The sequence below is a fragment of the Colossoma macropomum genome, unplaced genomic scaffold (assembly GCF_904425465.1).
Source record: "Colossoma macropomum unplaced genomic scaffold, Colossoma_macropomum, whole genome shotgun sequence".
NCBI classification, from domain to species: Eukaryota; Metazoa; Chordata; class Actinopteri; order Characiformes; family Serrasalmidae; genus Colossoma; species Colossoma macropomum.
In genome coordinates this window covers 9,654,630-9,798,808 of record NW_023494787.1, presented here as the reverse complement: position 1 = coordinate 9,798,808, position 144,179 = coordinate 9,654,630, and the positions used below count along the sequence as shown (strand labels likewise).

At 38.6% G+C, this 144,179-nt stretch overlaps 4 protein-coding genes across 4 annotated transcripts; all 4 read left to right on the top strand.

Annotated features, from left to right (window-relative positions):
- The first annotated feature begins 37,044 nt into the window (after window positions 1-37,044).
- LOC118804867 lies at window positions 37,045-50,821 on the top strand. The gene is made up of 9 exons (XM_036565486.1): window positions 37,045-37,481; window positions 39,242-39,670; window positions 40,586-41,005; window positions 43,660-43,920; window positions 45,553-45,804; window positions 45,925-46,170; window positions 46,693-46,950; window positions 49,501-49,803; window positions 50,554-50,821. Exons 1-9 carry the CDS (start codon window positions 37,045-37,047, stop codon window positions 50,819-50,821), a joined length of 2,874 nt encoding a protein of 957 aa, XP_036421379.1.
- A 13,044-nt stretch (window positions 50,822-63,865) lies between these two features.
- LOC118804866 lies at window positions 63,866-100,574 on the top strand. Its single transcript, XM_036565485.1, has 23 exons — window positions 63,866-63,987; window positions 64,124-64,304; window positions 69,160-69,534; window positions 69,879-71,526; window positions 71,615-71,884; window positions 73,539-73,958; window positions 78,668-79,081; window positions 80,004-80,432; window positions 83,854-84,270; window positions 85,636-86,064; window positions 86,415-86,834; window positions 88,100-88,537; window positions 89,897-90,325; window positions 90,674-91,102; window positions 91,716-92,141; window positions 93,684-93,944; window positions 95,706-95,957; window positions 96,078-96,323; window positions 97,150-97,407; window positions 98,300-98,602; window positions 98,766-99,029; window positions 99,123-99,206; window positions 100,183-100,574. Exons 3-23 carry the CDS (start codon window positions 69,210-69,212, stop codon window positions 100,247-100,249), a joined length of 8,229 nt encoding a protein of 2,742 aa, XP_036421378.1. The 5' UTR covers window positions 63,866-63,987; window positions 64,124-64,304; window positions 69,160-69,209; the 3' UTR covers window positions 100,250-100,574.
- A 7,144-nt stretch (window positions 100,575-107,718) lies between these two features.
- On the top strand, window positions 107,719-114,032 carry LOC118805336 (NACHT, LRR and PYD domains-containing protein 1b allele 4-like). The gene is made up of 3 exons (XM_036566062.1): window positions 107,719-107,954; window positions 108,164-108,619; window positions 111,852-114,032. The coding sequence occupies exons 2-3, from the start codon at window positions 108,265-108,267 to the stop codon at window positions 112,790-112,792; spliced, it is 1,296 nt and encodes a 431-aa protein (XP_036421955.1). The 5' UTR covers window positions 107,719-107,954; window positions 108,164-108,264; the 3' UTR covers window positions 112,793-114,032.
- A 4,843-nt stretch (window positions 114,033-118,875) lies between these two features.
- Window positions 118,876-136,658, top strand: LOC118804865. The gene is made up of 11 exons (XM_036565484.1): window positions 118,876-119,357; window positions 121,054-121,470; window positions 122,517-122,957; window positions 125,451-125,711; window positions 127,061-127,312; window positions 127,415-127,660; window positions 128,236-128,493; window positions 133,934-134,236; window positions 134,526-134,780; window positions 134,870-134,953; window positions 136,273-136,658. The coding sequence occupies exons 1-11, from the start codon at window positions 119,065-119,067 to the stop codon at window positions 136,337-136,339; spliced, it is 2,877 nt and encodes a 958-aa protein (XP_036421377.1). The 5' UTR covers window positions 118,876-119,064; the 3' UTR covers window positions 136,340-136,658.
- The last annotated feature ends 7,521 nt before the right edge of the window (window positions 136,659-144,179 follow it).

Sequence of the window (144,179 nt, the reverse complement as noted above, 5' to 3'; positions counted from 1 at the left end):
ATTATCTAGAAGTATCTGGAAGTAGCCATTAGAAGATGGATAAATTGTGGTCATATATGGTCAGCAAAAATACTTGAGCTGTACGGTATAAGCAATGCTCTGTTGATGTTAGGAGGCCCAGTTTGTACCAAAAAAACTTTCCCCACACCATTCCTTCACCACCATCTGCTTAAACTGTCTTGTCAGACAGAAGAGAAACCCAGTGTGGTCTCCTGCTGTTATAGCCCATCTGCGTCAAGGTTCAGGAGTTTCTGACTGTTGCTGGAATATGGCTCCCTTTAGTCTGCGAGGAGATGGCGACCCCTGAGCAGAAAGCGCTTTGCGTTCTCCACTTTAATAAGAGTGAAATCATTATAACTGTGCAACGTGATTTTCGTCGGCAGTGAACCTCCAGCAGCTCAGAGCATTTGTCATTGGTTCCACAACACTGGATGATCTCCAAAATCACATTGAAAGAGCCATGAGTACAGTGACACCAGACATGCTCAATCGAATATGGGATGAATTTGACTATGGCGTTGAGGTTGTCGGTACAGCTGGAGGAGGTTCATATCACTTGTAAAATTACATAATAAACTGTATGCTCACTTAAACCATTTACAGTTTACTGCATTGTTCTGTAATGATTTACAAGTGAATAAATCATTTTGAAATCACCCGGTATAATTGCATGACAGAACAGGTGTAAAGGTGCTTCTTATAAAGTGACCTGTAAGTGTATTGATTACTACTTTGTGAATTAATTTTGTAAGATATGTGTTTTCATTAAACTGATTTGGCACAGCTAACTGCACAACAACCTCCTTTTTGTGATTTCTAACAGGTCAGTGGTGGGTTGGCTTAGCTTCTTCATGAAGAATCTACAGTATGAACATGGCTTGTTCAGTTCAGTGTGCCTAAGATTATGTTAGTGATGCCTGGATACACCTGATTGAACAGCTGAAGAACCTACCACTTATTATTGAAAGACTCTACCAGAAGAAGGTTTTGAACAACACTGAAGTTAGTGACCTTGAGGCCATACCTGAAAAATGCAGAAAAGCCAGAAAGATATTGGACTGGATCACGAACAAGGGGAAGGATGCCTGCTATGAGTTTCTAAGGATACTGGATCTTGAGAGGAAATCTGTCTTGCCTCCTGAACTACACACCTGGATCAGCCGCTTTTCCTTTGGGGAGGAGTCAGATGACAGTCATGGTAAGCATGATTTTAGAATTACTAGTGTTTGACAACAGTGAACATTAGCAAACAGTGGAATTTTCTATGAAAATCTGAAAATACTGGAAAAATGTCTGCAAGACCTCAAGACTTAAATAAGTAGTGGAGAGCAGGAGACATCCTTACACATTTTGGTTTTTGTTTAATTTTACAAATACTTGAGCATGATTCATTCATGTTAGTGTATGTCTACATGTATATATTTATATATATATATGTATATATAATTATGAGTTTGAGTTAAGATGAGTTTTGAGGCAATGCATTAAACTTAAGGAGTAGTTAGACAAGATACATTGGTAACACTTTCTATGAATGTCATGTTTGCAAGCATCTATAAACACATTTATAACATGTTATAATGCCTTCATACAGCATTATAAACATGATTATAAACATTTATAAAAATGAATTGCACTGGATTACACTTTATAGCCATGTTTATTATACATTATGAATTGTTAATATAATGCATTATAAGTAGTGTTCATAACATGTTATACTGTCACTGCCAAAGAAGTCAGTCCCAGCTTGGAGAGTGCAAAGTAAAGACAAATACCAAGCTAACGGTGGTGTACATTGACTTTCCCACATTGGGTAAAACATTGATAGCAGCACTAGTTTAAAATCTGACATTTGAAGCCTGTAATGTGCTTTGCTGTGTATGTTTTAGTGTTTCAGTAAATCCTTCAGTAAATACTTCAACTTGAAGCCTCACTCTTAATACTGGAGGAGGCTTTAGTACAGTACGCTTCCCTTTCTTAGAGCGGACAAATACAACTTATGAGCTCTTATAATTTGTTATGAACAGTACTTATAATGTATTATGTTAACAATTCATAATGCATAATAAGCATGGCTATAACGTGTAATGCATTTTTATAAATATTTATAGCCATGTTTATAATGCCTTATGAATGCATTATAACATGTTATGAATGCGTTTATAGATGCTTACAAAGGTGACATTCATAGAAAGTGTTACTGATACATTTTCAGCTTTTAAGAACTGTGGAAAAAATGTTGACTTTTTAATAAATTTGTATTTGCACAATTGCCTGACTGAGAGGAGTACTGTTTTGAAGCAATTTGCTTTTCCACAAGATAAATACAGTAAAAGTTATGATTGCTTTATTGTTTTGAAGTTCACCAGTTGCAATTAGCATTGGATCTCCCTCCAGTGACTTACAATGTTGCTGATAAATTTGTGATCATGAATTCAAATAAAATTGTGTGACTTCCTGTGCTATTTAGGAACTTGCATATACAGTATTTGTCAAGTTTCAAGTCTTAATGACACCATTGCTGTTTCTTCACTTTAAACCTGAAGAGAAATAATAATATATTAGGTTGTTGGCCCTAGATTTAGCACTGTAGGAGCCATCTTGGGCCAATTCAAGCCAAATTTCCAATGCTTCCTTAGCTGCTGGTGTAAGGCCCATATGACCAACCCATCTTTCAGCAATATTTTTATAGTAAGAAAAAAAAAAGTGTGCCACTTACTCAAGATAGTCTGGAGTAAGTCAGGGAGATGAGACATTTTTTAATAGTGTTAGGACAAATATTTACATTTCTGGCATATTGTTATACAAATTTGTCAAATTTCCAGTGCTGCTTCAGCTGATGACTGTGTGTATGTACATTTCAGATTGGATCAGAATCAGAGCGTCATTGATGGATTAACAGGCCCTTGTGTCTGACTAAGCCAGACCGGACTGATCGATTCATATCTTAAACACAGGAGCCATACTCCTGTTTAATTGTTGGCATTGAGGCTATAATAATTGTTGACATTGAGGCTTCACCAGTTGTTTTAAAACCAAATTTGACAGGATGCAGTAAAAATCAAGTGAGGAGTATGAAAAAATTTCTTTTCAAACTTTGATGATTTGCTGGAAATCAATAGTTTTTTTTTAAAGACTTATATTTGCAAAATTGTTAAGCTCAGTGAAATACAAAACATGCAGAATATTTCTGTACCACAAGATTAATACACTCTCAGAAAACTGGCTACCTGGGAAAACTTATTTAAGGTTCACAATAGGACCTTAAAACCACTTTTGTACCTTTGAGGAAACTATTTGTTTGTGACTATTTGTATGTTTGAAGTTCACAATTTGCAGTTACTGCTGAAGCTCCCTCTAGTGACTGGAAAAAAAATACAACAACACCTGATTCTGTGATCAAGATGGGTTCAAATCAAATCAAAGGTCTTGAAACCATTATCGTTTCTGTATTTTAGTCATAGAGAGAAACAGTTCTTCCCAATTGCATCACAATCTGAGCAAAAATTGTGAATTTATAGCCATTTATAGTCAGAAAAAGCCAGACTGAAGAGTTTGATTCATGTCTTGCAGCCATTCTGTGTTTTAAAGTTTATATGTTATATGTTTAAATAATTATTTACCTGCAGACTCCACAGATTGTTTTATGATTAGGTTTGAGATAATATGATTAAAATCCACAGACTAGTTCAAAAAGCTAATTTTTTAAACTTTTACTTTTTTGAACAATTACAGAAAAACTGTAAATAATTTAAAAAGACTTGCATTTGAAAAAAAATGTCAGCCTCAATGTAAGACATGATTTATTTTTTTAATAGGCCTTTAATAGCACCACTTCATGGCCAATTGAGATCAAGTTTGAAAGGCTATTAGAGAGTGCCTACATGGACTTGTCATTCAGTTTTCATGATGAGTGGCTAATGCCAAGCCCTCCAAATAACTGTTGAAAGCTTATTGGCCAATGATGGTCATATTTGTCCGATGACTGAATTGTTCTTTACAGTACCACTACTGAATAATTTTTTTATCAAACTTTGTGGGTGTTATCATGTGGAGTTTAAGAATCTTAGGGTGTATGAGTATTGATCAAATTTACATAATATACATTTATTTATAATGAAAATAATAAAAGAACTGCATATTTAAGATTTAATTTGTTTTCTGTGATTGCTGTTACTGTATTATGGCCAATTAAAACCACTGCGCTCTCTGCCAAAGCTCTTATTTATTTTCTTAGTGCTCCAATCACTGCTTTTATGAACAACAAGACCCAGTCAGCAATGACTGGTTCTCATTTGGTTCTGGTTCTCAGCTGATCTCAGAGCAGAACAGGAACATGCCGATCAGCCATAAAATTAAAACCACCTCCTTGTTTCTACGCTCATTGTCCATTTTATCAGCTCCACTTACCATATAGGTGCACTTTGTAGTTACAGACTGTAGTCCATCTGTTACTCTGCATACTTTATTAGCCCCCTTTCACCCTGTTCTTCAATGGTCGGGACCCCCACTGGACCACCACAGAGCGGTATTATTTGGGTGCTAGATCATTCTCAGCACTGCAGGGACACCGACGTGGTGGTGGTGTGTTAGTGTGTGTTGCGCTGGTATCAGTGGATCAGACACAGCAGTACTGCTGGAGTTTTTAACATCTCAGTGTCACTGCTGGACTGATAATAGTCCACTAACCAAAAATATCCAGCCAACAGCGTCCTGTGGGCAGCATCCTGTGACCACTGATGAAGGACTAGAGGATGACCAACACAAACTGTGCGGCAGCAGATTTTACATCTACAAGTGTGTCTGTGGACAGTGAGTGGACACAATGTTTAAAAACTCCAGCAGCACTGGTCTGATCCAGTTTCTGAATATTTATGTCACCTTTTTTACTGCTGTAAACCTGCGTGGAGGACATGACCCAAATTTACATTTACAGAAGTACTTTCAACTTTGTCAAAATACACAAAGTGAATACATATATAACAAAGTAAATGCTATTTGTAGACTAACAAAATTCTAGTCAGTCAAGTTCTACAATTATTTTGCTGGTCAACTAGTTGTGGGAACAGCTCTAGCCTAAAAGCATAAAAATTTTACTGATAATGTTTCTTAGTTTAAATGTTATTAATCTTTCTTAAAAGAGTGTTTCTGTTGTTCATATGTTTATCATTCAATTCAGTGGATTATTAAAATTAATGTTTTTTTTTTCCAAAATAAAGCAGTGAGTGGGACACAAACAGGGGAATTCCACAGATTTTTCAAAATGAAAATTTCAGTGGTAATGATGTAAGCAAAGTCATTCAGGGTGGTATAATGTGAAATGGTTCATTATAGAGAAACTTACTGTGGTGATTGCAGGAACCAGGGGTCACAATGTCTACAACACAAATATAGGCATTTTATTAACTTTCCAAAATGACCAGTAAACCTCCACATGTCTTGTAATAATGTTGATGATGGTAAAATCTGGAAAAGTATGTTTTCTTTGGGAACTGTTTTGCCTCACCATGCCCTACATGTACCCCTCCGCCATGAACGTTTTTTTTTTAAATACATTTTAGATCAAAATTATGAAAACTTTCAAAACTATCTTAATATCTCAGGCATTAGGCAGGATATTCATAATCATTTCATGCATTAACTTTCTCTGTAGCAACTCCTGTTACCACCACTTCTCTCTGTAAGTTTCACTAGAATGGCATATTTCAGATCAAACCTCTCTGAATTAGGTTTATATCATAAGCATTCAAGTATGCAGAAATTTTTAAAAATTAGTGGAATTCCCCTTTAAATGGTACAAGGGTCCATTTAAACCAGTCCAGACTTTTCATCTTTTCTGTTATTTAATTATTTATTAATAGAACCTTTCTTTTAACACTGAAATACCAGTATAAGACACAAAACAACAAAGGATTTTAATTAATGTGAAAGGTTCTCAATATTCATCTCTCTCTCTTGTTCCTTTTATTCTAGGACCCACCTCATGTCATGAGTTTCCGAACCTTTTTAAAGGCAAAAGCAGAACAAATTCTAGATCAGCAATGGAAACAGAGCACACAGTTCTTTGGAGGAAAAGCCAAACAAAAATTCATTTACATTCCTCTTGTGCTGGATACAAACACAGAAAAGAACAAACCACATAAAAAATTCATTCACAAAATCAAGAAATCTAAGAAACCCCGAGCAAAAAAGCTGAGATCCTACATACCTGTGGACACTTGCAGAAATTCCCCTGAAGATCTGCTTAATAGCCAGGAGAAAAGCATCCTATTAGTAGGAAAACCTGGAATTGGCAAGACAACAGCTGTTAAGCAAATGCTGTATTTCTGGGCAGAGAGCCATGATGATAACCTTGACTTCATGTTTTATTTTGATAAGAACATGCTGATGAATATCCCAACCACTTCTAACCTGCAAAGTCTGCTTTTGGATAGTTTGATAATGTCAAATGCAGATCTGAGGCAAAAGGCTGAAGAAATTACTCAGTATCTTGAAGACTACTCTGAAAAAGTCACTATTATTTTTGATGGGATCAGTGACTTTCATGACAACTCCACTTTACTGAGGATTATACATCATGAACTTCTGCCTGAAGCTAAGATTGTGGTAACATGCAGGCCAGAAACAGAGGATGATGACTTCTTTGACTGGCCAACATGCAAAGTATATGTGAAAGGCTTCAATGAAGAGTCTATTTATGCTTTCTTTACCCAAATGCCAGATCAGGATCCAGAATTGGTCAATAGTGTGGTAGACAATCCAGCACTGTTCAGTCTCTGCCACGTCCCAATGTATGCTTTCATGGTGTCGGCCTGCTTTTCCTACTATACATCTGAAGGTGCTCATAAACAATGCACAGCTACTGAGTTATATATACACATTTTCCGTCATTGCATTCAGAGGCATGGAAATAAGAAACTGGGGCACTTAGATGCACATATTAAAGGCTGCAAGGACACAGTCTTACTTTTGGCAGAGAGCGCATTCAGTGCAACCAAGCTAAAGACTGTCAACCTGGAATTTGATTAAAGTGACAATTACATTGCTGGTGTTTTCCTAAGGTCAGTGTCAGTTGCGTCACCAGCATTTGCCAGGACATTCTGTTCATTTCTTCACAACACAATACAGGAGTTCTTCTCTGCCCTGTGGCTTCTGGAAAAACCCCCAAAACTTGAAGAAGTACTCCAGCTTTGTCACACTGAAGAGAGTAAGCACATGAAATATGTGATTCCTTTTCTGTGTGGGCTTTTATCAGAAACCAACATCCCTCTTCTAAAGTGCCTCTTCCCACCCGACCAGCGGAAAGGAACCTTTGATGGGTTCTTTGAGAAAGTCTTGAACACATTTCTACATGATGAACCAGATGAAGAGTATTCTGTTGATGCTGTCTTCCTCTGTCAGTGCCTAAATGAATTCCAGTCATCTGAAGCTTGTCTCCGGTTCCTGGAGAGAGTAGACTATAGTTTAGATTTGAGTGAAGAACATCTTGACCCTCATCAGTGCTGTGCCGTGTCCTTTGTGATCAGCCAATCCAGAGATAAACCTGTTCACCTCAATTTGGAGAACAGTGTTGTGTCTTTTTCAGGGCTGAAGACGATTCTCAGACATTCACAAAACCTCAGGTATTAACCATTCAGTAAGAGATAAAATTATATGTTAAGTGCAGAAAAAACTATAACAGGAACATTTGTTGTTGTTGTTGTTGTTGTTGTTATCATTATTATTATTATTATTATTATTATTATTATGTACATTTTGTTATTATTATTATTATTTTTTGTTTTTAGGGATTTGTCAATGACTCTCTGCCAAGGGTGGACAACCTCTCTGAAATGTGAGCAGCAGAGTTATTTGATAAACCTCCTGCTGTTGTGTGGAAATGAGATTTATCTCCCAATTACCATTCAGAAAGCTTTACTTCAACAAGCTGGAGAAATCATAACCCAAAGTGCAGATCAAGTAATCCTTCATCTGTACTGTGATAAAAACCCACAACAGCTCAGTGATGCTTTCTGCAGGACTGTTTCCACGTGGCTACCATCCATCAGCTCTGTTCAGTGAGTAACCCTTGCAAGTGATCATATTTAGACATTTAAGAGCAGGAGTTTCCCAGATTTTGGAAACCTCCCAAATAAGCTGTTACAAACAATGTTGCAATGTCTTTCTGGTAAGACAGGAGGAGTTTAATGCTACCTCAGTGAATTAGATGCCATATTTTCAAGTCTGCTGTTTCATTGCTCAGGTTTCATTTGAGATCTTGTAGGCCACACTTTTATTAATTACTCCTGAATAGTAATGATAGGTCTGTAGTCTCCAAAGGAGTGTAGTCTGTTGTCTCCTTCTGAGGCTAGTTCCAGCCCCAATTTGTGACACCTCCTCCAGCTAATCAACCTCTTCCCAAGTCCCTGAATGGCTGGATCAGATGTATTAGAGTTAAGTAATGGCTGTGTCAGCTTATTGGATACAGGTTGGAACTGGACTCTTCAGGAAGAAGGTTGGAAACTACTGTGGTAAACAAACAAAGAATACGCACATGAACTTGAGAAAGTGTATGTGAACAACAGTTCTGCCGAACCTAGCCTTCCCAGGGGCCCTAAGCAAAATCGTACTTGGGGCCCCCTCACCTAAACCATATATCTTCAGCTTCTGCCAAATGAATGTTAAACTTTCAGACACAACCCTTAATTCCCCTTAGAATCATCCGCTGTTAATCATGATGTCAACTCAATGTTCTTTCATCACCCACACACACACACGCACGCGCGCACTGTTTCTCGCGCTTTCTCTTGGTGCGCGTGCGCGCATCCTCTTTAAAGAAACACAAACCCTAATTTTACAACAACGAGAAGAGTTACAGCACTTCAAGTTTAATTTAACACTTGAAATCAAAACACCCCGAACAGTATGCCGAGTACGAGAAAGACACAGTAACGGCAGCAGCAATGAAAAGGAAAGTTCCTCCCTTTTGCACTTTTTTCAATGCATTTTTTAATGCACTTTTTTGTTATTGGTATACAGAGAAGATGTATGTTATATTCTTTCAGCAGTCAGTGTTCAATAAATATTTTTAAATTGCAGTTTAGTAATTGTTTTTTCTTTTAAAACCAAGACAAAAATACATTTAACCTATTTAATTTATGCAATGGTGAAAAAATTTTGTTCCGTTTTGGTTTCGGCCAAAAATATTCATTTTGGTGCATCCCTAATTTTGAGCTTTTACTGAAAACAGTACAAATACAAGATAATTTAATGCTACAACTAATTAACTTTATTGTTTTTTGTATTTATATGCTTATTCTTTATTTGAACATGTGCCAAAAAATTTGGGATAGGGACATGTTTACCTGTTAAATCTGTGTTACATCTAGTTTCTTTTAACAATGTTCAATAATAGTTTGGGAACTAGGACACCAATTGTTGTAGTTGTGAATGTGGAATATTTGCCATGTTTGCTTGATATAACACTTCAGCTGTGCTGTCCGTTATAATATGTTGCGCTTCATGATGTGCCACACATTTTCAGTGGGAGACACGTCTGGATGGCAGACAAGCCAATCTAGCACCTGCGCTCTCTGTTGTAATGTGCAGAATGTGCCTTGGCTTTGTCTTGTTGAAACAAGCAGGGACGTCCCTGAAAAATATGTCATTTAGATGGCAGCAAATGTTGCTCCAAAATGTGTATGTACCCCTCAGCATTATTGATGCCTTTACAGATGTGCAAGTTACCCATGCCATTTGCACTGGCACACCCCCATACTGTTGCAGTTGCTGGTTTTTGAAATTTGCATTGGTAACAGTTGGTTTACCTACTGTCCAAACGTTTTTGTAATTGGGTTTGTAATTTACTTTTAATTTTGTCATTTTATTGCTTTTATTTTTTGGTATAATTATTTTTTTTCAGTTTCCTATCCACAAGTTGAATTGGGAGGGAAAAATGGAAAGGCCTCCTAGCGTAAGAATAAGGAACTGCTCGGATTAGAATTAGTTTTTTTTTTCCCCGACCATCGCCATTTGTTTTCATTGGTCAAAACTCCCGAGTAGTATCTCTTTGAACACTCAAAGCGGTCTACAGCTGGCTTGTACCTGTGTAACAGCCCACTACACACCTTCAACAATGATTGAGACTATGTGCCAGGAATAGAGAAGTTAATCTTTGTAATCATGGAGAGCTGGAACTCCAACTCCACTCTGAATCTGTAAAAAATCACATGGCTTTGGTGAATGCTTGTTCTGTTCACAATAAGACATTCATTTTAAATGACCTTTTTAGCTCTACAGCTGGCGACTCCCCCCCTTCCTTGAACATTGCCCATTAGATTGTGGTTTCTTCAGTTTACTTCGAAATATAGGTAGAGGTAGAGGAGTTGCGGTGGTTTTTAAACAGCATTTTAGATATTAATTGTTAAACATTAGGACATTCAGAAGTTTCGAAGCACTGGTTTTTGAAGCTCATTCTAAATTTTATGAACCCTTTAGAATGTTCTATATTTCTGCATAAATGTGACCTAAAACTTCAGATTTCATCAGAAGTCCTAATAGTAGATAAAGAGAACCAAATTAAACAAATGAGACAAAAATATTAGACTTGGTCATTTATTTATTGAGGAAAATAGTCCAGTATATCTGTGAGTGGCAAAAGTATGTAAACCTTTGCTTTCAGTATCTGGTGTGACCCCCTTTTGCAAGAACTGCAACTAAACATTTTTGAACTGTTGATTAGTCCTAATCGGCTTGGTGGAATTTTAGCCCATTCCTCTGTACAAAACAGCTTCAACTCTTATGTTGGTGGGTTTCCGCCCATGAACTGCTTGCTTCAGGTCCTTCCACAGCATTTCTGTAGGATTAAGGTCAGAAATTTGACTCAGCCATTCCAAAACATTGACTTTGTTCTTCTTTAACTATTCTTTGGTAGAACGACTGGTGTGCTTAAGGTTGGTGTCTTGCTGTGTGGCCCACATTCTCCTGAGTTTCAGCTCATGGACAGATGTCCTGACATTTTCCTTTAGAATTTGCTGGTATAATTCAGAGTTCATTGTTTCATCAATGATGGCAAGCCATTCTGGTCCAGATGCAGCAAAACAGACCCCAACCATGATACTACCACCACTATGTTTCACAGATGGGATGAGGTTTTTATGCTGGAATGCAGTGTTTTCCTTTTTCTAAACGTAACGCTTCTCATTTAAACCAAAAATATCTATTTTGGTCTCATCGTTCCACAAAACATTGTTCCAATAGCTTTCTGGCTTGTCCATGTGATCTTTATCAAAGTGTAGACGGGCGGCAATGTTCTTTCTGGAGAGCAGCAGCTTTCTCCTTGCAACCCTGCCATGCACACCATTGTGTTTAGTGTTCTCCTGATGGTGGACTCATGAACATAAACATGAGCCACTGTGAGACAGGCCTTTAGTTGCTTAGAAGCTTTAGTTGTTCAGAAGTTGGGGTCCTTTGTGACCATGCGGACTATTACACTTAATTACAATTGATCGACCACTCCTGGGGAGTGTAACAGTGGTCTTAAATTTCCTTCATTTGTACACAATCTGTCTGACCGAGTCCAAGCTCTCTGTAGAGATGGTTTTGTAACCTTTTCCAGCCTAATGAGCATCAACAACTCTTCTTCTGAGGTCCTCAGAAAACACCTTTGTTCTTGCCATGATACACTTCCACAAACATGTGTTGTGAAGATTAGATTCTTTAAATAAAACAGGGTGGTCACTCACACCTGATTGCTGTCCCATTGATTGAAAACACCTGACTCTGCTTTCACCTTCAAATTATCTGCTGATCCTAAAGGTTCACATACTTTTGCCACTCACAGATCTGTAATATTGGATCATTTTCCTCAATAAATGACCATATCTAATATTTTTGTCTCATTTGTCTAATTTGGTTCTCTTTATCAACTTTTAGGACTTGTGTGAAAATCTGATGAAGTTTTAGGTCAGAATTATGCAGATATATAGAAAATTCTAAAGGGTTCACAAACTTTCAAGAACTCTATTTTTCCTTTACTCTGTTCAGTATTATATAGAACTCTTAAACCACACAGAGATTTTATCACTGAATTTGCTAACTTCCTTGCCTTGATTGAATGTCAGACAGTGTTCCTTATAGCTGATATTGATATTAATGTTTGCTGCCCTGCTAAATATCAAGTTAATGATTTTATTCAGCTTTTGGATTATTTTAATTTTATTCAAAATATTCATGGGCCCACCCATGTGCAAGGTCATATACTTGGTGCTTTCAGCTGGTTTTGAAATTGACAAATTGGATATTGAAGAGGATAGTTTCTCTGATTATAGGCCAGTTGTGTTTAGCTAAACTTTTACTGGGCATTTTCCTGTTCCTGTTTTAGGATGTTTGTCTATGTGTATTAGTTTTTCCACAGCTAGTGATTTTTCCAAAGCTTTTTCAGACACTTCAAATTTGCCTGCACATGGTTTGGCTCATGCTAGTGTTGATGATTTGGTCACTTCATTCAATTATAATTGTTCAGTTGTTCTTGGTACTGTTGGTCTCATCAGATTTAAACACTTCAAACCTAAAGTTCAGCCCTGGTTGTATGCAGACACTTAGACAATTCAACAGGTTTGTAGAAGGTTGGAATGGAAATGGGGAAAAAAGACACAACAAGTAAACCTTGATATCATTAAAAGTTGCTTAGTTGACCATCAAATGGCTGTTAAATCTGCTAGGGAAGAATACTTTTCATGCATTATTGCTAAAAAACTAATAGATACAAAGTTTTGTTTAGAACTACCAACGCTCTACTTAAACCCTCACTTGGGTTTGGACATAATCCTTCTCCTGGCTTATGTAAAGATTTCTTAAACACAGCATTTTCATGCAGCCCAAGAAAAAAAAAGACTAAAAAAAATGAAGCATAAATTCATGTTGGATTAACACTTTGGAGCCACACGTTCAGGAGAAAGTCAATAGGACAGCAACACTTACTGCAAATCACCAAAGATATGCCCATATAGGAAAGCCATCTGCTGATATATCCCTACAACACACAGCGCATCCCTAAAATGCAGCCAATGCAAAGTGATGCATGTAGTGCATGGAGTGTGTAAATTCTCCTGTGTTAATCGATGTGGTCTTCTTTGCCATCACATGTGAATGTAACTTTCATTTTTTATTTCCCTTATACAGCTCTGAAAGCGTATATAAGGTGTATTGGGTTAGTGGGGTATAAAGATTAGTTACTGGAGCACTGTCTTACTAAATGCCCCCCTAATGCTGATCCTGTTTCAGAGCCATCCTGTCAAATCTGCTGTACCTACTACATCTGTATGGATAACAGAAAAATAATGTAGTACATTTTTGATACACTTTCGCAAGAACGTGACAAATTGTTTAGGCCTATATGGGTAGAAGCCCTGTACTCTGTAGAAGCATATAATATGGCTTTCTAATAAATAGCTATGAAATATGCAGTCATGCTTGCTGTGGGGGCCCTATGCAACTTGTGTAGTTAGCGTATAGGAAAAACTGAACACTGAAGGTGTTGAGGTCTGTGCAGACCTGTAAAGATCTTTCATATCAGACTCAGCAAACCATTTCTATGGGTCTTGCTTTGTGCATGAGGTCATTGTCCTGCTGAAACTGCTGCTGCAATGTGAAAGCAATTCTCTACAGTCATAGCCAAAAGTTTTGAGACTGACACAAATTTTGGTTTTCACGAAGTTTGCTGCTTCAGTTTTTATGATGGAAATTTGCATTAACTCTAGATTGTTGTGAAGAGTGATTAGATTAATTGAAATTAATTGCAAAGTCGTTCCTTTCCATAAAAATTAACTTAATCACATAGCTCAGGAGAAAGTGTTAATGAGGACAAGGCAGCTGATATCACTGTCATGCTAATTGAGTTAGAAGAACAGACTGGTTGCTTTAAAAGAGGGGGTGCTTGAAATCATTGTCTTGTTCTGTTAACCATGGTTACCTCCAAGGAAATACATGCAGTCATCATTGCTTTGCGTCAAAAGGGCTTTACAGGCAGGGACATTGCTGTTTGTAAGAACTTCAAGGAGAGAGGTTCAATTGCTGGGAAGGAGGCTTCAGGGCACCCAAGAAAGTCCAGCAAGTGCCAGGACCATCTCCTAAAGTGGATTCAGCTATGGGATCGGGTCACCACCAGTGCAGGGCTTGTTCAGGAATGGCAGCAGGCAGGTGTGAGTGCATCTGCACGTACAGCGAGGCGAAGGCTTTTGGAGGATGGCCTGGTGTCAAGAAGGGCAGCAAAGAAGCCACTTTCTATCCAAGAAAAACATCAAAGGCAGACTGCCATTTTGCAGGAAGTACAGGGGTGGGCTGCAAAGGACTGGGGTAAAGTTATTTTCTCTAAAAAGCTGTTTGGGACATCTGGAACAATGATTGTCCAGAGAAGAAAAGCCTAAGAACACTGCCATGAATAAAGAATGGTATCAAAACATCCTCCAAGAGTAACTTCTCCCAATGATCCAGGAGATTTGGTGATTAACGATGCTTTTTCCAGCATGATGGAGCATAATGCCACAAGGTAAAAGTGATAACTAAGTGGCTCAGTGAACAAAACATTGAAATTTTGGGTCCATAGAAAGGAAACTCCCTAGATCTCAATCCTATTGAGAACCTGTGGTCAATTCTCAAAAAGTGGGTGGACAAACAAACGCAGAAATTGTGATAAACTCCAAGCACTGATTAGGCAAGAATGGATTGCCATCAGTCAGGATTTGGCCCAGAAGCTGATATCCAGCATGCCAGGGTGAATTGCAGAAGTCTTGAAAAAAAGGTCAACACTGTAAATAGTCTTTGCATAAACTTGATGTATTGTACTTCAGTATACCATAGTAACATCTAACAAAAAGCTCTAAAAACACCTGAAGCAGCAAACTTTGTGAAAACAAAAATTTGGGTCAGTCTCAAAACTTTTGGCCACGACTGTAGATTGCCATTAAACACTGTAGCATCAAAAATTTCCCTTCACTTGAAGTAAAGCCTCCAAACCAGGAAAAATAGTCCCAGACGATTATTGTTCCTCCATAATACTTTATTGTTGGCACAACAACCATTCATTCAGAGGGTAGTGTTAACCTGGCATCTATCAAACAGATTTGTCTGCCAGAGTGCCAAATAGTGAAGCGTGATTCATTACTCCAGAGAACATTCGGTGGTGTGCTTTACACCATTCCGATATGCCACACTGAAAGTCACAGATATATTTATATATTTATATTTCATATAACGTGTGTGTTTGTGTATTTATATAAAATCATTTTCCTTTTTGTCTTTAAACTCGTCCTGCAGTTTTTGAGATATTGATACCATACCAATTCTAGAACGTGCGGTCTGATCAGTGCTTGTTTACAGCTTTTTGGTCAGACATGTTTTTTGTACAGTCATCATTAAATGACAAATTTCAAGTCAATTTCAAGACAAATTTCTGCCTTCAGGTTCGATGCCACCACACTTTCCATGGCACTCAAATTCTGAAGCTTTTATGATTTCCCAGAGTGCCTGGAGGTGGGCTAGCGCCCGCCAGTGGATGAAGTGTGCAATTGACAGTGTACTGTCTAACTAAGTGTGCCCTGCTTATCCTAACAGTTAGCAACCATCAAGAATGCCATAGTAACCATTTGGCAACACCCTAGCAACTGCCTGGAAACTGCTTAAGTTGAGCAATAACTCTGTGTTTTCTTCAGGAAATGCACTTTACTAGTTTTTATAAATGTTATTCTTTAAGTTGAATTTGGTCATGTTGCCTTGGGGTGGAAGAATGAGGTCAGGCAAGTTTTATATATTAACACAATATATAATATATAGTTTTATATAATAACACAAACACTCAGTACACAAAAGTAAATGCATTCAAGCAAGAGAAGTATCATAATCAGTCATGACAATCCTAGTTGAATAATAAAAATAATTATATTAATGTATTTATTATGATTATATATTTAATAATATATTTCATAAATATAATAATATATGTATTAATAATATATTTACAATAATATTTATTTTTTAAAAAGCCAAACCAGGGACTGGGGCGCACATTTGCTTAAGCTAGATGCCCTATACACATTACATGTGTTGCATTCTATGTAACAATGTTTATCTGCATTGTCCCTGTCAAATAAACATAAGTTTGAACAATCTACAGTATTTTACTGAACATAGATTAGGAACACACTGTGTACTGAAGAGAGCATAGCAGAAGCAATATGGAGAAGAATTTTGTTGCTCCACTGATGTTCTATTCTTACGATGTGTTTTCTGTAGGTTTATTCCTCAGCAGACTCAGAGAGAATCATGTGAAGAATGGGAAAAGAGAGTGAGGTCATTTAAACTGAATCTGTGTCTGCAAACAGCTGTTTACCAAAAAGATGTCCAGACAACAGTAAATAAAGTTATGTCACATGGATTTGATGAGGAGTGTGAATTCCTGCTGGATCTGTACTCACATGTGAAGCAGTATGAGACTGAAACAGGCAGGAGTGTTCTTCCAGCATTACTGCCAGTTTACAGGTCAGCTCCTGCAGAGTGGATCATAAACCTCTCAGAGAGAAAAGCCTCCTTCCTCCTAGAAGTGCTGAAACTTCAAACAGAGAAGAAGCCAGTGGAGCTGAGAGGCTGTTCAGATGAAGAGAGTGAAGTGAGGACTTTCCTTCAGTGTCTGCCCTACATCTCACAACTCAGGTAATGTTTGTTTATTTCAGGACTTTGTAGCTTGCAGATTTAAATAATCATTTGCACATTTCATACAACTTGATTAAACTGTACTCTTTGTGTATTTCTTTTTGACCTAATATATTGTCGTTACTGAAGTGGGAACACTTTCATTTAAAAGGTTAATAATAGATTATTGAGTATTCAAATTAATGCTGATGACATCCAGTTACATGGATCATTTATCCTTAACCACTTGTCAAAAAACAACATTCTCAAAATCTGTTTGGGTCATTTATTCCTTTGCCAAAGATACTTGTGGAATTTTTTTTACTTTTGTGCAATTTCAAGTTTTGTTATATCATTGCTTTTCAAGTGTCAGTCACTTATCATTGAAAATTAAAATTCTTTGATTCTGATGCTTGTAAGGTCTCAAACAAAACATTCAGCTTAACAAAAGTCGCATTTTTTATTTCTCCAATGAAGAGTATGTTGCATCTCTTGCTGAAGGTACCAAAACAGCTCCTGCAATTATAGATGAAGTATATCACCAGTTTACCTGTAAGCAAAAGTTTCGGCATCCCTGGCCAAATTATGTATTTTTAAATGGAAAAGAAATAAACTCAAATTTTGCATTGAAGCATTTTCACCAGAGTTGATACTCAGATCACTTCCAATGTACCCATAACTGTTATTTCTTAATGACCTTTGTAGAAATTGTGAGCTGGAAGCACTTTGATATCTCTTTATAGCCTTCCCCTGCTTTGTAGGCATCAATTAGCTTTATTTTCAGATTTCAGCCAGCTGCTTAGAGGAGTCCATGCTTGAAGAGTGTTAGCACAAGGTTTGATGAGGCAAATAATTTATTACGCTCTGGTTTTTTCATCAGCTATTACTTCTGACAATTCTTGACCTGCCTAACCAGTCCTAATGAGTCAATTAAGTCCTAACAATTTAGGTAAGTTCTGAGACTTTACAGCTGGAAGGGTGTCCAAACCTTTGCATGACACAATTTCAATTTTCTTACCATTTATTTTATTATTTAATTAAAAGTAAGTGCATTTTACATTTATATATTTTTAAAGTAGTTTGCTGCAGAGATGTTTACTTCTTCCCACTTCTCAAAAATCAACAAAATATGTAATTTGACCTCTGCGTCAGTCAGACAAAGAGGCAGATGAAGCCATTTTCTCCACTCCAAGCTTTGCTCTTTATTGACACAAGCAGAACTCAAGGGGTAGGAGGTTACCACTGGCCCAGCGTGATCTCCTGTTCACAGGGCTGGTACAGTAGAGGTCTGCACAAGGCAGGCTCACCCCAGGGGTCCCACGTGATTTGCTAAATAATTCACAGGCAGGATTTATTTCGAAGCACCGTGGTCATTGCAGGTAAACAGCCAACAGGTTGCAGGCTTGTGTGGGCATGCTTTATGACTGGCTTTGACAGTTATTGGCTGGCTTGTAGAAGTGTAAAGGCAAGCAGCAAAATTTTTTGCTTGGTTGTTGTGCTGCCCACTTGTCTGTCGACAGTGTCTGGAGTTCTGCACATTGCTCCTGGGTATGACAAAAGTTCTCTGGGTTTACAGTGTCAAGCAGGTGCTGCTAGAAGCTACGGCCGTGGCCATGGCGGTCATTTCTGCTGTTTCTGCTTATTCTTCTCTTCAAGATGCGCACAGTACCGGCATTGCTCAGCAGTGCATGGGTGGTCAAACAGGGCATCGGCAATACTATGTAGGCGGCCAGCATGATGCTGAAAGGAGAAGTTGTACTGTTGTAACACCATGATCCACCTTGCTATGTGGCCCTCAGGCTCTTTAAACTGCATGAGTCAGGTCAACAATGCATGATCTTTGAGCAGAATGAAGGGAAGACTGTAAAGGTATGGCCGGAACTAGCGCAGGCCCCCTACAGCAGCCAGCAGTTTCCCTCATGTTACACAGTACCAGTGCCTCACACAGCTGGGCATTGAAGGCAGCAAACATGCACTCAGCTTCCTCATTTCAATGGAAAACGGCACCCTTTTCCACGAGCAGGTGTAACGGTGCGGCTATGTCTACAAAGCCAAACCAAGAAAGCTAGGGAGCTCACTGACATTCTGTGGTGTGAGCCACCGCCACTCTGGGCCACCTTTCCTGGGCCTGTTTTCACTGCTGCACTAATCACTACATGGCTGAGGAAGCTTATACACCGTTGAAGGTGGTTACATTTCTTAGGGTACAGCCAGTGGTTTGTGGATTTGATAGCCTGGAACACCTGCTCCAATTTTGCAAGTGCCACATTGAAATCTGGCATGTGGACCAGCACATTGTTGAGATAGTCTAGACACCAGTCCTCGGGGCTCCATCAGCCACTCGAACGTAGCCAATGCATTTCAGAGCCCGAAGACCATTACTGTGAAATGCCACAGCCCGGTGCCCAGCGTGAATGCCGTCCAGAGCAAGTGCCAATACCCACTCCGCAGGTCCAGCAAACTGAACCAAGCGGAGCCAGCAAACCCTTCCAAGGCATCATTAATGTGCAGGAGCAGATATTAGTCAGGCTTAGTCACAGCATTGAGCTGCTGGCAGTCCACGCAAAAACATCCATCCTTTTTCTTTGCTAGGACCACCAGCACTGCCCACGGGCTTTTCGACAGATTGATAAACCCCGCCACTGCCCTTTTGCCCTTTTGCCAGTGAGAGCAGAACTGAATTGGAGCAGTGTCACTCTAGTCCTGGTCTGGTCCTCTAGTACCAGGGGCTTCACCCACAAAATTGTGTGGTTCCCTCAACATGACAGCGTGCTCCACTCCTGGAGTTCCAGCCAGAAGCTCTAGCACTGCGTGTTCAGCTCCCTTAGTACCAAAGGTTTCCCTCATGGAAGGCGAAAGCCTTGCTGCCAGGGAGCCTCAACCCTCCACCTCGACTCCACCACTGGACTCTTCTTGCCTGCACTCCAGGCTCAGTGTAGCCCCTGCAATGTCAATCAAGGTTCCCGTTGTGGCCAGAAAGTCTAAACTGAGTGTACAGGCTTTCCATATTGGTGCAAGCCAGAATTCGTGCACTTGGTTCAGACCTCCCAGCGTGATTGGCTTTCTTCCTCTTCCGCTTTCTTCCTCTCATATCGACTCATGCCAGTCACAGAGCTGTTTCGCCTTCTGCTACAGCAGTTTGGTGGTTCAAAAGTTTGGCAAGCTGCGCATGATGCCTCAGTTCTTCCGACAGCAGCATGTTCAGGAAATACTCCAGCACCAACTCCTCCTGAACTGCTCTCTCAAATACTGGATAAGCCTGCTGCACCATAGTGCCCAGAGCTCTGCTGTCAATATGCTTATCCACTCTCCATTTTTTTTCTCAGTCTATCCGGAAGCAGCTTCCTGATGGACAGCACCGCCTGCATCTGTCCAAACCACTGCTGGAGAGCCATGGTCAGTGCCTCTAGGTCGCCATGCTACTCTGCTGGCAATTTCAAGAGTGCATTCTATTGGATTTGTACTTACGTTTGAAGTATGGGGCAGTGTAGCTGTGCACTTCTTGTCCTGAAAGTGAACTACAGAATTAAAATGATTTTTTATTATTTGTTTTGGCATGAGCCTTCTGTCCATTGACCACTGGGATAGGCTCCAGCTCCCCCCTGTGTGTGTGTGTGTGTGTGTGTGTGTGTGTGTGTGTGTGTGTGTTTTGACATGAATCTTCCCATATTTGATTTTCTTCTCCTTTTAATTTTGCTTGTCAAATCTAATCATATACTAATCCAAAATGGACTCTGCTTCAATATAGAACAAGTTGAAAACCAGTTCTGCATGTCATCACTTTTAAAACAAATCTGAAAAACAGGCAGTTCTGTTGTACTGCTTGCTACTGAGAGGTGGTGTAATGGTTCAGTTAAGGCTGAGTACAGTGTTGCACTGACTAGAGCTGCAGTTTTAAGACATTTCTTCTTACACTAAGTGCTGCTACTGAGAACCTCAGCTAAGCACTGAACCCTAAATCGCTCCAGCACTGCTGCAGATTTCTGATTTATTTCCTCTACTTGTTCAGTGCTGCCTTGAAAAAGAGAAAGACATTCTAAAAGTCTCTACTCAGATTGAATAAATTTGTTTAAACAGTGATCAGCCTGACTCACTGATCACTGTATAAATCTGGCTGTATTTAGTATGAATGCCTTGAATTGCTGAATATTTCATGTTTCCTTAGTGTGAAGCATTTAGTGTGAGCTGCACCTCAATTTAGCAAAACATGTTATGTTAACTTCTTTTTATTACATTTTCTTTTTAATGCATTTTCTTTTTGTTCTTGTTTTTTATTTCAGATTTGCAGATACAAAACATATTGAATTTGTGGAAAATCTCTTCCATCAAGCAGCAGAGAGTGAGAGACAGACAGGAGAGAAGACATTGGAGCTGTTAACATCAGTGTGCACTTACAGCTCTTTCCCTTACGGAGATACATACAGATACATACAGATAGATACATACATTAGTGCCAGTTTACCAGTCAGCTCCTGCAGAGTGGATCTGCAGAGTGAGAAAAGCCTCCCTCCTCCTAGAAGTGCTGAAACTCCAAACAGAGAAGAAACCAGTGGAGCTGTGGGGCTGGTCAGACCAAGAGAGTGAAGAGAGGAGTTTCCTTCAATGTCTGCCCTACATCTCACAACTCAGGTTTGAGCTAAATCTCGCTGATTTATTAGACTTGCAGTATAATTAGTGCTCTGTGGAGCTCAGCTGATAAACTCTGTTGTTTTATAATTTGTTGAGATTTCTTACCTTCCCTAAATAGTACCAGGAGCAGAGAATTTAAGAACCAACTGTACATCATGGTGAACATGAAGGGAAAACTATCCCAGTTTTGCCATATTTGACAGTTTAGCTGTGTACTGAATATCTAAACTAAATGTCTCAACACAGGGGAGGATATAGTAATTTGGGGCTCTTGGTAAAAGACAGGAATGGAGCCCCCTAGATGCATATTTTTAAATTAGTTAAGACTCTGAGATTGCTGTAAGAATGTTATAATATTATTTGACTTTTTTTTTACTTAAGTAATTTAGTAAGGGAAGTTATTTTGCTATATTGGCAGATAAATTTGCTTGTTTTAAGAAATATTGCTTGAAACAAGCAAAATTGTCTACCAATGTACACTGTAAAACATGGTTTGTCAGTTCTACCTAAAAAAAATACTTCATGTGGTAACAAGCAATTGAACTGATTTTATACAACTCAAAAGATTACTTTGATTGAAAGAATTGTTTATGCAAAGAATTTAGTTAGGTTGAATAAAACCACATTAAGTAATTTTTTAGGGTGAACTTAAGAGTCTTTTGTACAGTATAGTGAGATAATTTGGTACAGAGTAAAATATAAGTAAAGCAATCACTATGAAGAATATTTTTTCCAGGAAATAATATTTTTGGAGTCCTGGGTTCAGATACTCCCCGCTACTGTATACAAAATTGTATACAAAGTATACATTGTTCGATGTGTAAATACTTGATGTTCAATTTTAAATAACTAGTAGTTCAGTGGTGCTGATAGCGACTGAGTACTGAATTAATGGTTCAGTTAAGGCTGAGTACAGAGTTAAACTCATTTTTTAGAGAGTTACAGTTATAAGACTTTTCTCCTCACACTGAGTGCTGCTACTGTGATCCTGAGCTCAGCACTGAACCTCAAACTGCTCCAGCACTGCTGCAGATTTCTGATCTATTTCCTCTTTTCATTTAACGTGACTTTTATGAAGAGAAAGAAATTATAAATGTGTCTGCTAAAACTTTGTGTGCTTGTTTAAATATCATGTTTGGAGAATCAAAATCCACCTGAATTTTAGCAAAACTTTGTATTACGTCAATTGCTCTGACTTCATATTCAGTGTGGCCTTTTTTAGGTTTTTCCTCTATGATGATACTGAAGAGGTTACTAAGTTCCTGGTGAATCTGATCCATCATGCAGCAGAGAGTGAGAGACAGACAGGAGAGAAGACACTGGAGCTGTTAACGTCAGTGTGCACTTACAGCTGTTTCCCTTACAGAGATACAGACGGTTACAGACAGAGTGAATTTCTGCTGGATCTGTACTCACATGTGAAGCAGTATGAGACTGAAACAGGCAGGAGCGTTCTTCCAGCATTACTGCCAGTTTACCAGTCAGCTCCTGCAGAGTGATAAACCTCTCAGAGAGAAAAGCCTCTCTATTCCTAGAAGTGCTGAAACTCCAAACAGAGAAGAAACCAGTGGAGCTGTGGGGCTTATCTGATGAAGAGAGTGAAGTGAGGACTTTCCTTCAGTGTCTGCCCCACATCTCACAACTCAGGTTTGAGCTTAATGTTGCATATTAATAACAGACTTGCAGTATATTTAGTGTTTAGTACACAACAGGTGATAAATCCTGCTGTTTTATAATTTGCTGGGATTTCTGTGTAAGAATACTGATAGATATTTTTGACCTTTTTTACCTTAAGTCATTTTATTAATGAAATTATTTCACTATGTTGGCAGATAATTTTGCTTGATTTAAGAAATAATTCTTGATATAAGCAAAAATCTCTGTCAATATAGTGAGATAATTTATAAGAGTATCACAGAATTAAAGACAAAAGTAGTTATCGGTAATATTAGAATTATTTAGGTCTGCTGAGTCTGTGCAGCACTCTGTTCTCACTGAAAAACTAAGTTAGCTTTGGGAGAGTGCACTTTGTCTTAAAATATGAACTTCAGAAATGATTATTAATTCTCTGGAAATGTTTGTATGAACTTGAATTTGCCTGAATTAGTTTTTATTTATTTGCTTTTGCCATTTTCTGCTTTTGAAGTGTTGATGTAAACTGAGTTTTGCAAACTAAACATATACTTATCCTAATAATATTTTTTGTCCTAGCCTCAGATACACCCCGCTACTGTATACAAATTCTTATACAAAGTATACAAAGTTCAGTGTGTAAATATGTAATGTACCATTTTAAATAACTAGTAGTTCATTGGTGCTGATAGCTGGTGAGGAATTAATTAATGTAGCTTTTTAGAATGAATACTGTAGAAAACTGACTCTGTCAGGAAGCTACAGTTTAAAGACTTTTTCCTAACACTGCTACTGTGAAGTTGAGCTTAGCACCAAACCCCAGTCTGCTTCAGCACTGCTGCAGCTTTCTGATCTATTTCTTCTCTTCATTTTGCACGGCTCTTAAAAAAAGAAAAAAACGGTAAACGTCTATTCAAAAGCTAAGTTTTTTTGTTCAAATATCATGGCATGGTGGAAAATCGAAATGCAGCTGAATTTAAGCAACAACTTGTATGATCTCAGTTGTTCTGACTTCATATTTAATATACCCTTTTAGGTTTTTCTTCTATGGTACTAATAAAAAATTTACCAGGTTTCTGGTGAGTCTGTTCCGTCAAGCAGCAGAGAGTGAGAGACAGACAGGAGACACTGGAGCTGTTAACATCACTGTGCACTTACAGCTCATTCCCTTATGGAGATGCAGAAAGTGATGAAGATCCAGATACATTCCTTTTTCAACAAAGTGATTTCTTGCTGGATCTGTACTCACATGTGAAGCAGTATGAGACTGAAACAGGTAGGAGTGTTCTTCCAGCATTACTGCCAGTTTACCAGTCAGTTCCTGCAGAGTGGATCATGGACCTCTCAGAGAGAAAAGCTTCTCTATTCCTAGAAGTACTGAAACTCCAAACAGTGAAGAAACCAGTGGAGCTGAGAGGCTGCTCAGATGAAGAGAGTGAAGTGAGGAGTTTCCTTCAGTGTCTGCCCTACATCTCACAACTCAGGGTTGATCAAAATGTTGCAAATTTATTAGACTTGCAATATAATTAGTGCTTTGTGCACAACAGCTGATAAACCCTGTTTTATAATTTGTTGGAATTTCTTCCCTTCCCTAAACATTACTGGAAGCAGAGACTATCAGGCACAAAGTTGTCTATCGTGATGTTCATGAATGAGAAATATCCTGATTCATTTATTGGGACAGTTCAGCTGAGTATGTAATGTCTTATCTAAGCGTCTCAACATGTAAATTCATTCATTCATCATTCATCATCTTTAACCGTTTAACCCAGCTAGGGTCACGGTAGCAGTTGGGAGAGCAGAGAATCTCAGACGACCCTGTCCTCCACAACTTCCTCCAGCTCATTCCATGGGACCCTGAGCTGCTCCCAGGCCAACCTGGAGATATAATCCCTCCAGTGGGGGGTCCTAGGACGACCTCGGGGTCTCGTCAGTAGGCCCCCCCGGGAGGCAACCAGGGGGCACCCTGATCAGATGCCCGAACCACCTCAACTGACTCCTCTCAATGTGAAGGAGCAGCGGCTCTACTTTGAGCTCCTCCCAGATGGCTGAGGTCCTCACCCTATCAAGCAGGTTGTAGCCCACCTCCTTGCGAAGGAAGCTCATTTCCTCCACTTGTATTTGTGATCTCATTCTTTCGGTCTTTACCCAAAGCTCATGACTATAGGTGAGGGTTGGGATGTAGACTGACTGGTAAACAGAGAGCTTTGCCTTATGATTCAGCTCCCTCTTCACCACTACAGTCCAGTACAGTGACCACATTACTGCTGCCGCCTGTCCCAGCCTGCGGCCGATCTCACAATCCCTCTTCCCATCTCTAGTGAACAAGACCCTGAGGTACTCCTCCACCTGCGGCAGGTCCTTTACCCTTACCTGGAGTGGGCATGCCATCCTTTTCCAGGCTAGAACCATAGAGTCAGACTTGGAGGTGCTGATCCACAAACCAACCACTTCACACTCAGCTGCAAACCACTCCAGTGAGCGCTGGAGGCATCCATGCAATGGAGCCAAAAGGACAACATCGTCTGCAAATAGCAGAGACGCCACCCTCTGCCCTCCACACATAATGCCCTCCTGACCTTGACTACGCCTTGATACCCTGTCCATGAATATCACTTCCATGCCTCTTCAACAGTCTGAGGGTGAAAAGCTGGTCCATTGTTCCATGGCCGGGACAGAATCCACATTGTTCCTCCTTAATCTGAGGTTTGACTATCGGTCGGAGTCTTCTTTCCAGCACCTTGGCATAAAGTTTTAATTTGCATAAAATTTTAAATCTTAAATCTCAATCTTTAAATTTTAAATCTCATTGAGGCGTCCACCGGGACAAACCCCAACTGCACGGCAGCCAGCCGGGGGCTCGTGAGTATCCCTAAACCCACCCGGCGCCTCTCACCCTGTGCAACTCCTGAGTAGGAGAGGGACCAACCCCATCAAGGAGTTTGGTTCCAGAGCCGACACTGTGGGTGGAGGCGAGCCCAACTATATCTAGTTGGTACCTCTCAACTTCCCGCACAAGCTCCGGCTCCTTTCCCCAGGTGAGGTTACGTTCTACGTGCCAAGAGCCAGTTGCCGCCGCAGGGGTCCATGCTGCCAAGGACCTCCCTGCTATCTCCAACTGCCTATATGGCATTACACTGGTCCTCTATGCTGGACCTTGCGAATGGTGGGCCCACATGGTCCCCTCCACATTGCCATTTTGGGCAGAGCCTGGCCAGGTTACGTGGGCTGCCTGGCCACCAGGCACTGGCCAGGGAACACTACCCCCAGGCCTGGCTCCAGGGGTAGGTTCCAGCAACCCTCTCCTGGACAGGATACACGGTCTCTTGTGTCTCTTAGTCTTAGAGGATTTTGGGAACTGCAAACTGCATAACTAAAATTACATTCTAAAACTAAAATAACTTTTCATTTGCTGAAATTCCTTGTCTTGACAGTAATCAGCCTGAAATAGTGAAATAGTTCTTTTTTTTCCCCTTATTTGACTTTTGTATGCAGTTGTATCATAAATTATTTAATTCTGACCATTTCTGGAGCCCTAGCTTCCAGGGGTCCCTGCTACTGCATCTAAACCTTTAAACAAACTCTTATTTTCCAGAATTGGAGAGCTGATAGTTAAATGGTGCTGATAGCTAGTGAGTAGTGAATTACTGGATCAATATTTTTCTCCTCACACTGAGTGCTGTTATTGTGAACCTGAACCCCAAAGCGCTCCAGCAATGCTGCAGATTTCTGAGATTTGTCCTGATGTTATTAAAAATAGCCTTAAAAAAGAGAAAAAAATAAAAAAATAGTTCTGATTTGTAAATATGTCAGCTAAAGCTTGATGTGTGCTTATTTAAGTATCATGTTTATTTGATTATGGAAAATAAAAATGCAGCTGAATTTTTAGCAAACCTTTGTTTTATGTGAATTGTTCTGACTTCATATTTAATATGGCCTTTTTTAGGTTTTTCCTCTATGATGATACTGAAGAGGTTAATAAGTTCCTGGTGATTCTCTTCCATCAAGCAGCAGAGAGTGAGAGACAGACAGGAGAGAAGACACTGAAGCTGTTAACATCAGTGTGCACTTACAGCTCTTTCCCTTATGGAAGTACAGAAATCTACATACAGAGTGCTTTCCTGCTGGATCTGTACTCTCATGTGAAGCAATATGAGACTGAAACAGGCAGGAGTGTTCTTCCAGCATTACTGCCAGTTTACCGGTCACTTCCTGCAGAGTGGATCATAAACCTCTCAGAGAGAAAAGCCTCCATCCTCCTAGAAGTGCTGAAACTCCAAACAGAGAAGAAACCAGTGGAGCTGTGGGGCTGGTCCGATGAAGAGAGTGAAGTGAGGAGATTCCTTCATTGTCTGCCCTACATCTCACAACTCAGGTTTGAGCTAAATCTCGCTGATTTATTAGACTTGCAGTATAATTAGTGCTCTGTGGAGCTCAGCTGATAAACTCTGTTGTTTCATAATTTGTTGGAATTTCTTACCTACTCTAAACACTACCAGGAGCAGAGAATATAAGGAACAAAACTGTACATTATGGTGAACATGAAGGGAAAACTATCCCAGTTTTGCCATATTTGACAGTTTAGCTGAGCCATGAGTATCTAAACTAAGTGTCTCAACACAGGGGAGGATATGGTAATTTGGGGCTCTTGGTAAAACACAGGAATGGAGCCCCCTGGATGCATATTTTTAAACTAGTTAAGACTCTGAGATTGTTGTAAGAATGTTATAAGATTATTTGACATTTTTTTTACTTAAGTAATTTATTAAGGGAAAAATTATCTCACTATGTTGGCAGATAAATTTGCTTGTTTTAAGAAATATTGCTTGAAACAAGCAAAATTACCAATGTACACTGTAAAACATGGTTTGTCAGTTCTACCTAAAAAATACTTCATGTGGTAACAAGCAATTGAACTGATTTTATACAACTCAAAAGATTACTTTGATTGAAAGAATTGTTTATGCAAAGTATTTAGTTAGGTTGAATAAAACTAGTTAATTTACTTTTTACCACATTAAGTAATTTCTTACTGTGAACTTAAGAGTCTTTTTTACAGTATAGTGAGATAATTTGGTACAGAGTAAAATGTAAGTAAAGTAATCACTACGAAGAATATTTTTTCCAGGAAATAAGAAGTATTGTAATCTAATTCCATTTTGAGAGAAGTAATCAGTAACTTCTAATCGATTACTATTTTTAATCACCACAACACTAGAGTTGTTTATACTAACATTAACGCTAGCATTATGTAGGTCTGCAGAGCCTGTGCAGCACTCCTTTCTGAATGGAAAAAATGATGTTAGCTTTGGGAGTGTGAACTTTTTTTTTCTTGAAATTTGAACTGCAGAAATGATTGTTAATTCTCTGAAAATATTGATCTGAACATGAATCAGTCTGAAGTAGTTGTTCCATTCGCCATTTTCTGCATTTCAAAATTTTGCCATAAACAAGGTTTTGCAGACTAAACACATACTGATCCAAATATTATTATTTTTGGAGTCCTGGGATCAGATACTCCCCGCTACTCTATACAAACATTTATATAAAGTATACAAAGTTCAATGTGTAAATACTTGCTATACAGTTTTAAAAAACTAGTAGTTCAGTGGTGCTGATAGTGACTGAGTACTGAATTAATGGTTCAGTTAAGGCTGAGTACAGAGTTAAACTCATTATCAGAGAGTTACAGTTATAAGACTTTTCTCCTCACACTGAGTGCTGCTACTGTGATCCTGAGCTCAGCACTGAACCTCAAACTGCTCCAGCACTGCTGCAGATTTCTGATCTATTTCCTCTTTTCATTTAGCATGACTTTCATAAAGAGAAAGAAATTATAAATGTGTCCGGTAAAGCTTGATGTGTGTTTGTTTAAATATCATGCTTATTTGTTTATGGGAAATTAAAATACAGCTGAATTTTAGCAAAACTTTGTATTACATCAATTGTTATGACTTCACATTAAATAATTTAGGTTTTCCCTCTATGATGATGCTGAAGAGGTTAATAAGTTCCTGGTGAATCTGTTCCATCAAGCAGCAGAGAGTGAGAGACAGACTGGAGAGAAGACACTGGAGCTGCTAACATCAGTGTGCACTTACAGGTCTTTCCCTCATGGAGATACAGACAGCTACCACACACACAGTGAATTCCTGCTGGATCTGTACTCACATGTGAAGCAGTATGAAGCTGAAACAGGCAGGACTGTTCTTCCAGCATTGCTGCCAGTTTACCAGTCAGCTCCTGCAGAGTGGATCATAAACCTCTCAGAGAGAAAAGCCTCCCTCCTCCTAGAAGTGCTGAAACTCCAAACAGAGAGGGAACCAGTGAAGCTGAGAGGCTGTTCAGATGAAGAGAGTGAAGTGAGGAGTTTCCTTCATTGTCTGCCCTACATCTCACAACTCAGGTTTGAGCTAAATGTTGCAGATTTATTAGACTTGCAGTATATTTAGTGCTTAGAACACCACAGGTGATAAACCCTGTTGTTTTATAATTTGTTGGGATTTCTTACCTTCCCTAAACATTTTTAAATGAGTTTAGACTCTGTGAGGTTGGTGTAAGAATACTGTTAGATTATTTTACCTTTTTTTACTTAAGTCATTTTATTAAGAATATGATCTCACTATGTTGGCTGATAATTTTGCTTGTTTTAAGAAATAATGCTTGATACATGCAAAATTGTCTACCAGTATAGTGAGATAATTTATTAGAGTATCATAGAATTAAAGTAATGAGTACAGAGATGTTTTTTCTGGGAATTAACATAATTTTTAGGAAGTAACATAATCTCATTACAATTTGAAAGAAGTAATCAGTAACTTGTATTGGATTTTTTTTAATAAACCACCTCACTGGAGTTATCAATAATAAAATTAACGTTACAATTATTTAGGTCTGTTGAGTCTGTGCAGCATTCTGTTCTCACTGAAAAACTAAGGTAGCTTTGGGAGAGTGCACTTTGTCTTGATATATGAAATATGAATATGCAAAAATGATTATTAATTCTCTGGAAATGTTTGTATGAACTCGAATTTGCCTGAATTAGTTTGTATTTATTTCCTTTGCCATTTTCTGCTTTTGAAGTGTTGATGTAAACTGAGTTTTGCAAACTAAACATATACTTATCCAAATAATATTCAGGTTCAGATCCACCCTGCTACTGTATACAAAATTTTATACAAAGTATGCAAAGTTCAATGTGTAAATACGTGATGTACAATTTTAAATAACTAGAAGTTCATTGGTGCTGATAGCTGGTGAGTGGTGAACAAAAGGTTCTGTTAAAATGAATACTGTTGAAAATGGACCCTATCAGAGAGCTACAGTTTAAAACTTTTCTCCTCACACTGAGTGCTGCTTATGTGAAGTTGAGCTTAGCACTGATCCCTAAACTCCTCCAGCACTGCTACAGCCGTCTGATCTATTTCTTCTCTTCATTTAGTATGGCTCTTAAGAAGAGAGAGAATTTTTAAACATCTATTCAAAAGCTTAGTTTTTTTGTTTAAATATCATGGCATGATGGAAAATCAAAATGCATCTGAATTTAACCTAAAATTTGTATTATGTCAATTGGTCTGACTTCTTATTTAATATACCCTTTTTAGGTTTTTCTTCTGCAGTAATAATAAAAGGTTTACCAAGTTTTTGGTGAACCTGTTCCATGAAGCAACAGAGAGTGAGAGACGGACAGGAGAGAAGACACTGGAGCTGTTAACAACACTATGCACTTACAGCTCTTTCCCTTACGGAGATGCAGAAAGTGATGAAGATCCAGATACATTCCTTTTTCAACAAAGAGATTTCCTGCTGGATCTGTATTCACATGTGAAGCAGTATGAGACTGAAACAGGCAGGACTGTTCTTCCAGCATTACTGCCAGTTTACCAGTCAGCTCCTGCAGAGTGGATCATAAACCTCTCAGAGAGAAAAGCCTCCCTCCTCCTAGAAGTGCTGAAACTCCAAACAGAGAAGAAACCCGTGGAGCTGAGAGGCTGCTTAGGTGAAGAGAGTGAAGTGAGGAGTTTTCTACAGTGTCTGCCCTTCATCTCACAACTCAGGTTTGATCAAAATGTTGCAGATTTATTAGACTTGCAATATAATTAGTGCTCTGTGCAGCACAGCTGATAAATCGTTTTATAATTTGTTGGAATTTCTTCCCTTCCCTAAACATTACTGGAGACTATCGGACACAAAGTTGTCGGACACAATGATATTTCTCATTCATGATGATCATGAATGAGAAATATCCTGATTGTCTTATTGGGACAGTTCAGCTGAGTACTGAATGTTTTAACTAAGTGTCTCAACATGTAAACTGCAGAATTAAAATTCATTTGCTGAAATTTCTTGTCTTGACAATAATCAATAAAATTGTTCTTTTTTTTTCCTCATTTGACTTTTCTATGCAGTTATATCATAAATTATTTCATTGTGACAATTTCTGGGCTCATAGCTTCCAGAGGTCCCTGCTACTGCATCTAAACCTTTAAACAAATTCTTATTTTCTAAAATGATAGTTTAGTGGTGCTGTTGGCTAATGAGTAGTAAATTAATGGATCAGTTAAAGCTTAGTGCAGTTTTAAACTGACTCTGTATCAGAGAGCTACAGTTCTAAGATTTTTCTCCTCACACTAAGTGCTGCTACTGTGAACATGAACCCCAAAGTGCTCCAGCAATGCTGCAGATTTCTGATATTTTTCCTGCTGTTTTTTAAAATAGCTTTGAAAAAGCATTTTATATGAACTAAAATTTGTATTTTTGTTGTGTTCTTTAATGGTGTGATGTATAATATATTATTATTGTTTTTTTTTTTTTAGATTTGATCAGTTTGATATGTATGATGACGTTGAGTCCGTGACGTATCTGTTCCATCAAGCAGCAGAGAGTGACAGACAGACAGGAGAGAAGACACTGGAGCTGTTAACATCAGTGTGCACCTACAGCTCTTTCCCTTATGGAGGTACAGAAATCTACATACAGAGTGCTTTCCTGCTGGATCTGTACTCACATGTGATGCAGTATGCGACTGAAACAGGCAGGAGTGTTCTTCCAGCATTACTGCCAGTTTACCAGTCAGTTCCTGCAGAGTGGATCATAGACCTCTCAGAGAGAAAAGCCTCCCTCCTCCTAGAAGTGCTGAAAATCCAAACGAAGAAGAAACCAGTGGAGCTGAGAGGCTGCTCAGATGAAGAGAGTGAAGTGAGGAGTTTCCTTCAGTGTCTGCCCTACATCTCACAACTCAAGTTTAATCCAAGGTTTGCAGGTTTATTTCTCATGTAATATATTTGAATAATGAATTGGCTTGAAGTAGTTCTTTTACTCCATAAACTTGCATAAACTTTTTTTTTTCCAAACTAATTGCATAGGTCATAGGTTCCAATAAGGCATGTGCCAGAATAAACAGTTTATGATAAGTATCGAAACATTTATCACAGACATGCAGTCAAGCCAGCTGGTGATGCTAAATTTCCACTAGGTGTTAAAGTATATGTCTGTGGGTGTGCCATGTGATGGTCTGCCGATCTATCTAGGGTTTTTCCAGCGTTATGCCCAATGAGCACTGGAATAGGCTTCAACACCCCCCCATGACCCAGGAGGATAAGGGGCTTGGATGATGAGTGAGAGAGTGAGGGCTATTAGCAGGACTGGAGTTGAGAACTCTGCCATAGAGCTTTGAGACCTTTACCAGGAGCTGTGAAGCTACTCCAACATACAATACAGCATGGAACATACTACAAGCAGCAGTACTTTATCAACATATAAATGGCATATAGTTCACTGTATAATATAATCCTGATGTACATGCCACACCAGTCATTATATAACACTGCTTAATATGGAAACTTTTATTAGTAGCCTCTGTTTATCAAAAAACATCAACAAGAATGCTAATTTCTTTTAGCAGGGAAATGAGATTCTCCATTATATAATAGCGTCAAGCAAATGACGGTGGAGTTTTTTCCATATTATGTCCAATACTACACTTCTTCTAGTGTCTAAACACGGATGTTGGACAGACAAAGCTTGAAATAGACATTCGGGAAACATTTTTTTTCTTTGGATTCCAGTTTTACTGTGAATTATTTATTGAATACTAGAACTTAAAAGCTAACTCTCAAAATTACTGGATGCATCTGTTAGCCCATTAGCAGACAAGTAAGTCCTTGAATAAGAATACACTTGCAGTTTGTGACAGCAAACATGCATGTATTCAAGAGATGATTGAAGAGCATTTTTTTCCTTCCTGAGCTGGGTGGGATAGAGGTTTTCACCTGTTTTGAGTGAGAAAGGTTCTGTCTGTTCATCCTTCTGCCATGCTGAGAATGTTGTGATTGAGCCTCTGCTCAGTGGAGGAGCTGTATCATGTGATCAGAGTGTGAGAGCTCAGTAGGAGTTTATGGAATCAGAGCAGATCTGCATCTGTAAAAATCTCCAGTGAAACTGCATGTTTGACTAAATCGCAGTGATGGTAGAGCCGGGCGATATGGCCAAAAACGTTATCACGATAAACAAAATTCATATCGTTCAATATCGATACATATCGCAATAAATGTCAAATCATGATTTCTTTCACGTTTGAAGGCTCATTTTGCTCCTGGGTGGTGGGATTGTGGTTGTGGTTTTAAACTATCACTTATGGTCCGATCATGACAAACACTCGGCAAACAGTGGAACATTTCACAAATCTGTCTTGGGACAGTGGGAGAAAGTTTCTGAGCTGTTTTTATCAGCTTGAAAAGCACAGCTGCAATTTTTGTAATAGTCATGATTTAAGAAAGAAAACAGATTATTTTTAGCTGTCTGGTGACGAGCGCTCGGCTACCCCGTTACAAATGCTAAACAAGTGGCCAACAACAGTGCTAAACTCTTTAGTTTCTCAACAACGTCAACTCGGTTTGGTAGGTCACTGCTGTCACTCCTACCACATCCATGTCAGAGCATATCACAGTATTCAGACACCAGCTAGCGACGACTGGGTTTCTCTATGCTATCGTAGTAGTTTAAGGGGTGAACCGCAGCATATCTGACGTTCGCTGTGTAAAAGCATTATCTGCAGTGTGAATCTCTCGCAACAGACAAACAGAGTCCTCCTTTTAGGTATGGTTAAACTGAAAGCGGTGATTTTGTGTCTTGTTTGATCTACCGTATCATCAATTCACCGTGTTGTGCTGGAGCGCTGCTTCAAGTTAGCCAGCAGCTAAAAACAGCTAGCCTGGAAAGATAGCGCTCTCCCGCTCTCCAATGCCTCACAGCTTCCTCAGTTTACTTTCGAACATGAACCCACTTCTTTCTTTCACTTTCGTTGCTCGAGAATGCACTAATACTAAAATATGATGGTTTGGCGCTGTAACACGGCGCTGCAGACGTGATTTAACACCGCTAAAGTTGTTAGGATGCACGGAAAGAGGTGAGTTTGCTGTAGGACAGTACAGTTACACCACTGACCTCGTCACTCACACTCGGTCACAGGAGAACAGATCGCCGGTCGCTCCACTCAAACAGGGACTGTATAACTCCGCATTTCAGCCGTTGCTAAAGTATATTTGGCGACCCTTTTTTTACTCGTGGCCCCCTTCCTCTCTAATCAAGTCGAAAAATTTGGAAGTGTGCCCTCTCCTGGCGACAGCAGAGTAGTGTCGCTTTCCTTGCAGTAGAAAACGCCACCAGGGGTTTCGCTAAAACATGGAAGTGTGAGAATGGTGTATTATATCGAACATTTATCGAACCCGTCTTATCGCTCTATCGAGGAAAAGTTATATCGCAATACTTATCGTTATCGTTTTATCTCCCAGCCCTAAGTGATGGTATTTCAAAGTGTCCTTAATAACATTAACGGGCGCATTTAATATTGTGGTACATCGAATTACTGAATATCGGCAACATGTCTAGTTCTAATACACTCCACTACTATATGCAAACTTTACAATAAGTATACTGTGTCTTGACTTGTTATCCAGTTTTGAACAACTAGTTCATTAGTATAATTAAATTTTTAACCCAAAGCAAAATGATAGGTCACTTCTAGTCACTTCTAACTTCAGAACGATTTAAGCTACAGACATGATACACATATCAGGACATTCAGCAGACCCGCCCCTAACTAGCTAATGTGACGTCATCGAGCTGTGACATCAGCATCAGTGAGTAATTCGGCTCGGAAAATTACCCAAAATCCTAATATTATTGCTCTGCTTTTTGGCCTTCATATTCCAACAAAGGGTTAAAACAGCGACATGATTCACACATCAGATCACTCATCAGACTCTGCCCTCACAATCCACTCGCTACTATTTTATCTCTGCTTTTAGCCTTCAAATTATAAGCAAAGGGTTAAAAATAGCATCATGATTCACACACCAGAGCACTGAGAAACCTGAGAACCACTAGCCAGAGTGAGAGAAACCAGCTCTAACATCCCACAACCCAGAAATACAGCACAAACACACAGCCGGCTCACTGTAAAATCTGCTATTAGATCTCTGCTTTAGCCTTCTTTTGGCAACAAAAGGGTTAAAACAGCGATGTAATTCACACATCACGTTGACCATCAGGACTTAACCTGTGTGTCCAGAGTGACTTTCTGAAGTTTTAGCAAAGATCCAATCAGTAATTCAGTTCAGAAAACCACCGGTCAGATCCTGCGTTTACGTGCGTTTACATGCCCAGTTTCAATCCCCACAGCAACATGTTCGGTATTAAACTTTCTCTCGTGTCTCAAACAGTCCTCTGATTGGCTCAGACACTGAGTTTAATGCTGATCATCAGAAATTTACAGCTAAATACTCTTTAAAAATGCTAAATATTCTTTAACATTTTTTTTAATGCAGTCACACTTCTAAAACTGAGGCTAAAGGCTAGCCATGTGGTGTGTCCATGCTTCTGAACTGGGAGGGTGGGGGCGGGGATACAATGTCCCAATTCAACACACTGAGTGCACTTTCTGTCTTTCCCTCAAAATCACACAAACAGGCCCTAAAACAAATTTTAACAGATAAATAACAATAAATATGACAAATATTATTAAAAATTAATAATGTCTAGCTCTGTCTTTCAGTTTACATTGACTTTAAGTATTAAAAATATCTGATATTAAATATGCAACTCAACTTGTAATTCAGATCTCTATAAGCAAAAAATTACAAAATTTTGCTGGCACTGAGTAAATTTTTGATCAAAAATGACCTAAATTCATAAAGATATCAAATTTCTGTTAGGATTTACCTGTGAAACAATGGCATATCTGAGTAGCCCAGGGTCTCCTGAAAATAACAATATATGGCATGTGTGACTGTCTCATGTGAATACTTTATAATTCCAATTGTAACTGTAGTTGACTCACAATACCCCGCAAAAAATTCCCAAAATTCTGGGGTTCTAAGGTTTAAGTAACTAAGCATAATTGCAATTTTATTAGTGTTCTATGTGCCACAGCCAATAAACCCTGTTTTTTTTTTGTTTTTTTTTTTAATTTGTTGATTTTTTTAACTTTCCCTAATACGTTATTGGGAGCAGAGACTAAGGCCCAATCCCATTTCACCCCTTGCCCCTACCACTTAGCCCATAACCCTCTGTTTTGCGTGTTCACGTCTAGGGTTAGGGTGTCCCAGTTTTTGTTGAGATTGAGCAGTAGGGCGAAGTGTTAGGGCTACATGAACTTTTCCCTTCTCTACTATCATTGCAGACAGGACGGGTCACCGACAGAGCAGCGCTAGTAGCCTGTTAAAAAAGCGTAATTTGAGGGTTGTCCCATTTCGTAGGTTCGTAGGTAAGATTTCAGGTAGAGGTAAAAAAAGAAATTGGATTGGGCTTAAGATACAAAACGGTCCATCACCCAAGGGTCCACGCCACCCACTGTTCATGCTAGTGAAATATTATGGTCTGTGAACCTGAGCTCAGCACTGAACCCCAAACGGCTCCAGCACTGCTGTAGCTTTCTGTTTGTTCTCTTCATTTGGCATGGCTTTTAAAAAGACAAAGAAATTATAAATGTCTCCACTAAAGCTTGGAGTGTTTTGGTTTAAATATTTCATGTTTATTTGTTAATGAAAAATCAAAATGCAGCTGAATTTGAGCAATGTTTTATATTATGTCAATTGTTCTGACTTCAAATTTAATATGGCCTTTTTTAGGTTTTTCCTCTATGATGATACTGAAGAGGTTAATAAGTTCCTGGTGATTCTCTTCCATCAAGCAGCAGAGAGTGAGAGACAGACAGGAGAGAAGACACTGAAGCTGTTAACATCAGCGTGCACTTACAGCTCTTTCCCTTATGGAGGTACAGAAATCTACATACAGAGTGCTTTCCTGCTGGATCTGTTCTCACATGTGAAGCAGTATGAGACTGAAACAGGCAGGAGTGTTCTTCCAGCATTACTGCCAGTTTACCAGTCAGTTCCTGCAGAGTGGATCTGCAGAGTGAGAAAAGCCTCCCTCCTCCTAGAAGTGCTGAAACTCCAAACAGAGAAGAAACCAGTGGAGCTGTGGGGCTGGTCCGATGACGAGAGTGAAGCGAGGAGCTTCCTTCAGTGTTTGCCCTACATCTCACAACTCAGGTTTGAGCTAAATTTCACTGATTTATTAGACTTGCAGTATAATTAGTTCTATGTGCACCACAGCTGATAAATCCTGTTGTTTTATAATTTGTTGAGATTTCTTACCTTCCCTAAACAGTACCAGGAGCAGAGAGTATAAGGAACTGTCCATCATGGTGAACATGAAGGGAAAATTATCCCAGTTTTGCTATATTTGACCGTTTAGATGAGTACTGAGTGTCTAAATTAAGTGTCTCAACACAGGGGAGGATATAGTAATTTGGGGCTCTTGGTAAAACACAGGAATGGAGCCCCCTAGATGCACATTTTAAATTAGTTTAGACCCTGTTAGATTGTTGTAAGAATATTGTAAGATTATTATTGTTATTATTATTTTTTTATTAAGGGAAATTATCTCACTATATTGGCATTAACGCTAGCATTATGTAGGTCTGCTGAGCCTGTGCAGCACTCTGACTGGAAAAATTATATTAGCTTTGGGAGTGTGCACTTTTTTCTTGAAATTTTAGCTGCAGAAATGATTGTTAATTCTCTGAAACATTTGTCTGAACATGAATCAACCTGAAGTAATTGTTATTTATTCCATTTTCCATTTTCTGCATTTTAAAATTTTGCTGTAAACCAAGTTTTGCAAACTAAACACATACTGATCCAAATATTATTATTTTTGGAGTCCTAGTGAATTTTTTATGAATACCCTTTTAATCAGTAATCGATAGATTATGTATTGACTAAAAAGAGAATATTGATTTCTCTCACAAAGAGGTAATATTGGAAAAAGAATAGGCTACAGGCTGTGTGCATGGAAAATGCTAGCTTTAGTGAACTTTTGAGCTCACATGGAAAGTTATATGAGATGAACCTGTAGGGACAGAACGGCCAGTACGAGCAGAATGCAACCAGTTTTTTAAAAAAAAAAGAGTATTATATACAGTTTGATTTAAGGGTGAATAAGAAAAGTAAAGAATTTGAGTGTAATGGGGACTAAAATAGAATGGACACTTTCTGATAAGGGCGGAGCGATCGTCTCATCACCTCAAGAACTGCATAAAAAGGGTTGTTCTGAAGCTGTCCGTGCATTTGCTTTCCAGAAACCATTGCCACTTGGTGCTCGAATAAAAACAGGGACCTTTTCCTTTTTTCCGCAAGAACTCAGCATCTGAAGTCTTTTTTGATTCTTTTTGAGAACTTAGAATTAAGATAGTTATTGGTGTAGGTGTACAGTAAGAGTTAGTGATTCAACCATATGTCTAGGCCCTGAGCTGTAGGAATAGCTCTGGGTCGTGACACTAGGTTTAGATACTCCCCGCTACTGTACAGAAAATTTTATACGAAGTGTACAGTTCAGTGTGTAAATACTTGATGTACAATTTTAAGTAACTAGTAGTTCAGTGGTGCTGATAGCTACTGAGTACTGAATTAAAGGTTCAGTTAAGGCTGAGTACAGAGTTAAACTCATTATCAGAGAGTTACAGTTATAAGACTTTTCTCCTCACACTAAGTGCTGCTACCGTGAACCAGAGCTCAGGCCTGAACCTCAAACTGCTCCAGCACTGCTGCAGATTTCTGATCTATTTCCTCTTTTCATTTAGCATGACTTTCATAAAGAGAAAGAAATTATAAATGTGTCCGGTAAAGCTTGATGTGTGTTTGTTTAAATATCATGTTTGTTTATGGAAAATCAAAATCCACCTGAATTTTAGCAAAACTTTGTATTACATCAATTGTTCTGACTTCATATTTAATATGGCCTTTTTTAGGTTTTCCCTCTATGATGATGCTGAAGAGGTTAATAAGTTCCTGGTGAATCTGTTCCATCAAGCAGCAGAGAGTGAGAGACAGACTGGAGAGAAGACACTGGAGCTGTTAACGTCAGTGTGCAGTTACAGCTCTTTCCCTTATGGAGATACAGACAGTTACATACAGATTGAATTCCTGCTGGATCTGTACTTACATGTGAAGAAGTATGAAACTGAAACAGGCAGGACTGTTCTTCCAGCATTACTGCCAGTTTACCAGTCAGTTCCACAGGAGTGGACCGTAGACCTCTCAGAGAGAAAAACCTCCCTCCTCCTAGAAGTGCTGAAACTCCAAACAGAGAAGAAACCAGTGGAGCTGAGAGGCTGGTCAGATGAAGAGAGTGAAGTGAGGAGTTTCCTTCATTGTCTGCCCTACATCTCACAACTCAGGTTTGAGCTTAATGTTGCAGATTTATTAGACTTGCAATATAATTAGTACTCTGTGCAGCACAGCTGATAAATCCTGTTTTATAATTTGTTGGAATTTCTTCCCTTCCCTAAACATTACTGGAGACTATCAGACACAAAGTTGTCCATCATGATGATCATGAATGAAAAATATTCTGATTCATTTATTGGGACAGTTCAGCTGAGTACTGAATGTTTTAACCAAGTGTCTCAACATGTAAACTGCAGATTTAAAATTACTTTTAATTTGCTGAAATTCCTTGTCTCAACAGTTTGACTTTAATATGCAGTTATATCATAAATTATTTCATTGTGACCATTTCTGGAGTCATAGCTTCCAAGGGTCCCTGCTACTGCATCTAAACCTTTAAACAAATTCTTATTTTTCAGAATCGGAGAGCTGATAATTTAGTGGCGCTGATAGCAAGTAGTAAATTAATGGATCAGTTAAAGCTTAGTGCAGTTTTAAACTGACTCTGTATCAGAGAGCTACAGTTCTAAGATTTTTCTCCTCACACTGAGTGCTGCTACTGTGAACATGAACCCCAAAGTGCTCCAGCAATGCTGCAGATTTCTGATATTTTTCCTGCTGTTATTTAAAATAGCCTTGAAAAAGAGAAAAACAATAAAAACAGTTCTGAATGTCTCATCCTAGACTGAACAAAAGTGTGGTTAAACTACTTATTCCTTAAAGCTGGCTGCATTTTTTAAATATTACTAGTTGTTGCATGTCATGTATTGTTTGTATATGTATTAAGTGTTTACCTAGAAAACAAAATCTTAAATGCAATTTATTTGATCTGAAATTCTTGAATTTGTATTATTGTCTTGTTCTTTAATGGCATGCTCCAGAATCATGTGTAATATATTGTTTATTGTTTTTGTTTTTTTTTTCAGATTTCATCAGTTTGATATACATGTAGAGTTTGTGATGTATCTGTTCCATCAAGCAGCAGAGAGTGACAGACAGACAGGAGAGAAGACACTGAAGCTGTTAACATCAGCGTGCACTTACAGCTCTTTCCCTTATGGAGGTACAGAGAGTTATAGACAGAGTGATTTCCTGCTGGATCTGTACTCACATATGAAGCAGTATGAAGCTGAAACAGGCAGGAATGTTCTTCCAGCATTACTGCAAGTTTACCAGTCAGCTCCTGCAGAGTGGATCATAAACCACTCAGAGAGGAAAACCTCCCTCCTCCTAGAAGTGCTGAAACTCCAAACAGTTAAGAAACCAGTGGAGCTGTGGGGCTGGTCAGATGAAGAGAGTGAAGTGAGGAGTTTCCTTCAGTGTTTACCCTTCATCTCACAACTCAGGTTTGAGCTAAATGTTGCAGATTAATTAGACTTGCAGTAATTATACAAATAATTAGAATGCTCTGTGCACCACGGCTGGTAAACCCTGGTGTTTTATATTCCGTGTCTGCCCTATATCTCACTTCTGAGGTTTGTCCTAAATATTATTTCCTATTTTTTTGTTCTTGTCTAAATGTTGTTGAGCAGAGGGTATACATCATAGAAACCATTACACATTGGGCCATTCATCTTAAATTGATTTTCTTGTCTGAAATTCCTTAGGATTTGTATTTCTAGTTTCTTCCAGCTTTGATTTTCTGCGTTCTTGAACTTAAAAAATTGTGAATTAATCTAAATGTTACATTTTTAAATACTGCAGACATGCCTCAACAATAAGCAAAATTCCATTCAAATAAGTGATAACAGGAGGAGAAAATGCAGACAATGACAGTGAGAACAAGGAATCCATGAAAAAAGAGAGAGAAACAAAACTAAAGAACTAGACCAAGACCAGTAGCATAAAACAAAAGCTAATTTAAGAAACTAAGAAACAATAAGAAATAAAGAAGCTAAGTTGAAAACTAGGAAACAATGACCACTGGTGGGATGTTTGATACTGAGACATCAAAGCTCATTTCACTATTGCCGGGTGCGCTCCAGTATTCACCCATCACATGGGCCAGTTGTGTCATGTGGACGTGATTTCCATTCCATTTCATAAGCAGCACATGATATGGCATAAGCAGCTTTTGTCACCCAAAACCTTCAGCTCAGTCAGTCAAGTTGCATCAAATAATGCAGTAAGTCATGCAAACCCTGGCAAAGACAGAATTAAGATCTACTTTCTGAATCCAACGTGATGTTTCTTCTTCAATAAGGACAGCTACAACAGTTTCTGGTGACAGGCAGGTATAAGTGATGCCGACACTCAGTTTAAATGGGTAGGTAGGCCCCCATAGAAGTGCTGGAGCGTGCCCAAAAATTACACTGCTCTGAAACAGTGTGTTCAATATCTCCCATATCCAATAACCTAAAAGATGTTAAACCACCAGTCTTATATTTGTAATAATAATGAGTAAGTAAGTAAGTAAGTAAGTAATAAATTAATAGGAAGAAAACATCTGTGCGAACAGTAACATTTTTGCAGAAGTTTAGCTTCTGAACAAAATTACCAGAAGCTCAAAATGTACACTGAAGTTTTCTTATGCACATGTCTAAAACCAGGAAATAAATTAATGCGAATTAAATTAATCTCAATATTATTGCTGCTGTCATTTCTGCAAACCACCATATGGCACTGGGCTTTTCTGTTTTCTAGCACAATCAGGGCAAAGTCTAAAAAGTACATCTCTAACAGTCACTAGGATAAAAATGCAAGGTAGAAATGAATAAACAGTGCTAAGGCAAATGCAAGCTGTGTCCAAAACAGCATACTACCATATTAATAGTACACCAAAAACAATACACCACCATTAGAAAGGCGAAACTGTGACAATGCCCATAAGAAAGAGAAGGGTCGAAACTGTGACAATGCCCATAGAGAAGGGTCGAAACTGTGACAATGCCCATAGAGAAGGGTTGAAACTTTGACAATGCCCATATGTGCAATCACAAAAAAATCATAGACTTCAAACATTGGCTATTTTATTTAATTTATGTGAAATGTTATGTTCCTTGTGCCAATGCTGCAACACAAGCCCAAAACATGGTCAATCCTCCTCCGTTGGAGAGATGTTCTTTTCATGAAATTCGGTACCTTTTTGTCTTTGCTCATTGCGGCCAAAAAGTTCTATTTTAGCTTCATTAGTACACAGGACTTGTTTCCAAAATGTATCAGGCTTGTTTAGATGTTCCTTTGCAAACTTCTGACACAGAAATTTATGTTGAGGACACAGCAAAGGTTTTTTCTGATGACTTTTCCATGAAGGTCATGTTTATGCGGGTGTCGCTCCACAGTAGAACAGTGCACCACCACTCAGGAGTCTGCTAAATCTTCCTGAGGGTCTTTTGCAGTCAAAAAGGGGGTTTGATTTGTATTTCTAGCAATGCTATGAGCAGTTTTCTCAGACATTTTCTTGGTGTTTCAGACCTCAACTTCACCTCTGTTGTACCTGTTAGCTGCCATTTCTTAATTACGTTACAAACTGAGGAAATAGTTACCTTCTATATAGCTACCTTCTTCTTATAGCCTTCTCCTGCTTTGTGGGCATCAATTATTTAAATTTTCAGAGTGCTAGGCAGCTGCTTAGAGGAGCACATGGCTGCTGATTGCTGGGACAAGGTTGGAGGAGTCAGAGTATTTATAAAGCTTTGAAATTTGCATCATCTGGCCTTTTCTAACAATGACTGTGAACAAGCCACAGTCCTAACAAGCTAGTAAGATCTGAGACCTTGGTAAAAGTTATCTGAGAGCTGAAAACTCTTGGGGTACCCAAACTTTTGCATGGTGGTTCTTTCCTTTTTTTCACTCTAAAATAATACACTTATCTTGCTTAAAATAAGAAAAGAATGTTTTCACTTTATGCCTTTTGGAGATCAGTTTATCTTCTACTCACGTAACTGTTCACAGTTACAGAAATTTTGATCAGGAGTGCCCAAACCTTTAAATACTACTGTAATTGATAAAAAAGGTACTTAATTTTATTCACATTTAACTTTTTTATCTTTTGTTTCAGATATGCAGAATATCTTGTCCCATATTTAAGTGAAGTGGTTGTTGACTATGCAGAAGAGACAGAATTACTGACCGCCTTGCTTGCTGCTATGAAGTTTACCTTCACTGTAAATGGGGTTTTGTCCAGTGAAAAGTGTAGGGCTGTAGGGAAAGCACTGGGGCTCTCACCCTCCCGACTCAGCCTCACTCTAAAGCCTCAAGCCATCTCTCTCAGAGGAGCCACACTTCTTTTCAGACACATTACACACCTACATAAACTCAGGTAGGTAGAACTTGAATTCTTAGTGCACAAAGATGTAAACTCACCAGCGTAACAGGTTATTAAAAACATACGCAATATATACACAATATATAAACACGCTAGTCTTCCTTCTGTGTCTTCAAAAATTTACACTTGAAATTTTCCAAATTATAATTTATGAATATTTGAATTTCTTATATAAATGCATTTATCCTCATTTACTGTTAAATGAGGATATGTTATTTCATACCATCATTTCCCCACTAATCATGATTTACTGTTAAAAATGTAATTGAGTAAAACAGGACATAGTTAATTACATAGATACATACACAGTACAGAGGTAGTTCAGTATTCAGTATTCGCTCTCACTTTTCATACACTTTTGCAGCAAAACTAAAAATAAGAAATAGAAAAAATAAGGTTAAATATGAGTGCAGTTACCCAATGTTTGAGCAAGAGACGGACCGTGTGTGCATGCCGCTCCTTCATCAGCTGACCCCCCCTCCCCCCACCCCCACCTCCAGCATTGTGGTGCGGCAGAAAACTTTAGAGAAAAAAAAATACTACAAGATATTTAAATTACCTCACGCATGTTAACGTGAACAACATTTGTCCGCATAAAAAAACTAAAATAAATGATTATTTAATAACCGGTCTAAAAGCTGAAAGTGTAACCAAACATCAGACAGTGTTTAGAGGTGGGCAAAAGTTACACTTTAATCAAAGATTATGGAGAAAGAAGACTTTTGTCTTAATGTGACCAAGAACAAGAACTAACAAGGTGAAAAAAGGTCCATTTTGATTTCAGGTTGACTTTAAGTCAGTGAGGTAACACATCAGTTAATATTTCACTGTCAGTAGATATGCAAAATTGCTATATCTAAAACCAGAGTGGTGTTATGACATGGGGAACAAACGGGAAATTGCATGGGGGTCCTCAAAGTTTTAGCTAACCACCTTTAGCTAAAGGTTTTCTAATTATATTAGACTTTTAAAAATATCTGACAGTGTTGACCAAAAATCAGGACATTAAATGTGAGTGGATTAAATGTTTTCCTCTTTAACACTGTAAATTTACCCCTTTCACCTAATGCTGAAAAAGAGCAATTATTTCCAGTCAAAACAGCAGTTAAGTATAAATATAAAAAGTCAATTTTTAGGATATTTCTATGATATAAGACAATGCACTTGCAAGGAAGTCAAAAAGGAAAATAAGTGAAAAAACAGGAGCTTTCAAAACTGTCCCCATCAGATAAACAGCTCTTAAAGCTTTAATCTTTGGGAGAGAGAAAACATGTAAGCTCCACTCTTACTTCAGATCTGAAAAAATCTACAGGTGTTTCTGTCCATCCTTCCACTGTGAGAAGACAACTCAACACTATGAGTCTGAAAGGATGTGTAGCCATCAAGGAGACCATACTGAGAAAAGAAAGAGACAAAAAAGAAAATTTGCAAATCAAACCAAGAAGCTGCTGGTTCTCACAACAATGGACTGACCACCTTGGAGTCCAAACCTCAACATCACTGAATATGTTTGGGATTACTCATTAAATAAATTAAATAAATGAAGGGTGGTCTCTGACGTTTGCAGAGTACTTAAGTTGTCTGTTAATTCTTTTGTTAATGTGTTTTTGTTACTGTTTATGTCAGTCTGAATGACCGTGTGGTAGGAAGAATGGCTCGAGCATTTCAAGCAGAAAGAGTTTGCATTCCATTGGTCATCGAGGAGCTGTCTGTGGTACTGACGAGAGTTTGGTCAGCTCAGAAGCTCTCCAGGATCCTGAGCAGCTTGGCTTCCCTCCTGAACTTCTGGACAGTTCAATATCTGAACCTCACTGAGTGTGAGATGGAGGCTCATTCCCTCATTGGCCTTATGTGTCATCCTGGTCCTCTGACTATCAGGTATGTTTATCGAAGGACTTGTAGGAAATTGTAAATGTAGTAAAGGTACAAAAATTAAGAATATTGTTCATCTACAAACTGTTTCTGTGTGGGTGTCTTTCCATCTGTCGGTGTTTGTAGGTTGTCTAAAGAGACTCTCCAGCAGTTTGCCATTTTGGTGTATGAAGTAAAGGATAGGACGCTAACCTGCTTCTTCCTGGAAAAGGTGGGAGGAGATCTGACTTCCTGTTCTCTCAGCTGGGAGGAGCTTATTTATTTTGTCCAAAAAGGAGTTTGTTGTGTTACTGTGAATGTCATGAAGAGCAGTATCACTTATAAACATGCCAGGGAGCTTCTGCCTTTCCTTGATAAGGTTCATTTCAAAAGGTAAGAGAGTAACATCATGTTCCATGCAGAATTTCACATTCAGAATTAGAAAAAGGAATCTACCTACCTTGTTACCTTGTACACCCGTAATCTTTTGCTCTCTATATATATAATATATAACAAGTCAACAGCATCCTGTGTCCAAAAACTGACCACTGATGAAAGACTAGAGGATGACTAACATAACTGACACAAGCTGTGCAGCACCAGATGAGCTATCATCTCCAACTTTACTCTGATTCTAATTAACAAGCTGCAAGGTAGAAGTATCTAATAGAGTGGACAGTAAGTTTACACAGCGTTTAAACACTCCAGAGATACTGCTGGGTGTGATGCTCTTGTACTAGTGCAACACTCACTAAGCTACTACTACCATGTCTGTGTCACTGCATAATTTCAGAATACTAAAATTATGCAGACAAACAGTTGGACTTGAAGATGGAGCTTTAAAGTGCAACTATATGATATGATTATCATGCTGACATATTATATTTATGGATATATGTGATGTAATCTCCACAGGCTGAGCTCCAGCATTGTGCTGTCCATCATCAGAGAGATTTATGAGACTGGCTCAGCTCACTGTGTTTCCAGCTTCTTAAATTTGATAAAGAATTGTATCAACCTGAACAGTAGAGAGCTGGACTCTGTCCACTGTGCTGCTCTGCGCTTCACCCTTCAACACTGCACAACTGTATCTCTCAGCCTGCTTTGGACCTCCATACCAGAGGGGCAGTTAGAGAGCGTTCTGCCTCTGCTCAATAGAGTTTCCCATCTCAGGTAATTCAATGCTAAAAGAGGTAAATGCCTGTTTTTATGTAATACTTTAGAAATCAGACATAGCTATCATGAATAATTACTACATGGGTGCTTGTCATTTAGCAATTGTTTTCACTGGTCTGGCATTATCATCACATGTGGTCATAATCTGACATCTGATTCCACCAAGAGTTTAGTTGTCTGACAATCAGAATATTTTTTATACTGAAGGATGTGTAAAGAGGAAAAATATAACAGAAAAAGCCTTTTTTGTATTTTAAGAGATGAAATGGTTGGTCATTGAAAAACAGTGTGCATTGTTACAAAATTTTATTTAATTATGAAAATTGGGGTTTTAATTACTTCCACTTTTGCTCAACGTTAGGTAAAATGGGGCACCTTTTGAAATTAATCTACAGTATTTAAGTCAAGATAAGCTCCCCAACAAAAAAGGAGTCACCTTACATGTTTAAGGTGGTAGCAACTTTAGGCTCCTGCAGATGGCATTACACGAGGATGATCTGGCTATAAAATACCTGCGGGGCGTGCGACTGGATTCATAGATTGAGAAGAGGTGGTACAGTGCAGTGAATGTCTTGTTCAATGTGTGGAAAATGGGTCGCAAAGCAGATGTTAATGATTGGCAAAAAGGAGTGATTGCATTTGGCCATGCCAAAGGCCATAGTGTGAAGGAAGTAGCTGAATTTACAGGTGTTTTGAAGCATATGGTCATACGGGTCTACAAGCAGTGGCAAAAATCCCAGTCTACAGGAAATTCTCATCAGAATTGTGGCCGAAAGACAAAACTGATGGACAGGGACCATCAGCGAGTTTCACAATGTGAATAAAAATCGCTTCGCTTCCAGGCAGGAATTGCTTCTAGAAGTAAATGCAGGTCCTGCATCCAATTTCTGAAAGAACATATGTAGCAGAGTGGCATGCAAGAGGCCTTTGCTCACTTCTGCTCACAAAGCTGCCCGGTTAGAGTGGGCAAAGACACAAAAATTGGACTGTTCATGACTGGAAATGTGTTATCTGGTCAGATGAATCTCGTTTCTGCCGGTGTGCGAATGATGTTAGGCGCGTTTTCATCGTGGACCTCAGGAAGCCTGCAATGAGGACTCTGTGCAAGGTGTTATTCAAGCTGGAGGAGGCTCTGTGATGTTCTGGGGTGTTTTAATTACACGGAAATGGGTGCTTTGGTTGAGGTGACAGTAAATTTGAACCACAATGCCACATTTTTTTTGTCTGGTGAGCTTATTTAATTACAGGCGCAATTATGAATGTAAATAGGTACTAATATTAGGCTATTAATGGTAACCTACTTTGCTGATGCCTTTGCGTGGTGAGGTGCAGCAAAGCCTGCAGGGACTGAAACTCAAAAGCCTAGATATTCTTTTAAGGTCTGGAGGCTTTATATTAACTATTACAGCCCTCAGGTAATAATGCACATGCTCCAGCCCTTTCAGCTCTGAATCCTGAATCATTTTGTATCCTGTCCTTTCAGTCTGCTTCCATCAAAGTGGACAAACAACCCTACCCACCATGGCATTAAAGCAGCCTTTAGTCAGAATTTGAATTTGGATTATTATGACAATAACCATGACATAAAAATTACATCAGGGAACAGGCAAGTGAAGCTGTTTACTTGGTACTTATTTTTCAACAAACCAGGGGAAAAGCCAGCTGGCTGTAACCAGTGCTAGCAAGCTAGCTATTAGCTAACTTAACCCTTTTGTTACAGGCTAATGTTAACATTAAACTGAACTTTCATTAAGCCAGTTTAGTTCATCATTGTTATTCATTCAGAACCAAATGTGTACATAATTTTTTGTTGTTGTTTAAATGGTTGGTATAGCATAGTGGATAACGCCATTTTCTTCCTGCATGGGCAAGACATGCTATACCAATAAAAGTTCTTGGGCAAGACTCCTAACACTACATTTGCCTACCTCTGTAACATACTTAAAATTGTAAATTGCTTTGAATAAGACAGTCTGCCAAATTCAATATATTGTCGCTGTCCAAAGAAAATCATGTATCTCCATTTTTGTCGATTTTTATTTTTCTGCATCACTTCAACACACCAGCTGTCCTTTATATTGTATGAAAATTTAATGATGAATTGACCGATGGAAATGCTATAAAATCACTTGGAATAAAATCTCTTTACATTAACTTGCATTAAAAGTTAAGAGTGTTTTTGTCTTGTCCTGTGAAGTTATTATTTTGGAGATGCTTGTTTTTTTTGGACAACGATGATATGTAAATATAAAAACATTTAAAGCACTGTCTCACTTCAGCCCTTTTTTTTTTAGCTGAAGTGAGACAGTGCTTTAAATGTTTTTATATTTACATATCATCGTTGTCCAAAAAAACTACTGTTAACTTTTAAAACACAAGTATTTCAGAGATTTGTGGAAACTTACAAATACACCAAAACCATGAGTACATAGACTTTATGAGGGTCCCAAAATGTGTCCCACTTTTGTTGAATTCACCCTATATTTTCATTAACCCACTGAAGTCATATTGTATAAATCAGTATAACTGTTTGTGGTTTGTTGTCAGTGTTGACAGGCTCCTGTTGCTGAGACTGCTGTACGGGTGCAGGGTCTCTGAGCCCCAGGAGAGGGCAGCAGCAACAGTGCTCTCTGCTCTGCAGAACAGACTGGACTTCTCCTGCCACATCGGCCTGGACCTGACTACACAAACAGAGGACAGCGCTCTACACCTGACCACTGAGGACTGTAGAGTCATCAGCACTGTCATTCTGAAAGCACAGAAGCACACAGAGCTCATTCTAGAGGACTGTGAAATAGAGGATGCTGGAGTGGATGTGCTCTTCTCTGCCTTGCGCACAGTCAGACTACGGTGAGACATGCATGTAGGACAGAGCTTATAAAGGTCAGAGTGACATGAACGAAATTCAGCTTTCGCTTCAAACAAAAGATTGTCAGATTTGTCCCTCTGACAGGCATTGTGACCAAATTATTTACATTTACATTTACATCATTTAGCAGACGCTCTTATCCAGAGCGACTTACAAAAAGTGCTTTGTCTATCCAGAGAAAGAATCTTCGCTAGCTACCAATAGGTTAGAGAGAAAGTCAGTCCTAAGCTCAGATACTGGTAGAATCAGAAGGTCATTGACACCTAGTGAAAAAGGGACAGAGTTAAACACAGAACAGTGCAATACAATAAAATACATAAGTGCTGTACAATACATTACAATCAATACTTAATTTAGTGCTCATTTAAGTGCTGAATAAACAGGTGTGTCTTCAGTCTGCGTTTGAAGATAGCGAGAGACTCTGCTGTACGGACAGCCAGCCAACAAATTATAGTTTGTTATCTGAAACAATGCCATTGATTTTGAAAATTGTAAGGACCGTTTGCCATGTTTAACATTTACAATGGAATTCATCCTTTATTTGAATGCCGTTGAAATTTGCAGTGAATCCAGACAGCACTGAAGAACTCCAGAAGGCTGGGACTTGACTGATTTCTTATTAGAGTATTAGAATGTGACTATATTCATAATTCTCCCCATTTCTCTTTGTTTCTATGTGTGTGTGTGTGTGTCTCTCTCTCTCTCTCTCTCTCTCTCTCTCTTTCTTTCAGCTGCAGTAAGGCTCTGCTGCTTCAGTTCCTGGCTCTTGTCCAGGTGGGGACTGAGCGTATGTTTCGCGCTGTAATTCTCTCTAAGGCCCTGGATGGAGTGATTGACCTCAGTGAGACTCGGCTGGACCTGCAGGCCTGCAGATCACTGGCACTGTTTCTGGAACACACTGAAGGCTTGTCAGAACTGGACCTCAGCCACTGCCGGCTCTCTGACCACTGCCTGGAGTTGCTTCTCCCACACCTGCATAAAATAGATGTGCTTGAGTGAGTATGCAATGTATGTGTGCTCATGTGCACCTGCATGTATTTTATTGTCTATACATACATTGATGTTTTTTTTTTTTCTTCATTTTCCAGTCTGAGTCACAATGACATTGATGACAATTTAGCAAGAAGAATCTACAGCATTGTCTCCATTTGCCACAATATACAGATAGTTTGGTAAGTGTGGTGCACAGCTGAGACTTATATATGTATATCGGCTATATACTGTATATATCTGCTTTATTAGTCCATAAACCTTACAGGTCCACTATATACAGTAATATGCAAAAGCTAGGGTGTGCCTGATCAAATTATGTTTTTGTTGATTTTCTAAGTGAAAGTACATTAACACATCATCTACAGAGAACACATTTCTAATGCACTATGCACAAATACTGTTTATTTATTTGGGATACAGAAACTGTGGCCTTTGTAAAGGTTATGGCACATTGTATATATTTAGGTTGAATTTTTTTTCCAGTGTGTTAAACTAATAAACTAAACTAACTAGCAAATAAGTAGAAATTGAGTAAAATGTATTGTATTTAAGTTAAATACATTTTAAATAAATTGTCTTTAAGTTGTTCCCTGTAGAGGGTGGGTTAACTTATATTATAACAACAACAAAAAATGTAATTTGACCAGGGATGTTCAACTTTTGCGTATAACTATAGGTGTACAGTTACAGACTGTAACCCAACTGTATCCCAAATGCATAATTTATCAGCCCCTCTCTACCTCATTCATCATTGGTCAGTTTCAACTGCAGGATCGCTTACATACTTCAGTGTTACTGCTAAGTTGAGAATGATCCACCACTTAAAAATACAGAGCCAGTAGTGACTCTGTAGTAGAGGCAGGTGATCCAACATCACATTACACTTTTGTGAGTACATTATGTGTATTATCAGTGCTGCTAGAACACTGAACAATTTAATGAATCATAAAAAAGATAGATTTAAACAAAGTTTAGAGAGCCTGTGAATAACTGGTGTACAGTAACTGCAGAAGCGGCATAGTAAAATGTAGCTGACCAGACGTCAACCCATTACACCATTATCTCTAATGTTAAACATTTATTTGTAATATATTTCATTTTTAATACACTATATGGACAAAAGTATTGGGACACCCCTCCTAATTATTAAGATCAGGTTTTTCAGCCACACGCATTGCTAACAAGTGGATTAGAATTATGCACATAGCCTTGCAGTCTCAATAGACAAACACTGACAGTAAAATGGGTCGTACTGATGAGCTCAGTGACTTTAAACATTGCCGTCATAGAATGCCACCTCTGCCACAAGTCAGTTTGTGCTATTATTGTGAAATGGAAGCACATAGGAGCAACAAAAGCTTAGCCATGGAGTGGTAGACCACGCAAACTCACAGAGTGGGGCTGCCGAGTGCTGAAGCGCACAGTTCCTATTCTCTGTGAATCGCTTACTAAAGAGTTCCAAATTGCCTCTGGAAGCAACATCAGCAAAAGAACTGCGCATTAGGAGCTTTACGAAAGGGGTTTCCATGACTGAACAGCTACACACAACCATAAGATCAAAATGCAAAATGCCAGGCATAGGGGGTTAATGCTGTAAAGCACACTGCCACTGGACTCTGGAGCTGTGGAAACATATTCTGTGGAGTGACAAATCATGTTTCTGGCAGTCTGCTGGATGAGTCTGGGTTTGGTGAATGCCAGGAGAACGTTACCTGCCTGACTGCATTGTGCGAAGTGTAAAGTTTGGTGGAGGAGGGATAATGCTATGGGGTTGTTTTTCAGGTTGGCCTAGGCCCCTTAGTTCTGTTCCAGTGAAGGGAAATCTTAATGCTTCAGCATAGCAAGACAATTTGGGCAATTGTATGCTTCCACTTTGGCGGGAACAATTTGGGGAAGGCCCTTTTTTGTTCCAGCATGACTGTGCCCCAGTGCATAAAGCAAGGACCATAAAGGCATGGTTGTGTGAGTTTGGTGTGGAAGAACTTGACTGGCCTGCACAGAGCCCTGACCTAAACCCCAATGAACATCTTTAGTATGAATTAGAATGGAGATTGCGAGCCAGGCCCTCTTGTCCAACATCAGTGTCTGACCTCACAAATGCTCTTCTGGATGAATGGGCAAAAATTCCCACAGACACACTTCAAAATCTTGTAGAAAGCTTTTGGAAAGGTTCAGAAAGCAGGGAGCAACTTCATGTTAATGCCTATTGATTTAGAATGAGATGTCATAAAAGCTCTTGTAGCTGTAATGTGTAGGTGTCCCAATACTTTTGTCCATATAGTGTATTTAGAATGCATTAATTTATTGTTTGACATTTCCCCTGTTCATAGTTTATTGCACTGCTGTTTTGTTGGTGCACTTTGCCAGTTCCAACTTGCTCACTTAAAAAAAAATGGAATATTGTGATGCATATTGTGTGTTGTGAAAATGTATTCTAGTATTGTAAAGTTATATTTTTGCCATATCATCCACCTTTACTCTGTGGTCGGAAACTAGGCTAGAGGATGGCTAACACAAACTCTGCATCAAGAGATGGGCCAGGGTATCTAACTGTACAGCAGCGAGGTGGAGCTACAGGAGAGGGGTTTCTAATAAAGTGGCCAAAGAACATGAATGTTTGTGCAGATGTTTTAGTTAACCTTTGTAATAAACATGTATTTTTTGTATCTACAGGCTCTTCAACAACAGAATCACAGATAAAAAGCCCTTTCTAAAAGATAAACGCTTTGGGGTCTGGTGATGACTGTCGACCACTAAGCTCTGAACAGATCGCAAGAAATGCACTGATAGGTTTTCAGACTTTTCCATTTTAAGTACATTGTTCTATTCCGAAAGATCTGTGAGAAATTGGGCAGTAATTGTATTTTGTCTCTTCTCAATCAGAATGTTTATTGCTGATTAATTTTAGTGAAATTTGTTATGATTGTGTTGTTAAGAATGGTACATAGAAAGTGCTTCACAGTTTGAACATCTTTCATGTTTTGTCTTGAAACACTTGCTTGTGTAAATGATGTTTGGTGTTGATGTTTTATCTGTATTGTTCCTCCTGAGGTGAGAACCCCAGAACCCAAACCCCCTTTACCTTCTTCCCCTACCTTTGCTCCCTCCCCTGACCCCCAGTATCTCTACTTAAACCTTGTCAGACTATGTTCATTGGACTGGTGACAAACTGATGAGCAAGCTGTGCCCATGCATGATTCTCAGCATGCATGTGAATAAAACTTGGAATCTGTTCTAGTCTCCTGACTATTCCTGCTGAAATTTCTAGCACTATGTACTAGGGGTGGGGGAAAAATTCTTAGACGCATCGCGATGCAGACGTGAATGATTCTGAATCGATTCACAAATGTCAAAAACGTTATTCTAAATTTTAGTTGATAATGTAATGTTGATGGAACAGAGAAGGCGGAACTTGGAAGTGTGGAAGTGCAGCACCCTGACAGTCTGTGGTGGCACATAACAAAGACACAAATGGATGAGCGAGAAATCCGATCGACACCCTCTACATTCAAAGCTAGGTCAGGGGTCGGCAACACAAGTATTAAGAAGAGCCATTTTGTCCTTTCAACAAAAATCAAAAACCTTGGGAGCCACAACATTTTATGTCCAATACGTCTCAGCTAATGTCCTAGTATAAACGAAAACACAGACTTTGCTCTGTTTTAAGCTTTTGCTCAGCTATAACTGCTTTCCTCCCTTTTCCTCTGACAGGACACTTTTCTTCAAAAGCAGAATAGTTTCTTGTAAAATGTCTCTCAACATTCGACTTTTTATGAGGCTGAAGTCAGTTTCTCATTCGCCTGCTTCTTGTTCGAATTTTCCCGTTCCACCTTAAATGGTGCCTGAGGCGCCAGAATGTAACTGCTGCACCATTTGAGGTGGAACGGGAAAATTTGAACAAGAAGCTGACTTCAGCTTCACAAATTTTTGGTGTTTGACAGTTTCTCATTGCAGATTAAATGTACCAGGAAACCAGCTGCAGTGCTTATAAATGCAAATAAGTCCATTTGTCTCCAAATGTTTGTCTTAAATCTTTCTTTAAGCCTTTTCGTTCGCTACTAGGTGAGATTGTCTGAATTGCTATGTGATCTGCAGTCTGCACACAGATGTTCAGGGTTATAGGGAGGTGAATTAGCAGCGTTTAAGACAATTTATTGTTAAAACAGTGTTAGAACGATCAGCAGAGCTTTCTTTTACTGCAAAGGAGGATTATTTTATTTTCCCTAAAATTCTAATTCTGCTGTGGAGCCACAACAGGCTAGTAAAAGAGCTGTATGTTGCTGACCCCTGAGCTAGCGTATGGAAGCACTTTGGCTACTATAAAGTTGAAGGGAAAAAGGACCTGGACAGGAGCCATACTACATGCAGGTTGTTTCACACTAAAATATTTTGGAAACAACAAACATGAGAAACCATATTACATGTTTCCATCTGTTTTTCACCTGTTTGTAGTTGCTGCCAACCAGAGGACCATCAAGCTAGCGATGTCAGAGCTTCCAACCAACTCGGAAAGGGCGAAGTGAATTACAAACTCTACCGCAACTTTTATTGCCAAGGATTTGCATCCGTACTCAGTCGTTGAGAATCTGGGCTTTTGTGCTCTGTGGGACACTTTGGGGCTGACTAGAATGTCTAGTAATAGTGTCAGTCCTGTAAGGTAAGGATTACACCAATCTCTTGAGATTTCACCTGCTGTATTCTCAACACATTAGAAAATTATGATTCGGGTCTGGTGATGTTGCTGGTTAGTTAAACTGTCCCAGTGTTCCATCATGTCTGTCGAACTAGCCACATAGAGTCACCCTACAGCCGGCATCCTGGAATGTGGGAGTGTCAGTGTTGTGTTCTGCTCGTATATGAAGCACAAATTCAGTGGAAGAGTGGGATAAAATGGACAGGAATTATCTCAAGAGACTGGTGTTATGCCTACTTGAAAGGATTGCCACTGTCAAAAAAGGCTATTTGAAGCTTAAATGTTACAGAAGAAATGATGCACGCAACAAATTATTCACCTGGGGGGCTTACCTTGTGTGTGTTTAGCCATGATTTATTCTTCAAATAAACTACTGTTTTTTTTTTTCTCTGAAAATTAATCCATTATCAGGGCTACTGCAGACCTTAAGCCAAATTTCAGTAGAAAGCGATCTCCAGAATTATTCACACACAGTAAAGTTCTCTAAAAATGGTCTTTGTTGCTTATTAGTTTGAACTTAGGACGGAAATACAACCCCATTTCCAAAAAAGTTTGGACGTTATGAATAAAAATAAAATACAATGATATGCAAATCGTTTAATCATATTTTTAAAGGAAAACACTACAAAGACAACATATCAAATGTTAAAACAGAGAAATCTTATTGTTTTTTGAAAAATGTATGCCCACTTTGAATTTGATGCCAAAAACACGTTCCAAAAAAGTTGGGACGGGAGCATGTTTACCACTGTGTCTCATCACCTCTTTATTTAACAACTCTGTAAGCATTTGGGAACTGAGGAGAACAACTGCTGTAGTTCTGAAAGTGAAATGTTTTCCCATTCTTACTTGATATAGGATTTCAGCTGCTCAACAGTTCGGGGTCTCCTTTGTAATGTTTATCATTTCATAATGTGCCAAATGTTTTCAATGGTGACAGGTCTGGACTGCTGGCAGGCCAGTTTAGCACCTAGATTCTTTTAACACGGAGCAATGTTGTTGTAATACACACAGAATGTGGTTTGACATTGTCTTGCTGAAATAAGCAAGGCCTTCCCTGTAAAAAACGTCATCTGGATGGCAGCATATGTTGTCAAAACATGTATATATCATTCAGCATTAATGGTGCCTTCACAGATGTGCACGTCAACCATGCCATGCCATGACACAGCGTTCATGATTTCCAAAAAGAATTTCAGATGTTGATTTGTTGGACCACAGAACACTTTTCTACTTCACCTCAGGTGGTGGCGTTTCTGGATCCTGTTTATACACTGCTCAAAAAAATAAAGGGAACACTCAAATAACACATCCTAGATCTGAATGAATGAAATATTCTCATTGAATACTTTGTTCTGTACAAAGTTGAATGTGCTGACAACAAAATCTGACAACAAAATCACACAAAAATCATCAATGGAAATCAAATTTATTAACCAATGGAGGCCTGGATTTGGAGTCACACACAAAATTAAAGTGGAAAAACACACTACAGGCTAAACCAACTTTGATGTAATGTCCTTAAAACAAGTCAAAATGAGGCTCAGTATTGTGTGTGGCATCCACATGCCTGTATGACCTCCCTATAACGCCTGGGCATGCTCCTGATGAGGTGGCGGGTGGTCTCCTGAGGGATCTCCTCCCAGACCTGGACTAAAGCATCCGCCAACTCCTGGACAGTCTGTGGTGCAACGTGACGTTGGTGGATGGAGCGAGACACGATGTCCCAGATGTGCTCAATCGGATTCGGGTGTGGGGAACGGGCGGGCCAGTCCATAGCTTCAATGCCTTCATCTTGCAGGAACTGCTGACACACTCCAGCCACATGAGGTCTAGCACTGTCCTGCATTAGGAGGAACCCAGGGCCAACCGCATCAGCATATGGTCCCACAAGGGGTCTGAGGATCTCATCTCGGTACCTAGTGGCAGTCAGGCTACCTCTGGCGAGCACATGGAAGGCTGTGCGGCTCTCCAAAGAAATGCCACCCCACACCATTACTGACCCACTGCCAAACCGGTCATGCTGAAGGATGTTGCAGGCAGCAGATCGCTCTCCACGGCGTCTCCAGACTCTGTCACGTCTGTCACGTGCTCAGTGTGAACCTGCTTTCATCTGTCAAGAGCACAGGGCGCCAGTGGCGAATTTGCGAATCCTGGTGTTCTCTGGCAAATGCCAAGCGTCCTGCACGGTGTTGGGCTGTGAGCACAACCCCCATCTGTGGACGTCGGGCTCTCATACCATCCTCATGGAGTCGGTTTCTAACCATTTGTGGCCTGCTGGAGATCATTTTGCAGGGCTCTGGCAGTGCTCCTCCTGTTCCTCCTTGCACAAAGACAGAGGTAGCAGTCCTGCTGCTGGGTTGTTGCCCTCCTACGGCCTCCTCCACGTCTCCTGGTGTACTGGCCTGTCTCCTGGTGTACTGGCCTGTCTCCTGGTAGCGCCTCCAGGCTCTGGACACTACGCTGACAGACACAGCAAACCTTCTTGCCACAGCTCGCATTGATGTGCCATCCTGGATGAGCTGCACTACCTGAGCCACTTGTGTGGGTTGTAGAGTCCGTCTCATGCTACCACGAGTGTGAAAGCACCACCAACATTCAAAAGTGACCAAAACATCAGCCAGAAAGCATAGGTACTGAGAAGTGGTCTGTGGTCCCCACCTGCAGAACCACTACTTTATTGAGTGTGTCTTGCTAATCGCCAATGATTTCCACCTGTTGTCTATTCCATTTGCACAACAGCATGTGAAATTGATTGTCAATCAGTGTTGCTTCCTAAGTGGACAGTTTGATTTCACAGAAGTTTGATTTACTTAAAATTATATTGTGTTGTTTAAGTGTTCCCTCTATTTTTTTTTGAGCAGTGTATATGATTTTTTCTTTGCATTTTAGAGTTTTAACTTGCATTTGTGGATGCAGCAATGACCTGTTTTCACAGACAGTCGTTTTCAGAAGTGTTTCCTAGCGCATGCAGTGATATCCAGTACAGAATCATGTCTGTTTTTAATGCAGTGCTGCCTGAGGGCCCAAAGATCATTGCCAGCATATACTTGTTTTTGGCCTTGTCCCTTGCATACAGAGATTTCTCCAGATTCTCTGAATCCTTTAATGACATTATGCACCATAGATTATGAAAAGCAAAAGTTTTTTGCTGTTTAAGTTGAGAAACGTTATTCTTGAATTGTTGCACTATTTGCCCATGCAGTCTTTCACAAAGTGGTGAACCTCTTCTCATCTTTACTTCTGAAAGACTCTTTTTATACCCAATCATGTTACTGACCTGTTGCCAGTTAATCACCAGGTGTTTTTTTAGTATTACACAACTTTACCAGCCTTTTGTTGCCCCTGTCTCAACTTTTTTGGAATGTGTTGTTGGCATCAAATTCTGATATGTTGTCTTTGTACTATTTTCAATGAAATACAAGGTTTAAATGATTTGCACATCATTGCATTTTGTTTTTATTTACATTTTGCACAGCATCCCAACTTTTTTGGAAATGGGGTTGTATTAAAGAAATCAGTTATTATAATTATTCAAAGAAAATCTTTAAAAAACTTTTAGGATTTTACAATTGTCACAAAACATAAGCTAATGAGTATGCTTAGCAAAACTGTCATGACATCCAACATTATGTCTGCATTGACAATTACAAGTAATGGTAACATGGCACTGTTAAATCACCTGCCATAATCTGCCATGACAGCATATGACGTGTGCCAAAACATGTTTATACCATGGTTATGAAGCAGGGTTCAAGAAAAGGGTAACACTTTACTGTAGGTTCAGAAAACTACATGTAAATTTCATAAGCTTTTCATGACAACTAAATAAACCTACATAAATATTTATAAAGGCTTATTCCAATAAGCTGCAGGTGTCATAAATGCTGCTTTTGTCAACGTCAATGTCAAGTTGACATATCACCACTTTCTGGGTGAAATGACAGCACGTTATGACAATTCACTGTGTAGCTCAGTGTATTTTTGGTGTGTCAAACACATAATAGTGCTTGTTACAAAATTTGACAAGTGAAACTGATTGCAAAATTAAACAAAGATGAGTAGATGATGCTTTGACACTTGGTGGTACCTCTGAAATGAAAATCTACTGTTGTTGTAGTTATACTGTGAAGGTTTTGATACTGATACTCTGCTATGACAGAGCTATGTATATTTTCTCTGCCCCTTAAGTAAAGTGTCATATTTATACTTGTAAGATGTGTGACCTAACTACTGAACTGTTTTCACCTGTATCTCATTTAAATAAATGCAAATAAGTTGGCATCATTGTTTAATAGAGTGATGGGTCTCCAATTATCAAATGAAAGTATATCCTTGTTAAGTTGGAGTATTAGAGTAGTTATACCTTGTCTAAGGGAGGAAGGCAAAATACGTTCATCTATAGCTTCAACAAACACTAAGAGAATAAATGGACTAATAATATCCTGATTTTTTTTTAAATAAAATTCACCAGATAGCCCATCATTACCAGGGGGTGTGTTATCTTTAAGATTACTGATGTTGTCAATAATCTCACTGATGCTTATCACACACATCTCTCAGTTCATCATTAACAAAACATTCATTGTGCATCAACACTCTATCCCATTGCTAAACTGTGAGAAATAAAGGTTCTGTGCAGGTACATTTTACGTTCATCAAGGTACAAACAATGTAAATGTACCCTCAAACATACAAAAGTTTTTTTCCATGTGAAAAGTATGTATTTGCACCTTTTCATGACATAATGTTTTAAAACAGAACAATAAAATAAAAAGCCTGGAGACGAGACGGGGTGTGTGGAGTCAATACAACTTTGAAAATATAATTTCAGTGGATTATGGTACAATCATGTTCCCTGACTAAAGGTACTGAGATACACCCTTGAGGGTAGCACCCCAGTGACATAGTACCTTTTTTTCTGAGTGTATAATACAGAGATTGATAAAAATCAGAAATGTGTTTTAAAATATTTTGTAAATCATTTGTAATCACACCTTTTATGCACAATTTATTAATCAATAGTTTCCCCTTTCTATCAGTTTTGTCTTTCTAGGCCATAAAAAATGGTATTTTTTCACCCTTTCTCAAACCAATTACATCTTGATCTGATAAATGAACCCTTTTTCCTCATAAATTCTGTCTAAACTCCCTGGTAATTTCACCATATCCCGAACATCTTCTTTGCTTAAATTTGGTTTATCACTAAGAGTAATAATTTATTTAATAATAGATTCCTTTCTTGCCTGTTTTTTTCTTGGCAATCTTTTTACTCATTCTATTAGCCAAACATTTAACTTCATATTTCATCATTTCCCAGTATAACCCAAATTGGTTAGTGCTACAAGCTTTTTGATAATATCAACAGTCTTATGTTTGAGGTCTCTAGTAATGTTATGAATTGCTTAACATCCAGTAATCCCTACACTATCTAATGTCATCCTTCTCATCAGCTGCATTAATTGATATATAAACAGATCTATTATCTGTGAGAAGTACAGGCCTAATGTTTTCTACATTATAGCTTAGAACTTCAGAGATCAGCCATGAATCATTATAGGACTGCACAGAAAGGTCACTGTTTTGCCATGTAAACATCAAAGCTTATGAGTAGTTTTTCTCCCTATATCCACAAGACCAAGATAAGTGGATAAGCTAAATATCCTATTTTTGTTTTCACTATGCATTGCTTTAGGAGGCCATCTGTCTAGGCTGTCATCTGAGAATGTGTTAAAATCTCCCCCAAGTATGATACTGGCGTTTGTATATAAGTTTGAAGATATATACTTTTCCCCATAAATTTTAACTACTCATGTCATTCAGCACAAGAAGTTGCAATCTGCCTTTGTTGTAATCTTCACTTTATACTACCTTACCCCTATATTTCATTTCCTCATGAATTCTTCCAGAAATGAAAATCTCAAGTACAGTTGTGTTACTTGTAGAAAATAAACATCAGCCCTTCTTTGCTGTAAGAATAAAAAAATAGATTTTCTTTTGTTTATGTTGCACAAGCCCCTGCCATTAAGAGAAACCAATGAAATAGACAGAATGAAAATGTGACAAAAAGAACACTGAATTACCACCAAGTATCTTTGTTAACCTTGTACAAAGCCACCATCCAGCCACCCCCTCCTCCCGTAATAACTCCAATAAACAAGGGTGTGAAGACTAAAGAACTCAGACATGTAACATATTAAAATGTATCTATGAAGGTGGTATGAGAATAAGGTACCTCACGATATTAAATTTAGTCACACATATGAATAGACATGACTAACATTTCAGCCAAAAACATTCATTGTCTATTTCTCATGAATTAGAACAGGTCCTTAAAAGAACTGAAGAAGAAACGAAAAAGTGTTCTGCATCTTTTAGCTAGGCAAAGTACCTGCTGATGGTTCATGCACCATGTTAATGCTCCATACTGTTCTGGTTAAGCAGAATTTGTTTTCCATCAATGTATGCTTTTCGCTCCACCTTGGGCACAGGTGTTGTCTTGCTGCTTTGTCAGCTGCTATGAGATCCTCTGAATTGTGGCTCATTCGCCTTTAGGTACTCACCTCTCTTAACTGCCTTCCAGAGCATGTCCCTTTCAGGTCGTGAGATGAATCATATAATCACCGATCTTGGTCATGAACTGTAGCTGTTGAGTCTTCTAATGTGATGAACCACATCAACCATGGCAACATTAACGGTATTACAGTGCAACACGACTCTATAGCAATGGATTTTACATCTTCCTTCTGGTCGTCCACAAGAATGTATAACTGCAGATTCCACCTCGTGCCATAACGTTTACTACTGGCAAACTTTTCTTTCGTGTCTGCAGTTTGTGCTGATAGGTGGAATATTTTTGCCTTAGCTCATCAATTGCAATTCGAACCCCACCCACCCCATTGTGAACACAGTCTACCTTCTCCCACAAAGCTTCCTGCATTCTGATACTATGGATTCAATTCTGTCAGACCTTTATTTACGAGGTTGTACAGGTCCATCACTGAGGTCTTTTTTCTTCTTGCTCTTAGCACTACTTGTGTCTTCTTTCATGTTCTTGTTGCTTCCTTAGCATACAAATACATTTCATGCCGTGAACGTTTCTCTCCTTCACCAGCCATAGCAGTTAGTCTATGATCCAAATGAACTAGCTAGTATAAGATAGTTAACTGACAGGAAAATGTCTGAGGTAAAGGTTTTTTAATAAATTTAAGGCAAAAACACAAATTCACGAGGTTAAGCAGGTTCAGTTATTTATACAACCTCTTTCAGCTTGTAACCCATCACAAAAATAAGAGCTTTAAAGGGGAAAAGCTGGGGAATAAAACTCGCAAGTGTTCCCGAAAATGCACCTACACCAGCCGCCAGCTTACAGGCCCCTTTCTGGCCTTATCAAAGGCCTTATACATTATTCACTCAGTGGCCATCTTGGCAACATCAGCGGGCAGTTATTTCCAGCTATACATGACCAGGTTCCTATCTGAATGGGGAGAGAATCCATACAACATACATGACATTGAAGGCCCAATTACCATTTAAAAAAAAATTAAATCACTGACACAATCTTTGGGGGAGTGTGTGTGTGGGCAAGTGTTTACAGTCATCTATGTTTACAGTCATCTAGATTATGTACACAGGAATTAAATGGTCACGAGGCAGATGTAGAAACACATCTGAAATAGCATATTAAATTTAGTATTGTTTTAGGAAGCTGTTGGAGAGAATCCTCATAGAAAGCATCTACAGAAGAGAATATTCGAAAGGAAGTTTCAGTTCTAGTTCTTAAAAGAAACTTGTATGTTCAAGTGTATGTGTCCCTGTGTCTTTTAACAATTTAAATGAATACTCAGTTGTTCCATTATATGACTGTTATTGTAGGTACCTTGATTTTAGTAACTGTACTTCAAGGTTTTCTTATCAGATCGTTTATGTGGAGCTGTAATACCTCTGAGGTCCAGCAGGGAGCAGCAGCGCACTTCGGAAAACTCCAGTAGATCATTTTTAGACCTACAGCTTTAAAATCCGGCCGCTGTCAGTATATTTCGCACGCACGTAATAAAAATTCACATGTACAGATGTCACAAATGTTCATGGGTAGATAGAGATGTTTGGCCGTCCACACTCACAAATATTTTGTGTGTGCACACGTTATTTCCGTCTTTACTCGCAAATTTTTAACGTCTGTAGAGTAACAACATGGCCCTCTGTAGGTGAAAATTCTTCAGTCGTTTTGCAGATCTGGGCCTTGAATACCTTTATATCATCTCTGATTTTATGCAAATGACTACTACTTGCGTCACTGCAGCTCGCGGTATAAGAGATGGTTCCGCTTTTCAAACGTTCTCGCGCGACGTGCAAGACCAACGGCAAAAGCTCCTGTATTATACAATATTTCTACGTGAAACGGGGAAAAGCTGGCGAAAAGGTATTAGACTACCTGAACCGAACTCAGTCAGTGTTCTGTCGAAGCACCGAACTAAAGGTAATACCGATATTAATAAAATTACTACCAACAGCAGCTCAAAGTTCCTCACAAACTGTCAATACTTCCCGTTTCCGAGTTTTTTCTAAAGTCCAGCATCAACTTAAAATTGTCTTTTTGATGTAATGTCTTTTAGACGTTTGTCGGACTCTCAGATTTGGAGACTGAAGAATGTTTCTGCTTGTCATGATTTATCTTCATCCGCTTGACCGGTTTTCACATCCTGTCTTTCTTCTCTACGTGTGGCGACTCAAGTAAGAAAACCTTCCGATAGGAAACCTCGCTTCAGCTCCTCCAGCATGTTTGAACAGATTTTGGTAGGTGCTGAATGTTTCTCTCCTGTATCACTGCATTGTTTGAAACCGGCCACACAGACAGGGTTGCCAGGTCCTGTGGTCTCCAGCCTCAAGTTTTCCCAATGCAAATGAAAATGTACGGCTGTAAATTGCGTATATATAGTACTGTGTATAATTCTGAGGCAATCTGAGAAAAATATATGTAAATCTCGGTTTATTTGTTGGAAAAATAGTTTAGTGCAGAACTAAATAAGAGAACTTTTGAGTCAACTAAGGGCTTTGAGTTGTGTGAACTCTTGTGTTCTCAAGTTGAGTCAACTCAAGAAAAGCCATGTAATCAGTTACTGTATCATTTTGAAACCAGGAACAATATACATTCATTAGAGGATTCATTTTCATGTTCTGCTGTCTGCAATCACTCTTTTTGGTGGCGGCAGTACATTTTGAAAATAGCCCCCCCAAAAAAGCACCCAGCTACTTAAAAAACTTCACCAAGAACTACGTTTTCAAACAAGCCCAATTAGGCAGGAAGACCGCAAACCTGGCAACTCTGCCCACAACCAGGCCAGCAACACTGATGCGACGTCTTTTTTCGTTTTCTTGTTGGATTCTGGTGGTAGCGTCAAATTACCCAAACACAACCTCTTTTCAGTAATAAAAAATACTTGGGATTTTGGCTTAGAATAAGACGCCGATATAATTTTGAATTGGTAGCCGTTCTAACCAGTGTTATGAGTATTGGTTGTGCTGTAAGTGTTCTCTTCAGGTTATGTTTTGTGCTGAATTTATTGTTGATGTACAAAATTGGCTAAATAATGTTAAAATATGCATTTAAATATGGACACGATAAGCAGAAAATGGAGACCAGGTGCATTTGCTCAACCTTTTCCCTTATATCTGCTTTGCCCTTGGGTGTTGTAGTTTAAAAATGTGAGGAAAGCCAAAAAAAATCAAAATAAAATTTAAAAAAAAATGTTCAGCCACATCATTTAACACATCGTTTAACATTACTCTTTAGTGGGTGAGGATCTTAAATCCTTTTGACTACTAACTTACATTACAGTTAATTTCTGTTTCTTTGTACATTGTTTTTACTATTCGTTGCAGTATGTCAAGTTTATCTTTTGTTTCATTTAATATACATAATATAGTTAAAAGGAAACATTTATTTCTGTTTACCAAACAATTTAGAGCAGTTTTTTTTTTTTCTTTTCACAAGAATTTAATTCCATTAAAGATGATGTCAGTTTTTGGTGTTCTCAATTTGGTAACTCTCTGTATGTCTCACGAAAGTAAACTATTAACTGGAGTACTTACCTTGAAGAGCAGATTCAGTGGAGAAATTCTATAGTGGAAAATTTAATCCTATTGGACATTGTATATGTCATCTTTATGAGTAGGCATGCAACATATATAAAAAGACCTATAAAAATAGCATTAGATTGAGGTTGGATATTTTGGTTTACTCAATGTTTTAATGATGGATTTACTTTATTCTTAATTTTTTTAAAGGCTTTGATCCTGCAGAGCACCAGTTCATCTTGGTCACTAACAATTTTTTGTTGTTGCTGTTCTTAAGCTATTAAAATGCTTTAGAAGAATGGCAGTAGTTCTGTTAAAGTAGTGGTTCGTACATCTGCTAGGTTTTAACGTACACTGTATGGTCAAAAAGTGTTGGGGCACCCCTCCTAATTATTTAATTCAGGTGTTTCAGCCATACCCATTGCTAACAGGTGGATAAAATTAAGCACATAGCCATGCAATCTCAATAGATAAACAATGGCAGAAGAATAGGTCGTACTGATGAGCTCAGTGACTTTAAACGCAACAACAGCTTAGCCACGAAGCGGTAGACCACACAAACTCACAGAGTGGGGCTGGTGAGTGTTGAAGTGCAGTGCCTATCCTCTGCTGAATCACTCATTAACGAGTTCCAAATTGCCTCTGGAAGTAACATCAGCAAAAGAACTGTGCATCAGGAGCTTTACGAAATGGGTTTCCATGTCCAGGCAGCTACACACAACCATAAGATCAAAATGAACAGTGCCAAGCATTGAGGGGAAGGGTGTAAACCACGCCACAGACACTCTCAAGTCTAGTAGAAAGCTTCCCAGAAGAGTGGAAGCTGTTAAAGCTGCAAAGGGGGGACCAACTCCATATGAATGCCTATGGGTTTAGTATGGGATGTCATAAAAGCCCCTGTGGGTGTCATGTGTAGGTGTCCCAATACTTTTGTCCATAATGTGTATACAGAGTACTTACTTCACATGACTCTCTGTGTGTGTGTGAACCACTAAATGGATCTGAGAATGCAGCTGTACTTGGTAGCATTTTCATTAGCTGGGCAATAATTGCCAGTTATATAAAATTAAGTTATTGCAAGCTGTAACCAACCAGATCTAGAATAACTGTACCAATTACATGTAATGTGAATAGGACACAGTAGGATTCATTAGGAGTATCTCTATCAAGTCAGCTTGTGTACGTTTGTACAATTTCTGTTTTCAACATGAATGATATTAGGCAACTAAATAATGAATTAACTGAATTAAATGTATAAGTCTGATATATTTACACTTACTGGAAATTTTATTAGAAACCCATTCTAGTACTAGGCAGCTCACAGAATAGTCTGAATTCTTGGCGGCATGCACTCGACAAGGTGCTGGAAACATTTCTTAGAGATTCTGGTTTTCGTTGATATGATTGCATCATGTAATTGCTGCACTTTGTCTGCTGAATATTCATGCTGCAAATCCCTTTGTACCACATCCTAAAGATGAGATGTGGTGATTGAGAAGGTCAGTGAGGTACAGCCCTGTTTCCAAAAGAGTTGGGACGCTGTGCAAAATGTAAATAAAAACAGAATACGATAATGGGCAAATTATTTAAACCCTATATTTAATTGACAGTTTTATTTGAAACACCATTCTAGTACCGGGGAACTCACAGAACAGTCTGAATTCTTAGTGGCATGCACTCAACAAGGTGCTGGAAACATTTCTTAGAGATTCTGGTTTTGTTGATATGATTGCATCATGTAATTGCTGCAGTTTGTCTGCTGAATATTCATGCTGCAAATATCTCATTGTACCACATCCCAAAGATGAGAGGTGGTGATTGAGAAGATCAGTGAGACTCAATGCTGTTTCCAAAAGAGTGGGGACACTGTGCAAAATGTAAATAAAAACAGAATACGATAATGGGCAGATCATTTAAACCCTATATTTAATTGACAATAGTACAAAGACAACATTTCAAAAGTTGAAATTTTGAAAAATATGTGCCCATTTTGAATTTGATGCCAACAACACATTCCAAAAAAGTTGGGACAGGGTAACAAAAGACTGGTGAAGTTGTGTAATGCTAAAAGAAAACAAATGGTGGAACATCTTACAACTAATTAGGATAATTGGCAACAGGTCAGTAACAAGATTGAGTATAAAAGAGCATCCCAGAGAGGCTGAGTCTTTCAGAAGTAAGATGGGGAGGGATTCACTCTGTGAAAGACTGCATGGGCAAATAGTGCAACAGTTCAAAAAGAATGTTTCTCAGCATAAAATAACAAAGAACTCATCTATGGTACATAATATCATTAAAAGATTCAGAGAATCCAGAGAAATCTCTGTATGCATGCGACAAGACTGAAAACCGATATTGGCTGACCATGATCTTTGGGCCCTCAGGCGGCACTGCATTAAAAACAAACACAATTCTGTAGTAGAAATCACTGCATGGGCTCAGGAACACTTCTGAAAAGCACTGTCTGTGAACATGGTTCATTACTGCATCCACAATACCCTGAAAAGAAAAAACTAAAGAAAAAGAAAAAAAAGATGTCCTGTGGTCTGATGAATCAAAACTTTAAATTCTTTTTGGAAACCCTGGATGGTGCATCCTCTGGGTAAACAGTAGAGGGACCATCTGGCTTGTTATCAGTCACCGTGTAAAAGCCAGCATCTGTGATGTTATGGGGGGGCATTAGTGCACATGGCATGTGTGACTTTCACATCTGTGAAGGCGCCATTAATGCTGAACGATACATACAGGTTTTGGAGCAACATGTGCTGCCATACAGACGACGTCTTTTTCAGGGAGGGCCTTTATTATTTCAGCAAGACAATGTTAAACCACATTCTGCATGAATTACAGCAGCATGGCTGCATAGTAAAAGTGTCTGGGTGCTAAACTGACCTGGCTGCAGTCCAGACCTGTCACTCACTGATAACATTTGGCGCATTGTGAAGTGAAAATGACAAAGGAGACCCCGAACTGTTAAGCAGTTGAAATCTTGCATCAAGCAAGAATGGGGAAACATTTCACTTTCAAAACGACAGCAGTTGGTCTTCTCAGTTCCCAAACGCTTACAGAGTGTTTTTAAAAGAAGACGTGATTTGCACATCATTGCATTTTGTTTTTATGTACATTTTGCACAGCGTCCCAACGTTTTCGGAAATGGGGTTGTACATTGTACTCACTGCCATGTTCATGGGGCAGTTTGGGATAACTTGTGCTTTGTGACAAGGCACATTATAAATCAGGAAGTAGCCATTAGAAGATGGATAAATTGTGGTCTTAAAGTTATACCACATGGTCAGCAAAAATACTGCTGTGGGGTACAAGCAGTGCTCCATTGAATTTGTGCCAAGAAAATTTCCCCCACACTATTCCTTCACCACCATCAGTTTAAACTGTCTTGTCAGACAGAAGAGGACATATATGTAATTATAGAACAAGTGTACAGGTGTTTCTTATAAAGTGACCTGTCAGTGTATTGATTAATACTTCATGAATTAATTTCGTAAGATATGTGTTTCATTAAACTGATTTGGCACAGCTAACTGCACAAAAACCTAATTTTTGTGACTTCCAACAGGTCAGGGGTGGGTTGGCTTAGCTTCTTCATGAAGAATCTACAGTACGAACATGGCTTGTTCAGTTCAGTGTGCCCAAGATTATGTTAGTGATGCCCGGATACACCTGATTGAACAGCTGAAGAACTTGCCTCTTATTATTGAAAAACTTTACCAGAAGAAGGTTTTGAACAACACTGAAGTTAGTGACCTTGAGGCCATACCTGAAAAATGCAGAAAAAGCAGAAAGATATTGGACTGGATCACGAACAAGGGGAAGGATGCCTGCTATGAGTTTCTAAGGATACTGGATCTTGAGAGGAAATCTGTCTTGCCTCCTGAACTACACATCTGGATCAGCCACTTCTCCTTTGGGGAGGAGTCAGATGACCGTAATGGTAAGCATGATTTCAGAATATATATACATATATATATGTATGTGTGTGTGTGTGTATATATATATATATATATATATATATATATATATATATATATATATATATATATATATATATATATATATATATATATATATATATATATATGAGAATCATGCTCAAGTATTTGTAAAATTAAGCAAATATAATTTTTTTTAATTAAAATTTTTTAAATTTTTTAAATCTAAAACTGTACCATTCCTTTAAAACTGAAATGCCAGTATAAAATGCAAAAGAACAAAGGATTTTAATTAATGTGAAAGGTTCTCAATATTCACCTCTCTCTTTTGTTCCTATTATTTTAGGACCCACCTCATGTCATGAGTTTTGGACCCTTTTAAAGACAAAAGCAAAACAAATTCTAGATCAGCAATGGAAACAGAGCAATCATTTCTTTGGAGGGAATGCCAAACAAAAATTTACTTACATTCCTCTTGTGTTGGATACAAACACAGAAAAGAACAAACCACATAACAAAATCATTCACAAAAGCAAGAAATCTAAGAAACCCCGGGGGAAAAAGCTGAGATCCTACATACCTAAGGACACATGCAGATATTCCCCTGAAGATCTGCTTAATAGCCAGGAGAAAAGCATCCTATTAGTAGGAAAACCTGGAATTGGGAAGACAACAGCTGTTAAGCAAATGCTCTATTTCTGGGCAGAGAGGCATGATGATAACCTTGACTTCATGTTTTATTTTGATAAGAACATGCTGATGAATATCCCAACCACTTCTAACCTGCAAAGTCTGCTTTTGGATAGTTTGATAATGTCAAATGCAGATCTGAGGCAAAAGGCTGAAGAAATTACTCAGTATCTTGAAGACTACTCTGAAAAAGTCACTATTATTTTTGATGGGATCAGTGACTTTCATGACAACTCCACTTTACTGAGGATTATACATCATGAACTTCTGCCTGAAGCTAAGATTTTGGTAACATGCAGGCCAGAAACAGAGGATGATGACTTCTTTGACTGGCCAACATGCAAAGTATATGTGCAAGGCTTCAATGAAGAGTCCATTTATACTTACTTAACCCAAATGCCAGATCAGGATCCAGAATTGGTCAATAGTGTGGTAGACAATCCAGCACTGTTCAGTCTCTGCCACGTCCCAATGTATGCTTTCATGGTGTCAGCCTGCTTTTCCTACTATACATCTGAAGGTGCTCATAAACAATGCACAGCTACTGAGTTGTATATACGAATTTTTCGTCATTGCATTCAGAGGCATGGAAAGAAGAAACTGGGGCAATTAGATGCACATATTAAAGGCTGCAAGGACACAATCTTGCTTTTGGCAGAGAGCGCATTCAGTGCAACCAAGCTAAAGACTATCAACCTGGAATTTGATTACAGTGACAGTTGCATTGCTGGTGTTTTTCTGAGATCAGTGTCAGTTGTGTCACCAGCATTTGCCAGGACATTCTGTTCATTTCTTCACAACACAATACAGGAGTTCTTCTCTGCCCTGTGGCTTCTGGAAAAACCCCAAAAACTTGATGAAGTACTCCAGCTTTGTCAGACTGAAGAGAGTAAGCACATGAAATATGTGATTCCTTTTCTGTGTGGGCTTTTATCAGAAACCAACATCCCTCTTCTAAAGTGCCTCTTCCCACCCAACCAGCTGAAAGGAACCTTTGATGGGTTCTTTGAGAAAGTCTTGAACACATTTCTACATGATGAACCAGATGAAGAGTATTCTGTTGATGCTGTCTTCCTCTGTCAGTGCCTAAATGAATTTCAGTCCTCTGAAGCTTGTCTCCGGTTCCTGGAGAGAGTAGACTATAGTTTAGATTTGAGTGAAGAACATCTTGACCCTCATCAGTGCTGTGCTGTGTCCTTTGTGATCAGCCAATCCAGAGACAAACCAGTTCACCTTAATTTGGAGAACAGTGTTGTGTCTTTTTCAGGGCTGAAGACGATTCTCAGACATTCACAAAACCTCAGGTATTTACCATTCAGTAAAATATAACATTATATATTAAATTCTGATAATTATTATTATTATTGTTGTTGTTATATTTTTTACTTTCAGGGATTTGTCAACGACTCTCTGCCAAGTGTGGACAACCTCTCTGAAATGTGAGCAGCAGAGTTATTTAATAAACCTCCTTCTTTTGTGTGGAAATGAAATTTACCTCCCAATTACCATTCAGAAAGCTTTACTTCAACAAGCTGGAGAAATCATAACCCAAAGTGCAGATCCAATAATCCTTCATCTGTGCCGTGATGAAAACCCACAACAGCTCAGTGATGCTTTCTGCAGGACCATTTCCACATGGCTACCATCCATCAGCTCTGTTCAGTGAGTAACCCTTGCAAGTGATCATATTTAGACATTTAAGAGCAGGAGTTTCCCAGATTTTGGAAACTTCCCAAATAAGCTGTTACAAACAACGTTGCAATGTCTTTCTGGAAAGACAGGAGGAGTTTAATGCTACCTCAGTGAATTAGATGCCATATTTTCAAGTCTGCTGTTTCATTGTTCAAGTTTCAGCCGAGACCTTGTAGGCCACACTTTTATTAATTACTCCTGAGTAGTAATGATAGGCCAGTAGTCTCCAAACCCTCTCCTGGAGAGCTACTTTCCTGCCCAACCTAGTTCCAACCACAATTTGCCACAACTGCTCCAGCTAATCAACCTCTTTCCAAGTCCCTGGTTGGCTGGATCAGATGTATTAGAGTTAAGTAAAGATAAGGCAGCTTATTGGATACAGGTTGGAACTGAACTCTTCAGGAAGAGGGTTCCTGAAGACCACAGTGGTAGACAAACAAAGAATATGCACACAAACGTGAGAAAGTGTGTGTGTGTGTGTGTGTGTGTGTGAACAATATGGTCCTGCTGGTCCTAGCCTTCCCGGGGCCCTAAGCAAAACCTCACTTGGGGCCCCCTCACCTAAATCATATCTTCATCCTCTGCCAAAGTGATGTTAAACTTTCGGGCACACTCTTTAATTCCCCTTTCAACCATCTGTATTGTTGAAAACATCTTACCTTTTAGAATTTAGCTTTTCTGCATAGACGGTGCAGAACATGGAGAAACTTCATTCTGCAGCTAATTAGTGAATAAATTATTATTAGCAAACTGATGATAAGCTTTGTTACATTTTGCCATAATTTAAAATACTCAGATGTCTAGTCGAGAATCTACTGTTTTACTAACTGACTGTTGCTAAATGTTACAAACCGCCTTGCAACACCTTAAAAACTACCTAGCAATGCTAAAGCAAACACCTAGCAACATGTTAACAGGCTTAAGCTGCGAAATCACTCTGCATTTTCATAAATGCAACATGCAACACTACTGTTATCCGATACTGTTGGATATCTGACACTATTGTCTTCTTCTTCTTCTTCTTCTTCTTCTTCTTCTTCTTCTTCTTCTTCTTCTTCTTCTTCTTTTTATTTTTCTGCTGAATCTTTGCCCACTAACTCATCCTGCAATTTTTGAGATATTGACACCAACACTTTGTAGGCAAAAGTTTTTGGACAATCCATGTCACCATCAGACCCCAGACACACGCAATAGACACTCTACATACAATAAATGCACACTCCACACATTTGACACACACCATTCACTCCACACCCAACATAACACTTGACACACTTCATACATCAACAGTAAATGCATTCAAACTAGGAGTGTATCTTACTCAGTTGTGGCATTCTTAGTTGAATAATATTCTGTTAGGTAATTTGAATAATATTCTGTCAGGTAATTTCATTTATTTAATTTGTTATTTTCGTATGTACTCTTGTTTTTTGTTTAATACAGTAGATATTTGTGAAAATGCAGTTTTGCTCTCCATATAAGTTTAAACATCACTCTCTTTTTTTGAACAAAGATGTGGAACACACTGTGTCTACTGAAGAACATAACAGAAGCAATGTGGAGAAGCACTGTGTTGCTCCACTGGTGTTATTTTCTTATAAGTCTTTGCATGTGTTTTCTGTAGTTTTACTACCAAACAGAATCAGAGAGAATCATTTGAAGAATGGGAAAAGAGAGTGGCGTTATTTAAACTGAATCTGTGTCTGCAAGCAGCTCTTCATCAAAAAGAAAATGTCCAGACAACAGTAAAGATAGTTACCTCATGTGGATCTGATGAGGAGTGTGATTTCCTGCTGGATCTGTACTCTCATGTGAAGCAGTATGAGACAGAAACAGGCAGGACTGTTCTTCCAGCATTACTGCCAGTTTACCAGTCAGCTCCTGCAGAGTGGATCATAAACCTTTCAGAGAGAAAAGCCTCCCTCCTCCTAGAAGTGCTAAAACTCCAAGCAGAGAAAAAAACAGTGGAACTGAGAGGCTGGTCAGATGAAGAGAGTGAAGTGAGGAGTTTCCTTCAGTGTCTGCCCTACATCTTACAACTGAGGTAATTTTTATTATTATTTTTTTTTTTTCTTAAAACCAGTTTGGGTAATTTATTCCTTTGCCAGAGACACTTTCTGCAATTTCAAATTTTGTGAAATTTTAACTTTTGTTCCATCATTGCTTTGCATATGTCAATCACTTGTCATTGGAAATTAAAATTCTTTGATTTATAATGCTCCTGCTTTTTTATAGATGAAGTATATCACCAGTTTGCAAAAGTTGGGCACCTCTGGCAAAATTACATATTTTTGAAGGGAAAAGAAATAAACCCAACTTTTGCAGCAGACTATTTTAATAACATTTAGCAAATAATATCTAGCAAAGAGTCTTTCTTTTTTGATGTAGGAATTTTCAGTCACTCTTGCTTTCTGTGTCTGCCCTACTTGGAGTTCAGCACCTTCTTCCAGGGCACAACAAAACATCTCAGGGTTTACAGTATCAAGCTAGTGATGGTCGTGGTCACGGTGTGACCCTGCCAGATAATAGAACCTGTTGAGTATCTAGGTACTCACATACACACACAAGTAGTTATACTCCATTAAATGTTCTGTGTAAACTGTCTGACTAATTTACTGTAAAAGGGTGGGTGTGTGTCTCACGTCTTTCTGAATGTATTATGTTTATTCCTTACTTTTTTGATCAGTTCCTGTTTAGACAGGAACAGGGACTTTTAAGTTGGAAATAGGGGCAAGTAAGGGAGAGAGGAGAGTGGTGGCAGTTTTGATGAGAGCCTCTTCATTTCTCATTGTTGTTCTTGGATTTATTTTGATATCTGGGATCAAGCCAAGAACCTGGGTGAGACCTATCTTTTTTGTGCTGTATTGAACCTTCTTTCTTTGAACAGTTTTGGCTTTTTGCTTGTTATTGGACTTGTGGACTACTCTCTAGGGAGCTGAAGTCTCTCTGAAAAAGTTATGGATATGTTTGGACATATGAACTTTGGTTTTCCACTCATCTAAATCCAATCTAATTGTTTGGTTTGAATGTTTGGTTAGTTTGTCTGATTTTGTTTTCTGTAAGTTTAAAAGGGTACTCAACTCAGTAAAGGTCATAATTGAGGTATTCTATTCTGCTTAACTTCTTGCTGTTTTTATTCCTGATCAGTTGCAGCAACTTGCAGTGTCTGAACTGGTATTGACTGTTGACATTGGAACTGGCACAGCCCCACCACGACAGCCAGCAGTTCCCTTTATGCAGTAATTGTGCTTAAGCAGCTTTTTCAAATGGTAGCTATAATATGTGATTACCCTCTCATTACCATCCTGCACTTGACACTATCCGTGTCTACAATGAACTTGCTGCCTGATGGCGGAAATGCCACCGTGAATGCCATTTTCTCTCTGGCGTCTGGAGCAAGTGCCCACTCTGTAGGTCCAGCAAATTGAATGATGTGGAGCAGGCAAGCTAGTCCAAGGCATCATTAATGTGCAGGAGCAGATACGAATCAGGTTTAGTTATAGCATTAATCTGCCGGTAGTCCACACAAAAACTTGTCTTCCTGTTTAAGTGAGAAGATGTCATTATAATGGCTCAAAATGTCCCACAACTGTTTCTGTCCTTAAGCTTACCCTGACCCACTCTGCAGTCAACTCTTGCACAAACCTCCATTGTACTAGCTGCCACTGCTCTCTGCGCTGTCCGTTGCCTCTGTTGTCCACTGGACCGTTGATCTCTGTGGATGAGCTGGTTGTGTGCGCCGCCCATGAAACTCAGGGATCCGACCAAAGGCTCTACTGATGCGTGTTCAACTCCTCTAGTGCCAGAAGCTTCACCCACAAAAAGTCGTGGTTCCCTCGACAGCACGGCCTGAACCCTGAGTTCCAGCTAGAGGCTCTAGCACTGCGTGTTTAGCCCCTCTAGTGCTAAAGGTTTCCCTCATGGAAGGCAAATGCCTTGATGCCCGGGAGCCTCGACCCTGCCGCTGGACTCTTCTCCCCTGTGCTTCAGACTCGCATAGCCCTCACAATGTCAACCAAGGCTCCCATCATGGCCAGAAAGTCTAAACTGAGTATACAGGCTTTCCGTAATAGTGCAAGCCAGAATTCATGCTCTTGGTTCGGACCTCCCAGTGCGATTGGGATCCATTTTCTTCCTCTCACATGGACTCATGCAGGTCATAGAGCCAAGCTGGGCGTTGGTATCCTCTTAGCCGTCCAGCTGTCACGCTCATTTCCTGCCATCTGAGGCTTGCATCATTTGGTGAGTGAATATTCCTTTTTTCCACATCACCAACATACTATCCACGGGGGCCATTTCACCTGCGCTCCTCCCATTAGACTCATCTGCCACATTGCACTGTGTTTCTCACTTTGAAGCCTCATCGTTGAGGATGCTCTCTGCCATTTTGTCTTCTGTGACAGCAGCTTGGAGGTCCAACAGTTTAGCGACCTGCAATAATGCCTCAGTTCTTCTCCTGAACTGCTTTCTTGAAAACTGGATAAGCCTGCTACACCATAGTGCCCAGTTCTTCTGCCAATACACTTATCCACTCTCCTTTTTTACTCAGCCTATCCAGAAGCAGCTTCCTGATTGACGGCACTGCTGGCATTTGTCTAAACTGCTGCTAGAGAGCTGTGGACAGTGCATTTAGGTTGCCATGCGGCTCTGCTGGCAATTCCAAGAGTGCTGGGACTGCTTTACCCTGCAAAGCCAAGCACTGCTGGATCGTGGCGTCTGCCTCTGTCCAGCCACAAAGCCGAGTGCCTATCTGCAGGTGCGCTGCGTACAGTTCCCATGGTCCTTTCCCAGCAAAACATGGCAGCCGAATACGTGTTTTCATTTTCACTTTCGCCAGCTTCTGTTTTGCTACCCTGCTCACTACTTCTCTCGCCAGCTGCTGAATCACTGTTTTTTTATTTGTTTCACTTTCACTGCCTTCTCTTGCTTGCCGGTTGTCAAGCTGGTCTTCTCATCCTCTCCACTGTCAGCTTCTCTTCTGCCAGCTTGTCTTCTTGGTCACCATTTGCCACGGAATTGTTCGATATTCCGCTGAAGTTCTTCTAATTTAGGTGAAAGATCCCACTTCTGAGGACCGATTGGCCATCTCTCAGTCAAAGAGTCAGGTGAAGCCATTTTCTCTGCGCCAAGCTTTGCTCCTGCTCCTCGACACAAGCAGAAATGGAACATTTTAATGTACTAAACTCACCCCCTTCACACGCAAAACACTCCAATAACCCAAATATCCATATATCAGACACAAAATAACATACACAAACACATAACATAACGAACAACAATTAGCAATGTGAATAGTCCTTTTTACTGTGTCTTCCATGAGCCTCTGCGCAGCGCGGCCAGTGGCAGAACGTCACAATGTTTACATATTCATATGACAACACTCTGATTCATTGTAGTCAAAGCAGTAATGTACCTGAGATCTAAGAATAAAAAAGAAAAACTGATAAATAAAATTGAAAAACAAGCAGAACAATCAGATTTTAACCCATATACCATTGATTTACCAAACAATGCTGTTTGTAATAAAATTATGTTGAATGGTGAATTGATCGTGAAAGTGTGAGCTAAGAATGGTTTGGAAGTTTGCATAAAACAGAAATTTAAATGTGATGTATTTTGTCTTTTAATTCAGTTATGTTTCTCCACACATGTTCTGAGTCTTTTCTATGTGTTTTTCAGTAGTTTTTGAAATTAGACACAATCATTGGATGAATGGGAAAAGAGCATGAGGTCATTTAAATTGAATCGGTGTGTGCATGCAGCTCTTGACCAAAAAGCAAACATTTAGGCAACAGTAAAGTTAATGTCACATGGATGTGAGAATGAGTCTGATTTTCTACTGGACCTGTACTGATATACCTGTACATGTGTGGCAGTATGACAGGCAAGGAGTGTTCTTCCAGCATTAGTGCCGGTTTACCAGCCAGCTTCTTCATCTTGTAACAGATTTATTTTAAATGCTGCTGATTTATCAAATCATTAGCACATTATGTCTCTCCTCCCAAAATTATTTGAGGCAGAGAACATGAGACACAAAACATTGAGGGTCCCATGTCACCCACTACTTATGCAAATGAAATAACCTGGCTTCTCATGTGGAGCAATGTAGCTGTGCACTTCCTGTCCTGAAATGTGAACTGCAGTATTAAAATGAATTTTTATTTTTTATTTTGACATGAATCAATCTTCCCATATTGGATTTTCTTCTCCTTTTAATTTTGCTTGTGAATTTTGTAATCTAATCATATACCAATCCAAAATGGACTCTTATGTTCCAGTGGACCCTGCTACAATATAGAAAAGTTGAAAACCAGTTATGCATGTCATCACTGTTAAAAACAAATCTGGAAAACAAGCAGTGAGTGCAGTGTTGAACTGGACTCCAGCCACAGTTAAAGACTTTTCTCCTGGCAGCTGCTACTCTGAACCCCAAACTGCTCCAGCACTGCTGCAGATTTCTGATTTTCTATTTACTCTACTTGTTCAGTGCTGCCTTGAAATAGAAAGAAATTCTGGTCTCTTCTCTGATTGAATACATTTGTTTAGACAGTAATCAGGCTATAAATCTGGCTGCATTTGGTATGAGTGCTATGAATTGCTGAACATTTTATGTTTCCTTGGTGTGAAGACTTTATTTTAAAAAATGATGTAGCAAATGTAGCAAAAATTGAATTCTTGTGGTGTTTTGTGAATTATTCTCACTTCATATGTAAATGTTGTTGTTTTTTTTGTTTTTTTTGTTCCTTATTTAAGATTTGCAGGTACAAAATATATGGAGTTTGTAGTCTGTCTCTTTCATGAAGCAGCAGAGAGTGAGAGACAGACAGGAGAGAAGACACTGGAGTTGTTAACATCACTGTGCATTAACAGCTCTTTTCCATATGGAGATACAAACTACAAACAGAGTGCTTTCCTGCTGGATCTGTACTCACATGTGAAACAGTATGAGACTGAAACAGGCAGGAGTGTTCTTCCAGCATTAGTGCCAGTTTACCAGTCAATTCCTGCAGAGTGGATCATAAACCTCTCAGAGAGAAAAGCCTCCCTCCTCCTAGAAGTGCTGAAACTCCAAGCAGTGAAGAAACCAGTGAAGCTGAGCGGTTGGTCAGATGAAGAAAGTGAAGTCAGGAGATTCTTTCAGTGTCTGCCCTACATATCACAACTCAGGTTTGAGCTAAATTTTACTAGTTTGATTTTATTGCAATATAATATCTGTGTTCTGTGTAAAACAGCTGATAAAGCCTGTTATTTTAGAATGTAGCTACTTGCTTTCTGTGTTCCTTTCTTAAAACATTGTGAAAAAGAGACAATACTTTTATCCTGTTTTGACCAGAGTTAGTCTTCCTGTATTTTAGTTTTGTTCATGAATATTGTGACCTAAGTACACAGTCGAGTGAAATTACGTTCCTCCAGGAACAATGTGCAACATGGAACAAAAGAGTACAAAGTGCAAACAGGCACACACAAGTGTGCAAACAAAAAATTAAACAAGAAACAATACAATAAATACGAAAAATTAAACAGACATTAGACACAGTAAACAGACAGGACAGTGCAGCACCAACACAGCACTAATTTCTGGACATACTACTATCTGTCGTGTAACCATTCTGCAAATCATCACTTTTGAAACAAATCTGGAAAAAAGGTTTTCTGGTGGTGCTGATAGCTAGTGAGTAGTGAATAAATAGATCTGTTATTATTAAGCACAGTAGAAAACTGATTGTACCAGAGAGCTTCAGTTATAAGATTTTTCTCCTCACACTGAGTTCTGCCACTGTGAACCTGAGCTCAGCACGGAACCCCAAACTGCTCCAGCACTGCTGCAGATTTCTAATCCATTTCTTATACTTGTTCAGTGAGGCCTTAAAAAAGGAAAAAGAAATTCTAAAAGTTTCTTCTCTGATTGATTGAACAAATCTTTTAAACAGTAATCATGCCATAAATCTGGCTGCATTTGTTAATGTTATGTTACTATGCATACTTTAGCATTTGTTTAGAAAAAATGATGCACCTGATGACTTTCTGTTGTTTTGTTAATTGTACTAACTACATATTTAATACATTTTCTTCTTGTTCTTTATTTAAGATTTGCAGGTACAAAACATATTGAGTTTTTGGTAAATCTCTTCCATCAAGCAGCAGAGAGTGAGAGACGGACTCGACTGAAGACACTGGAGCTGTTAATGTCAGTGTGCACTTGCAGCTCTTTACCTCATGGACATACAGACAGCTACATACAGAGTGCTTTCCTGCTGGATCTGTACTCACACGTGAAGCAATATGAGACTGAAACAGGCAGGAATGTTCTTCCAGCAATACTGCCAGTTTACCAGTCAGTTCCTGCAGAATGGATTGTGAACCTTTCAGAGAGAAAAGCCTCCCTCCTCCTAGAAGTGCTAAAACTCCAAGCATCGAAGAAACCAGTGAAGCTGAGCGGCTGGTCCGATGAAGAGAGTGAAGTGAGGAGTTTCCTTCAGTGTCTGCCCTACATCTCACATCTCAGGTTTAATCCAAGGTTTGCAAGTTTATTTCTCTTGTATTACAAGATCTAGTGTTCTTGGCACCACAGCTTATATTGCCTGTTATTTTAGAATGAAGCTGCATACTTTTTCTCGTCCTTCTTTAAAACATTGTGAAGTAGAGACAATAAGACATAAAACTGGACATCTTGATGAATATGGAAGGCCCCAGGTCACCCACTTTTATTCCTTGTTTGGAAGCTGATCAGTCTGATGTATTTTTCTTACATTTTCCCAGACTGTTATTTGGTTGTGAATTTTGTGATTTAATCTTATACTAATCCAAAAAGGGTTGTGGACTCTTACATTCTGATGCACTCTGCTGCTATATAGAACATATTAAACTCATTCTGCAAATCATTACTTATAATCCACATAAAAAAAAAAAATCTGTTCTGTGTTGCTGATAACTACAAAGTTGTGAATTAATAGTTCACTTAACTAATTCATGGCTGAGTACAGCACAGAACTGACTGTGGGTCCTGGTATTGAATGATGACTTATGTCAAGGTTTTTTTTTTTCAAAAACATTTTTTCATGTTCACGATTGCAGTATGCTTTAGTCTGAGATTTCTAAGTTTACAAAGTTGTTTTTCCTCATCTTTTGTAGATTTAAGCTGTCTCAATTTAACATAATTATGTAGCCTTCATTGGGCAAAAAGCTGTGCCTATGACGAGAGCATGCGTGCTATATGGTAAAGGGTGTCGCAGTGTTGCTTGGGTTTATGTGAATTGTGCATTTTCGTTGGTGTGTACACAATCTTGGTATTGTTTTTGTATTAACAGAGGGTGGAAGTGTTTATGTATGATGACTGTCCTGCTGTCACCAAAAAGCTGTAGCCTCATTTTGTGATATTGCAGGACGTACTGTGTTTGAAAAATGTGGCCTGAAAAAAAAGTCTACCTAAGTGGCCTTCTCACTTTTCCACAGGTCTAGCTAAAAACATTCTGCATATGCCAATGTAACTGTGTAACGGGTTTTGCAATTTTTTAATATTATTATTGCTAGAACCTTATGTGAGGGTGTGAGGTAACCCCGATTTATTTGAAGTCTAAAGACCAGGGCAAGAGAGAGAAACGCTCGCACCAAAGGATGCTTCAGAAAAGAGAATTTATTGGCTAAATATCAAACTACTTTTGGACTACATTCAATGATAAACAATATAAAATAAAACAAGAAAACAAAACAAAACAAAGTGATAGTAATGAAAGACAAAATAGCTCGAGTAAGTTAGAGTGATTCACGGCTAAATGGTATGAGGCAGTGTGGTTTGGGAAGTCGCTTGGGAGAGCCTCTAGAGAATTAACCTAAGCCTGGACGGGAAGAACTAAATAAATTGGTGTCAGGGCCCTGACTGCAAATTGATGGTTCCAGTTTACGTGGGAGTCGGGGGCTGACTTCAGGCGGGGTCGTCTCAGGACAGACTCGATCGAAGGCTGGAGCTCACGCGGTGGTTCCTCTCCTCGCTGGCCGTGGATGCTGCATCTCCGTGCGGGCACGCGCCTTCCCGTCAGTGATTGGGCGGAGGCGTCTCGTGGCCGTCTGACAGTGAAGCTTGGGCAGCCTTTCGATGGTCGATCTGTTCACAGATCAGTGCGTGGCTCTGGGTGCGATGCTGGGTCTCCGTGGCGTCAGAACCGCTCCCACTCCGCTGGCGAGGTTCAGGTTGCAATCAGGGTTCTGAGGCTGGTGATACTAATTTAACTAACTACCTCTCTTTATCAGAATCAAAAGTTATGGATATATCCTCCCGGGCCAGACAAGAAATATCCACCTTCCTTCTCTGAGGGTGGTTCAAACTTAAGGTGTGTAGGCGAACAAAGGTTTCAGATCTAAAAATTTAGCGTCCTAATACTTCTGACCTGTCTTTCTGACCTAGGCCGGCACAGACTTAGAAGCTTGTTGCGAACGCAGGAACTCCCCTAAATTTTGCGGTGCACTCTGGTTTTGTTCAGCTGGAGGCCCTTCCCTTCAGGGGTGGAACCCAGGTGTTGATAGGTTCTCTCACCTAACGGGTAATTAGCTATTCCTAATTCTTGGTCCTGATTGGTGGGGGTTTCTCTGTCCTACCAGGGAACGCCCTCCTTTGTTTTTCAGATCAATTAGGTTACTAAAATCCATAACCTACAAACCTAACATTTAGGTATCTACGTGCAGTTTCTACCCACATTATCTGAGAACAACTATGGCAAAGGCAGAAACAATCTTATAGATAATCCTTGGCTGTCTTTTCGTTGCAGGAACTTTCAACACAGTAAAATCATTATTTCAAATGACAATTAAGTAAATGAGAAGAGTAAAGATATAGAAGGCTAAATAAAATAAGTGACAAGAAAACCTAGGTGCATAGTGGTCTAAAATCACTACTTTAAATGGTTATTTCGGTAACTTCAGACATTTATCCCACACATTCCTAACGTCTGACAAAGAAAGGATGAATACACTTTAAGTAACTGAGTATACAAATACAAGCATCATCACTCGTGAAATTAGATAAAGTTGATAGTCGAGCATGCATATCAATGAGTTTTCCTGGGATCCTTTGTGAGCAACAGTCCTCAGGTGGTGGTGTGGTAATCCTCGTTTTCACCCCTTGGGGGTGCTGTGGGTCCATGCTTGAGATCCCTAGGGAATTTAGAAAGTTGGAATTTTGCCGTCCAAAGTCGTACAAATTCCGTTTTGGTATGTCTAGTTTAGTTAAAAAGAGTTCTAACGAATGGTTGTAGTTTGGAAGGGACAAACACCTTAGAAATGTACTTTCTGTTACTTAAGAAAAATTTGTCCACAGGATTTTGGAGAGCCGTGCAGCTGCATTCCAGTGAAGGGTCCTGTTTTTCTCCAGGTCAAAGGAGAGGGGTGCAGTCTCTTGATTCAGCCGTAAATCGACTGATTTTGGGAGTTGGGGGTGATACGTGACAGATTTACACCTCCAGCTCCAGACTCACTGGAGCCAAAAGGCTTTTAGCTTTTGGTTGTTGATGAGTTTAAGTAAACATTCAACTTGAGGTCATGTTTCGGCCAGTGTTCGTTTCAGCCAGTGTTCGCTACAACTGTGTATTAGAGGAGCTATAGTTCTCAAACTTCTGCTCCCACTGAGTGTTGCTACTATGAACCTAAGCACCGAACCCCAATCTTTCAAATCTTTCTGATTGTTTTCTACTCATCATTCAGTGTGACCCTGAAAAAAAAGAAATTGTGAAAGTCTCTTCCCTAATTAAACAGCTTTGTTTAAGAGTTTGTTAATGTTGTTAACAAAATATTAACAATATAGGTTAATGTTATGAATTGCTGCACATTACTATTTTTAAGTGTATCTTTAAAAAGTCAACTTAGTAAAAGTTGTATTTTTCTGTTTTGTAAATTGTTCTAACAATGTAATCAATACATATTCCTCTTGTTCTTGTACTTTTATTTAGATTTGTGGGTAAGCAACATGTTAAGCTTATGGTGAATCTGTTCCATCAAGCAGCAGAGTGTGAGAGACAGACTGGAGTGAAGACACTGGAGCTGCTAACATCAGTGTGCACTTACAGCTGTTTCCCTTATGGAGGTACAGACAACTACAGACAGAGTGCTTTCCTGCTGGATCTGTACTCACATGTGAAGCAGTATGAGACTGAAACAGGCAGGACTGTTCTTCCAGCATTAGTACCAGTTTACCAGTCAGCTCCTGCAGAGTGGATCATAAACCTCTCAGAGAGAAGAACCTCCCTCTTCTTAGAAGTGCTGAAACTCCAAACAGTGAAGAAACCAGTGGAGCTGTGTGGCTGGTCAGATGATGAGAGTGAAGAGAGGAGTTTACTTCAGTGTCTGCCCTACATCTCACAACTCAGGTTTGAGCTAAATGTTGCAGAGTTATTAGGATTGCAGTATATTTAGTGCATTGTGCACAACAGCTGATAAACCCTGTTAATGTTTGTTGGGATTTCTTCCATTCGCTAAACATTGTTGGGGGCAGAGACTATAAGGCACCAAACTGTCCATCATAATGAACATGAAGGGAAAATTATCCTGGTTATGACCAGTTTAGGACAGTTTAGCTGAGTACTGAGCGTTTTATCTAAGACTCTCAATACACGGGTGGATTTAGTGATTTGGGGGCTCTAGCTAAAAGACAGGAATGGAGCCCCCTGGATGCACATTTTTAATCTCTATAATACAGTTGTAAGAACATCAAGAGTTTAGGTGACTTTTTTTAAGGGAAATGATCTCACTATATTGGCAGATAATTTTGCTTATTTTAAGAAATAAGATTATCTGCCGGTAATAGAGACACTTAGAAGTAACATAGAATAGTAACATAGAAGTAATAAGTGAAATGATTTTTTTTTTTTTTCCATGAAGTACTAAGTAACAAAATCTCATTCTGTTTTGACAGAAAAAAAAATTAGTAACTTATAATGAATTCTTTTTTTTTTTAGTAACAACCTCAACACCAGAGTTATCTATACTAAAATTATTGTAAGCATTTTGTAGGTCTACTGATTCTGTGCAGCGCTCTTCTGACTGAAAAACAAACTTAGCTTTGGGAGTGTGCACTTTCTCTTGAAATATGGACTGCATAAACGATTAATAATTCTCTGAAAATATTTGTCTGGGCATGAATGGACCTGAAGTAGTTTTTTGTTTAGTCTATTTGCCATTTTGTGCTTTTTAAAAATTTTACTGTAAACAGTGTCTTTCAAACTAAATACATACTGATTCAAATATTTTTGTTTCTGGAGTCCTATGTTCTGATGCACACCCTGCTACTGTATGCTAAGTCTTTTATAAATTATACAAACATCACTGTGTGAACACTTGTTATTTAAATTTGAATAACTGGTAGTTCAGTGGTACTGGTAGGTAGTTAGTAGTGAATTAATAGTTAATGTGGAATAGCATAGAAAATTGACTCTATCAGAGAGCTAAACTTTTAAGGCTTTTCTCCTCACACTTGAGTGCTGCTACTGTGAACCTGAGCTCAGCACGGAACCCCAAATGGCTCCAGCACTGCTGCAGATTTCGGATCTATTTCTTCTCTTTATTTAGCATGGCTTTTAAAAAGAGAAATTCTGAATGTCTCCACTAAAGCTTGGTGTATGTTTAAATATCATTTTATGTTTATGTTTGTGGAAGATCAAAATGCAGCTGAATTTTAGCAGAACTTTGTATTATGTCAGTTGTTCTGACTTCATATTTAATATTCCCTTTTTTAGGTTTTCCCTCTATCGTAATAATAAAAAGGTTACTAAGTGTCTGATTAATCTGATCCATCAAGCAGCAGAGATTGAGAGACAGACAGGAGAGAAGACACTGGAGCTGTTAACATCAGTGTGCACTTACTGCTCTTTCCCTCATGGACATACACACAGCTACAGACAGAGTGATTTCCTGCTGGATCTGTACTCACATGTGAAGCACTATGAGACTGAAAAAGGCAGGAGTGTTCTTCCAGCATTACTGCCAGTTTACCAGTCAGTTCCTGCAGAGTGGATCATAAACCTCTCAGAGAGAAAAACCTCCCTCCTCCTAGAAGTGCTGAAACTCCAAACAGTGAAGAAACCAGTGGAGCTGAGAGGCTATTCAGATAAAGACAGTGAAGTGAGGAGTTTCCTTCTGTGTCTGCCCTACATCTCACAACTCAGGTTTGAGCTACATTTTGCAGATTTATTGAACATGCAGTATAATTAGTGCTGTGTGCCCTACAGCTGATAAACCCTGTTGTTTTAGAATTTGTCCAAAGTTCTTTCCTTCCCTAAACATTGTTGGAACCAGAGACTATGAGACACAGCACTGTCCATCATGATGAACTTGCAGGAAAAATATCATGGTTCTGCCAAAATTCTAAATGTCTACACAAAATCTTGATGTGTTTTTGTTTAAATATTGTTTCATGTTTATTTGTTTATGGAAAATCAAAATGCAGCTCAATTTTTACAAAAGCTTGCATTATTTAGTTTGCTCTGACTTCATATTTAATATGCTCTTTTTGTAGGTTTTCCCTCCATGATAATCATAAAGATGTTACCAGGTTTTTGGTGAATCTGTTCCATGAAGCAGCAGAGAGTGAGAGACAGAAAGGAGAGAAGACAGTGGAGCTGTTAACCTCACTGTGCACCTACAGCTCTTTTGCTTATGCAGACAGTTACAGACAGAGTATTTTCCTGCTGGATCTGTACTCACATGTGAAGCAGTATGAGACTGAAACAGGCAGGAGTGTTCTTCCAGCATTAGTGCCAGTTTACCAGTCAGCTCCTGCAGAGTGGATCATAAACCTCTCAGAGAGAAAAGCCTCCCTCCTCCTAGAAGTGCTGACACTCCAAACAAAGAAACCAGTGGAGCTGAGAGGCTGCTCAGATAAAGAGAGTGAAGTGAGAAGTTTCCTTCAGTGTCTGCCCTACATCTCACAACTCAGGTTCGAGCTAATTTTTTCCAGACTTATTCGACTTGCTGATTAATTAGTGCTCTGCACACCACAGCTGATAAACCCTGTTGTTTTAGAATGAGTACTGAGAATACTTTTTTTCTAGGAAGTAATAAGTAACGTAATCTCTTTCGATTTTGAGAGAAATAATCAGTAATTTATAATACAATCCCAATTCCAAAAAAGTTGGCATGCTGTGTAAAATGTAAATAAATGTAAATAAAAACAGACCAATGTACCAATATTTTATTCACAATAGAAGATGGAACACATATCAGATGTTGAAAGTGAATAAGTAAATATTGGATGCGCGTGATCGTCGGGCCCTCAAATGGCACTGCATTCAAAACAGGCATGATTCTGTACTGGAAATCATTGCATGGGCTCAGGAACACTTCCAGAAATCATTGTCTGTAAACACAGTTCACCATGCAATCCACAAATGCAAGTTAAAGTTTTATTTACATTTATTTACATTTTACACAGCGTCCCAACCTTTTTTGGAACCCCAATTCCAACAAAGTTGGGATGCTGTGTAAAATGTAAATAAATATAAATAAAAACAGAGCAATGATTTGCAAATCTCAAAGATCCGTATTTTATTCACAGTAGAACATATAACACATATCATGTGCTGAAAGTTAGATGTTTAACCATTTCATGAAAAACATTAACTCATTTAGAACTTGATGACAGCAATGCATCTCAAAAGAGTTGGGACAGGGCCGTGTCTACCATTGTGTAGCATCCCCTCTTATTTTAACAACAGTCTGTAAACATCTGGGAAGTGAGGAGACCAATTGCTGGAGTTTTGGGAGAGGAATGTTGTCCCATTATTGTCCGATGTGGGATTTCAGCTGCTCAACAGTCCTGGGTGTACTTTGCCGGATTTTTCATTTCATGATGCGCTAAATGTTTCCTATTGGTGAAAGGTCTGGACTGCAGGCAGTTTTGTCTTCACACTTAGTGCTGCTACTGTGAACCTGAGCTCAGCACTAAACACCAAACTGTTGCGGCTTTCTTGTCTTTTTTTCTCAGCACTCAGTGTGACCTTGAAAAAGAGAAAGAAATTCTGAATGTCTACTCAAAACTCTGTGGGTTTTTTGTTTAAATATCATTTCATGTTTGTTTGTTTGTTTGTTTGTTTGTTTGTTTGTTTGTTTATGGAAATTTTAAAAAAAGCTGAATTTTACCAAAACTTTGTTTTATCTCATTATCTCATGTTCTGACTTCATATTTAATATGGCTTTTTGTAGGTTTTCCTTTTATAATAATAATGAAGAGAGTGCTGCATTTCTGGTGAATCTGTTCCATGAAGCAGCAGAGAGTGAAAGAAAGACAGGAGAGAAGTCACTGGATCTGTTAACGTCACTGTGCACTTACAACTCTTTCCCTTATGGATATACAAACAACTGCAGACAGAGTGACTTTCTGCTGGATCTGTACTCACATATGAAGCCTTGTAAAACAGGCACATATGAAACAGGCAAGAGTGTTCTTTCAGCATTACTGCCAGTTTACCAGTCAGTTCCTGCAGAGTGGATCATAAACCTCTCAGAGAGGAAAGCCTCCCTCCTCCTAGAAGTGCTGAAACTCCAAACAGTGAAGAAACCGGTGGAGTTGTGGGGCTGGTCAGACCAAGAGAGTGAAGTGAGGAGTTTCCTTCGGTGTCTACCCTACATCTCACAACTCAGGTTTGAGCTAAATCTTGCAGATTTATTAGTCCTGCAGTATAATTAGTGCTGTGTGCACCACAGCTGACAATCCTTTTGTTTTAGATTTTGTCAGATGTTTTCCCTTCCCTAAACATTTTTAGAAGCAGAGACTTTAAGACACAACACATGAATGATAAACATGAATGGAAAATATCCTCGTTCTCTCATTGGAACAGTTAAGCTTAGTTCAGAGTTTCTAAACTAAGTTTGTCAACACGGGTGGATTTAGTGATTCTAGGGCACAACATAAAAGACAGGAATGGAGCCCCCTGGATGCACTTTTTTTTAAAATTAGTTTAGACTCTGAGATTATTGTAAGAATATTTTAACATTTATATGATATTATTTTTGCCTATGTAATTTTATTAAGGGAAATGATCTCACTGTATTGGCAGATATGTTTACTTGTTTTAAGAACTAATGCAAGACACAAGCAAATCTGTCTGCCAATATAGTGAGATTAATTTGGTACAGAGTAAAATACAAGTTAAAGAATGAGTAAGATTATTATTTACTGCTTCTCAGGCATTCCATTTTGAGAGAAGTAATCAGCAGCTTGTAATGGATTACTTTTTTATCTATACTAACATTAACACTACCATTATTTAGGGCTGCTGAGTCTGTGCAGCACTCAGTTCTGACTGAAAAACTAATTTAGCTTTGGGAGTGTGCACATTTTCTTGAAATATGAACTGCACAAACGATTGTTATTTCTCTAAAAATATTTGTCTGAACATGATTTGGCCCAAAGTAGTGTTTACTTATTCCATTTGCCATTTTTTGTTTATTTTAAATGTTTGCTGTTAACAGAGTTTTACAAGCTAAATACATACTGATCCAAATATTACTGTATTTGGAGTCTTATGCTCTGATACACCCCGCTACTGTATACCAAGTTTTTTTTACAAAGTGTACACGTTCACCATGTAAACATTTCTTATTTAAATTTGAATAACTGGTAGTTTAGTGGTGCTGATAGCTAGTGAGTAGTAAATTGATAATTAAGTTAATGCTGAGTACCGTAGAAAACTGAATCTATCAGAAAGCTAGAGTTTTTCTCCTCACACTGAGTGCTGCTACTGTGAACCTGAGCTCAGCACTGAACGCCAAACTGCTCCAGCACTGCTGCAGAATTTTTTATGTTTTCTCTTTTTCATTTGGCATGGCCTTTGAAAAGAGAGAGAAATCCTAAGTGTATCCACTAAAGCTTGGTGTGTTTTTGTTTAAATATCATTTCTTGTTTATTTCTTCATAGATAATAAAAATCCTCCTGAATTTTAGCAAAACTTTGTATTATGTCAGTGGTTCTGACTTCATGTTTAATACTCCCTTTCGTAGGTTTTCCCTCCATGATAATAATACAAAGGTTACAAAGTTTGTGGTGATTCTCTTCTGTCAAGCAGCAGAGATTGAGAGACAGACAGGAGAGAAGACACTGGAGCTGTTAACATCACTGTGCACCCACAGCTGTTTCCCTTATATGTATACACACAGCTCCATAAAGAGTGCTTTCTTGCTGGATCTGTACTCGCATGAGAAGCACTATGAGACTGAAACAGGCAGGAATATTCTTCCAGCATTACTGCCAGTTTACCAGTCAGTTCCTGCAGAGTGGATCATAAACCTCTCAGAGAGAAGAACCTCCCTCCTCCTAGAAGTGCTGAAACTCCAAACAGTGAAGAAACCAGTGGAGCTGAGAGGCTATTCAGATAAAGACAGTGAAGTGAGGAGTTTCCTTCTGTGTCTGCCCTACATCTCACAACTCAGGTTTGAGCTACATTTTGCAGAGTTATTGAACATGCAGTATAATTAGTGCTGTGTGCCCTACAGCTGATAAACCCTGTTTTAGAATTTGTCCAAAGTTCTTTCCTTCCCTAAACATTGTTGGAACCAGAGACTATGAAACACAGCACTGTCCATCATGATGAACTTGCAGGAAAAATATCTAGTTCTGCCAAAATTCTAAATGTCTACACAAAATCTTGATGTGTTTTTGTTTAAATATTGTTTCATGTTTATTTGTTTATGGAAAATCAAAATGCAGTAGACTTTTTAGCAAAGGTTTGTATTATTTCGTTTGTTTCCTGCTTCATATTTAGTATGCCCTTTTTGTAGGTTTTCCCTCCATGATAATAATGAAGATGTTATCAGGTTTTTGGTGAATCTGTTCCATGAAGCAGCAAAGAGTGAGAGACAGACAGGAGCGAAGACAGTGGAGCTGTTAACCTCACTGTGCACCTACAGCTCTTTCCCTTGTGGAGACGCAGACAGCTACAGACAGAGTGTTTTCCTGCTGGATCTGTACTCACATGTGAAGCAGCATGAGACTGAAACAGGCAGGAGTGTTCTTCCAGCATTAGTGCCAGTTTACCAGTCAGCTCCTGCAGAGTGGATCATAAACCTCTCAGAGAGAAGAACCTCCCTCCTACCAGAAGTGCTGAAACTCCAAACAGTGAAGAAACCAGTGGAGCTGAGAAGCTTCTCAGATAAAGACAGTGAAGTGAGGAGTTTCCTTCTGTGTCTGCCCTACATCTCACAACTCAGGTTTGAGCTAAATACTGCAGATTTGTTAGACTTACAGTATAATTAGTGCTGTGCGCACTACAGCTGATAAACCCTGTTGTTTTAGAATTTGTCAGGATTTTTTCCTTCCCTAAACATTATTGGGAGCCTTTAAGGCATAAAACTGTCCATGATGAGCATGAAGGGAATATATCCTGGTTCTTCCATTTGGACAGTTTAGCTGAGTACTGAGTGTCTTTTAACTAAATCTCTCAGCACAGGGGTAGATTTTAGTGATTCTGTGGCTCTCAGTAAAATACAGGAATTTAGCCCCTGGGCTGCACTGTTTAAATTAGTTTTGGCTTTGTTAGACTGATGTAAGAATATTATAACATTATTTAACATTTTTTACTTAATTTCCATTTTAAAAAATAATTATCTCACCATATTGGCAGATAATCTTGCTTGTTTTAAGAAGTAATGCTTGAAACAAGCAAAATTGTCTGCAGATATTGTGAGATAATTTGTCACAGATTAACATAGAAGTAAAGTAATGAGTAAGGAAATATGTTTTGTCTGGCAAATAGTAAGTATTTTTGCAAACTTTGTATTATGTGAATTGTCCTGACCTCATATTTAATATGCACTTTTTTAGGTTTTCCCTCAATGGTAATAATAAAGAAGTTGCCAAGTTTCTGGTGAATCTGATTCATCAAGCAGCAGAGAGTGAGAGACGGATGCGACTGAAGACACTGGAGCTGTTAACATCAGTGTGCACTTACAGCTCTTTCCCTAGACATACACTCAGCTACATACAGAGTGATTTCCTGCTGGATCTGTACTCGCATGTGAAGCAGTATGAGACTGAAACAGGCAGGAATGTTCTTCCAGCATTACTGCCAGTTTACCAGTCAGCTCCTGCAATATGGTTCCTAGACCTCTCAGAGAGAAAAGCCTCCCTCCTTCTAGAAGTACTGAAACTACAAACAGAGAAGAAACCAGTGGAGCTGTGGGGCTGGTCCGATGAAGAGAGTGAAGTGAGGAGTTTCCTTCAATGTCTGCCCTACATCTCACAACTCAGGTTTGAGCTACATTTTGCAGTTTTATTAGATTTCAAAATATAATTAGCGCTCTTTACACCACAGCCAATAATCCGCCATATGTGCCAGTTACCACTCCATTTAAAAGCAGCACGTGATCGGTCAAGTTGCATCATGTAATGCAAGAAATCAGGGCAAATCTCAGTAATGAATGATAAAACTGAAATGTACTGAATTTAAAGTGACATTTCTTCCTCATTAAGGATAGGTACAACACTTTCTGACATTTTTATTTGAATTTTATAATGAGGTTGCTTGTATCAAATTACTCTTACCTCATGATTGACAATATCTGACACTTCAAGCATGACTGACGCAGCAGAAGGGCTTTTGACTATTTGGAAAGTCTTAGTGCTGTCCCTTATCCCTTAAGCTGAGGGATGTGAAACCGTCAGTCATGTATTTGGAGTAATAATGAATAAGTAATACGTTAATACAAAGGATGAAAGAAAATATTTGTGCAAACAATAATGCACTTTTGTGGAACTTTACTATAGGAGCATGATTATTTGCAAGTTCAAAAGAAACACTGAAGGTTTCTTATGCACTTGTCAGACTGAAATCATGAAGCAAATCCGTGAGATTTTCTCTACTCTCAGGATTATGGCTGCTATCATTTATGCAAACCACCAGTTTTCAGTGCTCCAAAGCTTCAAATGTTTTTTTCCAACAGTCAGGAAGAAGGCTCAAAAACAGTCACCACAGTGAAAGGGTAAAGTAGAAATTAAGGAACAGTGTTCAGGCAAATGCAAGGCAAAAGGTGCATCCAAAACCACACACTACCATATGAAATATTATGCCAAAAATAGTACAATAGTGCATTAGAAGTGCATTCATTAGTGCAGTATGTAGATATACAGAGAAGTACAGACAAAAATCACCTGAAAACAGTTACTGAGTGGGGTTATGCTGCATTTGTGTGGTCACTGGGAGGTTGTATGTAGCACACGGTTGACTAATAAATACAGCTTTACTCTGCCGGTTGCTTGTTGAAAGATACACCCACTACATGGAAAATTGCTTTTTTGCTATATTTAAAAGCACAGAAATCATGTAGGAAGTGCATCAGGTGGTTTTGTCCCCATTCACTGCCAAGTTTATAATTTTCTGCTGGTGGAAAAGGTGAAAGGTCGCATTATTTGTCATCTCATAAACTTGTGTGTAATCAAGCATTTCTATTTTCCCCACTTGTAAACATGACTTTGTCAAGCATTCAGGTGCACTTTTTAAGTAGAAAAACTGGTTATTCTCAGTGCCCAACAACACTTGGACACAGCATTACACACAAGACACAGGTAAACAGGATACTGAGGTGGTGGAGCTATAAGGAACAAGAGACAAAGCTTCGGCAAGAAAGATAAAGATCGAAACTATCTGGGGAAAACTGTCACAATGCCTATAAGCACAATCACTTAATTTGCTATTTGTGTGTATTTAAAAGATGAGAGAATGTTTTTTGGTTCAATTTAGACTAATGATAGTTTGTTTAACTTACTGTAACTTTTTTGCACTTCTTGTTTTAGATATGCAGAATCCTTTATCCCATGTTTAAGTGAACTAGTTGTTAAGTATACAGAAGAGACGGAATTGTTGACTGCTTTACTTGCTGCTATGGACTCTACCTTCATAGTAAATGGAGTTTTACTGAGTAAGAAGTGCAGAGCTGTGGGGAGAGCACTGGGGCTCTCACCCTCCCAACTCAACCTCACTCTAAAGCCCCGAGCCATCTCTCTCAGAGGAGCCGTGCTTCTCTTCAGACACATTACACACCTACATAAACTCTGGTAGGTAGAACTTACTAGATGTACACTCGTCAGTGTTACAGATTCTTCAACTTTATATATATTAGTACTGGATTTTTGTCCACACTGTCAGACCTAAAGAAATGCCTATTCTCATTTGTTCTGCTTGCCACATATGACACATAACCATCTTTATTATTTTTTAGTTAGCCATGCATATTTTGAAATGATATATGTTAGCTCTTTTGTTAACTTTGAAGTTGAGTGGATTTAGGTTTTTATAGGTGATACAATTTTGTATTTAAATTTCAGGACCTGAAAATGCAATCATACTTTAAGTCCATCTAGTGACCTTATAAAAGTAATGCTTTAATAGAACAGCACAATTGAACGTTAAACAAGTCACCTCACATCATAAGCCAAAAACAGCATTTACGTTAGTAAGATGACCCATCGGTCAGTGTTTCACTGTCAGTAGATATATTGTATTACTATAGCTAGTACCAGAGTGGTTGTGGCTAGAGTGGTTATAGCGGAGAACTCGTAAAGAGGTAAATTTCCACTCTGGGTTTCTCAAACGCTAGAGGGCGCTCCTGAGCAAGTCTAAAATGAATGGGTTAAGATGGAGCACTTGAGCAAAATCATATTTTATAAATGCTGGAACATTTTTAATGTAAAAGAATGCAATCATTTCCTGAAAACTGAATAGCATAAAGCATTTTAACACTGCTGTTATATTTTTTTAAAGAGCTTTTAAAGTCAGGTTATAGGAGTTTAAAACGGTGCCTCATGTACGTCCGTGATATCTGTGGGCACGAACAGCCAGTGAGCTGCTCGGCTCGCAACCCAATCAGAACTCAGTGGCAGTAATGCTAGCTTCCTGCTGCCCAAAACCCGCTTGCTGTTGAAAAAATGGAAATATATAGGTAAGTTTTTTTTCTTTTTAGTGAAATACATCCTTCTACTTTCTAAAATTAAAGGAAAGTTGTGGGCAAGGGATTAGAAACTATTTTAACTTTTCGTTTTTAGCCATTTAGCTCTATTAACTCCCATTCATTGGGGACTTGCTTGTGGGTGCCCTCTGGCTTTTTGTTGTCATGTTTTTGATATTGCGGGGGTAATAGAAAGAGGCCAGGCTCCTCATAAACTGGCTCTGTTTATAGCTTGGGGAACCAACAGGAAATGGTGAAGGGGTCCTCAAAACTGAAGCTTGCCGCCTTTAGTTAAAGGTTTTCTAATTTGATTAGACTTTAAAATATTTCTGAATATGTTGACAAAGATCAGGACATACATGACTTAGTCACCTTTTACTTTTAATGTTTTCTCCCTTTACACTTGTGATTTTAAACATACTCCTTTTACCTAGAGCCATTATTTTTAGTCAAAATTGCTGTTAAGTAAGAGTTCCAAAAATGAATAATGGACAGAGAGAAAATGGGCCTCAACTGTGTAAGACCTGGTAGACCACCAAATCTGTCTTCATCAGATAAACAGTACTTAAAGCTTTCATCTTTGAAAGAAAGGAGAAAATCAAGCTCCACTCTGACTTCAAATCTGAAAAATCCACAGGTGTTTCTGTCCATCCTTCCACCATGACAAGACAAAGCTATGAGTCTGGAGGATGTGTGTAGCTGTCAAGAAGCTGTTGGACATGTGGAAAAATATCCCTCCAGATTTCTTTAAAATTGAAATGCCTCTTTGTTGTTTTGACTGGAAATTAAATGAAGGGTGGTCTCTGGCGTTTGCAGAGTAAGTTGTCTGTTAATTCTTTTGTTAATGTGTTTTTCTGACTTTTTATGTCAGTCTGAATGACAGTGTGGTAGGAAGAATGGCCCAAGCATTTCGAGCAGAAAGAGCTTGCGTTCCATTGGTCATCGAGGAGCTGTCTGTGGTTCTGACGAGAGTTTGGTCAACTCAGAAGCTCTCCAGGATCCTGAGCAGCTTGGCTTCCCTCCTGAACATCTGGACAGTTCAGTGTCTGAACCTCACTGAGTGTGAGATGGAGGCTCATTCTCTCATTGGCCTCATGTGTCATCCTGGTTCTCTGACTATCAGGTATGTTTATGGAAGGACTTGTAGGAAATTGGAAATGTAGTAAAGGTACAAGAATTTAGAATATGGTTCATTTACAAACTGTTTCTGTGTGGGTGTCTTTCCATCTGTCGGTGTTTGTAGGTTGTCTAAAGAGACTCTCCAGCAGTTTGCTGTTTTGGTGTATGAAGTAAAGGATAGGACGCTAACCTGCTTCTTCCTAGAAAAGTTGAGAGGAGACCTGACTTCCTGTTCTCTCAGCTGGGAGGAGCTTATTTATTTTGTCCAACAAGGAGGTTGTTGTGTTACTGTGAATGTCATGAAGAGGAGTATTACTTATAAACATGCCAGGGAGCTTCTGCCTTTCCTTGATAAGGTTCATTTCAAAAGGTAAGACAGTAACATCATGTTCCAATGCAGAGTTGTACAGTCAGAATTTGAAAAGGAATCTACTCACCTTGGAGGCTTATTTAATCTTTTGCTTTTTCGGCCAAGTGAGAGTCAGTATTGTTCCACTCAGCATTGATGGCTTCAAACAGTTCAACAACACTGAAAAGTATTTTGAGATACAAAGATCAGAATATGTTTTTTACTAATGGTTCCGGCCTGGTCCAGATTTAAACCATATAAAGAGTATTTGGTCTTGCACTAAAAACTAGATTGGCAATATTTTTCAACTGTTTAAAGCCAATAGTGTTGTGTGGAACAATATTGACTCTTTTCTTTGTAAAAGGCTATCTGTAAGTTTACCCACAAGACTTCAGCATTTAAAGAAATCAGTACTGAGCATTATTATTTGTGATGCGGGTCATTCTCAGCACTAAAGAGTGTACCACACAGCAGTGTTGTATGAGATACTGACCACCAATGAAGGACTAGAGAATGACTAACACAAACTGTACAGCTACAGATAAGTCATTGTCTCTGACTTCACTCTGATTCTAATCTACAAGGTGAACCAACAAAGTAGGCATGTCTAATAAAGTGGACACAGTGTTTAAAAAGGTCCTGCGGACACTGCTGTGTGATCCACTTGTACCAGTGCAACACTCTCTCATATACCACTACTATGTCAGTGTCACTGCAGAGCTGAGAATGCTGAAATTATGCAAAGAAACAGATGAACTTCAAAATGCAACTTCAGAATGCACTGATATGGTATGATTATCATGCTGACATATTACATTTATGGATGGATGTGATGTAATCTCCACAGGCTGCGCTCCAGCGTTGTGCTGTCCATCATCAGAGAGATATATGAGACTGGCTCAGCTCACTGTGTGTCCAGCCTCTTGAGTTCAATAAAGAATTGTATCAACCTGAACAGTAGAGAGCTGGACTCTTTCCACTGTGCTGCCCTGCGCTTCACCCTTCAGCGCTGCACAGCTGTCTCTCTCAGCCTGCTGTGGACCTCCATACCAGAGAGGGAGTTGGAGAGCATTCTGCCAGTGCTCAATAGAGTTTCCCATCTCAGGTAATTCAACTCAAAGATAATCCCTTTTGAGGCTGATTTACACTATTTAAGTCAGGATATTTAATTGCAGACCCAATTATGAATATAAATAGGTACCAACATTAGGCTATTAACTGTAGCCTACTTTACTGATTCCTTTGTGTGGTGAAGTGCAGTGAAGCCTTTAGGCACTGCAACTGAACAAGCCTAGATATGCTTTGTAGGTCTGCAGGCTTTATATTAATAAACCATTGTGTAGAATCATGTTGCATATAGACCTAATTCAACATAACTGTAGCATTTTATTACCTTTAGGAAAATGCTGGCTTAACCAGAAAAAGGCAAAAGGCAGAGAGGACAGAAAGAGAAAAGACAACATAAACGATAAATAGAGATGAAACTTAGAGTTGGTCCAGTGAAGACTGCAAAGAGGGAAAGCAGAAAGGACGGAATGAAAAGAGACAATTTTGAGAATATAGGCAGCAGACTGAGTCAGAGAAGAGGCCTGAGCTGCAGTACATTATCATATCACATCAAGCCAGTTTAGTTTATAATTGTTATTGTTATTCATTCAGAGCCAAACGTTTATAGGTATAGCATAGTGGATAACGCCACTGTCCTTCACACAGCAGACTTCCTAAATGGGCAAGAACAACTTGCTATACTAATAAAACTTCTTTGTCAAGACTCCTAAGACTACATTTGCCTACTTCTGTACTTACATACTTAAAATTTAAAGTTGCTTTGGGTAAGAGTGTCTGACAAATTCTACACTTTCCCACTTCAACTTAAAAAAAAAACACAGTTAAAGTAAAAACCGAAAACTACTTTTCTTGAATTCAATCTATATTTTCATTAACCCAGTGAAGACATATTATATGAATTCATATAACTGTTTGTGATTTGTTGTCAGTGTTGACAGGCTCCTGTTGCTGAAGCTGCTCCACTGCTGCAGCGTCTCTGAGCTCCAGAAGGAGGCAGCAACAACAGTGCTCTCTTCTCTGCAGAACAGACTGGACTTCTCGTGCCGGGCCTGTCTGGACCTAACTACACAAACAGAGAACACCACTCTACATCTGACCACTGAGGACTGTAGAGTCATCAGCACTGTCATTCTGAAAGCCCCGAAGCACATAGAGCTTATTCTAGAGGACTGTGAGATAGAGGATGCTGGAGTGGATGTCCTCTTCTCTGCCTTGTGCATGGTCAGACTACGGTGAGACGCGCACATAGGACAGAGCTCATACAGGAGTGGCATGAACAAAATTCAGCTTTAGCTTCAAACTGAAAGCTGCCTTGTCAGAATGTGACTATATTCATAACTAACTCTCCATTTCTCTTTGTTTTTATGTCTCTCTCTCTCTCTCTCTCTCTCTCAGCTGCAGTAAAGCTCTGCTGCTTCAGTTCCTGGCTCTTGTCCAGGTGGGGACTGAGCGAATGTTTCGCGCTGTAGCTCTCTCTCAGGCCCTGGATGGAGAGGTGGATCTCAGTGAGGCTCACCTGGACCTACAGGCCTGCAGATCACTGGCGCTGTTTCTGGAATACACTGATGACTTGTCAGAACTGGACCTCAGCCACTGCCGGCTGACTAACCACTGCCTGGAACTGCTTCTCCCACACCTGCACAAAGTCAACATGCTTGAGTGAGTGTACAATGTATATGTGCCTGGATGTATATTACTGTTTATGCATATGTTGGTGATAATGTTTTTGGGTTTTTTTTTTTCGTTTTCTAGTCTGAGTCACAATGACATCAGTGACAGTTTAGCAAGAAGAATATTTAGCATCGTCTCCAGTAGCTGTAATATACAGATAGTTCGGTAAGTATCTGTATCTGCATCTGAGACAAATACATGTAAATGAACCTTCTTTATGAGCTCCCCCCCAGCCTTACAGGTCCACTATGTACGGTCATATGCAAAAGCTTAACTTACTTTCACTTAGAAAATGAACAAAACATATAATTTGATGGTGTTCAAACTTTTGCATACAACTATATTCGTACAGTTACAGACTGTTGCCCAGCTGTAGCCCAAATGCGCAATTTATCAGCCCCTCTCTACCTCATTCATCATTGGTCAGTTTCTGACTGCAGGATTGCTTAAACATGTTAGTGTTACTGCTAAGTTGAGAATGATCCACCGCCTAAAAATATAGAGCCAATAGTGACTCTGTAGTAGAGGCAGATGATCCAAGGTCACATTACTCACAAAAGTGTATGTCATGTGTATCATCAGTGCTGCTAGAACACTGAACGACTTACTGAAGAGAAAAAGACAGATTTAGACCAATTATAGAGAACGTCTAAACAACAACTGTCAGTCTATTGTTAGTGCATAAACTGCATAGTAAAACAGAGTAGAGCGGATATCAATCAATTGTGCCATTATTTAATGTTAATCATTACTTTTAATCATTTTAATTTTTAATGTTTTTAATGCATTCATTTATTGTTTGACTTTCCTCATGTTCTTAGTTCATTGCACTTCTGTTTTGCTGGTGCATTTTGTCTTCTAACTTGCTCACTTCAAAAAATGGAATGTTGTGATGCATATCGTGCATCCTGAAAGTATTATTATTAATATTATTGTCATATTTTTGCTATCACTTTACTCTGGTCAGCAACTGGCTAGAGGATGGTTAACATAAACTCTGCATCAAGAGATGAGCTACTGTCTCTAACTGTACACCAGCGAAGTGGAGCTGCAGTGGTAGGGTTTCTAATAAAGTGGCTGAGGAATATGTATGTTTGCATATCTATTAGTTGACATTTTTAATAAACATGTATATCTACAGGCTTTTCAACATCAGAATCACAGATAAAAAGCCCTTTCTAAAAGATAAACGCTTTGAGATCTGGTGACCATTGTCAACCAGTATACTCTGCACAGATCACAAGAGATGCACTGACAGATTTTCAAATTTTTCCATTTTAAGGACCTCAGGTATTCCTCCTGAGGTGCAAAAGTTTTCACCCTTTCCTGAACCAAGACGTGCTTCACATTCTTCCCCTACCTTTGCTCCTTCCTTCTTCACTTCCCTCCTTCACCATCTTCCCTTCTGCTTGCTCCCTCCCCTGACCCCTAGTATCTCTGCTTAAACCATGTCAGACTAAGTGTTCATTGGACTGATAAAGACCATGCTGTGCGTGAATCCCAGCATGTACTTGAATAAAATTCAGAATCTGATCTAGTGTTCTGACTCTTCCTGCTGAATTTTTAGCACTAAGACCTCATGGATCATGGAGCAGTACCAATCTTAAGTGCCTTAGATAAGTACTGTACACCTGTTCAAGCTCACTGGATAATAAAAAATAATTGCATACATCATTTCTTTTCTAATTCTTGGTTAAGCACCCCTTTTCCTTAATAAAAGTATCAAGGCTGTCAGCTAAGATTATACCAGTCTCTTGAGATTTCACCTGCTCTATTCTCAACACACTTGAGAATTGGGATTGAGGTCTGGTGATGTTGCTGATCTGTCAAACCGTCCCAGTGTTTCATCATGTCTGTTGAACCGGTCACATGCAGACACCCTGTAGTAGTCATCCTGGAATGTGGGAGTGTCAATGCTGTGTTCCTCTTGCGCATGAAGAGCAAAGTTAGTGGAAGAGTGGGCGTAATGCTTGCTTGACAGGATTCTCACTGGTCATTAAGGCAATTGGAAGCTTAACCAAGTATTATGGAAGAAACGATGCATGCAGCAAAGTTTTTCGTCCCGGCGGAGCTTATCTTGTGTGTTTTTAGCTATGTTTTATTCTTTAAATAGACTACTGTTTTTTTTTTTTTTTCTCTCAAAATGAACTTTTTTTCAGGGCTACTACAGACCTTAAGCTGAATTTCAATATAAAGAAGCCTCCAGAATTATTCACACTCTTAATAAGGAATAAAAAAATGTCTTTGTTGCTTATTAGTTTGAACTTAAAATGAAAATATGAAAGAAATCGATGTTCTCTGTATTATAAAATTATTCCAGCAAATCTTCCAAGACATGTTTATGGCATGGTTATGTAGTGCAGTTCAGGTAAAGGGTAATGCTTTACCAAGGGTCAGGTTCATAAGGCTACATGACAATAACATATGTCTTTCATGACAACTAAAATAAACCTACCTCAACATTTATAAAGGCTTATTCCAATAAGTTGCTTTTGTCAACTTCCATGTCAAGTTGACATAATACCTATATCAAGTGGCAAGTTTTTGCTGACAGGTTGTGTCTTAACACTCTCTGGGGTGAAATGACAAAATACATTATGACAGTTCACTTTGTGTATTTTTGGTATGTCAAACACAAAGTTCATGTTGGAAAACTGGTTGCAAAAACAAAGATGAGTAAAAAAGATGCTTAGACATGGTAATGTCATAACACTGTAATGAGTTATGTATATATACTCTGCTCCTAAGTGAGTGTTATATTTGAGTTCATAAGATTATATAAATCACTATGGCAGTGTAATGACACTGTACTGACAGACTTTTATATATTTTCTCTGGCCCTTGAGTTTCATCTGTCTGTTTATAAGATGTTATGAATCCTAATAATAATGCCAAAATACAGAAAAAAGGAGAAAAAAAAACTTATTTTATGGCAACTAGACATTCAAGTCGACTAAATCAGCCTTAATGACAGACTGCTGCTTACTGGAATAAGCCTTTATAAATGTTTATGTAGGTTTCTGTCATTTGTCATAAAAGACTTATGTAATTGTGATGTAGTCTTATGAACTGGACCTACGGTAAACTGTTATCAAGTAAAGTGTTACCTCCAGTTCCGTAATCTACTTACTCAGCCCAGGGTTGTGTTTTTCCTGAACACCTGAATCACTTTCAGATGGATTTGATCATTATTAGATCAGAATGATGAGAATTCCATCAGTGATGATGATGGGACTCAGGCACAAGGAGCACAAAAATGAGCAAAACAGCTGGATTACAGGATGGGAGCTGGAAACACTAATTTGCAGAAGGAGAACTACTGTGTTTAGCGCCATCTGCTGTCCATATTGTGGTTTTGTGGTTTAACACTGTGCTCTAACTTGAAAGCAGTAAGTATATCTGCCTTATATTTTTATGAAAAAAAGTAATCAAAATAAGTTTTATTAACTTACAGTTCAAGGTTAAATAATTTCTAAATGCCAAATCAGTCATTTTACCAACACTTTTTTTTTTACACAGTATAATTAATGGCAAAACTAAATAAATACTTTGAGAGCCTGAATAAATACGTCGAATGATTCTTTCAATCAGTGTAATTTTTTATTTAAATAAAACTAGTTCAGTTGCTTGCCACTACATGAAGTATTTCTTTAGGTTGATCTGACAAACCATTTTTTACAGTGTAGGTAGTTGATTTCTGGAGAATGTTGTTAATAAATTAAATGAATTTTTCTAGACAGTGTTTTTGTCTCGCATCACATATGCCAGGTTTAGCTTTGAACCTGTTGAGTTGTGGATTTGGCTTCCTCTCTTGGTAGGGGACAGGGTATGTCAGGAGAGTATATTCAGAAAAACAGTATCAAGTATGAACATAAGGGATAATAAAAACTTCTATGAAGCTATAATGCAGTCTACACTGTAAAAAAAGACTTCACATGGTAACAAGTGATGTAAATTGTTTTATGAACTTGAATAAATACTTTAAATGACAGAGCAAAATGCAAATTTTTAATTTAGCTGAACAAATGCAACATTTTACATCAGTTTAAACCTCAAAAACACTTCAAACAGACATGCTTTAAAACATCCCTGTTCTATGGAGTGTATGGGCTTAATGAAATCCCATCTCTCCTATCTTTGCAGCTCTTTCAGTGTCATCTTTGGTGTCTTTGCTGAATCTCTGATTAGTTTCCTCCTTGCCAGGACTGTGAATTTTGGTGGGAGGCCTTCTCTTGTCAGGTTTCTAGTGGTGCCATATTTATTCAGTTTTGTTGTAATGGATTAATGGTGCTCTGTGGGCTGTTCAAAGTTTTGGATATTTTATCCATATATTTTATAACCCAACTCTGATCTATACTACTCCACAAGTTGGTCTTCATGTTGCTTTCTTAGTGGTGTTGCAGACTCACAGGCCTTTCAGAACAGGTGTATTTAGACTGACATCATTAGACAGATCATGCGATACACACAGGTGGACCTTAATCATCTAATTATGTGACTTCTTAAGTTAATTGGTTGGACTAGATCTTATGTAGGGGGTTCAATTTAAAAGGAGAATACATATGCACTCACAATTTTTCATTGTTTTTCTCATTCCTGTTAAACAATTTGGTCTATTTTATCAGGTCCATTGTAAAAAATCCAAATAAAAATATGGTGTAATTCCAGGTTGCAATGCAACAAAACCCAAGGGGGTGAATACTTTCGCAAGCCACTGTACAAACTCCAACATGAGAAATACAGTTGTTAACCAACTCATCAATGCTTTATTGCAGAATGTGGTTTGACTTTGACTTGCTGAAATAAGCAAGCCCTTCCCTGAAAAGACGTTGTCTAGATGGACCTAGAAACCTGTATATATCATTCAGCATTAAAGGTGCCTTCACAGATGTGCAAGTCCCCCATGCCATGTGGACTAATGGAATTTCAATTTTTGATTCGTCAGACACAGGACACTTTTCAACTTCAGTCCATCTTAAATGAGCTCAGGCCCAGAGAAGGCGGCAACGTTTCTGGATCCTGTTTATATATGTTTTTTTCTTTGCATGGTACTCTTAACTTGCATTTGTGGATGCAGCAACAAAATGTGTTCACATACAGTGGTTTTTGGAAGTGTTCCTGAGCACATGCAGTGATTTCCAGTACAGAATTGTTTTATACCTGGTTGCTTGTGAACTCTAGCCAGCTAACTTTTGTTAACTTTGGGTTTAAGTGAGGTAAAGAACGTTAGCTTGCTAGGGTGACAAGCCAGTATACTGATGATGAAGCACAAAACTGCGACATTTTCAACACCAATATGTGAATGCAGCATAAAGGATACAAAGAGGTTGGAAATGGTCATTTAAATAGCTCTTATCTTGAAAAACTGAATTTCCCTTGCTTTTTTGAAATAAAGGAGTTTGAAGTAATTGGTAAACACTGATAAAGTTTCAAACACACACTACACTACACAATTCACTACACAATCCATATGGTGCATACATGTAAACTATGCTGCAAATCAGCTTATTTTGAATTCACTGTTCCTGTGAAGTCAAGAGAGTGAACTCATTTACGTGTATCCACCTGCTCAGTCTACAGCAGTTTAGCCTTAGTTCTGAAGAGCATTTCAGTTCATTTTTCATATTTTATCAGTCTTGAAGGTACAGTAACAAAAGAGCCTGTTCTGTTGGCTGAAGACAGGTTGGAAAATGGTCATGAAAATATTAATTAAGACCATTTTAGGTACATAAAGTAACACATGTTATAAGTGTACCCCAGAGATGAAAAAATAAAATACAAAACAATTTAGGATATAGACCCATTAAGAATACATTTTGATACATAAAACAGCACAAGTAGAATTCAGTGAAACAAATAAAATACAAGAACAATGTAGGATATAAGCCCTTCAAATATGGACTGCTCAAATGTGTTAAAGTAGCAGGTTATGGTGAAGTAGTTGGGTAAATTCAAATTTTTTCTGTTTTTAAGACATAATGCAACAAATATAGGACCAGTTTCCTAAAACCACATTAAGCCCAAGCTTAGGCTACAATGCATTTCTGAAGGTGATTAACCATTGGTGCTGCAGTTTAGTCTTTAGTCTATGTCTGGAAAATTGACACATAGTGTTTGCATATAAAGTCTGTAACAGTCTAGTTTCTGTGGAGAATCTTGGAAGTCAGCAAGGTTTGATATCCTTTGTTGTTTATTTAGTGGCGATGGTGTTTAGATGTTGTGAAGAAAAACTCCGCCGATACTGAGTTGCCAGTAAAAGGTTTATTACATAGTAAAACAGTATCATATCAAGCACTATAGAGTACCTGAGAGAGGATCTGTGCCAATTCTAAATGTCCCCTCCCGAACAGACTGACCAACAGCATATATATATGGTTCTTGTTGTTGAAACAGGAGACAGAGCATATGGTTCTTTTTAAAATGATCTCATCTATTTGGACCTAAGAGAAGAAGGGAGAAAGTGAGAGGCCTACTCCCAATGGGAGCAAAGGGCCCCCAACTCACATTCCTAGCCCCTGCACAAACAGAGCACACAGAGAACTTCAGGCCCCAAATTCATGCTAAAAGTGTTTTTACCTTCTTCTATCAAAATGTTCCTTTCTAAATATACTTCACCTTCCTTGTAGATTTGCCTTTCAAAAGCATTGTAGTAATAGACAGATCTAGTACAGTGGTTTTCATACAACATATTGCTTAATAAAACAGCCACTGAGGGGCTGCAGCTGTTATTTTTTTTTTTTATTAAACAATATGTAGAAATATATATGACCTCATTAGTCTGGCTGTGTTTACATTTTATGTTCAAAGTAAAATGTTTCTCTTTTTGTTTGTGTGGAATTCCTCCGTCATGGAGACAAACAGGGTCTTTCAAAAAGAAAAGACCGAGGTTGGACCCACTGCATCAATGGTTATAGGTCTGTGTCCTGCATCTGCTGTTCAGCCCACTTGTAACTGCCCACCTCCTGCAGCCCACCCACCACACAGATCTATATGGTCGCCCTGTACCCCGCCTAATCCGGCTATGGAACCCTCTGACTCAGCTCCTGTTCTCTGGCTTCTCTGCGCTTGCAGTGCTTGCTTGCTCGCTACATGAGTAGGAGGACAGGACAGGGCATCGGCTTTACCGTGCCACTCACCCGCACAGTGCATTATGGTGAATTCGTAGGTCAGTAGCTCCTCCAGCCCACGGGCCACCTGCCCTTCAGGCTCTCTGACAGTCATTAGCCACTGCAGGGAGGCATGATCATTGCTTTGCTAAAACAGGCACTACTTTCTCGTCATCAGGCCACTTCTGCTATAGTACTGCAACACCACTTCCACTGGTGAAGGGCAGGTTAGGGTCTGGGTCTGGGGTGACAGGATAGGTGCACTTCTTAGGCCTTGCTTTAGGGACTCCAAAGCTGACTGACAGTCCTCTCAGCAGTTGAATTTTTTTTTTAATTTTTTCTTTTTGGAGCAACCTGTACACGACCCCCACACAAACTTCTTGTAATAAGAGGCCAGCCCTAAAAAGCTTTTCAGTTGTTTCTGCTCAGTGGGTGTGGGCCACTCACATATGACGTGCACCTTGTCTTCTGCAGTACCAAAACCCTCACCATCTATGCAGCCACCTACCAGGGTGTAATTTCAGCCCTGCAGTACCGATTCCTTGTGCCTTGTGCAAAGTGGCCACAGTGGAGTCGAATGAGCTTCTATGCAGCAGTATGTTGTCCAGGAAGACTAGGCACTCCTGTCATGGAACACCCTCCAGTACCCTCTCCATCAAGTGTTCAAACATTGCTGGGGCATTACAAAGTCCGAAAGCAAGAACCTTGAACCTTGGGTCTAGCTTCTGGACTGGACTTCTTTCCTTCAGGACTGTCATTCTGTTACTCTCTCTCTTAGGTGGGGCGGTGGGGCCTGTTTTGGTGCTGCGTGGGCTGCCGGGCTTACAGTGGGGGAGGTGAGTTTACCGTATCACGTGTCAGGAGGATGCCATGGAGGACATAAGTTTAATGCCTAGTTGCCCTATCAACCACTGCGTTCTGGCTAACCTGCGTGTGGGGGAGGGATGCCGTACATGCAGTAATGTTAGTTGCTTTCAAATTGGGACCGATTGGATTGGATAGTTTGGATAGTATTTGTCTGTGGACCTTTAGTCTTATCTCATTCTAAGTTGCTCTCATATATTAGACCTAGTTCTCATTGGTGAAACATCCGTTGAATTTTATATAATGAGATAAGACTAAAGGTCCACAGACAAATACTATTATATATATATATATATATATATATATATATATATATATATATATATTTAGCTTTTCATTTTTTTTCCTTCATTCCTTTATTTTCCCCTTTTCTGTATTTTTAACATTTTACATGCTATCCGGTATCGACCAGAGGAGGATGGGTTCCCTTTTTGTGTCTATTTGAACTCTAAAAATAAATAACTTGACTTAAAACGACACTCCGTGACATTTCAGCACATTAAGTTCTTAAGTATGTTATTTAAACACTGAACTTAGGTAGTAATTCAACACCAACAGTAGCCTACAGTTCCTCCCACAAGCTGTCAACACTTCCTGCTTCCTGCTTTTAAAATGAAACACTTCAGTCTGCAGTAACGGGCTTCTGGGCCAAGAGTTTAACTATATTTTAATACATGCAGTAGCACTGCTGTGATCTTTATGATAAGTTGCTTTATGACGCTTTTATAAAAGGACTAAGGGCTCTTGGACTTGAAAAAATATGAAGAGTGTTTGTTCTTTTTGCTTGTCATGACTCTTCATCCGTTCAGCTGAATCACTTGCATTCCTTTGTTTTCTTTTAATCCGCTTATTTCTGTTCCTCACCTGTCAAGGACAAGGACAAAACCCAGCTTCAGACAGTAAAACTTGATTCAGCATCTCCAGCATGTTTGAAAAGAATCTGGTAGGTATTTTTCCTTCTGTTTGATTGCATTTCTTGTTGATAAATGTACAGAGGCTTTTAAAGACGTTTCAGTGCCAGTTTATTTTCAAAGGAATTTTGGTATTGTTTATTTATTTATGTATTTATCTGTTTATTTATTTAAAAATTGCAATTAAATCAAAAGTACCAAATGTATTCTTAAAATAAGGCTTTCTGTTTTCTTTTCATAGCTGGCGGACTTTCGGTCTATGTCTAAGGAGCCACAGCACTGCAGTGCGGAGATAAGATTTTTCAAGTTGGCTTGAGTTCATAAAGAATCTCCAGGACTAATATGGCTTCTTCAAATCAGTCTGCCTTAAAGCATGTCAGCAATGCTCGTGAACACCTGTATGAAGAGCTTCAAAACCTGCCTCTTATTATTGAAAAACTTCACCAGCAGGATGTTCTCAACAGCTATGAAGTTAGTCTCCTTGAGGCTGAACCTGAAAAATACAACAAAACCAGCAAAATACTGACCTGGGTCATGAATAAGGGTGAGGAAGCCTGCTACCAGTTTCTCAAGATACTGGATTTTGAGAGGAAATCTGTCTTACCAAAGCTGCAGTCCTCTATGCAGGCTGGTAAACCACATGCCTGGATCAGCCAGTTCTCCTTTAGAGATGAACCAGAGGATGATTACATTCATGGTAAGTATAGTAAACTGGCAAACTAAATTCTGACCAATATGTAAGACACAATATCTTCATGTTCCTGGTTTGTAGAGTTAAGACTTCTCATGGTTCTTAAATATAAGAATGAAAAATGAATACCATGGTAAAAGTTAAAGAAATGGTTCCGCGAAAAATCTAATTGACACAATTTTCCACTTATCCCAGATAGTCCAGATTTCCCAGTAGACCAATGTTTCCCTCAAATGGGTTATGCTTTAGTATACCAAGGTATGTGGACACCTGTCTATATATATTACGTCCGTTTTAATAAACAGTTAAGCATTTTTTTTTGGAAAAAAATTGACTAATTTCACCGCTATGTGAATGCAGCTGGGATTGGGTGAGGTTGGGGAAGAGTGAGTGAAAAAGGTGGTGGGAGACTGAGCAGCACTTGTGAAGAAGTTAGCTAGTTACTATCTGCAACTAGCAAAATTGTTCTGGCTGAATTTGCTTTCTGAATTTGGTGTGCAGGATATTGTCAGTTACACATGTGATTGAATTAATTTATCATGTTTGGTGTGTGAAGTCCTTTAGGCTTCACATGTATGAGATCAGAAAATGAAAAACTGTCACCCTGTGATGAACGCTCAGAGGTCTTTTTTAAAGCTTTAAAGCCAAACAAATTACATCAGCAGTTAGATTGCTAAAGAAATAGGCATCTAAATCCACTGAACTGAGCCAAACCTCCTTTCACAACTTTCATTTCTTCAGCATGTCCTCCAGCAGCGCTTGGTAGCTGATGGTCAACATCAGCTAACTAATTAGGTGAGTTAGACAGTGTTTAGTTATTTCTTAGTGTTTACTGTGTTGTGTTATATAATCAAGCTGACAGGCTATATTAATTATTTTATTTTGTTTGTTTGCACATTAAATGATCAGGGGTGCGTTTCCCAAACAACAACACAAGTCATTGCTGAATCAACATAGTACGGTCTTTAAAATAACGAACATGCAACTTATGTCTGTTTCCCAAAAACATCACATGAATTAAACATGTGAAAAGTAAAACCTAAAACACGAATGTCAGTCTAGGCTACATCATTGAGGTTGGGCTGCATCCATTTAATTCTTGTTTTAATAACTTAAAATTAATTTACTTTGCAACAAGATACATCCTGAAAGTTTTGCTTTGAATTTAAATTAGAATTTCTGTAATTTATATAAACTCTTAGCTGGGCTATATGAATTGCTGTTATTGCTTAGCATTGTAATGACTTAATTACATTTAGTGTACCAAAAGTAAAATACCAAAACAAACATAAACCAGCATCTCTATTTTAAAGAGCCTAAGCACCAGATTTGTCACCTGCAGCAAATTACTATAAACCTTGTGGCCCATATATCTGGATGCATTCATTTTCTTTTCTTTCTTAAAGTGGTCATAACAGATGTTTTTATGGTAAAAACAGAATTTTATCTATCATCTTTCACTTTGAAAACCTCAGATATTTGACTACATGAGAACTGAACTCATTATGTTTGAACCTATAAAAAGGCACTTTACCAGATGAGCTACAAGAGACTACAAGTTGTTTCCACCTCTATTCTTAATTAGCTGTGCAAACCAGAACTATGTTGGTTCCTTAAAAAGCTACTACTTTCCTAAATACAACACAAACACAGAAAGAACAGTTTATTCGAACAACAATATTGTCTTTCTAAGAGAATTGATAGAGAAATCGTTTTTAAGAGTAAAATTGTGAACAAAACTTCACAATTTATTTGTCTCAGTTAGTTCAAACTTTCTGAATCTATGATGTATTGATCAGGAACAGGAAACAAAGCTGTTAATTGCACCCTCAGAGCTATCGCTCCAACTACTCAGCTCGCTGGCAATGGTTGCAAATATTTATTTGAACTAAGGATTTGGGGAACACTTGCTTGTCTAATGACAGGACCTCTGACAGAACTTACCTACATAGACAACTAAGCTTTTGGGAAAAAGACTCCTGGTTGGTAAAATCCTGCGGAAGCTTTTCTGGTCGGTTGTGTTTAAATAAAAAACTATTTGTAAAAGGAGCAAAACTTCACAATGTAGATGGTTGCTGTGGGCAGCAATTTAACAACTTGTGCTATGCTGAAATCTGACTTCCCTTTGTATACACGCATGCCACACAAGCATATGGATTTTAGTTTATATTCATGATATATGTTGTTTCAATATATAAACATAGAGTTGTTTGCAAAAGTTAGGGCACCTGGCCAAGTTACATGTGTGGTTGATTTTTGAAGTGAAATAAACACAACATCTGCAGCAAATTATTAAAGATAAAAATAATCAAATTCAATGTTATTAATGTTCAATTCAAAAATTGAACTTTTGGTCACAAACGCCAAAGCTATGTTTGGAGAAAGAAAAGGAACAGCCTTTGATGAGAAGTACATCTTGCTGACTGTTAAGCTTTGGGTGGATCAACTAGCTTTGGGACTGTGTGGCAGCCAGTGGCCCAGGAAACATTACACAGGTAGATGGAGATATGGATTCCAATAAAAAACAAAAAAAAACAAATGCTGTTAGTCAAGAAGCACAGTTAGTCAGGAAAGAGGCTGACTTCAACAACAAAACAGTGATCCAAAACATACCTCAAAATCCACAAAGAGCTATTTGAAGAAAAAGAACACAAGTAAATGATTTTTTGAGATCCTCAATACTCCTTTTCCGTGGGATATGACAGCATTTTCACCAACATGTCAATTCACGTGGGATTAATATAACCCGAGGTTATTTCTGCTCCTCATTTAAAAATAGGCAGTGTTCAACCTTTGGCATACAGCTGTTTATCTTAACAAAAAATATTGTGAATGTAATCTGTAGCATCCATATACCTGCAAAGAGGAGTCAGAATTCAGCATAACACCTGTTGTCTGAAATTGATGACAGCTATGTTCAGCTTCAAGGTAAAGTTTTGTTCAAAGAGGTTTTGTGGATGTATTTACAGGAAACATTTGGGTGTCTCTTGACTTGTAGTGTTTGTTAGTGCTAGCCTCAAAGATCCAGCGCTAAAATAAAGTAGAAAAATTGTGACAACAAACATGTCTTGGTGATTGACTACTGAGGTAAGGGGAAAATTGTGACAATTAGACTTTTTGTCAAACCATTTCTGTAAAAATGAAATACCATTAGAAGATACAAAACAATGTAGGATTTAAACAAATGTGAAGGATTCTTGATATTCACCTCTCTCTCTGTTGTTCCCATTTATTTTAGGGCCCACCTCATGTCATGAGCTTCAAAACTTTTTAAAGACAAATGCAAAAATATTTCTTGATCAGCAATGGAAACAGAGCACTCATTTCTTTGGAGGGACAGCCCAAGAAAAATTCACTTACATTCCTCTTGTGTTGGATACAGACACAGAAAAGAACAAATCACTTAACAAAATCACACTCAAGAGCAATAAATCTAAGAAACCCCGATCAAAAAAGCTGAGATCTTACATACCTCAGGACACATACAAAAAGTCTCCTAAAGATCTCCTTGATAGCCAGGAGAAAAGCATCCTATTAGTAGGAAAACCAGGAATTGGGAAGACATCAGTTGTTCGGCAAATGCTGTATCTCTGGATAGAGAGACATGACAAAAAACATGACTTCATGTTTTATTTTGATAAAAACATACTGTCAAATATCTCAAACATTTCTAACCTGGAAAATCTTCTTTTAGACACATTCTTAATGTCAAATGCACATCTAAGAGAAAAGACTGGAGAAATTACTCAGTATCCTCAGGAACACTCTGAAAATGTCACGCTTATTTTTGATGGGATCAGTGACTTTCATGACAGCCGTATTTTACAAAGAGTTATGCAACATGACATTTTGCCTGAAGCTAAGATTGTGATAACATGCAGGCCAGAAACAGAGGATGATGAATTCTTTGACTGGCCAACATGCAAAGTATATGTGCAAGGGTTCAGTGAAGAGTCTATCTATGATTACTTTACGCAAATGCCAGATCAGGATCCAGAATTAGTAAACAGTGTGGTAAACAATCCAGCACTGTTCAGTCTCTGCCATGTCCCAATGTATGCGTCCATGGTGTCGGCCTGCTTTTCCCACTGTACATCTGAAGGTGCTCATAAACAATGCACAGCTACTGAGTTGTATATACGAATCATTGCATTCAGAGGCATGGAAATAAGAAACTGAGGCAATTAGATGGACACATTAAAGGCTGCAGGGACACAATCTTACTTTTGGCAGAGAGCGCATTCAGTGCAACCAAGCTAAAGACTATCAACCTGGAATTTGATTACAGTGACAGTTGCATTGCTGGTGTTTTTCTGAGATCAGTGTCAGTTGTGTCACCAGCATTTGCCAGGACATTCTGTGCATTTCTTCACAACACAATACAGGAGTTCTTCTCTGCCCTGTGGCTTCTGGAAAAACCCCAAAAACTTGATGAAGTACTCCAGCTTTGTCAGACTGAAGAGAGTAAGCACATGAAATATGTGATTCCTTTTCTGTGTGGGCTTTTATCAGAAACCAACATCCCTCTTCTAAAGTGCCTCTTCCCACCCGACCAGCGGAAAGGAACCTTTGATGGGTTCTTTGAGAAAGTCTTGAACACATTTCTACATGATGAACCAGATGAAGAGTATTCTGTTGATGCTGTCTTCCTCTGTCAGTGCCTAAATGAATTTCAGTCCTCTGAAGCTTGTCTCCGGTTCCTGGAGAGAGTAGACTATAGTTTAGATTTGAGTGAAGAACATCTTGACCCTCATCAGTGCTGTGCTGTGTCCTTTGTGATCAGCCAATCCAGAGACAAACCAGTTCACCTTAATTTGGAGAACAGTGTTGTGTCTTTTTCAGGGCTGAAGACGATTCTCAGACATTCAGAAAACCTCAGGTATTAACCATTCAGTAAGATATGAAATTATGTATGTTGAATGTCAGAAATTAAGTAAAATAGTGGGATCAAGGATTATCATTATTAACTTATATTATTTATTTATTTTACTTATTATTTATTTATTTATTTATTTACTTACCTACCTACCTACCTTTAGGGATTTGTCAATGACTCTCTGCCAAGTGTGGACAACCTCTCTGAAATGTGAGCAGCAGAGTTATTTGATAAACCTCCTGCTGTTGTGTGGAAATGAGATTTATCTCCCAGTTATCATTCAGAAAGCTTTACTTCAACAAGCTGGAGAAATCATAACCCAAAGTGCAGATCCAAAAATCCTTCATCTGTGCTGTGATAAACACCCACAACAGCTCAGTGATGCTTTCTGCAGGACCATTTCCACATGGCTACCATCCATCAGCTCTGTTCAGTGAGTAACCCTTGCAAGTGACCATATTTAGACATTTTTAATGCCGGAGATTCCCAGATTTTGGAAACTTCCCAAATAAACTGTTACAAATAATGTGGCAATGTCTTTCTGGAAAGAGAGAAGGAATTTACTGCAACCTTGATGAATTAGATGCCATATTCTCAAGTCTGCAATTTCATTGTTCAAGTTTCATTTGACATCTTGTAGACCTCACCTTTGGTAATTACCCCTGAGTAGAAATGATAGGCAGACAAAGAAAATGCACATGAACTTGAGAATGTGTGTTTGTGTGCACAACGGTCCTGCTGGTCCTAGCCTTCCTGGGGCCTAAGCAAAACCTGACTTAGGGCCTCCTCACCTAAACCACCTATCAACATCCTCTGCCAAAGTGATGTTAAACTTTTGGACACAACCCTTAATTCCCTTTAAAATCATCTGTTGTAAATCATGATGTTAACCCAGTAACTCTTCCATTATATTGTTGAAAACATCTTACCTTTTGAATTTAGCTTTTCTATGTAGATAGTGGGACATACACCATGGAGTTTTAACATGGAGAAATTTCATTCTGCAGCTAGCTTGCAAAGAAATTAATGTTAGCAAGCTAATGATTAGCTTTGTTACAATTTGCCCCCAGTTCCCTTTATAGAGCACTGCTTAGATAATAAATTAATGACTTTTACACACAAATAATGCATAGGAAGACTGGAAGCTATGTACTCTATGACTGAAACACATATGGCTCTATATTTTATATCCAGTAGAGCTGTAGTACTCTGGTCTGGTGTTGAAATTTTTATTATTGTCTTGGACTTGGTTTTATTATTGTATTTGTACTCTGTTTTGTCTCTGTCTCAGCCGTCAGTCTTACCAAATTTATTTTCTGGTCTAGACCTGAGTCCAGCTACCATTAAAGAATGTTTTCTCTCTGTTACCAGCACATGCTGACTTGCACTCAAGAAATTCAGCAGCTTTGGTTCATTTCAGCAGCAAACAGAATTTTAGTTTGATGGAAAAGTAAACCATTCTTTATAAAGTTTTTGTGAAATCCATTTAACTATTCGATGTGATGAACACAACCATGAGAAACTGTTATACATCCCCTCCCAAGTTCATTGTTTCTCTACCACGTACAGTGTTGCTTGAAAGTTTGTGGACCCTTTATCATTTTGTGAATTTCTACATACATGAGACCCAGAATATGATCAGATCTTCATTTAAGTCATAAGAGTAGATAAAGGCAACCCGATAAAACACACACACACACACTCACACACATCAACTAAACTGCTTATCCTTCTGGGTCACGGTGGGGTGCTGGAGCCTATAACCCAATAAAACAAATAACACAAACAATTATATAGTATGTCATCCGTTTATTGAACAAAATAACACCAACATTAAATGTCCTTGTTGACAAAAGAATGTGAACCTCTAGAATTATTCATTGGCTCTAGGTGATAATTATAGTCAGGAGGTTCAATCAATTGAATGACAATCAGGTGTGAGTGTGTGTGACTTTACCCCCTATTTAAAAAAAACATCTTAATCAAAGTCTGTTTGTTACCACATACATTTGTAAGAACATGCCATGTCTCAGTCGAATGACACTTCTGAGAAAATTATTCGCCAGTGTTCATTAGGGTGGAGGAATTTTAAAAAATATCTCTGATAAGTTTGGACTTCTGATCCACTGTCAGGCCGATTGTGTACGAATGGAGGAAATTCAACACCATTCTTACCCTTCCCTGGAGAAGTCATCCAATCACATCCAGTCACAAAATGACTCCAATGCTAAGGTGTCGAGTATTTTGGAAGACCACAAAGAACCCAAGGGTAACATCAAAGGATCTGCAGCCTAATGTCAGTGCTCATGAGTCCATCATCAGGCAAACACTGAACAAGAATAGTATGTATGGAATTATAGCATGGAGAAAGTCACTTCTCTACAGGAAGAACATTTCTGCCTCTTGAAAGCTTCAGAGCACCACCTGGCCGAGTCAGAAGAGCGCTAAAATAATGTTATGTGGACGGATAAGGCAAAGTCGGATCTTAATGGCTTATGTGAAAGTATGTTATTTTAAGCGAATCCGAGCACTGCATTCCAGCATAAGAATCTCGTCCCAATTTTGAAACACAGTGGTGGCAATATCATGGATTGGGGCTGCTTTGCTGCTACTGGACCAAGACAGACAGCTGGGTTTTATCAAGGATTTTATCAAGAAAGTCTGCTGGAGAATATCAGGGCATCCATCATTAAACTGAACCTCAACAAATGTGGGTCCTGCAGAAAGACAACGACCCTAAAAACACCAATTAGTCTACAAAAAATTATTGAAGCAGAAGAAATGTTGCATTTTAGAATGGCTTAGTCCAGGGGTGCACAACTCTGGTCCTGGAGGGCCGGTGTCTAGCACAGTTTTGAGGTTTCCCTGCTCAAACACACCCATTAAACCTGCCAATTAACAGATGAGAGTAATCAGGTGTGGTTGAGCGGGTAAATCACCAAACTGTGCTTGACACCGGCCCTCCAGGACCGGAGTTGTGCACCCCTGGCTTAGTCAGGGACCCTAGACCCTTATGCAATAAAAATGTTGAGGCAGAAGGAGTGGTGTTCATGCAAGAAAGCCCACCAACATTCTGTAAGAAGGAAAAAAACATGATTCCTCCAAGTCAATGTGCAGGGCTGATCAAAAGTTATAAGAACTGTTTAGTTGAAGTCATTGCTGCTCAAGGGGGTCACGCCACTTCCTGAAAGCAGACGTTCACATACTTTTACCAACAAAGAAATTTAATGTTGGATTACTTCGTTCAATAAATGGATGAAAAACTATATGCTTTTTGTGTTTTGTGTAGAAATTCACAAAATGATAAAGGGTTCACAAACCTTTAAGCAGCACTGTACGAATTGGTTGGTTAATTCCTGCAATTTTGTGACGTTTTAACTAGGCAAATACATAAGTTTATTTATTTTTTTTTATACCTCAACAAGTAGCTTAGATAGATTTTATTTATACTGTTAAATCTAAGTAATTTAAAACGTTCTCAATTTGTGTAGCCAGATACAGTCACGACAGAAGAAGCTAGTGTTAATGTCTTGTTCATATAGTAGTCCTCTTCCATGTAAATCGTTTTTACTGAATTTGACAGTCTTGCATAATGATGAGTCTACTGTTTTACTAACTGTTGCTAAATGTTCTTGAAGCCTCACATTAATACCTAGCTAGTTAGCTAACAATGTTTGTAGTTTAGTATTGTTTGCTAATTTGAGTTAAATTGGTTAGCTATGTTAGGAAGGCTTGTTTACAGTAGTTTGAGAAATGTTTACAAAATCAGAATTGAGGCCATTGAACATGACAGTAAAGTGTTGAATGTCAGTAATGTGCTGGTTGGATTCATTCAGAGCGGCCATTGGTTAGATGCTTTAGGAACAGGCATTGATTGGATTAATTCAGAGTAGGCATTGGTTGGATTCATTTAGACATGGCATTGATTGGATTGATTAGGAGTTTCCCCAATGCCCTTCTAAATTATCCTCTTTCTTCGCTTGTGTGGAAGCCATGTGCTTTTTAGCCATTTGCTTTTTTTTTGTTTTGGTTCCTTCGTTCCGCAAGTCTGTGTTTTCCCCTGTGTCTGTTCTTTCTTCTATTTTGTTTCTGGTTTTGTTTCAGTTACTATGCCTGTGCCTGTTACTGTTCATGTTTCTGTACTCATTTCTGAATTTGTATCTCTCCCTATTCCGGTCACTGTCCCAGTCCCATTCCCGGTCCCTATTACTGTCATGGTCTCTGTCCCTGTTTCTGTAGTTATCCAGTCCCTTGTCCAGTCCCTCACCCAGTTTAGTCTGCATTCCCTTTCTGGTGTCTCATCCTCTGCCTAGTTTTCGTCCCTATACATTCCTGGTCCCTACTCTAACTCGGCTCCCACCATAGATGGCCTTTTATATTCGCTCCTCGTGAGCTGCATATTAGAAGGGGAGCTCTGTTATGGTTTCCCCAATGCCCTTCTGAGTTATCCTGCATCTTCCCCTGTGTTGTAGTCATGTGCTTTTAGCCATGTATTATTGTTCTTGTTTTGGTTTCTTTTGCTCCGTCATTTTCCCTGCCTTTCACTGTTGTTGGGTTATTAGATCTGGTTTAGTGGCTGATTCTGTGCAGACCAGTCATGTTCTTCCAAACCAATCTCAGCAAACCATTTCTTTATGGATCTTGTTTGTGCACAAGGGCATTATCTTGCTGAAACAGGAAAGGACCTTCCCCTAACTGTTGCCACAAAGTGGAAACAGCTCTCTAGAATGACATTGACCACTGTAGCATCAAGATTTTCCTTCACTTCCTTCACTATCTAGGAACTAAATAGCCCCAGACCATTATTCCTCATCCATCAAACTTTACTGTTGGCACTTCAACTTCATTCAGAGGATGGCCTTAACCTGGCATCCATCAAACCCACATTTGACCGTCAGAGTGCCAAATAGTGAGGCGTGATTCGTCACTCCAGAGAACGTGTTTCCACTGCTCCAGAGTCCAGTGGCAGTGTGTTTTACACCATACCGAAAGTATCACAGAGCTCTTCAGTAAGACCCATTTTATTTCCATTATTTGTCTATGGAGACTGCATGGCTATGGCCAAAATAGTGTGTACATATGTATACAAAACGTATAGAAAGTTTTGTATAAGAAACATATAAAATGAAAGCAGTACTTGGACAAGGCCAACTGTGCAGTCTGGTCACATGATTGTCTGCTATTAATATTAGGGACAATACAGATGTAGCAACATAAATGTTACATTTACTCTTGTTATTGTTGTGGTATTTAAATGATCCAAGTTCCAGTGAGCTAGTTGAATTTTGTAATTATTGCTGTCATTTCACACCTTTATTGTAGCACCTAAATTTGTTTTTTACTCCACCATTAGTAGGAGTGGTTTGGCTATTTATTAACATTTACAGTGTTTTTACCTATCTGTTATTGTCATCCATGTTTCCTAAAAGATTTTTTGTACTTTTCTTGTAGTTTTATCTCTAAATGGAATCAGAGAGAATCGTGTGAAGAATGGGGGAAAAAAAGGGTGAGGTCATTCAAACTGAATCTGTGTCTGCAAGCAGTGGTTTACCAAAAAGAAAGTGTCCATGGAACAATGAAGAAAGTCATGTCACATGGACCTGATAAGGAGTATGAGTTCTTGCTGGATCTGTACTCTCATGTGAAGCAGTGTGAGACAGGCAGGACTGTTCTTCCAGCATTACTGCCAGTTTACCAGTCAGCTCCTGCAGTCTGGAACATAGACCTCTCAGAGAGAAAAGCCTCCCTCCTCCTAGAAGTGCTGAAACTCCAAACAGAGAAGAAACCAGTGGAGCTGAGAGGCTGGTCAGATGAAGAGAGTGAAGTGAGGAGTTTCCTTCAGTGTCTGCCCTACATCTCACACCTGAGGTAAGGTTTATTTATTCATCTTTGTGGCATGTGTTTTGTTTCCTGTAGTTTTATCCCTGAGCAGAATCAGGGAGAACCATGTGAAGAGTGGGAAAAGAGAGTGTGGTCATTTAAACTGAATCTGTGTCTATATGAAGCTCTTTACTGAAAAGCACATGTTCAAAAAACATTAAAGAGATTGGTGTCACACAGATGTGATGAAAAAAGTGATTTTCTATTGGGTCTGTACTCACATATGAAGCAGTATGAGACTAAAACAGGCAGGAGTGTTCTTCCAGCATTACTGCCAGTTTACCTGTCAGCTCCTGCAGAGTGGACAGATGGTAGATAATATTAAAGTCAAGCTTAAAATACACTGTATGAGGGAGTGTCTTTGAACATGCTTGAACCAAAGCCCATGCTGCTAATTGTAATTGTATACGTCAGGCTGCAGTTTCCCAAAATGACTATGCCTACAAATATTTGTGTTTATCTTGTGGAGAACATTAAGATGAATGAGGACTTTCTCTCCAAAATGCAGTGGCCTGAGCAGAGTCCTGACCTCAACACCGGTGTCATTCTATACACTTTTGGGATGAGCAACTTACAAAAAGTGCTTTGTCTATCTAGAGAAAGTATCTTTGCTGGTTACAAATAAATATTGATATGTTTCATCCTCCTCATGGGTTATACTTTACAATACTGGTCCAAATATGCATGTATAAATCAGGAAATAATAGATTGTACACATCAGTGACCAATAACAATGTAATTTTGGCATGTGTATTTACGCTAAGTGAAAGCAGTATTAACACTGGCTATCTGCACTAATTCTGCCTGGTAAATCATGTGACTATAGAACATAAGAAAAAGTTATTAAAGCTTTCCAACAAAAATGAGGCAGCTTTGGGAAAAGCTGTGTTCAAGGGAGAATTGGAGAGTAAGGTTAATTAGCATTAACCAGAACGTAAGTGAGAGTAATTTTCCACTTCCAGCCCAATGTGTTAAATAAATAAATGATTAAAATATAAATCTAACAGTAACAATTGTTAAAGATGAAACATTATCTAGGAAAACAGAATGAAGCAGGCTGGTATAGTGTAGTGCCCTGCATGTTTAAGACAGGGGTTTGGTTTCCCATTTGGGCAAAAAAAGGAATTTGCACACTAAACACTAAACATTGCTTTGGCAACACAGTTTGGCAGTTTAGATTTTTTAAATTTTAAGAATTTTTAGTTTAAGAGACTTTAAGTCAAGAGATATTTATAAATTATTGTTACAGAGGAAAGTGAAAGTAATGTTAGGAGTTTTGCCCAAAGACTTTTATATAGCATGGTGTACTTGTCCATGTGGGGAATCAAACCCCAGTCTGGAGGGCAATAGTGTTACCCAATATTCTACACCAACCACTGTAATGTGTTTTTCTTTCATTCTTTTCTTGCATTTCTTGCAGATGACACATTTTAATGAATTACTGTGAAAGCAATGGTATACTTGAGGCGTAGCAGTAAATTACAACATTGAGAAAAGTGTATACTATGCTGTTTGAAAGATTTTTAAGATTGAATGATGAATTTCTAGTGAAAGAGTAGGCTGAACAAAGATCTGAACAAAGATCTGAATAAATGTACTGTGTGATATGTTTAGTCTTTCATTTAGCTATATTCCTCCATGTGATCTTAATTTGAGTCTTTATATGTTTTTTTTTTCCCTGCAGTTTTATCCCTAAACATAATCAGAGAGAACCATGTGAAGAATGGGAAAAGAGAGTGAGGTCATTCAAACTGAATCTATGTCTACATGCAGCTCTTTACCAAAAAGCACACATTCAGACAACAGTAAAGGAATTGGTGTCATATGGACTCAGTGAGTGTGAATTCCTGCTGGATCTGTACTCACATGTGAAGCAGTATGAGACTGAAACAAGCAGCAGGGTTCTTTTAGCATTACTTACAGTTTACCAGTCACTTCCTGCAGTCTGGAACATAGACCTCTCAGAGAGAAAAGCCTCCCTCCTCCTAGAAGTGCTGAAACTCCAAAGAGTGAAGAAGCCAGTGGAGTTGTGGGGCTGCTCAGATGAAGAGAGTGAAGTGAGGAGTTTCCTACAGTGTCTGCCCTTCATCTCACAACTCAGGTTTGAGCTAAGAGTTTCAAGTTTATTTCTTTTGCTATATAATATTCAGTGTTAGCCAAGGTTTGGAGTTTTATTTCTCTTGCAAAATATTAGCGAATGTTTTTTGCAATATTGCAGATTTATTAGGCTTGCAGTATAATTAGTGCTCTGTGCACCTCAGCAGATAAACCTGTTGTTGTTTTTTTTGGCCCATCACTAAAACATAATTTCTAACAAAGACCACAAAACCCTGAACTGTCCATCTTGACGGCCATGCTGCCTGCTACCTATAATAATGAAATGATGTGCTTCTGCTATACGGGACAGCATAGCTGTATCTTTATATGAGATGTGCAAAATTACAATTATTTTCATTCCAGAAATTTCTTGCCTTAACATGAATCAGCCTAATGTAGTACATTATCATTTTCAGAGCACAACCTTGTCAGAAATGGTATCTTTACAGGAGAAGTACAAACAGTTTTTTACTTTAAATATATGATTAAATCACAAAAATGTAACCTATATGTTTTTGTCCCTGTAAGTTTTTATTAATTCAATGTAGTCATTTCTGGAGTCCTGTGTTCCAGTGGTCCCTTCTACTGCATCTAAACTTTTAAGCAATTTCATTACGTGAGCACTTCTCATCCAACGTCGGAGAGCTGATAGTTCAGTGTTGCTGATAGGTAGTGAGTAGTGAATTATTGGTTCAGTACAGGCTGAGGACAGTGTTAGACTGACTCTGTCAGAGAGATACATTTTACAGACTTTTCTACTCACACTGAGTAACCCCAAACTCCTCCAGCACTGCTGCAGCTTTCTCTTATTTGTCCAGTTGATATTTAAGGTAGCCTTGAAAAAAGGAAACTAGTTCTGAATGTGTTTTTTTTCTTTTTTTGAAGATTGAACAAAAGTCATTAAAGAGTACTTTTGTAATATGAGTTGCTGCACATCATTTAGTGTTTATGTATGCAGTGTTTATTTAAAAAAATATTTTTTTAATCATCTTATTTTAACTAAAATTTGTATTTTGTATTGTTCTTTAATAAAATGAAGTTTATTTTCAGATTGGATGATGATGATGATGATGATGATGATGATGACGAAAGTGTCTGGATTTTGATGAATCTGTTCCATCAAGCAGCAGAGAGTGAGAGACAGACAGGAGAGAAGACACTGGAGCTGTTAACATCAGTGTGCACTTACAGCTCTTTCCCTTATGAAGATACAGACAGTTACAGACAGAGTGACTTCCTGCTGGATCTTTACTCACATGTGAAGCAGTATGAGACTGAAAAAGGCAGGAAAGTTCTTACAGCATTACAGCCAGTTTATCAGTCAGCTCCTGCAGAGTGGATCATAAACCTATCAGAGAGAAAAGCCTCCCTCCTCCTAGAAGTGCTGAAACTCCAAAGAGTGAAGAAGCCAGTGGAGCTGAGAGGCTGGTCAGATGAAGAGAGTGAAGTGAGGAGTTTCCTTCAGTGTCTGCCCTTCATCTCACAACTCAGGTTTGAGCTAAATATTGCAGATGTATCACACTTGCAGTATAGTGCTTTGTTCACTACATCTGACAAACTCTGTTGTTTTAGAATTAGTATCTGCCCTAAATCTCCCTGCAGAGGTTTGTCCTAAATATTACATCATGACCAGTATAACTCTTTTAATAGATGTTTTCTTTTAATTTTTGTTTTTCCCCGAAACATATTGTTAAAACAAAGGCGTAAGTTGTAAACATAATGAGCACATAATGTGTTTATATTTGACATAATTATTATTTACATTGTCTACTGCTACTGCTTTTATGAAATAAGTTGAGCCATTCATTCCAAAATCATTTGGATTTGTGTGTCTGGCTTCTTCCTGGTTTTCTGTTGGTTTTATTAGAATCTTTGATAATGATGGGAGAAAATCCAGGCAATGACTGTGAGAACAGAGGATCCCCATTAACAAAGAGAGAAACATGGCAAATAACTGAAATAAAGAAGATTAATAAAATATAAAACAAAGAATCTCAGTTAAAAAACTAGCTGAGCTAAGAAACACGAAGAATAAGGACTAATGATAGGACGTTTGATATGGAGAGATCGAAGCTCATTTCATTATTGAAGGGTGCGCTCCAGTGTTCCCATGCAGATGTGCCGGTTGAGTCCTGTTGCTGTGGTTTCTACTCTATTTATGTGCAGCAGATGATCCGGTAGAAACAGCTTTTGCCACTCGAAAGCTCCGGCTTGTGTCATGTGATGCACAAAATTTTGGCAAACCCAGGCAAATGGTAAAACTGTCAGGTAAAATGAATGGTGAAATTGAAATGTACTTTCTGAATCTATTTTGATGATTCTTCTTCAATAAGGACAGCTACAAATATTATAGTAACATTTTTAATAGTAGACAGGCCATACAACAATTTATGCAAGAGCTGGTGTAAGTGGTGCCGACGCCATTTAAATGGGTTTCTCCACCCTTTCTGGAACATAAAAACTGGCTGGCTGGCCCAGAAATGCTGGAGCTACTGCTTTGAAGCATGTTAAGCTTATATCCGTTTATTTTTGCCACATGACTAATGAGGTCCAACACTTGATTGTCAAAGAAATCAGCAGAAGGGCTTTGACTGTTTTTAAAGATCTAAAGATGTTTTTCATTTTAGTGTATATACAGTTGAAGTGTTGAGTTTACATCCATCTTAGCCACATTCATTTTAACTCAGTTTTTCACAAGTTCTGACATTTAATCCTAGTGCACATTCCCTGTCTTAGGTCAGTTAGGATCACCGCTATATTATAAGAATGAGAAATGTCAGAATAATACTAGAGACAGTGATTTATTTCAGCTTTTTTTTCTTTTGTCACATTCCCAGTGGCTCAGAAGTTTGCATACACATGGTCAGTATTTAGTGGCATTGCCTTTACATTGTTTAACATGGGTCAAACATTTTGGTGGCCTTCCACAAGCTTCTCACAATAAGTTGCTGCAATTTTGGCACATTCCTCCCGACAGAACTGGTGTAACTGAGTCAGACTTGTAGGCCTTCTTGCTTGCACACACTTTTTCAGTTCTGACCAAAAATTTTCTACGAGATTTAGGTCAGGGCTTTGTGATGGTCACTCTATTACCTTCTCTTTGTTGTCCTTAAGCCATTTTGCCACAACTTTGGAAGTTTGCTTGGGGTCAGTGTTCGTTTGGAAGACCAATTTCTGCTCAAGCTTTAACTTCCTGGCTATTCTTTGTCCCCATATGCAGTTGCAAACTGTAACCTGGCTTCTTTATGGCAGTTTTGGAACAGTGGCTTCTTCCTTGCTGAGCGGCTTCGCTGAGCGGAGGATGTTTCCTCCAGCATCTTTACAAGGTCGTTTGCTGTTGTGCTTGGATTGATTTGTATTTTTTCGCAAAAGTACATTTATCTCTAGGACACAGAACGCGTCTCCTTCCTGAACGCAATGATGGCTGCGTGGTCCCATGGTTACATATTATCATTTGAATAGATGAACATGGTACCTTTAGGCGTTTGGAAATTGTTCCTGAGGATGTACCAGACTTGTGGAGGTCCACAATGTCCTGGCTGATTTCTTGGTTGTTCCTATGATGTCAAGCAAAGTAGCAAACAGGCCTTAAAACACTGCCACAGGTACAGCTCCAATTAACTCAAATAATGTCAATTTGCCTGTCAGAAGCTTCTACAGTCATGACATAATTTTCTGGAATTTTCCAAGCTATTTAAGGCACAGTCAACTTGGTGTATGTCAACTTCTGATCCAGTGGAATTTTGATAAAGTGAATTATAAGTGAAATAATCTGTAAACAATTGTTGAAAAGAAGTTTGTGTCATGTACAAAGTAGCTATCCTAAACAACTTGCTAAAACTTTGTTGACGTGGAATCTGTGGAAGAGATAAATATGAGTTTTAATGACTTCAACCTAAGTGTCTGTAAACCTATAACTTCAACTGTAAATAATAATTGCTTCACTTCATTTTTCACATTAAACATTTGTTGCTTTTGTTTCAGATATGCAGAATCTCTTGTCCCATATTTAAATGAACTGGTTGTTGACTACACAAGAGAGACAGAGCTATTGACAGCTTTGCTTTCTGCTATGGACTCTACCTTTACTGTAAATGGGGTTTTATCTAATAAGAAGTGCAGGGCTGTGGGGAGAGCACTGGGCCTCTCACCCTCCCGACTCAGCCTCACTCTAAAGCCCCGAGCCATCAGTCTCAGAGGAGCCACACTTCTCTTCAGACACATTACACACCTACATAAACTCTGGTAGGTAGAGCTTATTAGAATTAGAATCTTAGACTTATATTAGACTATATCATATGTTAATCCATCCTCTTCATGTCAAATTGTCAATTTTCATTCTCAGTTTTGATCACTGCTGTGGTTATGCCCCAAAATCATCTTTATTACTTCCTAGGCATATTTTGAAATTATTCTATTAGCTCTTTTTAAAATTTTAAAGTTAACATGAATGGCTGGGAATTTTTTTTTCATACTTAAAATCCATCTGTTGGGTTTATAGATAGTAATGCTTTAATAAAAAAGTCCATGGATATCTGTATTTCCTGTATGCATGCATATAGCTTAATTTCCTCAACATTTCTTTTTTATATATTTTTTAACAAATCATGATTTATTGCTAAAAATATAATAATAAAAAATTATATATATATATATATATATATATATATATATATATATATATATATATATATATATATATATAATAAAACAGTACCCCATAAATATAAAATTCAGTATTTAAGAGGTGTTTTGGAAACATCACAAATGACGTATAACCTTGTCTATGACAAGAAAAAAGGTTAAAATACATTGAAACTTATATAGATCTTATAAACAGCATTTGATTTTGATTGTGTTAATGCCAGAAGAAACAGGAAATTGTCCACAAAACCACAAGGTTTTCTAATTTTATTAGACATTGAGTAATATCTGAAGGTGTCGACCAAAAATCAGGACATTTGTTTGACTAAACGTGTTTTCCCCTTGTGATTTTCAATATATCCCATTTAGCTATTGCTCAACAAGAGGCATTATAAATAATTTAAAAGCCTATTTTAAGGTATTTAAAATAATAACATTTGAAATTTTCAGGCCCATTGTTGACATTTCATTACCTAAGGTAAAAAGAAATTGGCATAAAAGATTAAAACTCCTGTACTGTTGTGTTAAAATGCCTAAGTGTAAACAATATATTGCTTTTAAAAATTATTTTTTTCAGCAAAAGCAGGTGTTTATGTGCTGTAAATGAATCTTAAAAATGACTATTGTTTAATTTCCTGACAAAATGGTCTTTAAATACAAGTATTTCTGATAAGATATAAAAGGATCCACCTGCATAAGGAAAGAGAAAGTTAATGGTAAATATGTGAAATAAAAACAGAAGTTTATGGACTTGGAGCTACCAGTAAATACTGACAGATTTGATATTATGTTTAGTTGGCTTCTGTGTAATTTTGTGTTTTGAGCTGAAAATAAATAACTTGTACTTATGTGTTGTTTTGACTGGAGATTAAAGTACAGTGAGTTGTCTGCGGTACTTAAGTTGTCTGTTAAGACTTTTGTTAATGTGTTTTTGTGACTGTTTATGTCAGTCTAAATGACAGTGTATTAGGAAGGATGACCCGAGCATTTCGAGCAGAAAGAGCTTGCGCTCCATTGGTCATTGAGGAGTTGTCTGTGGTTCTGACAAGAGTTTGGTCAGCTCAGAAGCTCTCCAGGATCCTGAGCAGCTTGGCTTCCCTCCTGAACCTCTGGACAGTTCAGTGTCTGAACCTTTCTGAGTGTGAGATGGAAGCTCATTCTCTCATTGGCCTCATGTGTCATCCTCAACCCCTTATTATCAGGTCTGTTTAGAGAATAAATTGTAAATGTGGTAAAGGTACAACAATTAGGAAAATTATTAATTTCCAAACTGTTTTTGTTGCTGTTTTTCTGTGTGTTTTTAGGTTGTCTAAAGAGACTCTCCAGCAGTTTGCCATTTTGGTGTATGAAGTGAAGGATAGGACGCTAACCTGCTTCTTCCTGGAAAAGGTGGGAGGAGACCTGACTTCCTGTTCTCTCAGCTGGGAGGAGCTTATTTATTTTGTCCAACAAGGAGTTTGTCGTGTCACTGTGAATGTCATGAAGAGCAAAATCACTTACACACTTCTCAGGCAGCTTCTTCCTTTACTTGATAAAGTTCATATCAAAAGGTAAGACAGCATATAATTATATTCCTACACTGTGTGTGTGTGTGTGTGTGTGTGTGTGTGTGTGCGCACCAATGAGCCAAAACATTATTATTATATGATGTTGGTCCTTCATACTGATGTTGGAGCATCATACTGTCTCCACCGGCTTGTCTTCTTCAATTACTCTAAACAGTGTTTTGCTTTTTTAGAAATGTTTGCTACATGCAGTGTAAGGGACACAAATTGTTAAATGCCTACATATTTCAACATATTTCATTGTTACAGTTCACACATGTTCAGCATCTCTCTGATATTTCTGGTTTTTGCAGTTTCTTTCTGCATTAACGCTTGCCTGATTAATTGCATGACCTATGAGGTTCACTGAATTTGGCTTTGCACGGTGAAACAGTGAATAAACTTCATCAGTATTGTATACAGTTTTGAATACAGTTGCCAGTATTATCTTACATGTGTTCGTCAGGGTGTTAATTATCTCTTCGTTATTACACACTGCCTGCATCCATATGGAATTTATATATATATATATATATATATATATATATATATATATAGATGATGTAACGTTACCTCCACAGGCTGTGCTCCAGCATTGTTCTGTCCATCATCAGAGAGATATATGAGACTGGCTCAGCTCACTTTGTGTCCAGCCTCTTGAGTTCAATAAAGAATTGTATCAACCTGAACTGTAGAGAGCTGGACTCTGTCCACTGTGCTGCCCTGCGCTTCACTCTCCAGCGCTGCACAACTGTATCTCTCGGCCTGCTGTGGACCTCCATACCAGAGGGGGAGTTAGAGAGCATTCTGCCTCTGCTCAATAGAGTTTCCCATCTCAGGTAACTCGATTTATAATAGGTAAATGCCTGTTTTTATTGTGTGGTATTGATTATGGTAGTAGTGTTTTAGACATAAAGAGACTATATGCATTATTAGTTTTAGAACCTATTTGTCAAGACCCCACACTCTTAAAGAAGATGGTTCTTCAAGGGTTCTTTAGTAAAGACTCAAAAAAAAACGTTTGCATGCTTAAAGTGTTCTTTGCATGGTGAAACGGTTCTTCAGATTGATGGAGAATGTCTTGTAACCACCAAAAAGGGTTCTGCTATTATGATGTCAAGCTTGTAACAACAGAAGAACCCTTTTCAAAAAGATTCTACATAGGTTGTATATAGAACCATATAATATACATATTTATACTATTTCCTTATACAAATACACATTTCAATAAGTCAAAGTTATTGTCCTTGTTAACCAACTGTAGGCTAAAGATGTGCTAAAGATAAATCCAGCATTAAGGGCTGTGTTCAAATTTACATACTGAGCATTAGATGTGGATATATTGCTGTGTTCCATCTTATCTATTATCAAAAACTCAAATTATTTATTTGTAATTGCACTGGTACACACAGCCACCTAGTCATTGTGGCTGTCATAAACAGGAGTAATACTGACTCACTGGTTCACATTCTCGTGAAACTAAAACAGGATGCTGTGTGTAATGTAGGAATCATGCTGTGAGACAGACATACCAAGTTAGCTACTGCTAGTTCATCAGCTGTAGGCACCCAGCTAAATGCTGAGCTATCAGTTAGATGAATCAAACTCTTGTAAAAGTCACACAACATAAAAATTTCTTTTTAAAAATCAACATTACAAAAATTGCTGGTAAATGTGTGTGACACACTGAGCTGGATCATGTTAGCCAGCTGGTGTAAATAGTAGACTGGGGCCTTATTTGGGAATAGAATGAAATGGGCTTTGGCTAGCTTAATTCTGCAGCCCTCCACAATTCACAGAGCATATAAACAGGTGAGGTGATGACAGAGCAATATATCCATCTCTGATCACCTCTGGTGGTCCTTCAGCCATCGCTTTTTCAAATTGTCTGGTCTACCCTAAATGGTGCAGCGGTTACATCAGGGTGCCAGAATGCACCTGAACATTACTGCTGCACCATTTAAGGTGGACTGGAACCTTCAAATAAAAAGTTAAATTCAGCCTTGTGTTTATCAGTGACTCCCAGACTTTGTCATCGGGTAATGTGTAAAGACATTGTAAGCAACACCAGTGGATGTATTACTCTGCCTCAACTGCTAACGTAACAATAGCTAGAAATGCTTGGGTGCCATACCTCTGAAGAAGCCCTTTCTGCTGAGCATGGTGTTGGTCCCACCTTGATGGGATGATTGACGTGAAAGTTTTACATTGTACTTACCTTTGCCCTCTTTCTAGCTTGGTGTTCTCTATGAGAATGCAGTTTCAAATGTAAATGTACATGAGGAAAATTACATTTTATTTATCATTTTGGCAATATTATTGCATAATCTCATTTCAGCATAAATATGCAATTCTGGAAATACATATACTACTTATGAGCTAATTGTATAGCATCTAAATCTCTGTGTACTAGTGTACCAAATGGCTAATTAGGCGTATTGAATTAGAATTTCCATTTTGAGCCCAACATTGCATATAAGATAAGGGTGGGAATCTCTAGGCACCTCACGATTCGATTCAATTACAATTCAGAGGGCTGTGATGCGATTATAAAACGGTTATTGATGCATCTTGATCTATACAGGATTTTTTTTCTCACTGTGTGAGGACTTGGTTGTTTTAAAGCAAAGTATTTGTAATGCCACTCATCTGATAAAATGCGCAGTTACGGTGAAATAAGATCCTGTGATAGTGGGTGTCCATACAGCACGTTACAGCTATCCTACCCTTTTTCCTTAGTGATTTCATAACTTCTGTTTTCATCTCATCATAGAGAGTGTGGGGGGCGGGGTCGTTTTGCCAGTAAAATATCTTCGAGATGGAACGTTGTATCTTGGCTCCAAAGTGTGCAACGTAGCACAGGCAAATCCTTGGCGATAAAAGTTGTGATAGAGTTTGTAATTCGCTTCCAAGTTGGGTGGAAGCTTTGACATCACTTGCTTGATGGTCCTCTGGCTGGCAGCTACAACCGGGCGGAAAATGGATGGAAACCTGGTTTCTCATGTTTGTCTTTTTTAAAATATTCGGTCAGCAACAAACGTCTCTTTTACTGTCCTGATAAAAAAATAAAATAATCCTCATTTGTAGCAAAATAAAGCTCTGCTGATCGTTCTAACACCGTTTTAACAACAGATGGTCTTAAACTCTGCTAATTCACCACCCTTTAACCCTGAAGATTGGCGTGCAGACTGTAGGTCACATAGCAACGCAGACAGTCTCGCCTAGCTAGTAGCCAATGAAAAGGCAAAGAGAAAGATTTAAGATAAACATTTGGAGACGAATGGACTTATTCGCATTTATAAGCAACGCAGTTGGTTTCCTGGTTCGTTAAATCTGCAAAGAGAGACTGTCAAACACAAAAAGGTTGTGAAGCTGAAGTCAGCCACCTTAAATAGTGCCACATTTACATTCTGGTGCCTCAGGCAGAATTTAAGGTGGAATGGGAAAATTCGAACAAGAAGCTTGCAAATAAGAACTGACTTCAGCCTCATAAAACAGTCGAACATTGACAGACGTTTTACAAGAAGCTATTCTACTTTTGAAGAAAAGTTTTCTGGTAGAAATTGGAGGCAAGAGGCTATAGCTAAAGCTTAAAGCAGAGCAAAGTGAGTCTGTGTTTTCATTCATATTTTTTAGCATATATTACGACATTATCACATACTGAGACATATTGGATATCAAATGTTGTCGCCCCCAAGGTGGTTTGATTTTCGTTGAAAGGACAAAATGACTCTTCTTAACATTTGTGTTGTCGACTCTTATCTAAGCTAGCTTTTATTGCAGAGGGTGCCGGATTTCTCGCTCATCCGGTTGTGTTTTTGTTTGCCGCCACAGAGTGTCTGGGCGCTGCGCTGCACTTCCGCACTTCCAAGTTCCGCCTTTTGCGTTCCGTCAACATTATAAATTACATATTTAGAAAATCCATTTTTGACATTTGTGAATCAATTCAGAATCACCCACGTCTACATCGTGATGCATCTAAGAATCGATTTTTCCCCCCATCCCTAATATAAGAGTAGGGGAATTGACATTTTTCATATTACATTTTCTGTGTAAGTTTTGCTCCTGATATGCTTTTATACAAAAAAGCTTCATGCTTTTATTTATTGTATTTATAGGTATTATTATTGTTTTTATTATTTTACAAATAGTATGTTGTAGTGGATAACACTGTTGCTGCCTTCCACACAGCAGAGAACACCACCACACTATCCTAATGAGTGTCCCTACTACTGCATTCACCTACCTCTGTAACATAATAACATGATTAAAATTATAAGTTGCTCTGGAAAAGAGCATCTGCCAAATTCCATAAATGTAAATATAAATACTTGTGATGCACTGTCCCACTTTACTTGTCAAAATAAGTAAAAAAAATACAACCCTATTTCCCAAAAAGTTCAAATCATGTAAACCCCATATTTAATTGAAAATAGTACAAAGACAACATATCAATGTTGAAACTGAGAAAATATATTGTTTATTGAAAAATTTCAAATTTGATGCCAACAGCACCTTCCAAAAAAGTTGGGACCATGGCGACAAAAGGCTGGTGAAGTTGTGTAATGCTAAAAAGAAACACCTGGTTGTCAATTTGCAACAGGTCAGTAACATGACTGGGAATAAAAAGAGCATCCCAGAGTGGCTGAATCTTTCAGAAGTAAAGATGAGGAGGGGTTCACCAGGATGGTGTGGCCAAATAGTGCAACAATTCAAGAATAACGTTTCTCAATGTAAAACTGCAAAGAACTTTTGCTTTTCATCATCTATGGTACATAATAACTGGGGGGGCAGGAAAAAATCGAAAAAATCAAACCACCTTGGGAGCCACAACATTTAATGTCCAGTATGTCTCAGTATGTGATAATGTCCTAGTTTAGGCTAAAAAATATCAACGAAAACGCGGACTTACTCTGCTTTAAGCTTTAGATACAGCGCTTTTCTTCCAACTCCGCCAGAAAACTTTTCCTCAAAACTAGAGCAGTTTCTTGTGAAATGTCTCTCAGCGTTCGACTGTTTCATGAGGCTGAAGTCGCTTTTCATTCTCCAGCTTCTTGCTGAACTTTCCCGCTCCACCTTAAATTCTGACTGAGGCGCCGAATGTAAATGCAGCACCATTTAAGGTGGAACGGGAAAATTAGAAAGAGAAGCTTCATCTTCGCAACATTTTAGAGTTTGACAGTCTCTCGTTGCAGATTTAACGTACAAGGAAACCAACTGCGCTGCTTATAAATGTGAATAAGTCCATTCATCTCCAGATGTTCGTCTGTCCTTCTCTTTTCCTTTTTTGTTCGCTACTAGCCAGGTGAAACCTTGTTGCTATGTGACCTGCAGTCTGCAAGCAAGTTCTCAGTCATTGTGAAACAGGGCTTTCGCGCACCCCCTCCCTATCATGAGACCAAAACCGTTATAAAGTTATAAAATCACTAAAGAAAACGAGTAGAATAGCTGTAATGTGCTGCGTGGACATCTGTTACCACTGGATCTTATTTCACCGTAACAGCGCATTTTATCACAGATGAATGGCAGCAGTGTCTCCAAACAAGAGCAGTGAATGAGAGCCTTCTAGTTCACTTGCCACATCACTTCCATTTGTTTTATTAATAAAAGATATTGGACGTAAATGCCTTATGGATCATTACAAATACTTTGCTTTAAAACAACCAAGTTCTCAGACAGTAAGAAAATAGAAATCAGGTATATAAAAAAAATGCATCAAGATGCATTGATAATCATTTTATAATCGCATCGCAGCCCTCTGAATCATAATCGAATCGAATTGTGAGGTGCCTAGAGATTCCCACCTCTAATAATAACATTAAAAGATTGAGAATCTAATTGGAGAAATCTAAAACAGATATGATTCTGTAGTGGAAATCACTGCATGGGCTCAGAAACACTTCTGAAAACCCATGTCTGTGAAAACAGCTTGGCTCTGCAAAAAAGAAACCATATATAAACAGGATCCAGAAATGCCGCCACCTTCTCTGGGCCCGAGCTCATTTAAAACTAACTGAAGGCCTACAAATGAGACATTCTGCACTCAATGACTGTGTTAGGTTGTGGCAGAGAAACTATAACACACACCTACGTCATACTTTGTGATTTAAAAAGATATATCTGTAAATGCTCTGGCAGCAGAGTGCATTTAAATAGTTGATAAATTCTTAAAGATGGTGGAGTGCATTCGGTTAGGTAGGACAGAGGAATTGAGGCAGCAATTCACCCTGTGTTTTTATATTACATGCATTAATATAACTGTTTGTGATCTGTTGTCAGTGTTGACAGGCTTCTGTTGCTGAAGCTGCTCCACTGCTGCAGCGTGTCTGAGCTCCAGGAGAGGGCAGCAGCAGCAGTGCTCTCTGCTCTGCAGAACAGACTGGACTTCTCCTGCCAGGCCTGTCTGGACCTAACTACACAAACAGAGAACACCACTCTACATCTGACCACTGAGGACTGTAGACTCATCAGCACTGTCATTCTGAAAGCTCAGAAGCACACAGAGCTCATTCTAGAGGACTGTGAGATGGAGGATGCTGGAGTGGATGTGCTCTTCTCTGTCTTGAACATGGTCAGACTACGGTGAGAGACACATGTAGGACAGGGCTCATACGGGAGTGATGAATCGAATTCTTGCTTCAAACAAAAATTTGCATGGTCAAATTTGTCCCTATGACAAGCATTTAGCCAGTTTTACAATGGAATTCATAATGTATTTGAATGCCACTGGAATGAATCCAGCAGGCATTGCAGAACTTCAGATGGGTGGGACTTAACTGATTAAATATTAGAGTTTTAATGTGTGTGACTGTATTCATAACTGACTGTCCGTTTCTCTCTGTCTCCATGTCTCTCTCTCTCTTTCTCTTAGTTGCAGTAAAGCTCTGCTGCTTCAGTTCCTGGCTCTTGTCTGTGTGGGGACTGAGTTCGCTGTAGCTCTCTCTCAGGCCATGGGTGGAAAGGTGGACCTGAGTGAGACTCAGCTGGACCTGCAGGTCTGTAAATCACTGGCGCTGTTTCTGGAATACACTGAAGGCTTGTCAGAACTGGACCTCAGCCACTGCCGGCTTACTGACCACTGCCTGGACCTGCTTCTCTCACACCTCCATAAAATAGATGTGCTGGAGTGAGTATTCAATGTATGTGTGCTGATGCACGACTGCAATGTATTTTACTGTCTAAACAAACATCATGGTGTTTGTTTTCATTTTCCAGTCTGAGTCACAATAACATCAGCGACAATTTAGCAGGAAGAATCTACAACATTGTCTTCATTAGCAGCAATATACGTACAGTCCGGTGAGTTTGGTACAATGTATATTGTGTATTTAGAGAGTATATTAGCTATATTACAAACTTGTACTTCTACTTTGAGCTCCACCTACTGTACCTTACAGGTCCACTGTATGCAGTCATATGCAAAAGTTTGGGTACCCCTGTTCCAATTATATTTTTATTAATTTTTCTAAGTGAAAATAAGTTAACACATACTTTATAGAGAAAACACTTCAAATGCATAATGCACAATTGCTGATTATTTGCTGAATTTAACATTGGAAATAATGTAATGTTTGTTCCCCGTAGAGCAGGGATCTCCAATCCCAGTTCTAATGACCTCATACTCTGCACATTGTTGTGTTATGTCTCATCTAGCACACCTGACTCAACTCTTTGTTTAAACTAATGAACAAGCTCCTTGTGGTCTAGGTCAGGTGTGTAGTGTAAGGATACACAATAATGTGCAGAGCGTGGGGTCACCAAGAATGGGTTTGGAAACCTCCGCTATGGAGGATGTGATGTTGATTTTCTAAGTGAAAATAAGTCAAAAAATCTAGTTTGACCTGAGGTGTTTGCATCTTTTGTATACAAATGTAGGTGTACAATTAGAGACTTCGACCCACTGTTTTTGATTTATCTCCTCTCTACCTCATTAGTCACTGACCAGTTCCTGACCACAGGATCGCTTACACATACCAGTGTTACTGCTAGACTGAGAACAGTTCACCACCCAACAATATCTAGCAAAGTAGAGGCAGGTGATCCAACGATATTTTGTCATTATGGTGATAATTTGTCACAAAATGCTTCTCTGAGAATATCATGTGTATCATCAGTGCTGCTAGAACATTGTACAACTGCCTGAATCATAAAAAAGACAGATTTAGACCAATTATAGAAAGTCTGTAAACAGCAACTAGTGTATAGTAACTGCATAAACTGCATAGTAAAATGTAACTGACCGGATGTCAACCTATTTTTTTATGCATCTATTATATGTATATTATTTATTGTTTGACGTTCCTCATGTTCATAGTTTATTGCACTACTCTTTAGCTGGTGCATTTTATCTGTTTCACCTTGTTCACCTCACAAAATGGACTATTGTGATGCATATCATGTGTTGTGAAAATGTCTCCTAATTTTGTAATGTGGTCAGAAACGAGGCTATAGGATGGCTAACAAAAACTCTGCATCAAGATATGGGCTACTGTCTCTAACTGTACACCAGCACAGTGAAGCAACAGGGAGGGTTTCTAATAAAGTGCCTGATGAATGTATATCTTTGTGCATATGTATTAATTGATCTTTGTAATAAATGTGTATTCTTGTTTCTACAGGCTCTTCAACAACAGAATCACAGATAAAAAGCCCTTCCTAAATGATAAACGCTTTGAGATCTGGTGATGACTGTCGACCACTAAACCCTGCACAGATCACAAGAAATACAACTTTTCAGACTTCTCCAGGACTGTTGGCATTAATGAGTTAACCTGAGATAACCAACATCAGTTCATTGTTCTGTTACTAAAGATCTGTAATTGGGCAGTAATTGTTTTTGAACTCTTCTCATTCAGAATTTTCAGGCTGATTAACTTTAGTGGAAATTTTAATGTTCACAGTGTCAGGAATGGCACATGGAAAGTACTTCACACTTTGAGTTTTACATCTTTCATGTTTTGTGTTGAAACATTTGCTTGTGTTTATTTTTCATCTTCAAACTATGAATGAGTTCTTGTAATAAAACCTGTATGGCTATATATAAACTCAGTAGACATAAAAAAATACTTGCACGTATGATTTTTAATTCTTGGTTAAGCACTCATATGCCTTAACAGTATCAGTCCTGTCAGGTAAGGATTATATCAGTCTCACCTGCTGTATTTTCAACACATTTGTCAGTCTTCCAGAAACTGTCATCCTGGAATGTGAGTGTATCAGTGTTGTTTTCCTCTGGGACATGAATCACAAGGTTAGTAAAACAGTGGTCAGGAACTATGTCAAATGGACAGGAACTCAAAATCTCAAAAGACTGGCATAAGGCTTACTTGACAGGATTGCCGCTGTCATTGTCAAATGGAAGCTTAACTAAGTATTACAGAAGAAATGATGCATGCAACTGATTTTTCACCCAGGGAACTTACGTTGGGTGCGATTAGCCATGTTCTATTCTTCTAATCAACCACTGTCTTTTTCTTTTATTATCGGCGCCTTTGTGTTTAGTTTTTTTGCATCTTTGCTAAGAAAAACATCACTTGTCTTAATGTTGAAAGATGTGGGAGAATAATGGGATGTGAGATCTTTTCTCCATAGATCTCTCCAGATCCTTCAGAGACTTTGGGTCTCATTGCTTGACTCTGGATGGATAGAATTGTTCACCCAACAATAAAATAAATGAACCAACAAAATGACATTTCTACAGTGTCTTCAAATTGACACTTCCTCATCACTTTTAGCGAAGTGGCCTGTGCGCAGTGTACCTGATTTACTCACATGAGTTGTTGGTATGCAGAGATGCAGGAAGGTGCTTTAAGTTGGGGGTACAGAAATTTTGAGCAGCATATACATAGACATGATGATGAAGTCATGCTAAATTATTAGCTTTTTTTCCATTTTAATTTTTAAAAAACTTTACATCAAACAAAATGTCTCATACTGCTCTAAAATGAGATGGGAGACACCAATATATAAATAAAACTGACAGATCAGAATGCTGATGCACATCTTCTCTCTGCTCTTTCATTCTGGACAAACTTTATTCTAATTAACTGAGTGGCTTGTGCCAACTGCGGTGGAGGAGGGATAACACTATGGGGTTCTTTTTCGGGGGTTGGCCTAAGCCCCTTAGTTCCAGTGAAGGGAAACTTAATGCTTTAGCATACCAAGCCTTCCCAGAAGAGTGGAAACTGTTATAGCTGCAAAGGGGGGACCAAGTCCCCATTAATGCCTATGGATCCAGAATAGGATGTCTTAAAAGCTCTGGTAGGTGTAATGTGTGGGTGTCCCAATACTTTTGTTCATATAGTGTATGTGGTGCAGTAACCAAGTAGCCCAAAGTCATGCAGGAAGATTTACCACTGGAATGCACACTGAGCGGGAGACATAATAGTTAATATATATAATAATATAACTGTTAACATTATTATTAACAGTATTAGTTTGGGGTTCAAACCGGGTCTCTATTCTGCACACACTTTCTCTCTTTGAACCTCAAGCTGTTTGTATTTTAGTGTCACACATCCAAGGCCGTCAACATTTGTTGAGGGAAATGATTTGACCAGCTGTAATGCACAGGTTCTGCAGATTTTGAAAAGGTATAAAAAAAAGGAAAATGAGTCTTTGCATGCTCAAATTAATAAAAAGCTCAGATCTCTGTATTATTATCATTTTTGTTTTTAGCAGTTGCAGTCCTGAAATTAGGGGGTACTGCAGTCTCCCCTGCACCCCCACTTTCCGCATCCCTATTGGTAAATGCATCTTTTGAGTGGCACTCACTGTTTTTAAATGGTGTAAATAACAAATAACAGATGCAGCATTACAAGCTTTCCAGTTCATTTTTCAACCAGTGAACCGTCTGCTCTTCCTTAATTATGGCTGTGCCTGAAATATAATAAATGCTGAGGCAATAAGGCACGCAGTCATGTCTGAATCTGATGTCTGTATAAAATGCCTGCTGAGGTTCCTCTGTTCGGCCAGTTTGTGAAAGCAGCTTAGATTTATCCTTCACTCCCTTACATACCCCATAATCCTCTGTGTCAGCACCAATGTGGTTAGGAAAAAAAAAAAATGACTTGAGCGTTGTAATATCATAATGATAATAGTGAGATAATGGGATAATGATAATGATGGGACTCAGGTACAGGGAGCACTCTGTAGAAGGAGACCTACTGAATCAACTTTTTTGCACCATCTGCTGTCCATATGGTGGTACTGTGGCTTAACGCTTAAAATAAAATGGTGTTTTAAGTAACTTAACTCTATTAACTTACAGCAAGTTAAATAAATTCAAAAGAAGCAGCCATTTTACCTAGTTTTTTTAACAAGAACAAATCTTTTTTTTTTTACAGTGTAGTTCATACAAAACTAAAGAAACTACAACTGTAACATTGCAGTTGTTCTAAACTGAGAGAACACCTACCATAACTATAAGCGTAAACCTGCCAATAATGGCAAAATAATAAGAATTCTTAGGTCTTCAGGAGCTTGATTTTCTGAGAATATGATGAAAAATCTTGATGACAAACTGACTTGAATTCTTTTCATTAAGAGTAAATTTTAATACAGATAAGTACAGATATTAGGACAATTATGTACATAGTATGTATGTGACTCCAAAGTTCCTCACTGTCTTAACTACATAACATATACATCAGTTTCATAGTAGTTACTAAACTTTATAATTTATATCTTCCATTGTTAATATAATGTAGTTAATGTAGATAAGCAGCACTATTCGGCAGGTTGTCCAATGTAGATGCTTTGTAGATGCTTAACTTCAGTCAATTTGAACTGACATTCAATATGTATCTGTTAAATTCAATTGAATTTATCCCTAATCCTAGCTATGATCATAATCATAACCATAATATGATCCTAATCCTAACTCTAATGTTGTGGTTAAATTTTGGCCCATTCTTCTTGGCAAAGCATCTTAAATTCCCCAAGGTTACGAGGGTCCCTCTGGTGGACTCAAAAATCCTTTCAAAATCCTCTTTAGATTTTCAATGGGATTGAAGTCAGGTGATTGGCCCAGTCAAGCAGATAAAGTCATCTTTTAGAAACTTTTTTTTCTGAGTTATTTTGGCTGTATGCTTGAGGTCACTATCTTGTTGAGATGTCAGTCTTTTTCTTCATTACCTTCTTTCTTGGCTGACAAGATAAAATTTTACTCTAATATATCCCACTACATTGCTGTAATTGAGTTTCTTTCAATAACACATAATGCCCCAGTGCCATTTTCAGAGAAGCCCCATATCATGATGCTCCCACCTCCATATTTCACTGTGGGTTTGGTGTTCTGGGAATCATACACATAACAGTTCTTTCTCCAAACATGATGAGCTGAATTATTGCCAAAGAGTTCTAGTTTTGTTTTAGATGACCAGAGCACATTGTTTCAAAAGAGTTCTGATTGGTCAAAATGCTCAAGTGCAAATTTTCAACATGTATCTCTGTGCTTGGTTTTTAGCAGATGACTTTGCATGAGGTGTAGGAACAGAGATGATAGTGGTGTAGTTCATTACTTATTGATCTCTTTGTAACTGTTGTTCCTGCTGTTTGTAGGTTATTCTGGAACTCTTTTTGGGTGACTGCTGGCTTCTCTCATCTTCTTTATCATTAAACTGAATGAAATGTTGCATGGCGCACCTGTTGAGGACAAGAAGTTGTGGTTCTGTGACCTTTCTTCTTTCATAATTGAACTAATTAAACTGACAGGGTCTTTTTAGGGTCTTTACTATGGCTCTATAGCTTTTTCCATTCAAGAGCTGTTTAATAATCTTGTCCCTGAGAACTTTCAGAATTTCCCTTCACCTTTTTGTTATTATTTATAGGTACAATTTCCAAAGATATTATATGTGTAAATTTGAAGTGGATATATGCACTGGAAGTGTATTAAATAACAAAAACAAAAGTATCTGAATACTTACCTGGTTTTCAGGAGGGGGTGGGGGGATCTAAAAAAGAATAAAATAAATAAAAAAAAAAGATAGTTTGGTGGTGTTGCAGCGACAAAGGCATTGTTTTCGACATGGAGACATGATTTATGCCACAGGCTTTACTGAGAAAAGGTAAGAAGATGTATAGATGTTAATCATTTATCAGATGTTTTGGCTATCACAAAAGGTTAGGCTATGTTACATTTGTTCCAACCTTTTTTTTCTTCCATTCAACTATGAGAATGTATTAGCATTTACATGATTCTTTTTGTTAACATTTCTATAATCATTTTCTATATCTGGGAGGACTACATTCAAACACATGGTCCTTATGTGTTTAACTGTATTAGGTACCATCCACATGCAGACAGAAAGCATTGATGAATAAGGTGGTCTAATTTTTGGCATGTTAATGTGTAGTTTATGCCACTAATGAGGGAACATTTTTAAGTGGCGGGGTTGTGTTGTACAAAGGCATTAAATGTTAATGTTTCACAGGTTTTGCTAAACCAGATCAGCAGGATGAGTCTTTCTGTGGAATGTGATGACAGCATTTCCATTACTAAAAATATCAATATAACTTTTATTGAAATATTTGAATGTTTGAAATATTACATTTTATTGGCATCTTGATAGCAGCATCCGTCTCTCTGAAATCACAATATACAGCTCTGTGTCAAAGGTACCTTCACACATTTGCCACTCATGTGCTGATGCACCCCCATTCCATGACAGAGTCGGTTCCCTGGACTTAACAACTTCATGAGGAAAGAAATTACTATCTCAGATGTACACAAGAGTGCTGTGGATCAGGCTTTACACAGTGAGAATGGACATCTGGACCTTTTTCCTCACTTTCTTCTTGGTCTTTCACTGGAGTCCAGTCAGACTGTCTTGCAAGACTTGGTGACATGGACCAGAAGTACCTCCCACAGCAAAGACGAAACAGTTCAGTACATCAAGAAGAAGATCAGAGAGAATCCCACAGCAGAGAAATCCATCAATCTGTTCCACTGTCTGAATGAGCTGGATGACCATTCTCTAGTTGAAGGAATCCAGCACTACCTGCAATCTGGAGAGATACACACAAGCAAACTCTCACGTTCACAGTGGTCAGCGATGGTCTTTGTGTTACTGACATCATCACAGAAGATGGATGTATTTGACCTGAAGAAATACACCAATTCTTACAGCAGAGCAGATGAGATTCTTATTAAGATGCTGCCTGTGATTGCAGCATCCCAGAAAGCTCAGTAAGTAATAGATTGTGCAGCCGTTACACTGACACAACATTAAACAACAAAAAAGGACATAGTTCTAGGTTCTGGGTATAAACCATGTACAGTTGTAAGCAAAAGATACAAACACAAAAAGATAAAATGATGTTTTGTTGATTACCTCGGTGAAAATAAGCACTAACACATCCTCTACAGATAACACACTTCTGCACAATATAATGCTCAACTATTTATTTGCTGAATTTAACATATTGGAAAGCAAAAACTGTGGCATGTGCATGTTATGGCACATATTTTGTGTTTAACTTTTTAGTCCATAGCTATCTTGGGGCAAATAAACAGGTCATATGTACACACACATTTTCTAACCGCTTATCCTTCTGGGTCGCAGCAGAGGTGGGTGGGTTTTGAGGTGCTGGGGTCTATCCCAGCAGTCATTGGGTGGAAGGCAAGAAACACCCTAGACAGGTTGCCAGTCCATTGCAGTGCAGACACACACATTCACACCTAGGGGGAATCTTTGGATGGTGAGAGAAAAACGGAGCACCCAGAGGAGTCCCATGCAGACACAGGGAGAACATGCAAACTCTACACAGAGAGGACCTTGGTCGCCCAGCTGGGGAACCAAACCCAGGCCCTTCTTGCTGTGAAGCAACAGTGCTACCCACTGGGCCATTTAAAGGACATTCAAAATAAATCTGGAAGTACTTAAAAATGGCCTATACACTCAAAAAAAAAACCAACTTAAAAATAGTTTAAGCAAGATCTTTAATGCAGAAAAACTCATTAAAGATCTTGCTTAAACTATTTTTACATTTTTTGATTAATGTGCAGATTTCTTTGAATTAATGTATTTTTTTTACAACATACCATGCTCAGTAAATAATCAAAATAAATTTGTCCTTTTTCTGCTTAATAGCTAGGACCTGTTACACATTTCAGTGTAATGTAGTTAGACAGCCTGAGTACGTACCTCCATTTTAACCACAATAAGTTTTATAAGAAGAATTAGTCAGCACTTTGAGTTTTGTAGACTTACCTGGTCAATATCTAGAACCTAAGGGACTGTAAAGGTGGTGTTACCATATATTATGCCAACTATGTCAACTATTGCCACAGCTTGTCACAGCATGTACAGCCTATTGCCAACTATGGCATTTGAAAAATAAGATGTTAATTGCTTTGAGAATATGTTTGCTATTGTGCAGCGGAGTAATATTGCTGCTTCCTCCAGGCTTAATGGTTGTTATCTGAGAGGAAAAAGTTGTGCAGCTCTGGCCTCAGTCCTCAGCTCAGAATCTTCCATTCTGAGAGAGCTGGATCTGAGTAAGAATAAACTAGGAGATTCAGGAGTGAAGCTGCTTTCTGCTGGACTGGAGAATCCTCACTGTAAACTGATGACACTGAAGTAAGATAATCTCTCTGAGATAATGCTACCTCATTAAGGAATACACTCTGAAATACCATTCACATGGGAAAAGTTTTACATGCAGAGGAGGGGTAATGTATTTACAGCACAGGATGTCTGTAATGTTCATGACTGATTCGCATAAATGAAAGATATATGGTGTATATTACAGAGATGGGAGTGGCTGCTTGATTTATAAATTGCATCACAGTAACAAGTTCTATACGCAATACATTTAGCAGTTCCCTGAAAGAAAACATGTCCAAACATTTAATTCAATTTAATACAATTTTGTATACCCTAACCATCTACCTATCTATTCATATTGCAAGTGAATGCAATCCGTCATTAGCATTATTATTAGCTTGGAAATTACATCCAACAGTCAACATTGCCACATAAAATAAAACTTTGTCTTTTGTATGATGTAATGTTTTATGTTTTACACTTGAGGCAGAACAACACATACTGGATTGATTTGGGCCACAAAGAATACAAGTAAATGCTTCTTTAAGTGCCTCCATACTTTTGCAAACAATTGCAAAAAAACGTCTTTTCCACAAGATGTGATGGAATATTTGCTAACATAAGATTAAGATAACCTGGAGCTTTTTCTAAGGCTTTTCACAGCAGATTAGGACAGAACAAAATCAGTGAGAAACACCATTAAGAACTGCATTACCCAAGCTCCCCATTTAAAATTGTTCCCATCCTGTAGATTCAGGACTAATAGTAAAATTCTGTGACCTGTGAAAGAGTGTGAAGTGAGTCATTGTTTTCTCTGCAGATTGCAGTATTGTAATATAACAGACGGAAGCTGTGCTGCTCTGGCTTCAGCTCTGAAATCAAAGCCCTCACACCTGAGACAGCTGGATCTCACATGGAACAAACTAGGAAACTCAGGAGTGAAGCTGCTTTCTGCTGGACTGGAGAATCCTAGCTGT

Bases quoted from the DNA above. Each gene is read 5' to 3' on its own strand.
- LOC118804866 (XM_036565485.1), top strand. From the start codon at position 69,210: ATGGCTTGTTCAGTTCAGTGTGCCCAAGATTATGTTAGTGATGCCCGG. The intron at 90,326-90,673 runs GTTTGAGCTACA...CCCTTTTTGTAG, and splicing joins CCCTACATCTCACAACTCAG to GTTTTCCCTCCATGATAATA. The intron at 99,207-100,182 runs GTAAGTATCTGT...GTATATCTACAG, and splicing joins TGTAATATACAGATAGTTCG to GCTTTTCAACATCAGAATCA.
- LOC118804865 (XM_036565484.1), top strand. From the start codon at position 119,065: ATGAAGAAAGTCATGTCACATGGACCTGATAAGGAGTATGAGTTCTTG. The intron at 122,958-125,450 runs GTTTGAGCTAAA...CTTTTGTTTCAG, and splicing joins CCCTTCATCTCACAACTCAG to ATATGCAGAATCTCTTGTCC. The intron at 125,712-127,060 runs GTAGGTAGAGCT...TGTTTATGTCAG, and splicing joins ACACACCTACATAAACTCTG to TCTAAATGACAGTGTATTAG.
- LOC118805336 (XM_036566062.1), top strand. From the start codon at position 108,265: ATGGCTTCTTCAAATCAGTCTGCCTTAAAGCATGTCAGCAATGCTCGT. The intron at 108,620-111,851 runs GTAAGTATAGTA...CATTTATTTTAG, and splicing joins AGAGGATGATTACATTCATG to GGCCCACCTCATGTCATGAG.
- LOC118804867 (XM_036565486.1), top strand. From the start codon at position 37,045: ATGGCCTTTTTTAGGTTTTTCCTCTATGATGATACTGAAGAGGTTAAT. The intron at 37,482-39,241 runs GTTTGAGCTAAA...GGCCTTTTTTAG, and splicing joins CCCTACATCTCACAACTCAG to GTTTTCCCTCTATGATGATG. The intron at 41,006-43,659 runs GTTTGAGCTAAA...CTTTTGTTTCAG, and splicing joins CCCTTCATCTCACAACTCAG to ATATGCAGAATATCTTGTCC.